The sequence below is a fragment of the Xenopus laevis genome, chromosome 7L, assembly GCF_017654675.1.
Source record: "Xenopus laevis strain J_2021 chromosome 7L, Xenopus_laevis_v10.1, whole genome shotgun sequence".
Taxonomy (NCBI): Eukaryota; Metazoa; Chordata; class Amphibia; order Anura; family Pipidae; genus Xenopus; species Xenopus laevis.
Window position 1 is genome coordinate 116,577,260 of NC_054383.1, and position 111,050 is coordinate 116,688,309.

At 41.5% G+C, this 111,050-nt stretch overlaps 3 protein-coding genes across 4 annotated transcripts; 1 reads left to right on the forward strand and 2 right to left on the reverse strand.

The window, feature by feature from the left end:
• The first annotated feature begins 4,095 nt into the window (after positions 1-4,095).
• LOC108696733 (synembryn-A-like) lies at positions 4,096-46,660 on the forward strand. Of its 2 annotated transcripts, none has more exons than XM_018226343.2 (10): positions 4,096-4,282; positions 20,858-20,905; positions 31,912-32,526; positions 34,008-34,102; positions 34,398-34,548; positions 36,420-36,515; positions 36,833-36,977; positions 41,108-41,252; positions 42,465-42,591; positions 45,525-46,660. In XM_018226343.2, exons 1-10 carry the CDS (start codon positions 4,190-4,192, stop codon positions 45,558-45,560), a joined length of 1,551 nt encoding a protein of 516 aa, XP_018081832.1. In that variant the 5' UTR covers positions 4,096-4,189; the 3' UTR covers positions 45,561-46,660. The 2 variants fall into 2 exon arrangements, with proteins under 2 accessions (XP_018081832.1, XP_018081831.1); XM_018226342.2 differs by having other exon boundaries at positions 4,097-4,282; positions 42,465-42,584.
• Positions 46,661-62,734: 16,074 nt separating this feature from the next.
• Positions 62,735-68,960, reverse strand: ascl2.L (achaete-scute family bHLH transcription factor 2 L homeolog). The gene is given in 2 exon segments (NM_001085656.1): positions 62,735-62,847; positions 68,325-68,960. Coding segments are annotated over 2 exon segments (576 nt in total). The 5' UTR covers positions 68,839-68,960; the 3' UTR covers positions 62,735-62,785.
• A 27,987-nt stretch (positions 68,961-96,947) lies between these two features.
• On the reverse strand, positions 96,948-106,700 carry igf3.L (insulin-like growth factor 3 L homeolog). Its single transcript, NM_001088668.1, has 4 exons — positions 106,562-106,700; positions 102,942-103,116; positions 98,859-98,987; positions 96,948-97,204 (listed from the first exon to the last, which is right to left on the reverse strand). Exons 1-4 carry the CDS (start codon positions 106,625-106,627, stop codon positions 97,191-97,193), a joined length of 384 nt encoding a protein of 127 aa, NP_001082137.1. The 5' UTR covers positions 106,628-106,700; the 3' UTR covers positions 96,948-97,190.
• Between the last annotated feature and the right edge of the window lie 4,350 nt (positions 106,701-111,050).

The window sequence follows — 111,050 nt, forward strand, 5'->3', positions numbered from 1 at the left end:
GTTTTGCGAAACTGTGACAAAAATCTGCTGCAACAGAAAAAATTTTGCGCTTCAAAATTGCTGCGAGCATCAAAATTACTTGGACACCCATTGACTTTAATGCATTTGGACAAAATAGTCGCGGGTATAAAACCTGACGCTAGTGTCAAAATATACAGCAGATCCTGGGTCCACTGGGTTTTCTCCTGGTGCCCTGGAGAACCAGTCTGACCCTGCTGTCTGCATCTTATTAAAAGTTAGCTTAAAGGCAGACAAGCCCCTTAACCTTATTCTTACCTATTTACTCAACTGTTGTAGCATTGTCTCTGCCCCCAGATGTTTTATAACATCTACATCAATTATATATATATATATATATATTAGAAGTAGTAAAGATCGCGCTTGCAGGTCTTAATGTAGAAAAGGAAATTTATTGTGGACAAGTGCTGACGTTTCGGCTGATACAACAGCCTTTCTCAATTTGAGAAAGGCTGTTGTATCAGCCGAAACGTCAACACTTGTCCACAATAAATTTCCTTTTCTACATTAAGACCTGCGAGTGCGATCTTTACTACTTCTAATTGATGTTACCGATCTAGGACTGCACCCAGGCACGCTTGACCTCCATTTCGTGAGTGCCGGTTCTTTGCTCTACTATATACAGTGTCGGACTGGCCCGGCGGGACACCGGGAAAAAACCCGGTGGGCCCCGACCCTCGTGGGCCCCCGCCGGGCCAGGCCCCCTCCCCCGATGCTTGTTTTTTTTTTTTTTAAAAAAAAAAAGGATCTTCGTTCATGCGCAGTGTGCACATGCGTGCAAACGCAGCGCCGTTTGCGCATGCGTGCAGACGCAGCGCCGTGTGCGCATGCACACAGAGGGGGCCACCGCTGAAGGGCGCCGCACGGCGCGTTGCAGCAGGGGGACGGGGCCTGTAGGGGGGCCCTGGACTGGAGTCCCGGTGGGCCTCGGGCCTCCCAGTCCGACCCTGACTATATATATATATATATATATATATATATATATATATATATATATATATATATATATATAAAAGGACTGCACTTGGTACCGGCACTCACGGGATTTGCATGAAGAATCAAACGTTTTGATATGGAGTGAAATTTAATAGAAGTAATATCACCTAATTTTGGCACTTGGTTTGTTCTGAAAGAATCTTCTGATGAGACAAGAGGTAGCTGTACTGTAGTGGAGGTAAATAAAAGGTTATTTAAAGGTTCTTAGGGGCATATTTATAATGCTGTGTAAAAAAACAGCAGACTAATACACCACACCACCAGGCTTCGCATGCCAAAAGCAATGGAAAATACAGTGGCAAATCTGGAGTCCACTCGGTGTGAAATAAATTCGCCATTTATTTTTTTTTACACTATTTTTCGGCAAATTTCCTTATACACAGCATAATTAATATGCCTCTTATAGTATGTCAAGTCAGTGTGAGCTGCAGATACACACTCCTCCTCTGCCTCTTGCTGTAAATGGGATTTTTAACTGTGCCCTTACACATTAGTGGAGTCAGTAGCAGGGTCCCCTCCATGATGCCACCTACAGGTTCAGGAAAATAGTAGTGGTACCAAGCTTCGGGTGGGCTCTGGTGTTCTAGGGGCATGTTAGAAATAGAGGATGTCCATGAGGGTCCTGTGTTGTGTATTTTATACAGTCAGAGAACTACACGTTAAGTTCTAATAACCTTATAATACAGAAAAGCTATGAATATCTTGTAAATTATAGCCGGTGAGTTCTGATGTCATCAGTTATAAAAAGTGAGTTCTGATTTCATTTCTATCACATGACTCACTAAAATTTGTGTATTATAATAAATAAAGTACCCCCAGTTGCAAAATATGAGGATATTAGAAGTTACCTTGGAGTTCCATGACCTGTATAAAAACACTCGGCCTTCGGCCTCATGCTTTTATATGGTCATGAAACTCCTCAGTAACTTATAATATCCTTATAATTTACAAAAGGGGGTACTTTATTCACTATATAAATGACAGTAAGGGCCATGTTATCCTTTATAAATGCTAGGCTCCCAACGCAAATATTCAGTAAAAATATAACTGATTATGCCTTTATTGCCCCTTAAATTAAATACAAAAGGTGAGAGGGTATAGGAGAAACACCCCAATGCAAAGCAGATATCAAACCTGCAACCCTCCAGCATTAGTTCAACTCACTTTAAAGGGGTTATTCACATTTGAGTTTACTTTTAGTATGACGTAGAGAGTGATATTGTGAGTCAATTTGCAATTTTATTGTTTGTGGGTTTTGAGTTATTTTGATTATTATTCAGCAGCTCTCCAGTTTGCAATTTCAGCAGTCTGGTTTCAGAGCATTTGTTTTTCACAAGGAGTCAGCGACCCCCATTTTAAAGCTGGAAAGAATCAGAAGAAGACTAGTTTTAAAAAAAACTATAAAAAAATTAAATAATCGCAATAGAATTTTGTTGCCTTACAGAGCATTTGTTTTTCACAAGAAGTCAGTGACCCCCATTTAAAAGCTGAAAAGAGTTAGAAGACTAATTTAAAAACAACTATAAAAAAATTAAATAACAGCAATAACAATACATTTGCAGCCTTACAGAGCATTTGTTTTTTACAAAGAGTCAGTGACCCCCATTTAAAAGCTGAAAAGAGTTAGAAGAAGATGACTAGTTTAAAAAAAAATATAAAAAAAATTAAATAATAGCAATAACAATACATTTGCAGCCTTACAGAGCATTTGTTTTTCACAAAGAGTCAGTGACCCCAATTAAAAGCTGAAAAGAGTTAGAAGAAGAAGACTAGTTTAAAAAACTATAAAAAAAATTTAAATAATAGCAATAACAATACATTTGTAGCCTCAGGGTAGAGGCACACGATGCTATTTGGGGGAAATTAGTCGCCCAATGACAAATCGCCTCTTCTAAGGGTGACTAATCTCCCTGCAATGCCTTCCTGTCGGCTAGAATGTAAATCGTCGGCCTGGTGGCGCTCGGAGAGCTTTGTTTTCCAAAGTCGTCCAAAGTTGCCTCAGGGCAGACACACACGGTCAGATTTGGGGAGATTGGTTGCCCGGCGACAAATCTCCTCTTCTTCGGGGGCGACTAATCTCCCCGAACTGCCTTTCTGCCGGCTAGAATTGCTGGTCAGGATGGAGACAAATCTTCTCTTCTTCAGGCGACTAATCTCCCCGAACTGCCTTTCTGCCGGCTAGAATCGCTGGCGGGATGGAGACAAATCTCCTCTTCTTCGGGTGATTAATCTCCCCAAACTGCCTTTCTGCCGGCTAGAATCGCTGGCGGGATGGAGACAAAACTCCTCTTCTTTGGGGCGACTAATCACCCCGAACTGCCTTTCTGCTGCCTAGAATCGCTGGCGGGATGGAGACAAATCTCCTCTTCTTCGTGGCGACTAATCTCCCCGAACTGCCTTTCTGACGGCTAGAATCGCTGGCAGGATGGAGACAAATCTCCTCTTCTTCGTGGCGACTAATCTCCCCGAACTGCCTTTCTGCCGCCTAGAATCGCTGGTGGGATGGCACTTGGAGCGCTTTGTTATCCGAAGTTGCCTCACGAGGAAACTTAGGACGACTTCGGAAAAGGAAGCACCCCAAGTGCTATCCAGGTGACGATTTTCATTCTCATCTGCAGAAAAGCAGTTTGGGGAGATTAGTCGCCCTGAAGAGGAGATTTGTTGCCCGGCGACCAATCTCCCCGAATTTGAGCATGAGTCTCTGCCCTCACAAGGAAACTACTACTACTATTACTATTACTACTACTAGATAGAAGACTATTTTTAAAAAAAAATATATAAAAATAAATAAATAAATAAATAAATAAATAATGAAAGCCAATAGAAACGTTAACTTAAAGGTGAACCACCACTTTAAAAGTCTACAGGTTAGCCATGTTCAACCCCCGATATGAATACAGAAAGTACCTTTGTCCCACCCTAAAATCAGCACAATAAGGATCAGTGACTATTGTTTAAGCCTCTCCATTCTCCGAGGGCAACAGGTGCCCCTAAGTCACTCACGTTCCCTTCTGTGTGAGACTTTACTAGGCGGGGCGTGATACTAAAGCAGGGTGGGGCTCCTCCCAGCTCTGACGTCACCGTGTCAGTCAGCTGAAGGGAAAGCAGCGGCGGCAGCAGCAGCAGCAGCAGCTTCAATTTTCACTTCCTGCATCAGCCAGAGCGAGGAGCCTCCATGCCAGCCATGGATCTGGGTGCCCTCCTGGACAAGCTGGAGAGTGGGGACCAGGAGCGGGTGCAGAAGTCGCTGGCAGAGTATAACCAAGAGGTGAGGCGGGATGCTGGGCTCTATGGTGCCTGGTGGGCGCTTTAACCCTATAGTGGGGGTGGATGAGGCAATGAACAGCAGCTCACTGAAACACTACAGATCCTTACTGTGTATGCACGTGTCTTCCTTTTAATTATAATATCTCCATTCTGAAGCCCTCCATCTGTTGTTGAGCTGCAACTCTAATTCTTTTGTAACGCTGCCACTGATATGTCATGGGACAGCCCATTATGCATGTGAATCTATTCATTTCCCTTTTCTCTTTTATACCTCAATGTATTCAATAATATTATGGAGGGGGGGGGCGTATGAGGTGCCTCTGTTTGTAGCAGGCAGGGAATAACAATGTTCTGTATCCTCCAGATGTTCCATTCTGGGATCTAGAATATTGGCGTTAAATGCACAATAAAGAGCGGAATAATCACTTGATTTTGTCTGTACTATGTCTGAAGCTTTCACGGTTGTGTATGACGACACGTTTATTAAAGGAGAACATCTATGAAGACTCTCACTTATCCAGGTCATGATATATACAGTATCTAGTAGAATTAGGTCAAAAACAACTGGACATTAAGAGTTTTATTTTTTTCCCTTGAAAACATTTCACCACTTATCCGAGTGGCTTCTTTAGTTCAACTAAATTGGTAGGGAATTCCCTTGAGGGTAATAAAGTCACAGATATCCGATCACAATGATTCCATTGAACTTCAGTGAGGTGTTGGCTTCTTCCGTCAAGCAGGGGCGTAACAAGAGAGCGCCAATCCCCCTACCAGAAACATTTTTGGGCAAATAGGCAAACTCCTGCCTTTGCAACCGCACCTCGCCCACCACTTGCTCGCTCTGATGTAAGTGGGTCAATTAAAAGAAATCGAAAGCGCCGTGGAGGGGGATTGGAACACTATAACGGAAACAGACCCTGTGGTCCGGGCCCCCCTTTTCCCTGCCCCCCCCCCCACAACCACGGGGTCTGCTTCCTCTATAGTTACACCACTGCCCTCAAGGGTTTGAATGCCAGGAAATTCCCTACTACTTCTGTTGAACTGAAGAAGCCACTTGGATGAATGGTGAAATGTTCTCACTAAATGTCCAGTTGCCTTTGACTTAATTCTACTGGGTACTGTATTTAAAGGAGAACAAAACCCCACCAAGAGCAATTTTAAATATTGGCTCCCCTGTATCGTACCCCCGCCCCGTAGGGATCCATACCCTAGACGGGCCTGTACCAGAAAACCAAAAGCAGTTCTGTGCAGTGTGGTTGGCAGTTGTCATGTTTTGCATCGTCCGTTCCTGATTCTGATTTCCTGGTTCTGATTGCCACACAGGAGCAATAGTGGCAGAAGCTGATTCTTGAGCCAGGGACAATGGCTGACACCAACACTAAACATGGCACCCAACAACCCCATTGTGCACTGTTGGGGCATAGTTCCCCTTGAAGATGTACTGTATTATCCTGGTTCTGCACTCTGGGTCCAAATACCTTTAATTAAAATAGTGCCTTATAAAACATAATGTTAAGACAGCCCAAAATAGACCTGGACAAGCAAACTGTGTATTCTGGCAAGTGGCAGAGGGGCTGCTGTAAGATGCCATAGTTACTATTTATTGGGCTAGTGGGGGGCTGTTTGAGCCTCTGTGCACTTGAAATGCCACGGCCTATTTTGAATCTCAGTTTGACCTGCACTTGAAGCTAACTTTGAAAACATACATAAGTTGCAATAACTTATGGAGGCTTATGAGGTGCCTCTGTTTGTAGCAGGCAGGGAATAACAATGTTCTGTATCCTCCAGATGTTCCAGTCTGGGATCTAGAATATTGGCGTTAAATGCACAATAAAGAGCGGAATAATCACTTGATTTTGTCTGTACTATGTCTGAAGCTTTCACGGTTGTGAATGACGACACATTTATTAAAGGAGAACGTCTATGAAGACTCTCACTTATCCAGGTCATGATATATACAGTATCTAGTAGAATTAGGTCAAAGACAACTGGACATTTGGGGGCCGATTCATCAAGGGTCGAATATCGAGGGTTAATTAACCCTCGATATTCGACTAGGAACTAAAATCCTTCGACTTCGAATATCGAAGTCGAAGGATTTAGCGCAAATGCTACGATCGAACGATCGAAGGATTATTCCTTCGATCGAACGATTAAATCCTTCGAATCGAACGATCGAAGGATTATTCCTTCGATCGAACGATTAAATCCTTCGAATCGAACGATTCGAAGGATTTAAATCCAACGATCGAAGGAATATCCTTCGATCAAAAAAACTTAGGCAAGCCTATGGGGACCTTCCCCATAGGCTAACATTGACTTCGGTAGATTTTAGCTGCCGAAGTAGGGGGTCGAAGTTTTTTTTAAAGAGGCAGTACTTCGACTATCGAATGGTCGAATAGTCGAACGATTTTTAGTTCGAATCCTTCGATTCGAAGTCGTAGTCGAAGGTCGAAGTAGCCCATTCGATGGTCGAAGTAGCCCAAAAAACACTTCGAAATTCGAAGTTTTTTTACTTCGAATCCTTCACTCGAGCTTGATGAATCGGCCCCCAAGAGTTTTGTTTTTTTTCCCCCTTGAAAACATTTCACCACTTTATCCGAGTGGCTTTTTAGTTCAACTAAATTGGTAGGGAATTCCCTTGAGGGTAGTAAAGTCACAGATATCCGATCACAATGGTTCCATTGAACTTCAGTGAGGTGTTGGCTTCTACCGTCAAGCAGGGGTGTAATAAGAGCGCGCCAAGCCCCCTACCAGAAACATTTTTGGAAAAATCCGTGAGCTCCCCACCTCCCCCACCGCTTGGTCGCTCAGATGTAAGTGGGTCAATTAAAAGAAATCGAAAGCGCCGGGGAGGGGGATTTGAACGTTATAACGGAAACAGACCCTGTGGTCCAGCCCTTTTCCCTGCCCCCCCACCACGACCGCGGGGTCTGATTCCTCTATAGTTACACCACTGCCCTCAAGGGTTTAAATACCGGGAAATTCCCTACTACTTCTGTTGAACTGAAGAAGCCACTTGGATGAATGGTGAAACGTTTTCACTCTAAATGTCCAGTTGCCTTTGACTTAATTCTACTGGGTACTGTCTTTAAAGGAGAACAAAACCCCCACCAAGAGCAATTTTAAATATTGGCTCCCCTGTATCATACCCCCGCCCCCTAGGGTTCTGATTCTGATTGCCACACTGGAGCAATAGTGGCGGAAGCTGATTCTTGAGCCAGGGACAATGGCTGACACCAACACTAAACATGGCACCCAACAACCCCATTGTGCACTGTTGGGGCATAGTTCCCCTTGAAGATGTACTGTATTATCCTGGTTCTGCACTCTGGGTCCAAATACCTTTAATTAAAATAGTGCCATATAAAATATAATGTTAAGACAGCCCAAAATAGACCTGGACAAGCAAACTGTGTATTGTGGCAAGTGGCAGAGGGGCTGCTGTAAGATGCCATAGTTACTATTTATTGGGCTAGTGGGGGGCTCTGTGCACTTGAAATGCCACGGCCTATTTTGAATCTCAGTTTGACCCGCACTTGAAGCTAACTTTGAAAACATACAAAAGTTGCAATAACTTATAAGGGAATGGTGATGAGTTAAAGAGCAGGGCACTAGGTAGAGCTATGGTTTACCTGCAGGTCAGGGAAGATTCGGGATAAATAGTTTGCATCCCCATTGGCTGTCCTGGGTGCATCCCTTCCAATATTGCCCCCTTCACATCCTCATCAGTACCGATACTGCCCTTGCTACTCACCAATTTTGCTCTTGTTATATCAAATAGAGCTTAGCCTCCCACATGACCCCAGTAACTTTAGGTTTGAGTATAGAAAGTGCTTGCACAGCATCAGGGGGAGATAAAAATGTTGATAAATGCAAAGTACAGAGTAATTATAATGCTTTTTCAGAACAGAGCTATTTTCAGCTTGTCTGGCTCTACCATAATGGGAGTTTCATAGGTTCATATGACACAACATGGTCCATTATTATAGGAGTCGTTTAATACAGGAGTCCTTTAACCTGTCTGTGTGTTTTTAGTGTATTGGAGAAAACCGACACTGAGAAAACATACATATGGGCTAAATAAATCACTTAAGATTTTGCATCAATTCCAGAGTGCTACTGGATTTCTTTTCCTAATCCTGCGATAGTGGCCTGCTTCAGACTAGTACCTGCGGAATACTTGCAAAGCAGTCGGGTTTCAGTCCTTGGGTAATCTGCCTGGGTACCCGGCTACAGTGCTCCCCACCCTTGGGGATACAGCTATTATCTCCTCCTACCTTATTGGGTAGGGGGTCATAGTGGTGTGGTGGGTCTGGGTAGGGTTTTGAGCCCTGCCCAGGTCCAGTCAGGCAGACCCTTGTATTGTTTTGACCAGCTGTGGTGATCACATCATCGCCCATAAAGTGTTAATGATATGGAAGTCGGTCAGAAGATAAACTGCCGAGAGGCCTCTGTTTTCAACCATGGTACATAATTTCTGCTGCGGTGAAGGGCAGAGCTATTCATTAGGCTTTATTTTTCCTATAATTGCTTCTCTTGTATATAATGTAGACTCCGGAGTCAGGTCAGTGGGACACCAAACAAGAGCATGACCAAAGCACCGCATTCTCTAACCGCATTAACCACCATTCTGTCAACAGTAATCAATAATCATTTCCTTTTTTTTATTGTTTATGACCTAAGTGGATCATCCATCAATGATTTTCCCACCTCCTCCATATCCTACAAGTGCAATTTGTTGAGATAATTAGTTTTTTTGCAGTGTGTTCCGGCTGAAAAACAGGGTTTAATAGAATTCTGCTTTTGAATGTGCCGGCCTCTTTAACGTGTGAGCATTGCAGTACTGAATCTGTGTTTATGCCAGAAAATCAAGTGTAATGTTCAGTTAAGTGGATTAGTGTAAAAAAAAACCCAAAAAAACCTTGATTTTATTTAGATTTTGTATTAAGGTGGTCCTACACAGGGAGATCCGCTCATTTCGCATTGACGGCCAAATGAGCGGATCTCTCCCCGATATGCCCACATTGAAGTGGGCTATATTGGGCTGATCCGATTGCGGGCCCTAGGGCCCAACGATTGGATCAGAATGGAGGCTAAAGGGGCAGTTGGATCACGGGACCGTATCAACAAAAGAAACGCCCGCGATCAAACGTGATTTTTTAACCTAAATACCTTAAAAATTTGGATTGATTGAATAAAATGGAGTTCATGGGAGACGGCCTTTCCGTAATTCAGAGCTTTCTGGATTAGGGGTTTCCAGATAACGGATCCCATACCTGTATAAATATATCTTTTTATGTCTTCAATAGAGGCAGTGGGGTCCCCTCTCAAAGATGTCTTTATAGGCACAGGCATTCTGGCGCTTATACAGAAAAAATTGCTCTGCCTAGAGCATTACGTCTCTGTGGTTATGGAACCCACCTCTTCTTTAAATAACTGCAGGTTTTGTGCTTTAATCTAGATCTTATTTGTGGTCTAAAACTGTCAGTTTTTACAAGGCAAACCCAAATGCCACTGCCAATTTCGTTCTTGCTTTCTCTAACCTAGCACCTAGCAGTGGTTCAAGTGTTTTGACTGTGATTATAGGTGCCCTTTTTTCACAGTTATCAGAAATGCCCATTTTTTGTCTAAAACCTGTTTTTTTTTTTGCATTGTGCCAACTCATGGCACAAATGGAGCTTTTCATCTCTGGCATAAAATTGCCCTATTGCAATATTCTATTCTATGGGAAATACATTGGCTTTATCACGTCCCTTATAGGAATATAAGGTATTCACAAGGAAATTCGATTTTGTATTTTAAAGGGGAAGTAAAAAAGTAAAAAGCCTAACAATTTTTCCTAATGAAAGAAAATGTGACTTTCCATTATATATTCATTACAAAATGTCAATGATTTTTGTAGATATATCTGCTATTGAAAGCAGTATCTCTCCCTTTCTGTTCTCTGCTCTGATGGTTCTGACGTTTGCAACAATGGAGCAGAAGCCAGCTGATAAACAAACCTGACTTCTACTGTGTTCTTCAAGAGACAGAACCAGCAGTGCAGAAAGAGACAGAAAGACACTGCTTTCTGCAGCAATTACATTTACCATAACTTTTAAACAACTGGGAGTTATAAGATGAATAAATGTTGTTTCTTCGAAGGACATATTTTTTGGGGTTTTACATCCCCTTTAACGCTAACCTGTTCAGCAGCTTATTTGCTGTAGGTGAGAAAATGCATGGCTAACAACGTGCACGTAAATAATGAATGGTGTCGAACAACGGGGAAGTTGCTCTCTGCATGAGCCACTTCCGCTATTAATGGAATATTTAAGCATGGAGGAAATCAAATGGAATATGATGCATTAAAGCCATAATAAATCCCTCTGGGAGCAGGGCATCTCTCGAATTTTTAGATCATTTAATGGAAAGCCTCCATAACAATTCTCTGGAAAGGAGTGTCTGGAAATGCACAGAAGTGAAAGAGCTTTTAGAGCAACGTGGAGTTTTCCCTGCCAATTTTCCACCACCGGCGTGCGCCATGCAACTGCCATTATTATTATTATAAGTAGGGACCCTGCTGGGAAAATATACAAAGTAACCTTCATTTAATGATGCAGCAGGTGAAATCTGGTAAAAACTTGCATTTGCAATTGGGATATTAAATTGGTGGTTCACTTTTTTAGTATGTTATACAATTGCTACTTTTAAGCAACTTTTCAATTGGCCTTCATTTTTTTAATAGTTTTTTTAATTATTTGCCTTCTTTTCTCTCCAGCTTTCAAATAGGTGCCACTGACCCCATCTATAAAAACAAATGTTCTATAAGGCTACAAATTTACTATTATTGCTACTTTTTATTATTCAGGCCTCTCGTTTTCCAAACTCTAATTCAAATGAATGCATGGTTGCTATGGTAATTTTGACCCTAGCAACCAGAATGCTGAAATTGCAGACTGGAGAGCTGCTGAATAAAAATCTAAATAACTAAAAAACTACAAATAATAAAATATCGAAAAACCAATGTGCAAATTGTCTCAGAATATCACTCACTACATAATACTTAAGGGGTTATTTATTAAACTCTGAATGCCAAAAAAATGCCATGCCTGTGATTAAGAAATGTTTCCCGAAATGCATAAGGTGATGCTGTAAACCCAATAAACTTCTTCAAATTTATCCGGAGTGCGGCCTGAATTGCTCATTGGATCTGAATGGCAATAACACAAGCAATTCGTGTTTTTTTTTTTTACTATAAAATCCGAATTTTTCGTGGTCAGTGAGAGAAGTCACGAAGATATCTTGATCAGCCCTGGGTCTTGTGCAATAATCTGAAGATTTTGTGGTTTTTGAGCAGAAAATCTGAAAAATTAGTACGGTTTGGGTTTTTTTCCTGCACAGAAATTTTTCAGGAAAATGTATTGATAAATTAGGGGAAAAAATGTGTGCGGAGTATTTTTCAGAAAATGAGATAAATTTGGACTTTGATAAATGGACCTCTAAAAATTAACTCAAAGGGTGAAGAACCCCTTTAACGACACACAGTAGGGCTGGTTCATTTGCCAAGGGTCTACCTGAACAGGTAACCACAATACTCTGTTCCTATTGGTCTAAAGGTTCTAAGCACAGTATTCCATTATATATTCATTACAAAATGTCAATGATTTTTGTAGATATATCTGCTATTGAAAGCAGTATCTCTCCCTTTCTGTTCTCTGCTCTGATGGTTCTGACGTTTGCAACAGTGGAGCAGAAGACAGCTGATCAACAAACCTGTTCCACAATGGAATACTGTGTTTAAAATCAGTCAGTATTTAGACTAAAGAGAACCATAGACAAAGACTGTCTACTGGAAAAAGTGGGGAAATGCATCATGATTAATATCTTTCTAATGTGCATGATCCTCGACTCGTGGATGCCAGTGTCGGACTGGCCCAGCGAGATACCGGGAAAAAACCCGGTGGGCCCCGACCCCTAATGGGCCGCCGCTGGGCCAGTCCCCCGTCCCGATCATACTTGAAGGAAAAAAAGGTTTTTCTATGTGCCGCGCAGCGCCTATTGCACATGCACACGGCACCTTTCAGTGAGGAGCGGCGCCTACACGCAGGCGCGGCGAGCAGCGCCTTCACGCAAGCGTGCTCATCGCGTCATAGTAGGGAGGCAGGGGAGTCGGAGGGGGCCCTGGACACTAGTCCTGGTGGGCCCCCCAGTCCGACCCTGGTGGATGCTGCTGGACAGTCCGACAAGGAGCCATTTTCACTGGCAGTGCACATCTACTACACCCCTATGCTGGTGATTGGTTGTAATGCGAATAGCTAAATAATCTCATATAGGGGCTATACACAAAAGACTCAATACTTCTCCTTCTTTGTATTCACATGCCCCATTAAGCAGATTTATTAAAGGGGAACTCTGGCTTCCAAACCAAGATTTGATAAAGAGGCCCACATAACGCAGAAACCCCTAATATACCCATCACAGTTATCAGTTTGAAAAGTATAAATGCCATTTTCTATGCTGAAATCCAGCTGTTTAACAGTTCTTCTCTTTCTGCATCATTTGAAATCCTGGCAGGGAAGGAGGGACTAAACACTGATGTTACAAATTGTAACAACTTCTCCACAGCTTACAGACAGCATGCAGGAACTACATAACCCACAATGCATTGCAAAGGGATGTTCCGTTCCTTATTGAAATCACATGTGAAGGGAATTGTGGGGTTTGGAGGATGCAGGCTGAGGACAGCTGGCTGTTGGTACAAAATAACAGTAGTCAGCCAGCTCAGCAAAGTAGTCAGGCAGATTAGCAGGAGCGCAGGGGGCTAGGCTTAGTAAACTGTTCCAAACCATTAAATATCATGAAAGTCTGCATATTTTTCAATTTATATGTATTGCAAGGTTGCTTGAAATTATGTTTACTTTTCAAAAAGCTTAAGTTATGTTTTTGTGGAGTTCCCCTTTAAGAATAGTTGTGTTTTCCTTGAAAATTAGAGTGTTCGAGGTTATTTTTTTTTGGTCAAAAATTTATTTTTATTTTTTTTCGGGTTAAAAAAAACTACAATTTTTTCAAGTTTTTTTTAAAAAAAAAAAATACAATTTTTAGAGATTTATTATATCCTGACCCTGGAAATAGCTTGAATCTTAAATCTGAAAATATGCCATCTAAAATCTGTCGAAGTCATGTTGAAGTCAATGACAGAGGTCCCATGAACTATTTGAAGATGTTAATAGCCTGCATGATGTTCGATTTTCAGAGGGTTTTGCCTGAAAACTTGATCAATACGAGCAGTACGATTTTTTTTTCGACGAAAACTCTTAATTCGAGTTTTCAGGTTTCGCAATTTGAACTCGCTGGATTGAGTTTTTCCATTCGAGTTTTTTCTAATGTAAGAAACCATTCGAGTTGTAAGATTATTGGAGTTATAAAAAAACTCTTCAACCTTTGATAAATAACCCCATGTATGTATTTTAGTACTGCCTCAAAATCTTGCTTAAAACCCTGATGTAAAATTTAACTTTCCAATATTCATGTATCATGCTATTGAAAGTAGTATCTGTCTGCAGGGCCGTATTTATATAAAGGCCCCCAAGGGCCTGTGCCTAGGGCAGGGATTTTTATCTTTTTTTTTAAACCCTCATGGATTTACATATGAAATCCGGTGACTGAGCTGAGGGGTAGGGGGTCCAAGGAAGACTGCAAATGTGATGTCACGCGCACGGTGTGCTGACGTCACTACTGCTGAATGCTTCACGAGACGTCAGCACGTACAGCGCTGTTAGTGCTGTGTGTGCTGGCCCAAAACTCACAGGATTCCGGGTCGGCCGGGTTCGGCCCGACATTCACAGAATGTTTCTGGGTCCCCGGGGTGGGGTGAGCTCTTCCTGCTGCTCTCCCTACCCGCGACAGTACCTGCCCAGCTTCCGTCACTGACAACCTCGATTTATATGTGTGCGCCTTCCCCGCCCCCTTCGTGACATTAGAGATGAGTGGGTCGGGCTCGAGTCTATAAATGGAGGTACTTTACAGGTTCAGGTTAGGGTAGGGTGCTGGTCGACTTTTTTGTTAAACTGCATATCACTACTGTTTGTTGTAATGAAGTGCTGACTGACCCAAAACTTGCGCGACCCGTGGGTTTACCCCAGGTCCGGACTGAGAGTTAAAATAGTCCCTGCCATTTCTGGTAGACAGAGGCCCAATCAGCCCACTGAATACTGACTTTCTATGGCACCTCATAGCAGCCCCTCTGGCATATGCCAGAACCCAAAGTCTGGGCCTGGTTTACCCGAGGTTCAGGTGGGTTTGGGCTGGCTACTGCAAAAAAATCTCACACCGAATGTATAGATTTGCGCCTGCCCCTTTCATGACCTCACCACAGGAAGGACGCTGATCTATAAATAGAGAGGACGGATTGGGCCAGGTTTGGGTTGGGAGGGGGCAGGTTAGGGTCAGGTGTGAGTCGAGGGAAACTTGCCCTGCACATCACTACTCTGCTGCCCTTTTGGTTCTGAATTTTGAGGCAACGTAGCAGAAGCTGTGAAGAAGCATGCAAGATCTCTGCCACATTGCTTCAAGAGACTCCTCAGAGCAGAAACGGACAGGCTTTTAGTAGCAATTACTTTTACAAATGACTTCAAAATTGAAACATGTAATGAATGTTGTTTAGAAAGATATTGTTCTTTTATTAGGCAGAATTGTATATTTGGGTTTATTTTCCCTTTATTGGCCCTCAGCCGAAGGGTATGCTGGGAGTTGTCATTTAGCAGCAGCTGGAAACCCTTGGGTTATACATCCCTGCTGTGTTTTATCAGAGTCTCCTTCGTGTTACACACATGGAGAGTTAATATTATGCATGTTCAGACAGTGTGCTGTTACTTAGTAAAGTGTTTCACTAGTCACACGTGGATTTAGCAGTGCTGTGGGGGTGGAGTATATTGCGTGTGATCTGAAAAAACAACATTAAACCTTCCAAAGCAGTGCATTATGGGGAAACAATCTGAGTTTTCCTCCATTGTGCTGTCACCCTTCTGTGTCTGTCTGTGTTTTCTCAAGTGACGTCGAATGACTGATTGAGTTAGTAAAGCATTGGGAGGGAGTGGGGCAAACGCTTGCTTATTTATAGACTAGAGAACGGAAACTCCAGATGCTGTTGTTCTATAACTCCCAGCACCCTCTAGAAACCTATAGTATCCTCTTTTTGTCCTGCCTATCTCTGATCTATCAGCTGTCAGATACGCAAAATAAAGAATAAAACTTTAGCCTCAAAGAAAATCTGCCTTTGGTTGCCAGGTTATGTTTTTGCTCCTGGTTCCCAAAAGGCCATTAGGACTGCTAACTAAGATTATAGCAAGGTAAATAATTAAAAGGGATGCACCGAATCCAGGATTCGGTTCGGGATTCAACCTTTTTCAGCAGGATTCGGATTCGGCCAAATCCTTCTGCCCGGCCGAACCAAATCCTAATTTGCATATTCAAATTGTAAATTGTGTGACTTTTTGTCAGAAAACAAGGAAGTAAAAAAAATGCTTTCCACTTACCACCCCTAATTTGCATATGCAAAGTAAGGTTCGGATTCGGTCCGGTATTTGGCCGAATCTTTCGCGAAGGATTTCGGGGGTTCGGCCGAATCCGAAATGATTTCCTTTTTCTCTGTAATAATAAAACAGTACCTTGTAATTGATCCCAAACTAAGATATAATTAATCCTTATTGGACGCAAAACCAGCCTATTGGGTTAATTTAATGTTTACATGATTTTTTACTAGACTTAAGCTATGAAGATCCAAATTATGGAAATAACAGCATAACCCCAGGTCTTGAGCATTCTGAATAACCGGTCCCATACCTATGTTATATTTTTCACTTTGCTTTGCAGCCCCTTCCATAGGTTAAACAAGAGCTCCAGCTATTGGCCCAAGGAATGCTGAATGTAGGGATGCACCAGGCCCGGACTGGCAATCTGTGGGTTCTGGCAAATGCCAGAGGGGCTGCTATAAGGTGCCATAGAAAGTCAGTATTTAGTGGGCTGGTAGGGGGCTGTTTGGGCCTCTGTGTATCTGAAATGGCAGGGCCTATTTTAATTCTCAGTCCAGGCCTGGGATGCACCAAATCCACTATTTGGGATCCAGCCGAATCCCCAAATTCTTCATGAACGATTTGCGCAAATACCGAACTGAATCCTAATTAGCATATGCAAATATGGGACGGGAAGGGAAAACTTTTTTACCGCCCCTAATTTGCAAATATGCAAATTAGAACTTGGATTCAGTTCAGCCAAGCATGAAGATTCAGGCGCATCCAAGACCTGCTGAAAAAGGCTGAATCCTGAACTGAATCCTGGTTGTGTGCATCCCTAGCTGAATGTAACTCACAGAACCTTGTAGATCTGTTTGACCTTTGACAGAAACGGAACTAGAGGGGGGCGGGCCCTGGCGCAGGAAGCGCAGCCGGGCCCCCGCCCCCATCCGTACACCCGGAACTGGCCCGGGAATGTGCGATGCTAAGCGGCACGTGGACTGCCGGGGGGCCCTGAGGGGGTGCGGGCCCTGGCCCGCTCGCACCCCCTGCTCCCCCGGTAGTTCTGCCCCTGACCTTTGGGGTCTGTAGGAATTTAGGCATGTTTGGAGACAGAAGCTTTGTGCGTGATGATAAATGTTCTAAACTGTGCGAATGCAGCTGCCTAATAATACTGTGTAACAATGAACTTGTAGGAAAATAAAACATGACTCTTGGCTAAGTCTCTATTTAATTGGCTCCATTAAAGAGCAGTCTGGGCCACAGGTTTATATCCTGCCATGTAATATCCCCTAGTGATTGAATTTTTCAACCGGTGTTGCATTAAGGGATGATTTTTGCATGTACCTACAGTATGCACTTATGACACAGCGTAAGGGCAGTTACATTACATATTTACCCACTGGCTTCTTATGAAGTCACATCTGGTTGATGATGATGTCATTTCCAGTTTATGTTGCTATCACTCCTTGTTGCATTGTTCTACTTGCAGATTGATGCAAAAATCGCATCATCATTGCTATGGGTTACTGCCTAGGTACAAATTTCCTCAGCGTTTTTTGTAGTTGATTCAGCACTTCCTTAGTATACGTTCTTTATGTGAAGTCATCAGTAATAAGCTTCCTAGCATCTAAGCTTCCCACTCTGTGCTTCAATGATAGACACCCTGCTGAATTTGGTTTTCAATTATTAAAGCTCCTCAGCTTCATTACTCTGTTTTAATCATGAGACAAGTGAAATTTTACTTCTTTTTTTAAAATATGTGGTGTTTCTTTAAACTGTATTCTGGAATCCTTAACAGCTAGTCCCCAAGGTGATCTCTCAAAGTGCATCTCTCTTTCAATTCTCTTTGACACCAACAGCCTTAATTGTTCCCCAGTGATTGTAGAGAGAATTGAAGTCTTGTCTCTATAATTGTTTTCATGGAATGCTAGAAAAGTGTTCAAAGTCAGACATGAAAACGGTGGCCACGGGTGGATTGACTTAAAGGGCAAACAACACAGAACTGAACATGACTGCTGGAACATTGGAACATTGCCCAGTGGTTAAACTCTAGTTCAGCATATATATACCTGCTATACTACAGCCACAGTCCCTTCCAAGAGACTATTATCCCACTGTCACTATAGGCACCATCTCTCCCTACTATACCTGCTATCCCACAGTCACACTCCCTTCCCAGAGACTATTATCCCACTGCTACTATAGGCACCATCTCTCCCTACTATACCTGCTATCCCACAGTCACACTCCCTTCCCAGAGACTATTATCCCACTGTTACTATAGGCACCATCTCTCCCTACTATACCTGCTATCCCACAGTCACAGTCCCTTCCCAGAGACTATTATCCCACTGTTACTATAGGCACCATCTCTCCCTACTATACTTGCTATCCCATGGCCACACTCCCTTCCCAGAGACTATTATCCCACGGTTACTATAGACACTACCTCTCCCTACTATACCTGCTATCCCACAGTCACACTCCCTTCCCAGAGACTATTATCCACTGTTACTATAGGCACCATCTCTCCCTACTATACCTGCTATACTACAGCCACAGTCCCTTCCAAGCGACTAATATCCCACTGTCACTATAGGCACCATCTCTCCCTACTATACCTGCTATCCCACAGTCACACTCCCTTCCCAGAGACTATTATCCACTGTTACTATAGGCACCATCTCTCCCTACTATACTTGCTATCCCATGGCCACACTCCCTTCCCAGAGACTATTATCCCACTGTTACTATAGACACTACCTCTCCCTACTATACCTGCTATCCCACAGTCACACTCCCTTCCCAGAGACTATTATCCACTGTTACTATAGGCACCATCTCTCCCTACTATACCTGCTATACTACAGCCACAGTCCCTTCCAAGAGACTATTATCCCACTGTCACTATAGGCACCATCTCTCCCTACTATACTTGCTATCCCACAGTCACACTCCCTTCCCAGAGACTATTATCCCCACTGTTACTATAGGCACCATCTTTTCCTACTATACCTGCTATCCCACAGTCACAGTCCCTTTCCAGAGACTATTATCCCACTGTTACTATAGACACCATCTCTCCCTACTATACCTGCTATCCCACAGTCACACTCCCTTCCCATAGACTATTATCCGACTGTTACTATAGACACCATCTCTCCCTACTATACCTGCTATCCCACAGTCACACTCCCTTCCCAGAGACTATTATCCCACTGCTATTATAGGCACAATATCTCCTTACTGTATCATAAAACTCAGCACGTGTCTTCTCTACTCTCTGGTAGAATTAGCAATTTACAAAATTCCTGATTTCAAAACATCATATCAGTACCGGTGCAACATACAGGAGAGGTCGGCAGAATCCATCTCTTTGTACATACCTCCCAACTGTCCCTTTTTCGGAGGGACAGTCCCTCTTTTGACAGCTCAACCCGCAGTCCCTCATTTGTACTGGAAAGTCCCTCTTTTCTCTTCACTGAACAGCCAGAAAAAGAAACAAAGTTTCTCACTTAATTGGCTTTCAGCAGAGAGCCCAGAACACCTAACAGGTGCAAATAAGATACTTTGTAACAATTTTGAGACACAAAAACACAGTTTAGATAAGGAGAAATATTTTCAAACTTTCATAACCTGCCAAATTTTGTAAAACAAACATGGCAATTAGGGGGTGTGGTCACAGAAAGGGGTGTGGTCAAAAAATTGCTGCGCTACGTGCGGGAAAACATTTTTTGTCCCTCGTTTTACTTCAAAAATGTTGGGAGGTATGCTTTGTATTGCCAAGGTTCCCCCCCCCACACACACACAATCTGCACCTTAATCTGAAGTTTTTATGTTTTTTTTCAATTTGTAACTCTATAAATTTTGTATATTGCTCTAAATTAGACAGACTGCAGTTTCTGTATCTCAATTGACAAAGTCTCAGCCGCTCCATCTTATCCGGAGCTACATGACTTTATATTCTCTGTTCCCAAATGGACATACTGTTGTAACATTCAATTCACCCTTTCTAGTTGATAAGATGGATCACCTCTATAAGGCTGAAGATTAATTTTCTGTACAGCCTCTGTAAGATTCTTGATGGCATGCAGGTTGATTGCATGCAATAAATTGCGTACTGCTTCTTTCTATTAAGTGATGGCTTGCTGCTGATTACCGATGGTAAGTATTTACGTCAGCAGTTCACAGAGGAAGATTTTCCCGTAGGGAACTGAACGTTCTGCGTAAGAGGGAATAAGAATGCACAGTGCATTTAGTTTTGCTTTGAAATGTATTTTGGGTTTCCCTAGAATAATGCGAAAATGCTGATTGGAATAGGAAAAATATCTGGGGTTGAACAGGAAGTATATTTGGGATACAATGTTTTATAAACATTATGCTCTTTAGAGAATAGGGAGAATAAACGAGATAGAATTCTGAGCATATCCATGTTAGAATGTGAGTTAAAACTCTTATCGAACAGGAAAGAATGAAGTCCATATTCTGGTTATATTGGGAAGAATGAGTGGGATAGAATACTGAGTGGAACAGAATGGAATGATTATACAGGACAAAATGATAAGCTGATGGAATGGTTAACTATTTAACTAACTATGTAACTATAGTTAGTAGAATGATTGTGTGCCTAGTGAAAGGATGGGCATCGAATGAGGAGTTTTTGCAGGATGGAATGCAGATGCTTCTGCTAATGAATGAGTAGCATGTGATGACTCAAGTGGTGCGAGTACACGTAATAAAATGATGCACTATAGGATTGTGAGTGGGCACTGGATAGAATGATGATTGTATAGGACAGAATAGGATAGAATGATGAACAACTCAGATAGAATGGAGAATGTGACCAAGGCAGAATGGTGAATATAAAATTAACTGAAATTATAGGTCAGATAAAATTGTAGAGTGTGTGTGAGATATATTATGAGCATTTATATGACACAACAAATAAAGGTTCAAATGCCTATCTTCAGGTATTTTGTGTGGTTTTGTTCACTATTGGGAAATTTCCAACAATACCTTTAAATACAGATGGTAAATACTCACTGATTCATTTCAACTTTTTCTGTTTCTGTCTTTAGAATTCCCAGTGCTTTTTCTTCAGTGCCGAGCAGAGGGAAGAACGAAAGGTGAGTAGTTTGAGGGTGCACCAATGCTCCCCAGTCTGGTAACTTCAGTTTTACTCTGTTTAGTTCTAATGTGGGTTCAGTAAATTTTTCTGAATATTCTGCTTACAATCAGATGTCTCCAGCTTCTCTCTTGCCTGAAATATCATTTTGTTTAGTTGTTCATATGTAGATTTTTTGTGCTTGCAAGTAGCACCTTGGACAGTGCCATAACACAGACCTAGCTGGGTCTTACTAGAATGGCCTGAGATGTAGGAATATATATATATATATATATATATATATATATATATATATATATATATATATATATATATATATATATATAATAAGCACATTAGGAGGTTGAGGTTGGATTGTGGGGCTGGCTTGCTTCCAAATCAGTGAAAAGAGGTGGGTCATATTATTGCTAGTGGCATTATATTCAAAATTGCTGCATATTTTAGGTAAAATCGCAGATAGGAGTTTGGTTGAGTTTGTTTCATTGAAATTGTGAGAAAAATTAAAGTTTTAGTAAATAATTACTGGAAAAATAAGTCGAACTATAGCATGGTGACAGTTGGGGGCAGATTTATCAAGGGTCAAATTAAAAATTCAAATTTTTAAATTCGAATTTCGAGCTAATTTAAGATCAATCCTATTCACCCATTTTTAAAAAAATCTATTTTTTTTTAATACATTTCGATTGTCCTTAATAAATCTGCCGCTTACTGTTCTCTAATACGAGCAACTAATCTCCCCAAAAGGCCTTCCCACTGGCAAGAATATGAATCGACGGCAGGATGACATACAAATCGCTTTTGATTTCCGAAGTCGCCCGAACTTTCCTTGTGCTGGCGGGAAGGCATTTCTGGTGAGATTTGTCGCTCGGAGAAGAGAAGATTTGTCACTGGGCAACTATTCTCCCTGCCTGCCACCACCCTAAATCACTTAAATCATTTAAATAAAAATGTGTCCACTGGGGGCACTGTTGTATTGCAAGTACATCTATAAGATCTCAATGGAAGAAACATGGCGGCTCTCACACATGGTTTATAACTATTTACAGAACATAAATGCGGCATTTTTTTTATGGTCAAAACTGTCAAATTCGACTAGGGAGTTATTGAATTGAGTTATTGATTCGAGTTTTTAAAAACAAATTGTATTCGATTTTCGAGATTTATAATACTCTGGCCCTTTAAGAACTTGAATTCGACTATTCCCCACCTAAAACCTGCTTTTTAAGTTAATGGGAGAGATCCAGGGATCAATTTTGAGTTGTTTGCCGCCTTCTTTTTGTGAAAAAACTCAAATCGAATTCGTTTAGAATTGGATTTGAGTTTTCCGATCGATCTAATTCATCCGAGTTTTAAAAATTAAAATTTTTTAAATAAATTTCGATTTTATGGGAGTTTAGGAGAGTTTCTAAAAACACACATGAATTTGAAATTTGATAAATGTGCCTCTAAATGGTGCAAAATCGCAATTGCAAAAATTATAACCGTTCAGAATCTGCACCTGAATTACTGAGCTGCCAGACTGAAACACCAGCGACAGGGACATTAAACTTCGATTTTGAAAAAAAAACTGTAAAAAAAGTGATTGAAAAAAGTCTTTATTTCTGGGGAACAACCTGAAAACAATTGAACTGAAAAAAAAAAAACAGTTTAGAAGGTGATTTTATTACCTGTGAGTTTGAATAATATAAATTCGTCCCGTCTAATGTTTTTTGCACTGTGGTTTCGGGTGTACAAAACATTTGGGAGCAGTATTATAAAATGATGTCCTAAACAGTCGGTATCAACGAGGCCTTTAGAGGGTAATGTAATAACGTTTAGACTGAGAATTAAAATAGGCCCTGGCATTTCAGGTACACAGAGGCCCAATCAGCCCACACAGAGGCCCAAACAGCCTACACAAGCCCACTAAATACTGACTTTCAATGGCACATTATAGCAGCCCCTCTGGCATTTGCCAGAACCCACAGATTGCCAGTCCGGGCCTGCTAGGTCATCTAACCTGTAGCAGCTAGAGAATGCAGACTATTAAATGCTGCCTGCTGATTGGGTGCTATGGGCAAAATGGAGCAAAACTGTGAGGCTGTTGTTTCATTACCTTCACCCTTCTTGGTGCATCTCTCAGACATGTATTCTGCTTAGCAATTCTGCAACCTCCCAGCTGCTGTAAAGATCTCCTTTCGGATGATATTTTAGCATCCCCTTATAACTCCAGCCCTACAGAATAATAATGAGTTGCTATGCAGGGTTCAGAAGTGCTCCCTACTGCATTGTCTGTGTATAATAGCAGGGAATCCAGTGGGTGTACGTAATCACATTGGGAACAATACCTGCCTACGGGTAAGTGTTTTCTATTAGCATTATAAAGCAGATCTTCATATGCACCACCCACGAAGGAAGGGCATTGCTTTATGTGCAATGATTGCCCCTTGAAGCCTTCACTTATTATGTATTCACTGTTGTGAGCTTTACATCCTTCAGCAAATACATATATTTAACGGGTAATAGATACCCTTTATTTTTTACAAGTAAGGTTTCTGTTCATATTATTTGTGTAAATGCTCCGTACTACATGATGTGAGCGTAGATTGTCTAGAATGCCGTATATTTATGTTCTGTAAATAGTTATAAACCCTGTGTGAGAGCCGCCATGTTTCTTCAATGGAGCTCTTATAGATGTACTTGCAATACCACAGTGGACACATTTTCATTTAAATAACTTAAGTGATTTAGGGTGGTGTCAGGCGGGGAGATTAGTCGCCCAGCGATAAATCTTCAATACTTCGAGTGACTAATCTCCCCAAAATGCCTTCCCGACCGACACGAGGAAACTTCGGGCGACTTCGGAAATTGATTTGTATGCCGTCCTGCTGGCAATTCGTATTCTTGCCAGCAGTAAGGCATTTTGGGGAGATTAGTTGCCCGCAGTAGAGAATATTTGTCGCTGGCCGGCTAATCTCCCTGACTGCCACCACCCTTAAAGGACAAGGAAAGTTAAACTAAAGAATTAGGCCAGAAATGTTGTACATTATGTTTTTCTGTGTCTCCAAAGATGCCCCAGTAGTATCAGGCTGATTAGTAATTAATACAGATAATCACTACATGGCAGCACAGAAACCAGTGCAATTAGCATAAGAATTTAATAATCAGCCCTGTAGCATCAGCTTATATTACAGACCAACCTTATTTTCTGCTTGATAATTAGTGACGACCCCTAAGCTTAGCTTCTCAACAGCTGCTCAGAGCCCACTGAGCATGTGAGTGTCACAGACACTTTCCAAGATGGTGACCCCCGGATCATTGCTTCAATTGAGAAAAATATAATGCAGTGTCCGACAAGAAATATAAAGCTTGCTTCTTTGCTGACGATGTGATTCTTACACTTACCGAACCCCTTACTTCCTTGTAGGGATGCACCGAATCCAGGATTCGGTTCGGGATTCAGCCAGGATTCGGCCTTTTTCAGCAGGATTCGGATTTGGCCGAATCCTTCTGCACGGCCGAACCGAATCCGGTCTGGGAGGGAAATCATGTGACTTTTTGTCACAAAACAAGGAAGTAAAAAATGTTTTCCCCTTCCCACCCCTAATTTGCATATGCATATGCAAATTCGGTTTCGGTATTTGGGCGAATCTTTCGTGAAGGATTTGGGGGTTTTGTTTGGGCTGAAGGTTTTAATAGGATTTCAGGGGTGACTTTGCAAAAAAGCAAAAGAAATGGAGGTCTCGCCTTTCCCAATTTATTGAAATATTATCAAGCAGCCCAATTGGCTCCAATTGCCCAAATGTACTTCCCCTCTCCCCCTGATTGGGTCGAATTAGAAGAAGCATTGATATACCCATCTCTCCTGCAGCCCTTCCGTGGATAAAAAGGGAACTTTGCCCCAAAAGGGATGTCTGAATTTATGAAGCATATTTGGGATTCTATTAAACACTCTGCTAATCTGACGGCCCCTCATAAACCTGCTGCGCCATTCTGGGGAAACCCAGAGTTCCCGCCGGGTTTGGAGACTGTCCCTTTCAAGTGGTGGCACTCAAGTCACATGAAATATACTAAAGATTTGTACCAATTTACTGGTATAATCTCCTGGATAGGCTCTAAAAATAAATTTTTAAAGTGCAACACTATTTACATTTAGTATATAAAAACCCAGACTTGCCTTAATTCTATTATTGTATCGTTCCCGAATGTTACAAATCAATATGACGCCTCCATCTTATATAAAAACCTGGGAACAGGAATTACGTCAAACTTTCGACAAAGCTTGGGAGAAGATGTGGGAAGGAACAAATAAATGTTCCATTCATTTAGGCCAAGTGGAAACATCTTAGAAGATATTTACCCATTCGTATTTAACCCCTTCACGCTTACACAAAATGTTTCCAACGCAATCTTCGGCCTGTTTTTGAAATTGTGGAGAAAAAGGAACAATGGCTCACAAGGGTCTTTGGTATAATTGATTCTATTATTATTCAAATTCATATTGGAAAAGACCCCTGGGTTGCCTTGTTTAACCAATGGATACCTAATATTAATGGTATATCTAGGAAATTAATTACATTTATATTTACAGCAGCCAAACAATTGATTGCCAAATCTTGGCGGATTCCATTCCTTTCCATACCAAAGCTAAAGGCCCATATAATGGCGATAATGATAAATGAAAAACTGACCTCCCTCTTATCAGGAACTCATAAGATATTTGTATTAATACGGAAACCATGGGCACCCCGAGCCCCCAGTTAACATCTCTTTCAGCATAAGACCAATTGTTACTATATGACATGTACTACCTAATAGGAATTAAGTCACTGACAAGAGTCAAGTTCCTATAAAGGGGAAAATCTATTCATATATCAGGTGGCTGGACAAGGAAAATTAGAATGTCTCCATAGTCCTAACTACACATTACCAGTTAGATATTGTTCCTTTGAAAGACTGCTTTTAATTAACAAACTGAGAGAATAAATGGTAGGAAAATTTAAAAAGAAGTAGGCAATAAGTTTAGTTAAAACCATTTGTATATTTTTGTCTTTTCACATGTAAGAGTGGTTTCAGACTTGGCTACTTGGGGAGATTAGTCGCCCAGCGACAAATTGGCTCTTCTTCGGGCAGCTAATCTTCCCTAATTGCTTTTTCGCCGGCTAGAATGTAAATCGCCGATGGGATGGCACTCGGAATGCTTAGTTTTCCAAAGTTGCCTCACGAGGAAACTTTGGAAAGCCGAAGCAATCTGAGTGCCACCCCGCCGGCTATTTACATTCTACCCTGCGGGAAGGCATTTCGGGGAGATTAGTCGCCCAAAGAATAGCTGATTTGTCGCTGGGCTACAAGTTAAGTTGACAATTGTGTACCATTGATAAATGTACAGAACACCTGTATTATACTGCACTGTAAGAATTGAAACTTAAATTAAAAAAAAAAAAAAAATATATATATATATATATATATATATATATATATATATATATATATATATTGTATGTGTATATATATATATATATATATATATATATATATATATATATATATATATATATATATATATATATATATATATATATATATATATATATATATATATAGTAATATATCTTCAGTATCCAGACTCCAATCAAGCAATCTCAGGGGTGCACGGCCCTCAAGGAATGTAGCATTGGGGGCAGCCATTCAAAGGAGAAAAGGCTCAGGTTACACAGCAGATAAGCTCTGTAGAACATAATGGTGTTATATTGTATCCACTATTTAACCTGTGCCATATAGACTTTTTTCAATTGCTGCCATTGCTACACAGCAGCTTGTTTATATGAACTATAGTAGTGTTTTTGAAGCAAACACATCAGTTTTACCAGTGCAGGGCAACATTACATGATATTTTCATTACTTTAAAACACTTTTTATTGTTACTATTCCTTTAAGGCTTTGGGGCTGGGGCTAGGAAAGCAGGAATAAATACTATTCCTTTTACAGACGTTGCGCCGAGATGAAAGTCTCCATTGCTGTAATAAGCCGTGCAGCAGTTTATTTGGGATTATCACAGGGTACATGGTCATGCTGTCGGCAATATCTATTTTCTGTTTGTCCTCCAGCCTCTCATTTCTTTTCTTTCTCTATATGAACTGCAGCGCCGAGAGTTGGAAGAGGTAACATTAGAGTAGTTGGCCCAAAAGCTTGCACTCCTCCTTCGTTTTGCTCCTTTTGCAGCTCTCCTGGATTCTTCTACCAATGCATCTCCTGAGATTGGTTATTATGTCAATCAGGGATTCTTAACCAACGGGGCAGGAACCAATAATGATTTTCCCTTCATGTTTAGGGTGGGTCCGCAATGTTCTTTCTTAAAGGGGAAGGATTTTTATCTTAGTTCTACTGCAGAGGCTCTGCTCCCCATACCTGGGTGCTAGGAACACTGACCCCATTGAGCAGATTGAAAACCTTTCCTAATCCTCTTTTGGTCTAACAGTTGCTAGGTTTGGTGACCCTAGCAACTTGACTGCAGATTGCCAAAAAGCTAGCTACTGGAACATCTGATTAATATGCTCAGTCCCTTTATAGTTCTGCATGTCATGGTCAAACTATTGATCCCATTCTGCATATGGAACACCTACTTTTGCCTTTCCCCAGCTATAAACAGGCACATTTTCATGTATTCACCAAAATACATATTGCCTAATTAAAATGTAACAGAGACAAATTGCCATTATGCATTCAGTAAAAATTGTCAGGCGTTTTAAAGTTAGCATCTGTCAGTCCTTTTCGGCACTGCTGGTTCTGTCTCTTAAAACAATGTATGCTAAATCGTGGTATTGTGTTCTCTGCCCTATTGGTTCTGACTTCTGAAATAATGCAGTAGCTGGGAAGATGCTTGCAAGGTTGACTTCTGCTATTTTGCAGCAGTGTAGAAAGGGACAGACAGACACTGCTTTCAATTGCAATTACATTTATATTGTAACTTTCGAACTACTAAAAGTGTTAAATTTATGTAAATGGGAAGGTTGCTTAGAATGGCGGTTGCTTTCATTAGGCAGCACTGTGTTTATGGGTTTGCTTCCCCTTTAAACACTAGTCAGGCACAAACGGGTCTAATTTAGAAAACAAGGGTTTTAGACCCACAAAAAAGACGATTAAAATGGTGATTATTGTAATGGCAGTACGGGTATAGGAAATATTATCCAGAATGCTCTGGACCTGGATTTTTCCGGATAAGGAGTCTTTCTGTAATTTGGATCTCCATAACTTAAAGCAGTTGTTCACCTTTAAATTAACTTTCAGTATGATGTAGAGAGTGATATTCTGAGGCAATTTGCAATTGGTTTTAATTTTTTATCATTTTGGTTTTTGAGTTACTTCACTTTTAATCAGCAGCTCTCAAATTTCAAAGATATGGTTGCTAGGGTCCAAATTACTCTAGCAACCATGCACTGATTTGAATAACAGACACGATTGTAAAAAGGAGAGGGCCTGAATAGAAAGATGAGTAATAAAAAGTAGCAATAACAATACCTTTATAAATTTGCAGAGCATTTGTTTTTTAGATGGGGTCGTGACCCCCATTTGAAAGCTGGAAACACTCAGAAGAAGAAGGCAAATAATTTTAAAAAAATATGAAAAGAAAAAAATAAAGATCAAATGAAAAGTTGCTTAGAATTAGCCATTCTATAACATACTAAACATTAATGTAAAGGTGAACCACCTTTTTAACACTGAGTACTTCACTGACCACTTTTATGGTTTTCTAATTTTAGTTCTTTCTGAGATGTTTGCAGTTGGTGACCGCGGCATTGACTCACCATGCAGGGTTGATAAACACTCTTACTGTAGTGTTGCTGATTATGTCGGTGCTTTATAATTGTGTGATGACAATAAATATTGTTCCTACTAAAAAAAAGCAGAATAAACATTTTTTAAAAAAAAGGATAAAAGTAGAGATGCAACAAATCCAGGATTCGGTTCGGGATTCGGCCAAGATTCGACCTTTTTCAGCAGGATTCGGCCGAATCCTTGCGCCTGGCCGAACCGAATCCTAATTTGCATATGTAAATCAGGGGCGTGTAAGGAAATCACGCGACTTTTCATCACAAAAGAAGAATTTTTTCCACTTTTTCCTTTCCTGCCCCTAATTTGCATATGCAAATTAGGGTTCGGTATTCGGCCGAATCTTTCACCAAGGATTCGGGGATTCGGCCGCATCCCAAATAGTGGATTCGGTGCATCCCTAGATAAAAGTAACTAGGGATGCACCGAATCCACTTTTTTGGATTCGGCCGAATCCTTCACGAAGGATTCGGCCGAATACCGAACCGAATCCGAACCCTAATTTGCATATGCAAATTAGGGGTGGGAAGGGGAAAACATTTTTTACTTCCTTGTTTTCTGACAAAAAGTCACGCAATTTCCCTCCCTGCCCCTAATTTGCATATGCAAATTCGGATTCGGTTCGGCCAGGCAGAAGGATTCGGCCGAATCCTGCTGAAAAAGGCCAAATCCTGGCCGAATCCCGAACCGAATCCTGGATTCGGTGCATCGATAAAAGTAACTGCGTGTTAAAAAAGTAATTTAATTCTGAGGCAGCTAGGTCTTCTGCCATAGTCTCCTTCGGTTTCGATTTTTATGTCTATGGCAGCATTCTGCCCCAATGCATTGCCATGTATCTGAAAGGTTATAGCAGGAATTTTGGTTGTGTCAAAATTTTGGTTAAATGACCAGCAGGTGGTAAAAACTTGCAAATATATACGGAAAATTAGAAAAAAAAAATATTTAAGATTTGTAATTCAGTTCAGTCAAATGCTAAGGATTTGCCCAAACTTGTATTTACAAGGCCATATCCAATATGTATGTCCTTATGATATAGTATGGACAGCTTTATCTTGGCTCCTGGAGTTTTCCATTGGGAATTCATGGTGCCCCCTTGAGTTTTCTTTGCATGATCCATATCTGCTAATACTTTCATCCTTTGTGTTGTTGTCCCTTGCTCCATTAGTGTTGTCCCTTTAACACTGTCTCTTACCCTCTGGGGTCATTTATTCATGGCGGCCATGATGTTTCTTCTTCTTTTTCTTTTTTATCTCTTTGCATTTTCATTCCCATTTACCCCCACCATGCATTCAGTTCACGAAAAAGAAATTCCGGGATTGGGTTCCAAAGTCCGACACGGACTATGATTCTGATAACTCGGGGATCCCGAAGTCAAACAGCGACAGGTGAGATAAGGAAGATGTTAAAGATGTGCTGGCCCTTTGCATTACAGGAAGTCTGGGGTCCCCATCTAAGAGAAAAATGTATGAAATTTAAGAGGGATTCCCAAGCCGTTTTGGGGAGCAAGGTTGAGGAAGGGGGGGGGACTGTCTGTGCAAGGGCCCTACGTTGACTATGTGGGTGCATTTCTGGCATTTGGTGCATTTATATAACACCTTATTTTGTTTTATGTTATACATGACCCAACCTTTTCCATTCAGTCTTGCCTGTTTGCCCTGAAACTATCGTTTTTTGGTTTGGACCCAATAATGAATTTATTCTTCACAAAGAGAATCCGTCCATATGCAGAACTAGATAGGAAACTTAGTTTGTTTATTACAGAGTTAACACTGGGCAAACCATGTGTTGCCTTCAGGCATCCGGTGCAGTTATAGAACAAATATTTGGGGAGCCCCATGCCGAGAACATGGTCAAGCACAAGGGAGACCGGTACTTTACATCTGGTAATGAATCCAAGGACTCTCATGTGCCAACCACCGTGTTAACGCCAGTAGCACTGCTTTGCCCCAGATTTTTGCACCTTGCACTGTTGTAAATCAGCCCAGTAGAGTAGAAGGACTTGTTTGAAGTCTTTTAAAGATAATAACTGCAATACCAGTGAGCCACATGAGCCTATGAGTAAGTAACCATTTGGCACATAACGCGTTAGTTATAAAAAGCAAAAAAGGACATATATATAACCTATTTTGGCTACTGCATCATTGTTTTTGGGTCTTTTCTAATTATACATTTTTAAACTGCAATACCTCCCCTGATTGCAGAGGCTCGTTGCAGCTCTCTGTGTTTCTCTAGTGGAGAGAGAGAGAGGGAGAACAGCCGGTGCACCATTAGTCTCTTCCAAATCAATAACTCTTTACAAGCGCCATCTGCTTCTGGCAGTCAATAGAAACACATAAGCTCATAAATTATCTTGTTTACAGAATGGGGGCCAAGAGAAGGGGGTAATCCTCTCGTATTAGCTGACCCAACTCATGTGCTGCCCTGAGCCAATCATAGCACTGGGAAATATGGAGGTGCATCTGTGGACTCTGCCCTGCCTATATACCCTGCAACAATAAAGACTTGCTTGGTAAAAGGAGAATTATTAAGATCCAATATTGGTTCTATTTGTTCTGTGGACTATGGATTTAAAGGGATTCTGTCATTATTTTCAAGGTGTAGTTTTTATTTCTAAATTAAACTGTTTAGACTGCAAATAATTCACTCTACAATATAAAATTACATTTCTGAACCAGCAAGTGTATTTTTTCTTTAGTTGTAATATTGGTGTGTAGGCGCCATCTCAGGTAATTTTGCCTGGCCATGTGCTTTCAGAAAGAGCCAGCACTTTAGGATGGAACTTTATTTCTGGCAGGCTGTTGTTTCTCCTACTCAATGTAACTGAATGTGTCGCAGTGGGACCTGGATTTTACTATTGAGTGCTGTTCTCAGATCTACCAGGCAGCTGTCATCTTGTGTTAGGGAGCTGCTATCTGGTTACCTTCCCATTGTTCTGTTGTTAGGCTGCTGGGGGGGAGGGGTGATATCACTCCATCTTGCAGTAAAGAGTAACTGAAGTTTATCAGAGCACAGGTCACATGACGGGGGGCACCTGGGAAACTGACACTATGTCTAGCCCCATGTCAGATTTCAAAATATAAAAAAATCAGTTTGCTCTTTTGAGAAACGGATTTCAGTGCAGAATTCTGCTGGAGCAGCACTATTAACTGATGCGTTTTGTTAATTTGATATAATTTAATATTTTTTTTTTTAATTTAGAAACTTGGAGAGCTGGTGATTAATTTCCTAAACCGGGACTTGCAGCCCTCCTGTCAGATGGCGTGCCTGGAAACCATCCGCATCCTATCCCGGGACAAGCACGCCCTGTCCCCATTCATCGGCCGCTCAGCCGTACAAACCCTGGCCCAGTATGCGGGTTTGGACTACTCTGAGGAAATGGAGATGCCGTGCATCCCAGACGGGGAAAGTGCTGTAGAAGCTTTGAAGGGTCTGTGCAATATAATATACAACAGCGTGGAGGCCCAGGAGGTGGCTAAGGACTTGCGGCTGGTGTGCGGCCTCGCTCGCAGGCTCAAGCTGTACAATGAGACCCGATCATCCCACGAGAGCAAGTTCTTTGATCTCCGACTGCTGTTCCTGCTTACGGCTCTCAGCGTGGATATGCGGAGGCAACTCGCCCAAGAGCTGAGGGGTGTCAGTCTCCTAACGGATGCGCTTGAGAGCACGCTAGCTCTGAAGTGGTCTGATATATATGAGGTTGTAACAGATCGTCTTGCTCCACCTCTGGGCAAAGAAGAAACGGAGAGGGTGATGGAAATATTGAAGGCCCTTTTCAATATCACGTTTGATATCAGCCGCAGGGAAGTAGATGAGGTAAGTAACGGGTCGGGTCCAGTAGACTTTTCCCCATTGCTTACACTGACAAAGGCATTCTGAAAGTGATCCCTGCCCGATATCGGCAGCATATGTGGAGCTAGCTTGTCGACTCCACCTTGCTTCTTTGACCGTTGTTGTTTTTTAAAAAAAAAAAAAGCATATTTCTGCCAAAAAGGTGGCAACCCAAGCCAAATATTTCTTTATAAAAGAAGTAGCTAGAAATGTTGTATATTATGTTTTGGGCTTCTGTACCAGCCCAAGGCAACCACAGCCATTTAGCAGTAAAGATCTGTGTCTCCAAAGATGCCCCAGTAGCTCCCCATCTTCTTTTCTGCTGATTCACTGCACATGCTCTGTGCTGCTGTCACTTACTGAGCTTAGGGACCCACTCACAATATACAGTACACATAGAATAGAAATTATTATTAGTAATTATTACAGATAATTGCTACATGGCAGCACAGAAACCAGTGCAATTAGCATCAGAATTTAATAATTAATAATTAGCCCTGCAGCATCAGGTTATATTACAGAACAACCTCATTTTCTGCTGGATAATTAGTGACGAGCCCTAAGCTTAGCTTCTCAACAGCTGCTCAGAGCCCACTGAGCATGTGAGTGTCACAGACACTTTCCAAGATGGTGACCCCCTGTGACAAGTTTGAAGTCCTGGTCATTGCTGCCATTAACAAGCTGAAACTTTAGGCTGGTGCAATAAGTTCAGTATATAAATTATGTCATTTTTAGCCATATTCATTTTTAGGGTTTAGTTCTCCTTTAATGATGTCATCCGTTATAATAGGTTCCTAGTGATTTCATGAATTATCAAAGCATGTGTATATCCCCTCTTGTAAATTATAAGGATATTATAAGTTACCAAGGAGTTTCACGACCATATAAAAACACGAGGCCGAAGGCCGAGTGTTTTTATACAGGTCATGGAACTCCGAGGTAACCTCTAATATCCTCATATTTTGCAACAGGGGGTACTTTATTTATTATAATACACAAGTTTCAGTGAGTCATGTGACATCACTACCCACCATTTATAACTGATGACATCAGTCCTCAACGTTTATAAGAATATCATTTAAAAGATATTTATGGCTTTTGTGTATTATATAAAAATAACATACCTCTTGCAGTTAAATATGAGGATATGCACTTATATGGTCATGGAACCCATCAGTGACTTCTAATATCCTTATTTTTTACAACTGGGGCTACATTATTCCCTGTATAATACAGTATATAGCAGAGATGGACAACCATGAAACATTCTGATAATTTTAAAACCGGGATTTGCAGTGCAATAACACCTGAAGGGCTATAGGTTGGCCAGCTATACTTTTATTTAAATGATAAGGCCCTCAAATATTGTTCAGCCCTTGGCCTGCTTGTTCATATAATCTTAAATACTTTTTAAGGATGGCCAGGCCTGTTCCTTCTTTTACCTGTAATTCCTCTGTTCTGAACAGGAAGAAGCAGCTCTTTATCGCCACCTAGCAGCTATTCTTAGGCACTGCTTACTCCGACAGAGCGATGGGGAAGACAGAACAGAAGAATTTCATGGGTAAGATAAAATGCGATCTTTATAAGAAACCTTACAATAACCAGACACATTTAGAACATTTATAAATAATGTATATATTTATAAATTAATCTTTTTGGTGGGGGAGAAGGTTCAATCCTCTTTTATATAATGTTGCTATGAATATATAGAATATAGAATATATATTGAACCCCCAAAACCCCGCATTAAGCTGTGGAATAGTATTTCAGATAACATTTATATGTCTATATGAGAAACCTATTTTCCTCAAGAGCGAGCTTCAAGTGATTGGAATATTTTTTCCTTTATCTTATAGGCACACTGTGAATCTGCTGGTGAACCTGCCACTCATGTGTCTGGATGTGCTACTGACACCCAAAGTAGAGCAAGGCTCGGTGGAGTACATGGGCATGAACATGGATACGGTGGAGGTCCTTCTTCTTTTCCTAGACAGGAGGTTGGACAGGGTCAGTGTGCGGGATCTGCATCGTATATTACCATAGGTCTAGGCTATTGCTTTGATGGCTTAGACCTGCGCCTCCTTTTTAGAGCATAGCACTTGGCAACAAAGAGTAACCAAGTAACCCATATTGTCTATTGAAAAGAGGAGATGAAATTGTGTTTTTTTGTTACATTTCTGGGGCAGGGCAATCCTCTGAATCCATACATTTTAGATCTTGGCTGGCCTCCTCTCTGTGTCCAATGGTCTTACACCAGATTATAAGGCTCTGGGTGCCCAAATATATTGCAGAACGTTAGGTTTATTTTGTCAAATGAATATAACATTAAATATATAAATTCAAATAGGAGGACAGAAGGACAATATGCAGGATGACTGCCAATGTGCAATTTATTGCTATCCACACGGCATGTTTCGGGCGTCACAGGACACTTGAAAAAGGGTCTGTGATGTCGTGTGGATAGCAATAAATTGCACATTGGCAGTCATCCTGCATATTGTCCTTCTGTCCTCCTATTTGAATTTATATTGGTATATGCAGGTGCATGGACGGAGCACCTGAGAGACAGTTGGACTATCTACACTACGCTTATATGTGTATAAACTACTGATTGAAAGGTAAACATTAAATATATATTATGTAGTTAAGGGGTTATTTATCAAAGGTTGAGTTGATTTTCTAGGGTATTTTTCAGTCAAAACTCATATTTTCAGGTTAATGAAATTAATGAAAAAAAAATTAATTTTTCCGCGATTTATTATATCCCGAACCTGGAAATAACTTGAATCCGAAAATACTCCAGCTAAAATCTGTCAAGGTCATGTAGCAGTCAATAACAGAGGTCCCTTCAACCATTTGAAGATGTCCATAGCCTTCATGATGTTTGGGGTTTTTTTTCATGGGGTTTCGCTTGAAAACTCAATTAATTTGAGCGATTCAGGGGTTTTTTCCGCCAAAAACTCGATTAATTTTTGAGTTCTTCACCGAATTCACAGATTCAAGTTTTTTTCCAGTCGAGTTTTTTCTTAAAGGAGAATTCAAACTGTAATAAAAAAAAAACTCCCCCCCCCACCCTGGGTAGACCTGCCCCCCCCCCCCCCAGACAAAAGCCCACAATTTTTTACTCACCCCTCCGTGTAGATTCTGGCCTTGAAGTTGACGGTAGCCATCTTCTTTCTGCAGTCTTTTTCAGAAGTTTCAGCGCATGTGCAGTTGGAGTACATTTCTGGTCCCGAACCACTGCGCATGCGCCGAAATTCACGAAAAATTTTCGTGACTTGCGGTGCATGCGCAGTTGTTCGGGACCTGTAATATACTCCAACTGCGCATCCGCAGAAAATGCCGTCAATACACGAAGATTACCGGAGAAGAAGAAGATGGCTGCCGTGAACTCCTAAGCCAGAATCTGCACGGAGGGGTGAATAAAAATTCAGGGCATTTGCTGGGTAGGCTGGGGGGGGAGGAGGGAGGGGGTGTCTACCCAGGGTAGGGGGGAGGGTTTTTTTAAAAATTATGGGTTGAATTCTCCATTAAATCAGAAAACATTCGAGTTGTGAGTTCATTCGAGGTATAAAACCCACACAAACCTCTAAAACTCGACCTTTAATAAATAACCCCCTAAATGTTTGGTCTGTAACTGAGCGAACAGGACACAACTTGTAATTTAGATGTAGAAACAGCAGAATCCTGAGGGCTTTAAGGGATCAGCTCATATGCATTCAGAATGCTCTGAGTTATATGCAGCCATGCACTGCAAACAGAACGAATTACTTATCTGCCATGCAGCATTTTATTGGTTGTTGGCTTTTAAAGGGGCCTCATGTTAGAAATATTATTGCTCACAATAAATGTACCCAACGTGCCTGTTTATTTTGCAGGGTCACAAGCTGCGGGAAACACTGACGCCAGTCCTTAACCTCCTTACTGAAAGTTCTCGTGTCCATCGTGAGACAAGAAAATTTCTCCGTGCTAAGGTGACTTTATCCATAGCGCATATGTAATAAATTGTACCTCAAACCCAAAACCCATTTGTGGGTTCTGGTAAATGCCAGAGGGGCTGCTGTAAATTGCCATAGACAGTCACTATTTATTGGGCTATTGGGGGGCTGTTTGGGCCTCTGTCCCTGAAATGTCAGGGCTTATTTTAATTAATTCTCAGTCCAGACCTGAACCTATTTATTTATTCAGGGACAGTCCAGATTCGTGGAGCCAAAAAGAGGTGCTACCTACCTGCACATAAGGTGATATTCGTTTTTCCTCTGTTTCATGAAAATCCTCATGACTTTGACAGGTTCTGCCCCCTCTTCGGGATGTAAAGAACCGGCCAGAAGTGGGGAATACTCTGCGCAACAAGCTGGTACGTCTGATGACTCACGTGGACACTGATGTGAAACACTGTGCTGCAGAATTCCTCTTCGTCCTGTGCAAGGAGAATGGTGAGCAGTAAAGTAGCACTTCCATATTGTCTGCTTTCTTCTTCTCTTCTCAAGTATTTCCATCTTCTTTTAGACAAAAACGTAAGGGGAAACGTTAATGGGGAATCTTGTTTACTGGCCCCTTTCTCCCCAACTGCAGCACGGACTCTACCCCCTCTAGAATGGCCTAGGTCCCCTGTACTGATATTTCAGAACTATTGGCTTGGCACCTACAAGACTGATTGTTTTGCTTTCTGGTTCAAACTGGCATTCACATTTGGAGTTAATCTTTTCCTTGCACTTGCTCCTGCCCTCCATCTGCAATGATGATCAATGGGGAAACTGCAACAGTTTTTCAATGCATCCTATTGCAGTGGGCCTTTTTGATGCTGTTGGGTATTATTACTGGGATAATTTAACTACAAGCATACAAAAAAAGAGAGGGGATTGATCAATGTACACTCTGGTATTTTTTAATTAACAACATACTGCCGATTCCCAACAACAAAAACACAGCCATCACTCATCATACTGACACATATTCACAAAGCACTGGTTTCTTGCATTTGACTCCAACCACAGTTAGCCAAGAGGCTGGTGGGGGCAGCCACATAGTTTGGGAATCTCACAGGAGACTCCAGTTCAGTTCATGCTGAAAGCACAACAGCAGTTAAAAATCACCTCCTAAGTAATAATGACTAATAGATGTGCATGTCCCACAAAAGGCTCCATCATGTCACAGTCCAGATAAGGAGTTTCCATGACAATGATGTTTACCTGGCACTGACACTGAGTTTGCTGCACATCAGCATCATTCAATTATCTATAGGCTAATGAAACAACATATAAGGGTAAGGTCACACTGGGAGATTTGGGGAGATTTAGTCGCCTGGCGATTAATTGCCTCTTCCTTGGGGCGACTAATCTCCCTGAACTGCTTCTGCTTGCTAGAATAAAAAATCGCCTGCGGCATGGTATTCATGGCTCTTTGTTTTCCAAAGTCGCCCGAAGTTTCCTCGTGAGGCAACTTCGGGCGACTTCGGAAAACGAAGCGCGGGGCTACTAAGTCTCCCCGAATCTCCCAGTGTGACCTTGCCCTTAAGGGTGAAGGAAACCTAGTCGGCGCAAACCCCCACCACCCAGGGAGTTCACCGACGACATCTTCTTCCACGCAATCTTCTTCCTGCTGTGAACGGCATTTTCGCACATGCGCAGTAGGATCATTTCGCCGGTACGATCTACTGCGCATGCGTGTGACTTTTGGCGCATGCACAGTAGATCCGTACCGGCGAAATGCTCCTACTGCGCATGTGCGAAAATGCCGTTCACAGCAGGAAGAAGATCGCGTGGAAGAAGATGTCGTCTGTGAACTCCCTGGACTGGACCTGCGCAGAAGGGTAAGTAACAAGTTAGGGGCATTTGCCCAGCGGGACGGGTAGGCCAGGGGGGAGGAGGGAGGGTGGGCAACAAACGGGAGGGGGGTGGGGGGTTTGCGCTGACTAGGTTTCCTTCCCCTTTAAGCAGAGAGGGATATAAGTCTTCTAGGGGGCTTCCTTTCTCTTAAAGTGGTGGTTCACCTTTCAGATAACTTTAAGTATGTTCTAGCATTCTAAGCAACTTCAATTAGTCTTCATTATTTATTTTTTTATAGTTTTTTAATTATTTGCCTTCATCTTCTGGCTCTTTTCAGCCTTCAAATGAGGGGTAACTGACCCCTTCTAAAAAACAAATGCTCTGTAACACTACAAATGTATGGTTATTGCTAATTTGTATTACTTGGCTTTCTATTCAATCCCTCCCCTATTCATATTCCAGTCTCTTATTCAAAGCAGTGCATGGTTACTAGGGTAGTTTGGACCTTAGCAACAAGACTGAAGAACGGCTGAATAAAAAGCTAAGTAACTCAAAAACCACAAATAATAAAAAATGAAAACCAATTGCAAATTGTCTCAGAATATCACTCTCTACAGCATACTAAAAGCTAAATCAAACCCCTTTTAGCTCCCCATACACAAGCCGATAACCTGCAACAGATTAAGTCGACAGCTTATTGGGCAGTGTATGGGGCCCTCAGACGGACTTCCCCAATCGATATCTGTTGGCTAGATGTTGATTGGGCTTGTTGGAAAATCCCATCAGATCACGTACTGTATCGGTTCTTTGATGCAGCCCTCGATCCAACCACCCGTATTCATTGGGCCCTAGGGCCCACGATCGAATCAGCCCAATATTGCCCACATCATGGTGAGTGTATCGCGGAGAGATCTGCTCGTTTGGGGACGTCACCAAATAAGAGGATCTCCCCAAGTATGCCCAGCTTTATAGCACGACTTTATGACTATTATAGTATATATAATATATATTCATGATTGTATTTTTGTACACTACACTAGGGCTAGATTCTTTCTTCCATAAATACTATATTTATATACCAAAGCAGTGGGTATATGCAAAGCAGAAGATTTGTTAGGGAAAATAGCTGTGATTCTATTACATACTTTACCTCCTTAAAGAGACACGGAATGTTTTGATGGAACTTGCATAGTTCTGATTTTCGAATTTATATAATTAAAGAAAATGTACAATGGTGTAGTGGATTCAAATCCAGCCAGGGCACTATCTGTAAGTAGGGTTGCCACCTTTTCTGGAAAAAAAAATGTCGGCCTTCTTATATAATTATCTTTTTTCCCTATCAATAACATTGGGATCAACCATCATTTTTTCCACCGGCCAGGTGGCGACCCTATCTGTAAGGAGGTTGTATGTTCTCAGTGTCTGCGTGGGTTTTGTCCGGAAACTCCATCTTCCTCCTGCACTCTAAGCACATACAAATAGGCTTCTGATATAATTTACCCTACTGTGTTTGTGTGAATGAGAAAGTGACGTTAGATCGTATGCTCCAATGAGGCAGAGACTGGTGTGAATGACTGCGAAAAATAAATAACCGCAAGCAACTTTCCGGTATACTTTCCATAAACCCGTTTTGGATGGTTTTAAAGCTATCTGAATTGCTTTGCTTTTAAATGCAGTACAGGTATGGGATCCGTTATCCGGAAACACGTTATCCACGGGTAAGGCTGTCTCCCATAGACTCCATTATAATCAAATTATCCAGATCTTTAAAAATGATTTCCTTTTTCTCTGTAATAATAAAACAGTAGCCTGTACTTGATCCCAACTAAGATATAATTAATCCTTATTGGAAACAGAACCAGCCTATTTGGTTAATTTAATGTTTACACGATTTCTACTAGAGTTAAGGTATGAAGATCCAAATTATGGAAAGATCCGTTATCCGGAAAACACCAGGTCCTGAGCTTTCTGGATAATAGGTTTTAAACCTGTATATTATCTGCACTGTGTGGCAGAAGCCAGCTGATTAAGAGACCTGGACTTCACCTATATTGTTTCAAAAGTCAGGAGCAGAGAACATAAGGGGACGGACTGATACTGCCTTTAAACATTAGTTTCACTTACAAATAACTTTATATAGTGAATAAAGTACCCCCCTTTGTAAAATATAAGGATATTATAAGTTACCAAGGATGAGTTCCAAGACCATTCGGCCTTGTGTTTTTATACAGGTCATGGAACTCCGAGATGACCTTTAATATCCTCATATTTTGCAGCAGGGGTACTTTATTTATTATAATACACTTGTTTCAGTAAGTCATGTGACAGAAATGACATCACTAAGCTCTGATTATAACCGATGACATCACTAAGAACCGTTTATAAGGATCTAATTTACAGGATAGTCATGGCTTTTGTGTATAATAATTGGATATAGGAAGGTTGCTTAGAATTACTTTTGCTTTTGTTATGCACAAAACAGTTTTTGGGTGGAGTTCGCATTCGTGCGCTGAAATCCACCACTTATGCCTGCACCCGAGCTGACACAATGGTTCCGTTTGCAGGTGGGGCAGGAGGCTAATGAGGCTGATCCTATGCCTGTGTGTTTCAGTAGGCTTCTGTTTTCCATTTACCTAAACTGCCATTGTCTCTTGGTGAAGATCCTCATCACTTCCCAGCAGACCCCCTTTGTGTTATAATCATAGGTTAGGAGATGTGGCCTACCAGTCCCGGGATGTGGCATATCGATTGAACAAATACAGTAACTAACGTATAGTTTTTATTCTCTTGGCACACAGTGTCCCGGTTTGTGAAGTACACGGGCTACGGCAATGCAGCAGGGCTACTGGCTGCCCGAGGACTTCTAGCAGGTGGGCGAGGAGAGGGGCGATATTCAGAAGATGAGGACACAGATACAGAAGAATACAGAGAAGCCAAAGCCAAGTGAGTTGGTTACTAGCACAATACCACTTAGTACTCACTTTCTATGGCATCTTACAGCAGCAGATGGGGAGCTAATGGGGCATCTTTGGAGACACAGATCTTTACTGCTAAAGAGATGTGGTTGCCTTGGGCTGGTACAGAAGCCCAAAAGATAATGTACAATATTTATAGTTACTTCTTTAGTTAAAGGGATCCTGTCATCGGAAAACATTTTTTTTTCAAAACGCATCAGTTAATAGTGCTACTCTAACAGAATTCTGCACTGAAATCCATTTCTCAAAAGAGCAAACTGATTTTTTAATATTCAATTTTGAAATCTGACATGGGGCTAGATATTTTGTCACTTTCCCAGCTGCCCCTGGTCATGTGACTTGTGCCTGGTCATGTGCTTTCTGGCAGGCTGCTGTTTTTCCTTCTCAATGTAACTGAATGTGTCTCAGTGGGACATGGGTTTTTACTATTGAGTGTTGTTCTTAGATCTACCAGACAGCTGTTATCTTGTGTTAGGGAGCTGTTATCTGGTTACCTTCCCATTGTTCTTTTGTTTGCCTACTGGGAGGAAAAGGGAGGGGGGTGATATTACTCCAACTTGCAGTACAGCAGTAAAGAGTGATTGAAGTTTATCAGAGCACAAGTCACTTGTCTTGGGACAGCTGGGAAACTGACAATATGTCTAGCCCCATGTCAGATTTCAAAATTGAATATAAAACAATCTGTTTGCTCTTTTGAGAAATGGATTTCAGTGCAGAATTCTGCTGGAGCAGCACTATTAACTGATGTCTTTTGAAAAAAAATGTTTTTCCCATGACAGTATCCCTTTAAGCTTTAGTTCTCCTATAAACAGACCATACTAACTATAGTCAAGTCAAGTGAGCCTGCCTAGTTTGGTGGATAGGGGTTTACAACAAGGTAAGTTTTTAAAAGAACATTTAGCGTAAAAATAAAAACTGGGTAAATAGATAATCTGTGCAAAATAAAAAATGTTTCTAATATAGTTAGCCAAAAATGTAATGTATAAAGGCCATTTTTGGCTAACTAACTATATTAGAAACATTTTCTATTTTGCACAGCCTTACCCAGTTTTAATAATTGGAAAGCTGTAGGTAGTAGATAAAAGCAGGTTAAAAAATTTTGACAAATGAAAACGGTTTTCAAAGCCAAACCCCAGGCATGTTTTTTCATCGTTCCATTATTTTTCCTTATTTGCTGCAGCATCAACCCTGTTACAGGACGTGTAGAAGAGAAGCAGCCCAACCCTATGGATGGAATGACAGAGGAGCAGAAGGAGTATGAGGCCATGAAGCTTGTTAATATGTTTGACAAGCTCTCCAGGTATAATGTGTGTATTAAAGGAGTGGTTCACCTTTAAGTTAAAGGAACAGTAACATCAAAAAAATGAAAGTGTTTTGAAGTAATAAAAATCTAATGCAGTGTTGCCCTGCACTGGTAAAACTGGTGTGTTTGCTTTAGAAACTCTACTATTGTTTATATAAATCAGCTGCTGTGTAGCAATGGGGGCAGCCATTCAAAGGCAAAGGAGAAAAGGCTCAGGTTACACAGCAGATACACTCTGTAGAACATAATGGTGTTATCTGTTATATATAACCATCATTGCTACACAGCAGCTTGTTTATATGAACTATAGTAGTGTTTCTGAAGCAAACACATCAGTTTTCCCAGTGCAGGGCAACAGTACATGATTTTTTAATTACTTTAAAACTCTTTCATTTTTTGGTGTTACTGTTCCTTTAACTTTTAGTATGTCATAGAATGGCCAGTTCTAAGTAAGTTTTCAATTGGTCTTCATTTTTTTTTTATTATAGTTTTTTAATTATTTGCCTTCTTCTGACTGACCCCATCTAAAGACATAAATGCTCTGTAAGGCTACAAATGTATTGTTATTGCTACTATTCATTACTCATCTTTCTATTCAGGCCTCTCCTATTCATATTCCAGTCTTTTATTCAAATCAATACATGGTTGTTAGGGTAATTTACAATTGCAAACTGGAATGCTGTTGAATAACACAAAAACTACAAATACAGTAATAAAAAATGAAAACCAATTGTGAATTGTCTCAACATATCACTCTCTGCATCATAACAGTTACTTTAAAGGTGAACAAGCCCTTTAATATCCCTCCCATCTCATGAACTGTAACATGGGGAATACCTCGGGCACAGCATTAGCACAGTCAGTCTTTTACATTCTCGGACAGTACAGGCTGTAAAACTGGCACAGGCATATTTCCTATACTAAGCAGCATTTATTATGGAAAAGGGTATAGTTTCTCTTTCACTACTTACATAGTTAGTTACATAGTTAAATTGGGTTGAAAAAAGACAAAGTCCATCAAGTTCAACCCCTCCAAATGAAAACCCAGCATTCATACACACACCCCTCCCTACATTTAATTAAAATTCTATATACCCATACCTATACTAACTATAGAGTTTAGTATCACAATAGCCTTTGATATTATGTCTGTCCAAAAAATCATCCAAGCCATTCTTATAGTCATTAACTGAATCAGCATCACAACATCACCCGGCAGTGCATTCCACAACCTCACTGTCCTCACTGTGAAGAATTTTCCTACTTTACTTCCCTTTAAAACTGCCCCTCAAGGTGTGGTTCACCGTTACATTAACTTTTAGTATGTTATAGAATGGGTGAACTCTTAGCAACTTTTCAATTGGCCTTCATTTTTTCATTTTCATAGTTTTTGAATAATTTGACTGTTTCCAGATTTCAAATGGAGGTCACTGACCCCATCTAAAAGACAAAAGCTCTGTAATGCTTTAAATTTATTGCTACTTTTTATTATCCTCTTTCTAGTCAGCTCCTCTCCTCAAACTACAATCTTTTATTCCAATCAATGCATGGTTGCTAGGCTAATTTGGACACTAGCAACCAGACTGCTGAAATTGCAAACTGGAGAGCTGCTGAATAAAAAGCTCAAACCCACAATAAAAAATTGTTTTAGAATATGAATGTCTATATAATTTTTAAAGTTAATTTAAAGGTGAACAACCCTTTTCCCAGTGTCCGCGCCAGTCTTCTTAATTGTCTTTTTAGCTTTTATCAGAAGTGGGACCCCGAGATCCTTACAGAACCATTATAGATGCGAATCGACACACTCGTTTTGACTTAAAAAGTTAATTCAAGGATGAACAATCCCTTTGCTAGATGTAAAGAGTGATATTCTGAGACAACTGGTTTTCATTTTTTATTTGTGTTTTTTTTTAATTGATTTTAGCTTTTTTGTTCAGCTGCTCTCCAGTTGGGAATTTTAGCTTAACTTGGTTGCTAGAGTCCAATTTACCTTAGCAACGAGACACCAACAGTGCTCTCGAAACTCCCAGCAGCACTGAGAATAACCATGCTCTTGTCCCCGACTAGGTGGGTTGACTCTTACAGGTCCCTGCAACCCCTCTAGCTATAAATGATGCTACAAGCCCTCCAGACACAAAATAATTGGGACAGACACTAAAATAATTTAGAGGCTCTTAGTCAGTTGCTACGGTAATGCAGATGGATGGGGAAATGGTTGTGGCAATGGTTGCTATGGTAATGCAGATGGATGGGGCAGTGGTTGCTATGGTAATGCAGATGGATAGGGCAATGGTTGCTATGGTAATGCAGATGGATGGGGCATTGATTGCTAGGATAATGCAGATGGATAGGGCAATGGTTACTACGGTAATGTAGATGAATTGGGCAATGGTTGCTAGGGTAATGGAGATGGATGGGCAATGGTTGCTATGGTATTGCAGATGGATGGGACAATGGTTGCTACAGTAATGCAGCTGGATGGGGCAATGGTTGCTATGCAGATGGATGGGGCAGTGGTTGCTATGGTAATGTAGATAGATGGGGCAATGGTTGCTATGGTAATGCAGATGGATGGGGCAATGGTTGCTACATGATGCAGATGGATGGGGCAATGATTGCTACGGTAATGTAGATGAATGGGGCAATGGTTGCTAGGGTGATGCAGATGGATGGGGTAATGGTTGCTACGGTAATGTAGATGAATGGGGCAATGGTTGCTATGGTTATGCAGATGGATGGGGCAATGGTTTCTAGGGTAATGCAGATGGATGGGGCAATGGTTGATACGGTAATGCAGACGGGGCAATGGTTGCTATGGTAATGCAGATGGATGGGGCAATGACAAACTATTTAACACCATTCACAATTACTGTATGACAAATTTATTTACTCGGATTTTGCTAAATCATGTTTCCTTCTTGATTCTTACTGGTACAGAGAACAAATCATCCAGCCCATGGGGGTGACCTCTGATGGCAAACTGGGGCCTCTAGATGAGACGGCACAGAAGATGCTCCAAAGACAGGAATCCTCAGACCTGGAATCTGACTCAGACTAAAGACCTCCCAATAGGAAAAGCACGGAATCAAAATCCGAGCCAAGCACAAGCCGAGTTGGAACGAGAGAACCACAAACCTTTATACTGAAACCCTAAACAAAACACAAGATAAATCTAGACTATTGTAGGCTGTAGAAACATTACAGGGACAGGGCAGCGTCCGGGCAGTACAAAATGGGAAAAACGAATGAGTAAATACCAGTTTAGGCACTAGGTGCTGTGTGTAGATAGACCTGTCTCTGTCCCACGTATACATAGAGTGCTTACGGCCGAAGAGCTACAGAATCAAGAGAGACTTTGCTGAGGTCATTGCACAAAATGTTCTCGGGAGGATAGAGCTTCCTTATTACACTGTTCCTACATAGCAGTCCTGTCGGATTTTGATATCACAATGGGCACCAATGCTTAGAACAAATGAAGCATCATAGAACCTTGGAACCGATACAGAGAGAATGACCACAACCTTCTGAATAAAGACCAAATGTAGTAGACGAGTGATACTACCATAATGATGATGTCACCGCCATAATGATGATGTCAGAGCCAAGTAACTTATAAGCTATTCAAAATGGCTACTGTTTCATTATACCAAGTTTAGCTTATGTTCTGATACACGGCAGTGTCTGAATATTGGGTATCCCCTTCTTTGTAACTGGGCTAATATATGAGACCGGTCTTATAAATCATATTCATAATAAAGATACGTTGTGAGTTTATCTTCTAGGCCTGCCAGATATGACTTATCTACTGCCTGGGAGGTAAAGGCTTTTTAGAAACTATGGTCCTTCCATTGAGTTTCTATGACTGTACCACTCTAGCATATGGGGGGGGGGCAGGCTTTTGGAAATAGTTGTGAGTTTTAATGGCAGGGAACATGATGGGCATGCCACAAACTCCCTCGCGCTCTATCGTTGTGTTGTGCTAGCCAAAGACTGTGTCCTTATACAACGTTTACATGTCAGTGATAATTTACTGCATTTTATTGATTTTAATCATTAAAAGAAACCGCTTGGAATAGTGAGCCTCTCTGAAAAAATGATCAGTATGTGAAGCCCTCGTTGGCATTTGTGAACAATTTATATTGGCATGAGGTAGGAAATCATTGGCATTGCTGCTGTTATGGAACTACACCCCCCAGCACAATGATCACGAGTCAATGGGGTTGATTTCAGATTAAAGACTAGTCATTGTGCCTCTCAGGGGTCAATTTTATATCTATCGTGATATCCTGGGGAAGAAGGGACAGGAGGGATCAGATCAGAGCAAGAAAGCTACTGGTGCTGTTTCGGGAATGGGAAATGTAGCTTGTAAGAGAGGAGAGGGGATTTTTTTTTTCGTGATTTTTATTTCTAAATTACACTGTTTACACTGCAAACCATTCACTCTACAATATAAAATGTCATTCCTGAACCAACAAGTGTATTTCTGTTTAGTTGTAATATTTGTGTGTAGGTGCATCTCAGGTCATTTTGCCTGGTCATGTGCTTTCAGAAAGAGCCAGCACTTTAGGATGGAACTGCTTTCTGGCAGGCTGTTGTTTCTCCTTCTCAATGTAACTGAATGTGTCGCAGTGGGACCTGGATTTTACTATTGAGTGTTGTTCTTAGATCTACCAGGCAGCTGTTATCTTGTGTTAGGGAGCTGTTATCTGGTTACCTTCCCATTGTTCTTTTGGTTGGCTGCTGGGGGGAAAGGGAGGGGGCGATATCACTCCAACTTGCAGTACAGCAATAAAGAGTGATTGAAGTTTATCAGAGCAAAAGTCATATGACTGGGGGAAGCTGGGAAACTGACAATATGTCTAGCCCCATGTCAGATTTCAAAATTAAATATAAAAAAATCTGTTTGCTCTTTTGAGAAACAAATTTCAGTGCAAAATTCTGCAGGAGCAGCACTATTAACTGATGCATTTTGAAAAAAAAATTCCCATGACAGTATCCCTTAAAAAGAATATGATAAAAAATTATGTCTGAACTTGCTGTACCAGCCCACTAATAACACGAATGATCCATGTCTTCAAAGTAGGGACGCACAAAATCCCGGATTCGGCCAGAATTCTGGCTTTTTCAGCAGGATTCATATTCAGCTGAATCCAAGTGCCTGGCCAAAACAAATCATTAAAATCACATGACTATGTCACACAAACAAAGAAGTAAAAAAAACAAACATTCTCTGTAGCCCTTCTTATCTTTAATTTGAATATGAAAATTAGAGTAATGGTCCCCATAGACGCAAAGATTTTTCTTAACGATTTTAGAGAAGTCCGACCAATCCTTCGAAATTATCGTGCGGTTAGTGGGATTCGAACGATCGTACATCTTATGATTTTTCGGCCGACATCTGTCAGGAAATTGATCGGCCAGGTTAAAAAATCTTTGTCGGTCCCAGTGCAATTTATCTATGTTTGCAGGGCCAAGCAGGCAGCTCCCCTTTGTTTTGCTGGCAATATCGCCTGAAATGGTCTTTTTAGTTGATGGACAATATGTACAATCATTTCAAGATAATTGTGGTCTCGGATCTTTTAAAAATCTTTACATCTATGGCCATCTATGGTTCTGGATTTGGCCAAATCCAAGTGTCTGGCTAAACCGAATGCGAATATTTAAAATCAAGTGACTTTTTTTCATGCAAACAAGGAAGTTAAAAAAAATCTCTTTAGCTCTTCCTAATCCCAATTTGCATATGCAAATTAGAGTTTGGATTCAATTAGGGAATTGGCGGAATCTCAAAATAGTGGAATCAGTGCATTCCTACTACTTCAAAGTTGTCCATAGGAGCTCCCTATCCTTGGATCTTGTGGGGCCATCTTCTGAGTGTCAGCGGCACTGCACATGCTCAGTGTGCTCAGGGCTGCCGTTAGAAGCTAAGCTTAGGGGGCATTAACATTCTCAAAAGAATGGTTTATATAATATGTGATCAGAGAGGTATAGGCTGTGGGCCAGGGAAGAAGAGAAGGTTTGGGGGAAACCATGGCCAAGAAATGAGAGAGAATTTTAGAAGTGCAGAGGGTTCCGAAGGGAAAGCTGATACCTGGCTCACTGAGCTGATTTGAATAAAATATTTTAATTGGGCCCAAATTTGAGGTTAGGCACCATCTCTCATTGTAGCTGGTTTTGAAGATGCTCTAAATTATGGAAGGCAGTTTGTCTGATTCCAACTATCTGGCTGTGTACGTCAAGTTGGAAGGACATTGAGACAGATAATCGTGATCCTGGTAGAAAACATTACATTGGTTGGTCACTACTCCACTTCTTGGTGTTTCATAAGGGCAGTCGGACGAGACAAACAGGACAGTACAGTGGTGGCCATATTTTAGTGTTTATAATTGCAAATAACGCTAAGCTATATTGCTAAAAAGTTGGACCCAATTGCAGAATTGGCGGAGAAGCAGCAGATGAGGTTAAATATTGATATATATGGATGAATTATTGCACGGGGAGGCACATTTATCAAGGGTCAAATTTCGAATTCAGTTGAGTTTCTTAAAACTCCCATAAACGCGAAATGCGACCAGTCTATTTAAAAAATCTAATTTTTAAAACTCAAAACTTGAATCAAATTAAAATCGAATTTGATTAGAATTTAAAAAACGATATTTTGAGGTTTTTTTTCTCTGAATGTCAGGAAGGCTGCAAACAACTCAAAACTGATCCCTGGACCACTCCCATTGATTTAAGAAGCAATTTGGCAGGTTTTAGGTGGCAGATGTAAGGCTTGAAATTCAGTGGTCCTGCTCCCTGCATGCTCTCAGAGAAGCAGCGCAGTTCAAGCTAATTAAATAACGTGATGCTGTCATTAACTGAGAGAAATCCTCCCAAACCAATCACATGTCAAGTGAAATTGCACTGATACCAATACAGAGATTTAGCTTTGGCCCTAGGGCCCGTGTGCACGCCAAGGAATTCTGCCTCGAGGTCCGTGAATCTGGAATGGATTTTAGTCAATCTTCTTTTGGCTTGGGGCAAATTTATTTACACACATATCACCCAGAACCAATGAATTATGTGCCGGCTTTCATCTTCACAGGGTATATAATGGAATCCTTTGGCACAGTGTGAGGGGGCCATAACCTGCACCACTCTCTGTATGGACTGGGGGTTAAGGCACGTTTAGAGCAGAGACACACGCTCAGGTTTGGGGCGACTGCATCCTGCCGGCTAGAATCTAAATGGCACTCGGAGCGCTTCGTTTTCCAAAGTTGCCTTACAAGGAAACTTTGGGCGACCTGAATCTGAGCGTGTCTCTGCCCTTATATATATATATATAAAAAAGTATAAATACCAATAAGTCCCAAAATTAGGGTGCCAGTTAAGCTATTAGTACTGGTGGGTTGGGTCTACTAGGGCTTATCAGAGAATCTGACGCCTTGGGACCAAAGCAATTAAATAGAGAGAGTGGCAAATGGTAAACAGGCCCATGGTAGAAATAAGGATCAGTGATGGAAGTGCTCCTGAGCTGGGGCCCACTATGAGACCCTCCGATATTCTGGTAGGCCAACATTAGCTCGGTGCAACAGCTAATCACACACGCTAGGACCCACTGGCCTAGGGGTGGCCAATTTAGAAATCCGGGCCTGTGAGTGGCAGCTCTTGTGCAATCTTCCAGTGCACACATACTAGTACATTGCTGATGCCAGCTACTTGTGTATTTTCTCATTATTTACATGAGCAACAAAGAGCTATCATCCCATGCTGTTATGTATTGTGACTTGCAAAAAATGGATGCAGTTACCATATTGTTGTGTGGCACACCGTCATCAGAAACCATGGGGCACCCTACTGCTTAACAGAGCATTCCCATTCCCAGGGTGCCGCAAATGTTATACCACCATCCACCTGGGCAGTGGGCCCTACAACCTAAGTAGAATGTATAAATGCCAACCCAGACTGTAACTGATCCCAGTGCATCTTGGCTCCAACTGTCACAGCCCCAATTTGCCTGAGCACAGTGGGAAAAGTAAGTATTATCCTGTTACTGTGGGTGACTGGGTGAAAGAGGCACTGGTGTTACTACAGGAGTATTGGGGATCAGCTTCCTTGGCCCATGACAGATCGGTCCACAAGGTGCACAATTTATCGCGGGGGATCCAGGCTCCCGAAAATACACCCCTAGGAAGAGAATAAATTAGTTTGACTTCAATAAAGTGCGGGTGATCTTGCATGTCTGCTGCAAAATAAATACCCTTCAAAATGTCCTGCTTGGTCCTGATCTGCCAAGCAAAGTACTCCCACAATCCATTCACTCCCGTCCCCACCTACTCCACAACCTGCAAATTGCACCTTTGCATCACTCAGGCCCACTCTCTACCATGGGCCCCTGACTGTCCACCCCTGATTGGGTCCCTGGGCTGAGGAGGCGGGGCAGATTAAGATTCCACATTGCATTGTTGCATGTGAATACTCTCATCATATGATGCCCAGTAGAAAATACTATTTATAATGAGCATTTCCTTTCCTCCATGTTTCCCCAATGGCTGGTTAATAAAGGATTGTGTTATATAAACTCATTGTATATTCTGAAAACATCTCCATTGGGTTCCATGCAGGTGCAATTGCCAGTGAAACACCTGTTCAACTACACAGGGACAGCACCTGCACCTCACTTTCCACACTAATAACCAGCACTCCGCAACGTGTTAAAGGTCAAGAACTTTGTTTTGGCTTTTGCAAGGGGAACATGAAGGAATCACTAAAGTAAGACATTTCTTTGCTGAGAATGACATGAGATGAGACTGAAGAATAACAGTGCTTTAGAGTTATAAATGTAATCAAAATTGAAAGCAGGGCTTGTGTCTACCTTGCCATTCACATTGGTCTGCTACATTGTATCAAGAGTCAGAACCAGCAATGCAGAGAATATAAAGAGCCATGCAGGCATTGCATTCAATAGCAATTACAAGCAACAGTGAATATTTTTAATGAACGTACTGTTTATGGGAAAGTTTCTTACAGTGATTTCTTTCATTATACAGTTTTTAGTTCTTTTTTGCTTCTCACTGCTTTGCAAAATCCAATTGAAGGTGGGAAGTTTTGTGCCTGAGCACAAAGTGATAGATCATGTGTATCGTATATATATCAGCTGACCAGCAGCCGCGTCTCATCTGGCACCAAGGAAATCAAGAAGATAACGAGAGCTGTAATGCTGCCTCTGTGCCTGCGGGGAGTAACAGATTTGTCTTCTGTATATAATTATTTGATATGATCTTCCTGGCACCACTGTGCACTTCATATGGTTTTATGCAGTGTGTAACTATAGAGAGAGAGAGAGAGAGAGAGAGAGAGGGAGAGAGAGAGAGAGAGAATATTTATTTGCACTCTATACCTATTTTTATATACAGGTATATTTATATATTGTCCAAGTTTTAGAAGTGCACCACTTACTGGATTATAGATAGATGGATAGATGAATGGATGCATAATGAATAGGTGAAAGATAGATAGATAGATAGATAGATAGATAGATAGATAGATAGATAGATAGATAGATAGATAGATAGATGATAGATAGATAGATAGATAGATAGATAGATAGATAGATAGATAGATAGATAGAGTAAATGATTGATAGATAGATAGATAGATAGATAGATAGATAGATAGATAGATAGATAGATAGATAGATAGATAGATAGATAGATAGATAGATCGATCGATCGATCGATCGATAGATGATAGATAGATAGATAGATACTGTAAAGATAGATAGATAGATAGATAGATAGATCGATCGATCGATCGATAGAGTAAATGATAGATAGAGTAAATGATAGATGATAGATAGACAGACAGACAGATAGATAGAGTAAATGATAGATAGAGTAAATGATAGATAGATAGATAGATAGATAGATAGATAGATAGATAGATAGATAGATAGATTGATAGATAGATAATAAGGTTAAAGGAACAGTAACATCAAAAAATGAAATTGTTTTAAAGTAATAAAAATATTATGCAGTGTTGCCCTGCACTGGTAAAACTGGTGTGTTTGCTTCAGAAACACTACTATTGTTTATATAAATAAGCTGCTGTGTAGCAATGGGGGCAGTCAATCAAAGGAGAAAAGGCTCAAGTTACACAGCAGATAGATGTGCCATATAGTATTTTTGCAATTTCCACCATTGCTACACAGCCGCTTGTTTATATGAACTATAGTAGTGTTTCTGAAGAAACATATCAGTTTTACCAGTGCAGGGCAACACTACATGATATTTTCATTACTTTAAAACACTTATGGCTGCCCTGATGCTATAATGAATATACTGTATGTACAAAACACTGCACTGCAATATAGATATGTTTTCCCTTTGTGCAAATAGAATGGATACACTTGAGTCACCAGTACAATGGGGCTTAATGAATGAGGGCTGATATTTGTTCGTGTAAATAAAGCCCTTTGTTGTTCTTCTATATTTAGAGAAGCCACACTATTTGTTTGGGCCGTGGGATTGAGTTTGCAATGTGTACAAAGCTTGTGTGTCAGCAATCACAAGCATCTGACCTTGAGCCAAACACATTGCTTCCTTGTCTCCCAGATAACGGCGGTCATGAACTGTTCCACGGAATCAACTCACCTACACCAAATGTTGTGGGCTCAGGGAGCAAACACATGATTATTTATGAATGTCAGTGCATAGGAGCTGTCTATTTTTAGTGCGCTTTAGAGTTATGCTCTCCCTGGGGCGCTGCATAGGTTAGAAGTGCATTAACACCCTAAACCACTTCACAGCTATCTCTCTACAAGATGTTATCAAACAATCCTTCTCATCTGTTATTGCTCTGAGACCGAGGGGACAGCCAGGCATAGAGTCTTGCCCCTGGTGCTAATAATACACATTGGAGTAATACCTGAGGAATGTTTTGAATGTCCGCAGGTTCCGACTTGCCGACGTTTAGAGTGGGGCACACAGAGAACACATACCGATACTCATTGCTCACAGGCAGGCGTAACATTAGGATTGAGAGGGAGGTGAGTGGGAGACAGGGAGAGGTGTTGTATGTACTGGGCACAAATGTACAATACAGGAGAGAACCATTATAGTAGATTATCTCTGCATATTATACCCCGATTGGTAATCTGTAGATTCTGGCAAATTACAGAGTTGTCATATTATTGGGCCTGTGGGAGGCTGTTTGGACCACTGTGTATTTGAAATACAAGGGCCTATTTAGATTCTCAGTCCAGACCTGCTGCATATCTATAGGATCCGAGGAATGTCATGAACTCTGTGGGTTAATTTGACCCAGTAAATATTGGAATTTCTTTTGGTTCCCGTTGCTCAAACAACTACTAATTTATTGTTTTGTTGTACAGTGCTTTGCCCTCAAGAAGCGCTTTACAAATAAAAATATACAGACATACATACAATTGGGAATCATAGGATTATCAGCCGGTCTTCAATAGTTCCAAGAATATCTATTGGGGAAATCTCATCCTTATTGAGCTTCTGGCTGGTCTTTTACAAAAGCAAAAGGGATGAGAGAGGAATTAAATATAGGGAATACGCCGCTTCCTATTTGGTCCCTCCAGACTGGATCAGTAGCTTATTGAGCCATGTATTGGGCACTTTCAATGAACTGATTCACAGGTATCTGGTTGAAAATCAAGCAGATATCTATTAGGCAGATTCGAAAATTCCATCAGGCAAGAACCACATAAGTGAGTTGATGCAGTTGGGCCATTGCCTCCTTGTTATCCCTTCCATTTCCCATTGCCTACCCAATCTAGTTGCCAGCACATTTACCCACTTACCCAACCACTCACATGCCCATGTTTCAGGTCCTCTAAATCATCCTACTTCTTCCTTGAATGATTTCTAAAATATATTTAGTTTTACGGATAATAATTAGGGTTGGCGCCTTTGAATGTTGGACACTGCGAACAGGGGGGCAGAACAAGTGGTGTCAGGGGCAGGGCAATGACGTAGGATTGTGAATGGCTAAAATTACATCAATTAAGGCAGAGTCTTGTTCAGATATCAGATTTATGAAATCCAGATCGGGAGTATTAAACTGGACAGTCTTTGTAAAAACAAGACTGGTGTAAACCAGAGCGATGGTAACCCTAGTAGTGAGGCATGTCTAATTTGGGTACAGTCAGGGTATGTCAGTTGAGTACAGCTGGATTTGAGCCTTTATGTTGAGTAACACCCGTAAATAATGCCATGAACAGTGTGTAGACAAGGGAGAAAGTAAAAGAATTCCCATAGGGAGGAAGCACACCAGACACTTTGCTTTGCCTTTTAGAACATTTTATTCCAGCAGAGTTGGCACAAGCTTTCGGGGTCAACCCCTTCCTCAGGTGCAATCCTGAGAAAGGGGTTGACCTGAGGAAGCGGTTGACCCCGAAAGCTTGTGCCAACTCTGCTGGAATAAAATGTTCTAAAAGGCAAAGCCAAGTGTCTGGTGTGCTTCCTCCCTATGGGAATTCTTGTATAAAAAATTGGCTTGGAAGTAGCTGGAGGAGTTGAATGCACCCTATGGAAAGAAAGTATGTGGTGTGCCGAAGAAAATGTGTTTTGGAGAAAGTAAAAGCTCATGTTGGAGGGAGGAACAGTGAAAAGATCCAACATAAAGGTGGTGAGAGACCAATGTGCCGACCAAGATCAGAGCAGGCTGGAGGCAAAAGCAATAAACAGGCCATAAATCAGAATCAGGTAATCCACAGGAAAACACAGGATACATACACAGAAGTCAGGAACACAGGAACCAAGACAAGAGCACAGAGACCAGGTAGGAACTCAGGAATGAGGCAAAGAATTCAGAAATCAAGCAGAAAAATAGAGACTACAGGAAACAACCAGCAGGGTGTTCAGAGATAGAGAACCCAAAGAGCAAGCATCCATCTTTAGATTGCTAGCACCTGGCCTAACAAGGTTGGAGGTGAAAGATGTGAGGAATGTAAAAGTAGAGAATGATTATTTGGATTATTCCTGACACTTAACTCCAAAAGCCTCCAGTGGTTCAACATGAAACAACATTCTAGGACAGGGAGCCATAACCAGTGGCTCATGACTGAGCAACATGTTGCCCATCCCTTGTATGTTGTTCTCATTGGTCTCAAAGCAGGTGCTTATTTTTGAATTCTAGGCTTGAGGCAAGTTTTAGTTGCATAAAAACCAGATGTACTGCCAGAGTCTCCTGTAGGCTGCCAGTCCACATAGGGGCTACCAATAGCCAATCACAACTCTTATTTGGCACCTCAGCACCTTGTGTTGCTCCCCAACTCTCTCCTTATTTGGTACCTCAGGAAGATTTTTCGTGTGTGTGTTGCTCCCCAACTCTTTTTTACATTTCAAAGTGCCTCACATGTAAAAAGGTTTGGGGTCCTTTTATTAATTACTGCCTGATTAATATAAACAGAATCCTTCACTCATTTGCATGAATTACTATTTGCCTCCGGTTACAAACTTTTTAGCATCTATATGTTTCTTCTCACGGCCCCTCCATGTCTGTGCAGGTTTTCCTTAGGCTGCTAATCTATATCCACTGCAGAAGTGAATGCGCTTTGTGTTGGAAAGTGCAATTATTACCCAAGGCCTAATCACCGAATTCTGTGAAATTTCTCATTTATCTTAGATGAAATCTGGGATTTTGCTCTTTCTTTCAGTTAGTTTATCTCACATGTGTGACCTCAATCAGAAGACCCCTAACATATGCAGGTTGTGTTAATTCAGCAGATGGTACAACCAGTGGTGTAAGCACCATACAACACCCCCTGGTCACGAAGGGAGCCTGGGGGTTAGTTGTCCAGGTCCATGGGGCCTACTGTATAATAGGTCCCTCCCCAACCCCTTCTGCAGCTCTTACCACTGGGTACAACACATGGAAAAATGAAAGGGAAATATATCTATTACCAGCAGGTGGTGCTATTTAAAGGGCAAATAATTTCTATGATGGCTACGTTTAACAGGAATGGCACTAACATGAATTTTAGGCATTTTACTGAGCCACAGACTAGCTTGAGATGGAATTTTGGAGGATATCCTGCTCTTCATCTACTTAAACGCTTTAAATGCATGTGGCTACGGCTGGATTTATATGAGATACACCCCTTGGCGGCAGTGCCCGGTGGCTACTTATACTACTTAAAGCACAAAAAAACATTCTTAACTGGCATTTATAAAACAAATTGGCTTTGGTATGCAGTTAATGACAATTAGTTAGTTTCCTGACAACAAGGAAAGTGGCAATTAAAAAAAACATATGGGGCAATGTCCAACGGGGAGATTTTGTCTCCCGCAATAATTTGGCGCTATTGCGCAGGGTCAGACTGGAGCCTTGGGGACCCACCGGGGAGCTTTCAAATGGGAGTTTCTGCCCCCATCAAAAAAACAAATGTTCTGTAAGGCTACACATTTATTGTTTTTGTTACTTTTTATTGCTCATCTTTCTATTCAGGCTTCTCCTATTCATATTCCAGTCCCTTATTTAGATCAATGTACGGTCGACAAATCTCCTCTTCTTCGGGGCGACTAATCTCCCCGAACTGCCTCAGCATGATTTGTTTTCCAAAGCTGCCCAAAGTTTCCCCGTGTATTCCCCTTATGTATTTATACAGTAAGTAGCTATCATATTCCACTTTAAGTGCCTCTTATCTCACAAATGCATATATTTATACCCCAGGTGCATATACAGTGAATATCTCCTTCCACTTAGAATGGTCGCATGTATTGGTGACTGTGTTTGTTGGTTTCATAAACTGAATGTTTGTGGCTCATTCTGTTCAATTCTAATGCACTTTCCAAGAGTGGTTTAATCCCCCCCCCTTCCCTTAGCCGTTTGCGTGCAGGAAAATGTGAATGTGATACACCCCGGGGGGTGAGGTTGGTTTTTAGAGTAAGTTTATCCAGTTTATGACCAATATATCAAACTTAAAAAGGGTTAGGAGAGTGCAAGCAGGTAGTGCAAAGGCAAAATTAAAAGAACATTCTTGTGCTGAGCCTACAGACGCTTTGCAAGTTGGGACAAGCCTATGAGAATGGAACTGGACAATGTAAATCACCATCCTACTCTACTAGAATTACTGCAGTTTTGCAGTTACCTGTCCTTGGCTGAGCAGATGCTGCTGGACTATAATTGTGCTTGTTTTCTGGATAATATGTTGAAGAATACAGGGAGTTGTTTCCTTCCAACAGGGCCGGAATTAGGGGTAGGCAGAGTAGGCACGTGCCTAGGGCGGAAAGCTGGGTGGGCGCCAGGAACCTACCTACTGTGTCGTCTACCCCATGTCTGGTTCCGTCTCTCCCCAACTGGTGCTGGTAGTTTTTGCATAACTGCGCTTCTGCGCATGCACACTCTATCGAAGTTTCGCGCATGGATGCTGGAGCGCAATTTTGTGCATGAGCAATCAAGCACACACTAAGCAGGTGCCATGGCCGGCCAGGTTGCCTAGGGCGCCTGGCCGGGTTGGCCCAGCTCTGGTTTCCAAAACCATCAGGAGACTCAAGTAGTGATGTGTGGGCCGACCCGATACCCGCGGGTTTGCCCGCAGGTCAGGCAGGTTCGGGCTGACCTCACACCCCCATTTGTGGGTGGCGCAACCCCATTTGCACTGCCGGCTTCTGACTTCCGTTTTTCTAGAATTCTTCTTCTAGACTTCTTTTGTGACGTCATCAGCGGGGCTGGTGTGAGTCTATAATAGGAAGTTGGGTACGGGCGAGCGCGGGCTGAGGGAGGGCGGGTTAGGGTCGGGTGCGGGTCGGATTTTTCATGACCCGCACATCCCCGGAAGTCGGGCACGGGTGGGCGGGGGCTGAGCGAGGGGGGGTTAGGGTCTAGGGAACCGGAAGTTGGGCACGGTGTGGGTCCCGACCCACACATCCCTAGACCAAGGTTAATGCTCTGGAAGCTGGCCATATAAATGTATGTGCCCCTTCCGGAACTAGGGTTTTTTCCGAAAAAAAATCCTGGCCTTCCTATATATTTATCTTTTTTACCTATTAATAACTTTGGGATCAGCCATCATTTTTACCGGCCAAGCAGGTAAAATACCGGCAAGGTGGCAACCCTATCCGGAACCTATCCAACAGACATCTTGCTAAAATCAGGCAGTTGTCTATTGGACAGGTTTAAAAGCTCCTTTCGGAACAAGGACCCCATCAGTTTGTAGATTGCTACCTATTATCCACCAACCTTTTGGCCAAATTGGATCAGCTTGATATCTGGCAGCACAAGGTGACTTAAAATAGGGCCCTATGAAGACCAGTTTAAGGGGACCCCATCAACTGGCCAATGCAGTTAACAGTAGAACTTTTAAACCTGCCTGATAGATATCTAGATGGGGTTGGGCTGGCCAACTTTTTGACTAAATACACAAGCCAGTAGGCTCAGAAGAGGGGGCGGGCCCTGGTGCGTGACGCGCAGCCGGGCCCCGCCCCCTCCATACGGCCCACATTTTGAGTGGAGCGCAGGCTGCCGGGGGGCCCTGAGGGGGTGCGGGCCCTGGCCCGCTCGAATTCCCTGCTCCCCCGGTAGTTCTGCCACTGAGTAGGCTACTGGAGTGGCAAGGTTGGTAGCTAATATTAACCTGTGTCCTGATGAATACTGATAAATATTCCCCAGTTTAACTTAAATAAGGTTTAAACAAAAGGGGTCTGTACATTTCTCTGTCTGCATCCATATTGAGACGTGAGTTCTAGTGATGTGCACCCGAACCTGCCCTCCCTCCACCCGAACATGCCCTCCCTCCACCCGCGCCTGCCCGAGCCTGACTTCCGGGTTCCTTTATTTTAGACTTGCCCTGCCGATGATGTCACAAAAGGGGCAGGGCAGCAGGCGCGCGGCTATAAAAGCTGAAGCCGGAAGCCGCTAGTGTAAGGGGGGGTGCGAGGTTGGCTTGATCCCGTCCGACCCGCAGATATCAGCCCGGCCCGCACATTACTAGTGAGTTTCTATATTTAAGCCTAACTTAAAGGGGTGGTTCACCTTTAAGTTAACTTTCAGTTTGTTATAGAATGGCTCATTTTAAGCAACTTTTCAATTGGCCTTAAATTTTATAGCTTTTAAATTATTTGCCTTTTTCTGACTGTTTCCAGCTTATAAATGGGGGGGCACTGATACCATCTAAAACAAATGCTCTGTAAAGCTACAAATGTATAGTTTTTGTATCTTTTTAGTACACTGTACTCATGTTTGTATTCATATTCCAGTCTCTTATTCAAATCACTGCATGGTTGCTAGGGGACCCTAGCAACCAGATTGCTGAAATTGCAAACTGGAGAGCTTCTGAATAAAAAGCTAAATAACTGAAAAACCACAAATTTTAAAAAGTGAAAAGCAATTGCAAATTGTCTGAGAACATCACTCTCTACATCATACTAAAAGTTTATTTAAAGGTGACCAACCCCTTAAAGTCAGGACCATTAGTATCAGCTGAATAGTGAGTTATATTCCACATATGGGAGCCCCTCCCATCTGTGAGCTGCCCTCCAATACCCCTACCCAACCACTGATTTAATTCTTCTGTGAAATATCCCCACCCCCATATATTGTATTATGCAACTAATAGCCTTTATTTTGTTCTAATTGAATAAAAGGTCTTTCTTGCTTGAGCATAGTGTAGGCGAGGGTGGTACTTTAAGTACCATTCACTTTCCCAGTGGGGGGAGAAAGAGGAGGGAGAGTGGGACAATACCTGTCTATGTAGTGCTAACCTCCCTCCAGCATGCAAAGGGTTTCTATTGTGCCACGTGCTGTATATATCTGCCCCTGTCATGCTTTATAATCCCCCCAAATGCAGAATGGAGTGTCAGTGCAATCAGTGAAAAGAATTCTTCCATTTTTCCTGTTTCTCCTAAAGATCTGTTAGAGTAAAAAAAAAAAAAAGAATCACCTTATACGACATAGTTTTAAGTTTTTTTAATTAGAAAAATAACAGTTTCTGAAAAACACTCTGTGTATGAAAACAGTTTATCTACAAATAAATAACTGTACAGTTCCGTTTGGTTATCATTCCACGTGGATACATGGTGGGGTGCAGCGTGGCCCCATTTCAGCAACTCATTTATGGAGGAAAGGCACATTCACTGGCAGTTCTTAGATCATGATGAAAAGGCAGAAGAATCTGGGCATATTCCGAGGCAAAGCTGGTTTTATGGATATAGCGCTTAAGTATTTAAGCAGTGGGGAAATTGCTCAGTTCCTGGGAGAGTATCCGGGACATTGACACATCCGCTAAGGTTGACTGCTTGTGAGCCATTAAAGCACTAATGATGTGTTTCATGGAGCAATTTGTTGAAATAACTCAGGTAGGTTTATGAACTTCTGGAATGAAACCCTCATCCATTAGACTGGACACTTATACTTGACCCTATAGACTCCTGGTGGGTCCTTTGTGTTTCCTTTAGCTGCTTGTTTGACTTGTTTGGAGGGGCACCCTCTGGTGCAGATTTCACTGCAGTCACAGATTTTATATAACATGCACTATTATTAATATCTATTTAATTATCTAACCAGCAGGAAAAAAGCAGTACAGTCCAAGAAGCCCTGAAGCCATACCCCAGTATCCACAGTCATATAATGTATAGGGATATGATTAGAGGTAGTTTATTGGATATAGAAGAACTATCATGAATATCATTGCAGGAGTCAAGGCAGTCCTAAGAGCTTTCCAGTGAGGGGCTTCCGTCTTAGGCCCGGACTGGTAATCTGTGAGTTCTGGCAAATGCCAGAGGGGCTGCGGGAAGTTGCCATAGACAGTCAGTATTTAGTGGGCTGGTGGGGGACTGGTTGGGCCTCTGTAGTGGGCTGGTGGGGGGCTGGTTGGGCCTCTGTGTACTTGAAATGCCAGGACCCATTTTGACTCCCAGTCCAGACCTGTTCCATATTGATGGAGGAGTCGATTAACTGGATTCTGCAATCAGCATGGAGACCTCCAGTGTGCTCCCCGATTTCTCAACCCTAAGAACATTTCTGGCAAGAGTAGAAAATGGGGGATTACAAGAGCAGTTTGGGAGTATCCTTTTAGGGCTAAATTATATACATTTTAATAGGCTATAACTGGTGAAGTTGTTAAGCTCCCAAAATCCCTCTGTTGAATGGAAGTTATATGGTCCAACAACAACTGTACACCCACTTTTGTCTCATGTATTGTCAGTGTTCCCTATCTGGGTATAAAACAATGGTGCCTGTACATTTACTGTATGTCTATGATTTGGTCACTGGATTCTACAGATGAAATTTAAGGAACTAGTGTGGCAGCTTTAATTCATAAATAAACACAAAAACATAGATAAATAATGGTCCCTGTACAGTATAGCTTGTGGGCATGTATTTAAGCCATTGGTGTTGGAATAACAGTGTTTGGGGCCCAAAAATGGGTGCCCATGCTGAATACAGCACTTTGACTTCCAATGGCAAATTTCAAATGAGTAGGAATTCTTTCACATTCCCCTTGACAAAAAAGTTATTGCACCTATACAGTTTTTATACCATGCTGGGTAAGTGTAGTATCCGTAATTATAGGTGGCTTCTGCCACCATCGCCTAGAGCCTGAAAAACCTGAAAGTAAGTTTAGTTCCACAGGGGCTGCAGAAAATTCAGAGGTCACAAGTCCCCACCCCCCTATGAAGTTTCTTAATGCTGCTGCATGTTGTAATGATGCAACAATATAGAATTAAGCCCATCTGACAGCGAGGGTTGGTGCATTTCAGCCAGAGAAAGGTACTAAGCCAGACATAAAAGGCTTTTTTTGTGCACATTGTTTTGTGTGCCGTATCCACCCTCTGTCTCAAGGCTTGCTTTTTTGCGTTTGGGTCTGTTTACTCATGGATCCATTAGCAGGGTAAATCTGACTATGAGCTTCAGTACTCTTTTTGTTGCCTGCGGCAAATAAAGGCAATCAGCAAACAGCGCCTTTTCATATCCATAACACTAAAGAAGAGATTTGAGCATACAATGGATCTGTCTCTAAAGAGCTTCTTTAGACGTTGGTTTTGTTCTCTTCCAGTTTCAGGCAGCCATGACGATTTGGGCAGTGCTCAGCGCAGTGTTCAGCACATTGTCCATTTGAAAACATATAAAAAAGGGATAAAATACTGATCTAATATAAATTTACCCTTATCAGTATAAATACAAGTTGCTGCCTGCCCCACCGGGACTTTAGAGGTCATGTATAAATAACTTTATATTTTATTTCCAGATCATTCAGATATGTTCTTGTAATAGTCAGTCTGCTCCTTATCTTCTGTTCCTATATGATGACCTGTAGGGTAAGAAAGAGAATCATTCATTAATAACAAGTGGAAGAACTTAGTTTTGGCTGACAAGTCTACATGAATTTATTTGCCACCCAAGATTATTTAGGTGAAATATAAGTCTATAGGAATCCATATTGGGTGGTAAGTCTAAAGAAACACACATTGATTGGTAAGGGTGTCTACATAAACACATATTGAGTGGCAAGTCTACAGCAACTAATATTGGGCGGCAAGTCTACAGGAATGCATATTTGTTGGCAAAGACGTCTACATGAACACATATTGGCTGGCAAGTCTACAGGACACATATTGGGTGGCAAGTCTACAAGAACTCATATTGGGCGGTAAGTCTACAGGAACTCATATTTGGTTACAAGTCTACAGGACACATATAGGATAAGTCTACAGGAACTCATATTGGGCGGCAAGTCGACAGGAATGCATATTAGTTGCCAAAAAAGTCTACATGGACATGTATTAGGTGGCAGATCTACAGGAACTCAACACGTATTGGGTGGCAAGTCTACAGGACACATATTGGATGGCAAGTCTAAAGGAGGTTTCCAAAGAAGTCTACATAAACAAACATTGGAAAGCAAGTACACTGGAACTCGTATTGGGTGGTAAGTCTGATATATTGTTGGCAAAGAAGTCTATATGAACATATATTGGGTGGCAAGTCTCCATGAATGTATATTGGATGCCAAAGAAGTCTACATAAACATGTACTGGGCGGCATGTAAATTTATAGGAACTTATATTAGGTTGAAAATAAGTCTACATGAACTCATACTGGGTGGTAATTAAGTCTACAGGAACTTTTATTGGGTGCCAATTAAATATGCAGGAACTCTTGTTAGCCAAACTTGGTTGCCCAGATGTTTGACCTTCAAAGTACTTTTGGGAAGGCATCGCCAGGAATGAGTGGGATCCTTTAAACATAAGTGGCAAATTCTGCCAATATTACAGAGCATCCTAAATTAACATAATGCTTCATTCTAGCTCAGTGTTCGCATAAATTGTTAACCGGACTACAGGTGCCCAAAGTTCCCAAATTCCCTCCCTGCTCTACTCTAATACTCTCCCTATTGAGGGATGGGGTGAGATTTATTTCAGATAGAGCTGAGTGTTTTAGGAGGACTTTTGTAGACTGGCAAACATATACAGACACACTCCCAACTGTTCTGTAACCAATAAAATATTCTGTTTGTGCTGTTAATAAGAGGACAATATGTATAGTTAGGGGAAAAAGAAGCCACACTGTGAAATCTGGGGACACAAGGGAACTGGAGCATTTTTAAAGCAGCCAAGTCAACCAGTGACCCATGACAGGAGATCTGTATGTGCCCTGGAACCAGCCTTATTAAGCAGCCCTCATTGTTCCATGGCTTGGCGGGAAAGCCTTCTAGTTCATTTTCTCAAGAGGGAATGTGGAAAGCGGAAGCCCCCCCCATCAGTGCAGGAAAGATCCCTCTGTTTAACAACACTTGTCAATTACCTACATTTCTTGGAGCCACATCAAGTAGAACAGTGTTTGACAGCTTCACTTCACTAGAGGTTCTGCAACAGCCACAGCCTCTTTGGGCAGACAAATGACCTCACAATTATCAGCTGGGGTGTAGTGGCCGCTACCATCATTTATCTAATCAAGGAACTATGGACATTTGTGTAGCTTATCTTTCTTATAGTAGTAATTGTTACAGCAAAGCAGTAACTGTCTATCCCTTGCTTTTCCCTGCACTGCTGGCTCTGACTGCTGAAACTGTTAGAGCTCCTCTCAGAGCAAACACTTGGTTGCACCCCCACTACTACTGCTGTTTCCTGCATGAAACCCTTCTGTTTTGCTGCTCCTTTTATTTGGAATGCCATTCCTGAATTTCTCCGGATAGAATCCTCCCTCAATGTCTTCAGAACTAAATTCAAAGAACAACTTTTTGGAGCACACCACCTGAACTGGGAACTGGCACTTATATGACAATTTCACTCACTGTAACCTACAGAGCTTAATATCCCTCCAATCTGTGTCTGTAAGTTACCCATAGACTGTAAGCTTTACAGGGCAGAGAGCTTCATTCATTTGTCTCCTTGACATTACACTTAGGGCAGACAAACACGTGGAGATGCGGGGAGATTCAGTCGCCCGGCGCCAAATCGCCTCTTCTTCGGGCAACTAATCTCCTCGAACTGCCTTCTCGCCAGCACTCGGCCATCTTCCGAAGTTACCATAAAGGACAAGGAAAGTTAAACTAAAGAAGTAAGCTAGAAATGTTGTACATTATGTTTTGGGTAACCACAGTCTTTTAGCAGTAAAGATCTGCGTCTCCAAAGATGCCCCAGTAGCTCCCCATTTTCCTTTCGACTGATTCACTGCACATGCTCTGTGCTGCTGTCACTGAGCTTAGGGACCGACTCAAAATATAAAGTACACATAGAATATAAATGTCACAATATAAGGCTGATTAGTAATTAATACGGATAATTACTACATGGCAGCTCAGAAACCAGTGCAATTAGCATCAGAATTTAATAATCAGCCCTGTAGCATCAGCTTATATTACAGGCCAACCTCATTTTCTGCTTGATAATTAGTGACGAGCCCTAAGCTTAGCTTCTCAACAGCTGCTCAGAGCCCACTGAGCATGTGAGTGTCACAGACACTTTCCAAGATGGTGACCCCCTGTGACAAGTTTGAAGTCCTGGATCATTGCTGCTATTGACAAGCTGAAACTTTAGGCTGGTGCAATAAGTTCACTATATAAAACATGGCATGGTTAGTCCTATTCATTTTTAGGGTTTCCCTCTCCTTTAAAAGGAAACTTTGGGTGACTTCGGAAAACGAATCGCTCCGAGTGCCATCCCACCGGTGATTTAGATTCTAGCCGACGGGAAGGCATTGCGAGGAGATTAGTCGCCCGAAGAAGAGGCAATTTGTCACTGGGCGACTAATCTCCCCGAATCTCCATGTGTGTATCTGCCCTTAATTGTAACTGTACGTTCTATTTATGGCTATTGTATTTTTGTACTTTGTAATTTTTATTTAAATATTGCAATGACCCCGTTTGTTTTTTCTACTAATTTATTGCTCTGCTGTACAGTGCTTTGCCCTCAAGGGGCGCTATACAAATAAAAATATACATATACATACATACATGTATAGGTTGTGCATCACATGAAGCTCACTATAATCCCTTTTATTGCAAAGCACTTGTGTGTGTGTGAGTTTTGCACAGAGCTTCTCATAGGGTGACCCATACTAGAATCCGTCCCTTTGTACACACAGCATCCATCACCTCCTGTCTGTAAATGATGACATGAGTGTTACATACAACTAACAGCTGCATTATGGCAAAGATACACCATGCAACATTTGCCTTTATGCCAATACAAAATAACTATGGTAGTTTATGCCCCACTAGATAGGCTTTCTAATGTGTGTGTGTGTGTGGGTGGGCAATACACCTGCTGATGGGTTGGAGAGAGTTTGGCACATCTCTTTCAAAGTTAGGATTTCATTTACTGATCTGGACGACACCTTTGAGGGCTAATTCACTAAGTGCAAAGGGCACTAGCCATGTCACTAGTATTTATTTTGTAGCTGTGAGAAGTAGCTGCTACTAGTAGATCTGTGTAACTTCACCCTTAAGGGTGGTAGCCCAGGGACCAATCTTCTCTACTATGGGCTACTAATCTCCCCCAAATTCCTTCCTGTCGGCAAGAATATGAATCATCGGCGGGATGGCATACAAATCGCTTCGGATATCCAAAGTCGCCCCAAGTTGCCTCAAGAGGAAACTTCAGGCGACTTCGCAAATCCGAAGCGATTCGCATTTGGGAAGGCATTTGGGGGAGATCAGTCAACCGCAGTAGAGTAGATTTGTCCCTGTGTAACTAATCTCCCCGTCTGCCGCCACCCTAAAGGAAAAGTAACACCAAAAAAAGAAAATCATTTTAAAGTACCTCAAATATAAAGAACTGCTGCTATGCATTGGTAAAAGTTTTGTTTGCTTTATAAACACTACTATAGTTTATTTAAACAAGCTGCTGTGTAGCCATGGGGGCAGCCATTCAAGCTAAAAAAGGAGAAAAGGCACAGGTTACTTAGCAGATAACAGATAAAGCTCTTTAATAGAATACAATGGGATTCTGCAGACTGCATCTGTTATCTGCTATGTAACCTGTGACTTGAATGGCTGCCCCCATGACTACACAGCATTTTTTAAAATATAAACTATAGTCTTTCTAAAGCCAACACCCCAGTTGTACCAGTACAGAGAAACAGTTCATTATATTTATATTGCTTTAAAACTATTCCATTTTTTGGTGTTACTGTTCCTTTAGGGCAGAGACACATGGTCAGATTCGGGGAGATTAATCGCCTGGCGACAAATCTCCTCTTCTTCGGGCGACTATTCTCCCTGAACTGCCTTCCCCTACCTTCCCGCTGGCTAGAGTGAAAATTGCCAGTGGGATGGCACTCGGAGCGATTTGTTTTCCGAAGTCACCAAAAGTTTTCTCGTGAGGCAACTTCGGGCGACTTCAAAAAACGAAGCGCTCCCAGTGCCAGGCGACTAATCTCCCCGAATCTGACCTTGTGTCAGGGGCACACAAAGCTACTGGGGGAAATTAGGCGCCCATCGACAAATTGCTTCTTCTCCCGTCACCTAATCTCCCCGAACTGCCTCCCCGCCGGCTAGAATCTAAATTGCCGGTGGGATGGCACTTGGAGTGCTTCGTTTTCAGAAGTCTCCCGAAGTTGTCTCACGAGAAAACTTTTGGCGACTTCCGAGAACAAAGCGCTCCGAGTGCCATCCCACAGGCGAAGTCGCCCAAAGTTGCCTCACGAGGAAACAAATCGCTCCAAGTGCCATCCCGCCGGTGATTTCGATTCTAGCCAGCGGAGAGGCAGGCCCGGACTTGCGGCAAGGCCGCATAGGCCCGGGCCTAGGGCGGCAAAAAATAGGGGCGGCATGCCGCCCAGCCGCAGTATGGGGACGTTCGCGTCCCCGTTCATCTACACCAGCTGCGCGGGCGTTTCTTCGCCGGCGTGCTGGGAAGGCGGGCGCTAGGACCGCGCGGCCGCCTGGTCGGACCGCGCGGCCTAGGGGCGGCCGGAGAAGAAATCCGGCGCTGCGGAGAGGCAATTCGGGGAGATTAGTTGCCTGAAGAAGAAGTGGTTTGTTGCTGGGGGACTATCTCCCCAGTAGCTCTGTATGCCCCTACCCTTACAGGTCAGTAATAAGGAACTTACCAGCATCCCCTGACACAGATGTCTGTACTTTACCCTATGCAGCCTGCCCTGTGCTGGGGATATAAGTCTCCCGCTATAAAGGGGAACATCTAAGCCCACTGCATTCCATTTTTATTTTGTACCTTTCATATACAGTAGCAACTACAAATGTGAACTCTTAGGTGGAAATAACTAATAAATCAATGTGTTTCAGTGTCCCAGTCCCTGTAATGAATGCAGTGAATTGGCACCAACCTGTCAGCCTTGTTATCCCCCATCCATGAAGCGTTAGAAAGAAGTCGGCCTCAGGGATGCTGCTCTCCTCCCTGGAACTATCCTCGGAGGCACAGGGTGAGCAGGATCCAGGTGATAAAGACATGGAGCCAGAATCAACTGAGCAGCTGCTGCCACAAGGCGAGAGTCCATCGGAACCAGCTCTTTGTCCCTCCCCCGCGCTCCTCTCTATCAGCACCGCTTGAAGTGCGCGGATATATTCCACAGCTGAGCGCAGAGTCTCCACTTTGCTCATTTTCTTGTTCGGTCCCTGAGCTTGAGGCACGTGTTGCCTTAGTTTGGCAAAGCCCATATTGACCAGTTTCACCCTGTTCCTCTCCCTTTCGTTGCGCCTTTCGGAGGTAGCGGATAGGCCAATAGTGTTTGCGGAGGAGCCGCTTCGTTTCTGGCAGCGCAGCCTCTGCGGAGATTCTGTTTCAGTTGCCGCTTTGCGCGGAGCCTTTACGCGTCTGTCTGAGCTGGGCTGTTCCTCCATAGCGGAGGAGAGAGGCGGAACAGGTGAACAGGTGCTGCTTTTGCGCTTTAATGCGGTGCTAGAAAGATGGTGTTTTCTCTGGAGGGACCTTGACTGTTTTGTCTCCTAGTGGTGAATGTGATGCGCCTTTACTGACTTGTATCCTGGAATGAGGCAGGATCTTTAGAGAAGTGGTAACTCCCCTGTGTCAGCCGGTCTTGACTTGTCTCCTTTAATTCTTCACAACTTCCCTGAGACTCGTGTATTCACTCCCAGCCAGATAGCAGTCCCCCTCCCACCACTCATTTCATTTCACTTGCAAACTCATTTCACTAGTCGCACTGACCCCTCCCTCCCTCTCTCTTCTATGGGGGATAAAGGAGGAAAATAGTGTCTCCATGATAAATAGAAAGTGAAAATGGGAACAGTTTTTTTTAATGGAATTGTGTATCATTTGTTTACCCCAAGTACAGTTCTGCTAAGTATAGGATCTATTATCCAGAATGCATAGAGACTGTGGCTTTCCAGATAAGGGGTCTTCCTGTAAATTTGATCTCCATACCTTGTCTGCTGCAGAATCAGGCACGTTTCAGGGTCTGCTGCCGCCTGAGGCAGCAGCCCCAATGCCGCCCCTCCTCCTGCTCCGCTCTTCTAAAGACCAGCGTCGGAGCGGGTGGAGGAGGGGCCACATCGCTAGTGCAGTGAGCGCTATTGCGCTCGCTGCGCTAGAAGAGCCGAATTTCCGTTTTAAAAAACGGAAATTCAGCTCTTAAAGTTACCAGAGGCGGCTTTTTGCCGCCCCTGGTAACTAGCCGCTCCGTGCCGCCTGAGGCAAGATTGTCACCTTGCCTCATGGCCGGAGCGGCCCTGCGCAGAATCATTTAAACCAGGGGTGTCCGACCTTTTGGCTTCCCTGGGCCACATTCGAAGAAGAACATTTTTCTGGGGCCGCACGTGAAATACATAACACTTTTGATTTCTAAAAATCAAATTTCTAACAAGACGACAGGTGGACAAAAACCACAATGACAACACAATGACGACGCAGCCAGCCATAAAAATTGGCCCAAATCTGTAACTGTGCCAGCCATACAAATTTCCCACAAATATGAGCCTGTGCCAGCCATAAATATTGTACCTGTGCCAGCAGGAACCAGGAAGCATCAGAATAAGGCCGACAGTCCTCTGGTTTTCTGCAGCACCAGTTCTCTTCATTGCGCGCCAGCTCTCCTTCTCTCTCTGCTGCTCACTGCAGGACGTGACGTGGTGGTGGTGAGGTCGACGTCTGGATGCGTTGATTTCTTCATCGTATGCACCACCTCGCGTTGAGAATCCCTGGATGGCATTGTGCGCAACCGAGTGTTTCAAGCCGGGCCGCATCAAACTCCATCCCAGGCTGCATGCGGCCTGCGAGCCGCGGGTTGGACACTCCTGATTTAAACATTAAATAAACCCAATAGGATTGTTTGCCATCCATATGGATCCATGCAGCTTAAAGGAGAAGAAATAACATTTTACAATTGGGGGCCAAAAGTTAGGCACCCCCAAGTGGCTATTTTTACCTACCTGACACCCCGGGCTGCTGCTCCGACCAGCAGAAAACCGAAGCGGGCCGGGGTTATTCTAGCGAGCACCACAGAGAGATCCTCTTTCTGCTTCATCGGTTTTCAAATTTCCAGGGGCAGACGCATGTGCAGGAGAGCGAAATAGCCGACTTTTTATTTAAAGTTCGGCTTTCCACTCTACTGCACAGGAGGAGGAAGAGGATCTCTCCATGGTGTTTGCTAGAAGAACCCCGTGCCGGTCTAGTTTTCTGCTGATAGGAGCGCTGGCCCGAGGTGTCAGGTACGTAAAAGTATTTACTTGGGGGTGCTTAACTTTTGGCATCCCCAAGTGTAAAATGCAATTCTTTCTCCTTTAAAGTGTCCATACACATAGAGATCCACTCGTTTGGAGATTTCGCCAAACAAGCAGATCTCTCCCCCATATGCCCACATTGAGGTATCAACGATCGGATCATAATGCAGTAGGCAATATGGGCGGTTGGATCGTGGTACAGCATCAACGAACAGATGCGGCCGCGATCCAATGGGATTTTTAACCCTGCCCTATCGACATCTGGCTGACTTTCTGCCAGGTATCGATGGGGAAGCTGTCGGAGGGCCCCACGCCCGGGCCGATAAGCTTCTGACCCAGCTTTTATCGTGTATGGCCAGCTTTAGTTACTATCAAGTACAATGTACTGTTTTATTATTACAGAGAAAAAGGAAATCACTTTTAAAAATTGCTATTATTTGCTTAAAATGGAGTCTATGGGAGATGGCCTGTAATTCAGAGTTTTCTGGATAATAGATTTCTGGATGATGGATCCTACACTTATATAGCAAATACAGTAGGTGCTTCATGAAACACCATATTATCATTATCTTTCATTCATATAGTGTCAACATACAGTACCCAGCACCCCAACTCTGCAAGTGCAAGAAGGCAGTATTAACCACTGTGTATAAGACTAGTCTGCAGAGACATATGGCCCAGTTAATGGTTTTATTCCATTTCTCCTATACACCAAATGTGATCACACATAAAAGCTCATTCTGCTGCATATGATTAATCACATTTTAATGAACTAATCTTCATATGTTGTCTTTTAATGACATATTTGATGAAAAAACAATATTATTGTAAATGCATTGCTGTACATTAAGCCCAACCTTTACAAAAATAAATAAACTGTTCACTTGGAATAGAAAATAGAACTTAAAGGGGTTGTCCTATACATATTTATGGAAAAATAAAAGGCTGTAGATCTCTGTTGAAGACAGTATTTTGTATGTATGAGCATAATGAATAATGAACATCAATGTTCGCTCATTTTTTTTTTTTGCTACAGCATTACTGGTCCTTTAAAAATCTGTGCAGCTTGCCAAGAACCATTCCTAAGAAGTGCTTGCGCTGTCTTTCCATCGACGTCTGTGCAGGTATGAGACCTGTTATCGAGAATGCCGAGGACCTGGGTTTTTTTCCGGATAATGAATCTTTACGTAATTTGGATCCTCATACCTTAAGGGCTCTTACACATGAGCGTTTTTACCTGCGCCCCCCTGCGTTCCGTTTTTCGGCGTTCAGCCGCAGGGGAGCGCAGGAATAGACGCATTTGGGACCAAGGCTATGGGACCTTGCAGCAGCCCCTCTGGCATTTGCCAGAACCCACAGATTGCCAGTCCAGGCCACGGAAGCCCCTCACTGGAAAGCTCTTAGGACTGCCTTGACTCCTGCAGTGATATTCATGATAGTTCAACAACTGCCCCATGGTGGATGAAGGATTTCTCAATATGGTCCTTTTCAAGATAGGGGTGAAGATTGTGCAAAATGTGGTGTGTTAAATTGTTTCTAGAAATATTGTTTTGAATCCTTTAAGACTGGGCAGCTTGTGCCATTCCAAAATTCCCATTACAGAACTATTATGTGATTCCTAAAGCAGTTTCATGCGCAACAGGTGCCCAAAATACTAAAAGATAGAAAGGTTTATTGGCTGTGGATAGAATTGACCCTGGTGTGTGTGAATGTGAGAGGGACCTTGGAAAGTGCTGTGTGTGTATATTTAGGTGATATATAAATTGAGGATGATAAATTATATATTTCTGCCCTGCTCCTCGACTGAATTTCATGTTTCTCACCTCTGACATTGAGGAATTCCAGAATTACAGCCATAATTAAAATAAATCAGATCTGTATGATAATGGCCCTTTATTCTCCCTAGAATCACTGGCTGGTATGGGATGTTTCCTATTGGAGCGCCTGAGACCTTTGACCTGTGTAATTGGTGTCCCTGTGCAGCACCCTGCTGTGCCTTTAGTCTCCCTGTTGCTATGGGGGTATTGAGAGCGCTGAGGGCTAACAGCTGGAGACCCGCCTCCTGCAAAGCTTTCCAGCCTAATTGTTTTAATGAAGATGGTCAGGGAGCTTTGTTTCGTGGGTCAGCACCAGACTGATACACGGTGCTTCCCCTATGTGCTGCTATTTTTCAAATACGCTTCATTTGTCACTTTATCCGATTTCCATTGCTCTAAGGAAAGAAATAGAGCGGGCTTGTATTGATAGGCTCCTCTGTGGCCGGCCCCTTCCTTCTGTTCAGCCCTGGAACATACAGGGGAGGGGATTTAGAGCTGACACTTGGTTAAATACATGGCTGCGTCCAGCATTGTGGCCGCCAGTTTGAATGCACAGGGCCACTTCATCATTTCCACATAAAGGGACCAACTTGTGCCTTCCAACAATCTGCCTCGGTGGAAGAAGAAAGCTTTCTCCAGCTCCACATGTGGCTCCTTTGTCAACAGAAGTTTTATAGCAGTCTAAAAAAACTATTTATTTGTAGATATGTGTCAGGTGTAAGAGGCAGCAGATTGTTATTAGCACTTTCCAGTTAATCATTGTCATTGTTATTAGGATTCCCTCATTTCCAATTAATAATTCTCCAGTTTCTGCGCAGAAGTTTAGTTGTTACTATTCCTGCGCTTTAAATGGTAGCTCTTAATCTGGGTTCTTTTCATGAATAATAATGCACAGTAGGCATGTTTGTATGTGACAGCCCTTGGATGATAAACCTTTAGACAGGGGCTACAGCAGTGAAGATTGTTAAAGGGGGAAAACATGTTTTTTTTTTAAAAAAAAAAACGCATCAGTTAATAGTGCTGCTCCAGCAGAATTCTGCACTGAAATCCATTTTTCAAAAGTGCAGATTATTTTATATTCATTTTTGAAATTTGACATGGGGCTAGACATATTGTCAGTTTCCCAGCTGCCCCAGTCATGTGATTTGTGCTCTGATAAACTTCAATCACTCTTTACTGCTGTACTGCAATTTGGAGTGATATCACCTTTTTCCCCCCAGCAGTCAAACAAAAGAACAATGGGAAGGTAACCAGATAACAGCTCCCTAACACAAGATAACAGCTCCCTGGTAGATCTAAGAACAAGACTCAATAGTAAAAGCCAAGTCCCACTGAGACTAATTCAGTTACATTAAAGGGAATCTGTCGTCATTTTAAAAAAATTATTTTTTTTGCATTTTTATAAAAAACACACATCCATAAACACTGTCTGGCAAATAAAATGTTAATCCACAAATCCATGCATAAGTTATTTTAGTTTGTATTTTGTCATGGGGGCTTCCATTTCTGCTCATTACACATTCATCCTGTGCTGCTCTAACAGCAGGCACAGCATTACCTGTGTGCTTGGAGGCAGCCACTCTGTAATGAAAAGCCAGAGAAATAACAACCTGCCAGAAAGTAGTTCCATCCTAAAGTGCAGGCACTAGTGATGGGCGAATTTGCGCCGTTTCGCTTCGCCGAAAAATTCGCGAATTTCGCGCGAAATTCGCGAAACGGCGAAAAATTCGCGAAACGGCACCGGCGTCTCGTTTTTGACGCCTGCGCCCGTTGGGCTGGTGGGAGGCTGTTTGGGATGCTGTCTGGTCTGTTTGGGCCTCTGTGTACCTGAAATGCCAGGGCCTATTTTGAATCTCAGTCCAGGCTACGGTTGCCACCTTTTCTGGGAAAAAAATACCGGCCTTACTATATATTTATCTTTTTTCCCTATTAATAACATTGGGATCAGTAAAATACTGGCCAGGTGGCAACACTAGTCCAGGCCTGGGTGCTTTAGAGCATGCTTGCTTGTGCGGGGAGGGTCTGGGCGGTGCCGTCGTTAGGACCATGCCTTGGGGTGTGTACTGAAACGAACGATCTTACCATGAAACATCTTTTCCAGCAAAGATCGTAATTATTGATGTATTGTTACATCTATGACCACCTTTAGACTCTCTTTGGCTACAGGTGAATATCCTTGGAACTGAGCTTTAACCTGGTAAGAGCTCTCTGGAGCAGATACAGGACCTCTGGAGAAGAGACAGGGTTGGGATCTTCCCATGCTTCAAAAATAATAAACATAATACAACATTACTTATATTGGCTAGACATTCATAATCTTATTTAACATGGGACACACATAACAAAACATGAAGGGCATTGTGCCATGAATAATATGAGTAATACAATTTGGACATTCCAGAGGCAACTGCAAGTTGTTATTCAAAGACTGACACCAACAAGGTCAGTCCAATCCCAAAGTTGCAGAGTAAAGATGATAAATCACAGGACACACACATGGCCATCAGAAATAAGCCTTTGCTGGTGGGACCACACCTGATGGTGACCGGCTAATAAGATCGTTAAATCATGCCCTTTTCCATGGTACAAGCTCCTAATATTACTGGCAAACATCAGCACAAAAGTGCCGCTAATTTAATAAGTTCCACTTGCCTTTTCTAAAGCAGCGCATCCCGATCACACAAAGGCCTTGGGATTGAAAGAATGGGATTCCCGCCGTGGTAACTGCAGAAACAATCTTGCTTGGTGAGAGCCTATTGTTTGGGTGACAAGTGCTCAAAAGAACGACTGCCCATCAGCAGTTACTTTGTGCTTCTCCGAGGCTCTTCTCTAATATATGCATTCTAGGTAACTTGGAGGAAAAACCCCAAGTTTTTCTTGCAATCCCTTTTGGCTGATGTTTGTGAAGATTCTCATTCATCCAGGTCATGGTATATCTATAGAAATAAGTCAATCAACTGGACTTGCTGTGTTTTTATTTCACTAGTCATCCAACTGGCAACCTTTCGGATGATATATGCATTATTCTTTGAAGTCCTTTATCTGTATGACATTCCATCTTTAGAAGCACTGATCAAAAGCAATAACAGTTATATATATAAAGAGCATAGAGGTGTGTGCCAAGAAGCATGGCTGAAACACATGAATTACGTATTTCATTATTCCCAGAAGTTTTCATGCTTCTGATTGTTTATTAATGGAGTGTTCCACGGTGTACTGGGAAGAACTACTGTAGTCTTTATTTATATAGCATTGACATATTCCACATAGACCTACACATTATTCTCTGACCATGACCACCAACCTGAGGCTAACCCATAGGCAGTGTCGGACTGGGGGGTCCAGGCCCACCGTAGCAACCACATCAGGGGCCTGCATACCCCCCAGCCCCCCCACCCTAGCAAAAAAAACCCTCAGCTCCCTTTCCCCCTGCCAGCACGTACTTATTTCTTCGGGTGGCCAAGGAGACGCTCAAGCGGCTGAGAGGATCAGGTCTACGTTGGTGTTTTTTTCCCAGTGTCCCACTGTCCGACCATGCCCATAGACATTATTTAAATAAGCTGTTGTTGCATAGAGCAAGCGTAAAACATCTAGAACTTGACTGGCAGAATGCTGTGAATGAGTACTAAGCTGAACCTTTATTTGCAAATGTCATAGTCTGAGAACAAACGTTTGATGCTTTATTTGCCCAGACGTCATATGACTTTAAGTGTTTTGGATCTGAACACTAAGGAAGTGTCCATATTTAATTCCTGCAAAAATTGCTGGGTGTATTGTGAACCAAATCCTGGATTCTGTAGACATTATTGAAAAAGCAGCAGAGAAGCAAAGTGCTTCATTTTCCCCAAGCTTTAATTAAATACCCCAGACATCTAGACTTAAAAGGTCATATACGTTTTTACAATGTGCAAGTGGTACAGAGAAAAGCTGCACTTTGTCACTTGAGCTGTATTAAAGGAGAAGGAAATCAGTGGCGTAACTACCGGGGGAGCAGGGGGTGCAATACCCCTGCAGGGCCCCCAGCCACAAAATAAATTCGCACGGACGAGGGGGGGGGCCCGGCTGCACGGCCCGCACCAGGGCCCGCCCCCACCTAGTTCTGTTACTCAAGGAAATGCTTCATGCACTTGGAGGTGCCAAATCTTAGACACCCCCAAGTGATTGTATTGACTTACCTGAAACCCCGGGCCATTGCTCCTATCAGCAGTAAACTGCACCAGCCTGGAGTTATATCGGTGAGCACCACAAAGCAATCTTATTCTAGCTTCTTCTTTCTTCAAATTTCCTGGGGCAAACGCATGCACATTAGAATGAAATATCCGCCTTTTTAGTTAAAGTTCAGCTTTTCGCTCTACAGTGCATGCGCAGCCGCGGGAAGAAAGGGAAGATGGAAGAGGATCGGCTCGTGGTGCTCACTGGTATAACCCCGGGCCAGTGCAGTTTTTTGCAGATAGGAGCACCGGCCCCGGGTTTCAGGTAAGTTGATATAGTCACTTGGGGGTGCCTAACATATGGCACCTCCAAGTGCACTAAGCCTTTCCTTCTCCTTTAAAAATCCAGCTCCTGGAGCAGAGTGCAACATCAGGAGGCATCAGGGCACAGGGCAGGCAGTAAGGACAAGGCGCTGTTGTGACCTGTGCCTCCAGCTGCTCCCTGAGGAGCACAGGTTAGGGTTGTCACCTTTTGCAATGGGGAACACCAAGCAGGGTGGATGAAATCAGGGGCAGAGCTGTGATGTCGGAGGCAAAGCAGGTGCCGTTTTGCACGTGAATGACACCAGGGGATGGGTTATGATGTGGCAATTAGTGAAATCATCATCACCATGCTATCATTTTAGCATCTTAGTCCTAATTTTCAGATCTGAAAATCCAGACAGGCAGTTTTTACCTGGAGAGGCCTTTCAAAAAATTGTCCCTTTCCCTTGTTTGTTATAGCTCCCCTGAGCATTCCTGCACCTCTAGAGATCTGCTGCAAAAAGCAATTCTTCCTTCCTTCTTTCATATGCACGGCCTGAGCAGGAAAAGGCTTCCGGGGTGCCGAAATTCCAATGAAAAACAAAAGCTATTCTTCTGATTCGAACAAAAGACTGAAGTACAGAGAAACGGCAGAAAATATAATCTAGTTAACCAATAATTCACGCAATGGCTTTTTTTTTTTAAATATCTATTTTTAGCAGTGTTTGAATTCAATGATATTCAGCCAATAAATAAATAAAAAATATTCCCAGTGCCAAAGGGCTACAGAACACAAGGTGACTTTGAGTGAATTTGCCCCTTGTGGCAGTTTAATCTATGTGTAGAATGTTGTGTATGAGTGAAGTATTAATGAAAACTCTCCTTTTCATACTACAGCTGGGATCTTCCATGGGATTGGATCTGTGGTCACTGCAACTCCCAACATATTTTAAAGGTCATTGCAGTGATATCAACTAACCCTATGTCATCAGGGTAATAAAAATACAGTCCTGGATTTTTTTAAAAACCTAATTCCATCTCGAAAATGATCCCATGGATTTTCATCCTCCTAAAAAAATTAGTTTAGTTGACATCTGAAGCTTTTTAAACAATAGTAGTTTCCTGGTGACACTTACCATGAATTTTTGAATAAATTGAGCAGAGTTATATGATGTATCTTATATCATTTTGAAGGTACAAATGAACACTTCCCCTGATTTTGGGATAAATTTGAGTTTTCACGTATGGAATCTTTTATCTACATTGTCTTTCTATAATTTAGATCCTCATGGCTTAAGTCTGCTTAAAATCATTTAAACAAATAAACCCAACATGCTTGGTTTGCCTCCAATAAGGATTAATTATATTGTAGTTAGAGTCAAGTACAAGGTAATGTACTTTTTTTTAAATGTAATTATTTGATTAAAATGGAGTCTATAGAAGATGGCTTTCCCGTAATTCGGATAACGGGTTTCCAGATAACAGATACCACACCTGTTTTTGTGACCATATTACTTGTTTGTAACCTATGTAGTAGCACCATGCAGGCCCCTCTCCAGACCCTTGCGCAAGTCTTTTTTTACGTGTGTGGGGTTTTTTTAACCCTTGGTGTACGTTTTCTATATACAATACATATTTGATCACATTAAAAACTATAAACCATTATAAACTGTAAAAATAAAAAAATAAATCTATCTTGTCAGTAAAAATCTAATCCCCCAAATTAAGTCCTTTTTCCTAAATGACATGGCTTTTTTTTTTTTTTTAAATATAGCCTTTAAAAAGTTTGGGTGCTTAAGGCATTTCAGCTTGAATTTCAAAAAAAAAAAAAATATTTGGGAGTAAATGAATGATGCTGACTAAACTGACAAGTCATTATTCCTGGAGGCAAAATATGCGTGTAACAAATTGAAAATATGCGTGTAACAAATACACACCCCTCGTGCTGGTAAATCACAGAGTAGATAAAGAAGTACAAGGTTACAAGGACACCCCAACAGAAGCTAAATCTTTAGATATTCATTGTCACCAAGAGAAGACAATGCATAAACAATAATAAAGCACTTTGGTGCTAATGAGTGCAAAACTGTGCCCCCAGTGTGCAATATACATATATCTTATACCCAGTGCTGGTGAGAAGAGGAGAGAGGAGCTTGCCGTTAGTTTTACTGGACTTGGTTCATGACTGGTTGAATCATAGCCTATCAGAATTTTCGTGCAGGGTTTGGAAACAACAAGGAGCAACATATATCAGTGCTATGCCTTTACGGCTATGGGATCCCTTATCCAAAAACCCATTATCCAGAAAGGTCTGACTTCTGGGAAGTCTGTCTTCCATAGACTCCATGTTAAAGGAGTGGTTCACCTTCAAGTTAACTTTTAGTATGTTATAGAATGGCCGATTATAAGCAACTTTTCATTCTTTATTTTTTATAGTATTATTTGACTTTTTCTATTGACTTTTTCCAGATTTCAAATGGGGGTGTCACTGACCACCATCTAAAAAAACAAACGCTCTGCTTTCTATTCAGCCCCTCTCCTATTCATATTCCAGTCTCTCATTCGAATCAGTGCATGGGTGCTAGGGTAATTTGGACCCTAGTAACCAGATTGCTGAAATTACAAATTAAAGAGCTGCTGAATAAAAAGCGAAATAACTCAAAAACACAAATAATAAAAAAAATGAAAACCAATTCCAGAATATCCCTCTCTACATCATACTAAAATTAATTTAAAGGTGAACAGCCCCTTTAATCAAATAATTCACATTTTTAAAAATGACAGTACTCGGAACTTCAACCCAACTAAGGTATGACTGATCCGTTTTTGGAGGCAAAACAGTCTTAATAGGTTTAATTAATGTTCAAATAATTTTTTAGTAGACTTAAGGTATGGAGATCCAAATTACCTGAAACCCTTGGGTCCAGAGCATTCTGAATAACAGGTCCTGTACCTTTATAACAGGGTTTCCCAACCTTTTGAACCCGTGAGCAACATTGCAGGAAGTAAAAGAGTTGGGGAGTAACACGAGCATGAAAAATGTTCCTGGATGGAGCCAAATAAGGGCTGTGATTGGCTATTGGTAGCCCCAGTGTGGATTGTCAATCTACATTGATGCTCTGTTTGGTGGTGCACCTGGTTTTAATACAACCAAAACTTACCTCCGAGCCTGGAATTCAAAAATAAGCTCCTGCTTTGAGGCCGCTGGGAGCAACATCCAAGGGGTTGGAGAGCAACATGTTTCTCACAAGCTATTGGTTGGGGATCACTGCTTTATAGCCTTCCCGAGACAAAAGCTGCTGGGAATGTTGGTCAGAGCAGGGTGGCTCTATCTGGGTCAATGATACCGATTGATCTGTAGAATCAAATTAGAACATTTCCATGTATTATCCATAATCACCTCTGTTACAGCGTGGGTACAGTTCTTGGTATATTTCAATTAACTATAGATTATTACCCAATTCATTATTAGTGATAATGATAATAATAGTGAAGCTATAGGGGATGATACAATATAATTGCTAATTGCACTGGTGCAGTTTCCAATAGCAACAAAAAGGTTGAACTAAAGGGTACTGCCCTGAATCTAATTGATAAGTATAAGCTCTGGGTGGCTAAAAACAGTGTCTATATTACAGTTGTATCTTACATTTGGCAACATGCATGCATGAATTAGCCGCCTGTTATGTCGTGGAACCAACCCTGTCCCCAGGGTTAGTGTAAAGGTGGCCATAGACGTAGAGATCCGCTTGTTTGGCGATGGCCTAGGGCCCAACGATCGGATCATAATGCATCCGATACGGGCGGTCGGATCGCGGGACCTGCCCTATCGAGATCTGGCCCCACAGACGGGCCAATAAGCAGCCGAATCTGTCTGTTGGCAGTTTTTAGCCTTAAGTGTCAGGTCCCCAGGGTCAGTTCTTGCTGATAAGATTGGCCATGACAGTCAAATAAAAGCTAAGAATTCAACCCTTCCATAAAAAGTTGGCAGATTATTGTCTTGTGTATGGGGCCAACTGATATCTGAGCAAAAATTGGGCAGCTTAGAGAATCCTGTCCGATAGGGAAAGCATCACTGTGTTGATGTGATTCTCTCCCAGTGGGTCTCCATGGACCAGTGCTTTGCCAAACAAGTGGATCCTGCCGTGTATGCCCAGCTTCAGATGGTCACCAAACATATACCATGATAATACAGTTCAGTCTGCCATAGAGACAGTCTACCCAGAGACACACGTAAGTCTGCCCAGAGAGCTTTAATGAAAGTTAACAGTTAAAGGGGAACTATTGCAAAAATGAAAATTGAATATAAGCTTCATCACACTGAAATAAGAAACTTTCTAAATATAATCCATTACAAATTCTATATTGTTTCTGAAATAATCAAGTTTATCTTCACTATTCCTCTCTCAGCATCTGTTTCTCCTCATTCTGTCATTCATGCAGCAGTTGGGTGTCAGATGAATGATCCTTATGGGGGGGGGGGCTTCCTTTCCTAGCAAATATATTAGAGCTCACTCAAATAACTGATTCTAGTACAAACAAAATCTAACAAAATAATTCTGCATGTAGAGAGACATGATGTCTGGTGATTTTAATAGAGTGAGGAAAGGAAGTAGATGACTAAACATCTGACAAATGCCAGAGGGGCTGCTGCAAGATAAAAACCACTTTTTATTGTGAGGGGTGGCTGTTTGAATCTCTTTGTAAGTGAAATGCCAAGGCCTATTTTGAATCTTAGTCCAGTCTTCGGTCAATGGATCTACCAGCTGCTGACACTTAAAAAAGCTTGATGCGTGCTTACCTGTACATTAAGCTGACACTTAGATAAGCTTGATGAGTACCTGTACATTGAGCTGGCACTCTTGATGAGTACCTGTACATTAAGGTGACACTTGGAAAAGCTTGCTGAGTACCTGTACATTGAGCTGACACTTACAAAAGCTTGATGAGTACCTGTACATTGAGCTGACACTTAGAAAGGCTTGATGAGTTCCTGTACATTGAGCTGACACTTAGAAAAGCTTGATGAGTACCTGTACATGATGAGTACCTGTACATTGAGCTGAGACTTAGAAAAGCTTGGTGAGTACCTGTACATTGAGCTGACACTCTTGATAAGTACCTGTACATTGAGCTGACACTCTTGATGAGTACCTGTACATTGAGCTGGCACTCTTGATGAGTACCTGTACATTGAGCTGACACTCTTGATGAGTACCTGTACATTGAGCTGACACTTAGAAAAGCTTGATGAGTACCTGTACATTGAACTGACACTTAGAAAAGCTTGGTGAGTACCTGTACATTGAGCTGACACTCTTGATGAGTACCTGCACATTGAGCTGACACTCTTGGTGAGTACCTGTACATTGAGCTGACACTCTTGATGAGTACCTGTACATTGAGCTGACACTCTTGATGAGTACCTATACATTGAGCTGACACTTAGAAAAGCTTGATGAGTACCTGTACATTGAGCTGACACTCTTGATTAATACATGTACATTGAGCTGACATTCTTGATGAGTACCTGTATATTGAGCTGACACTTAGAAAAGCTTGATGAGTACCTGTATATTGAGCTGAAACTCTTGATGAGTAGCTGTACATTGAGCTGACACTTAGAAAACTTGTCTGTACATTGAGCCCAATCCAACTGCTACATCTGCTCATGCTGAAAGCAGAAGAGCAATTGATTTGATAGGGAAGAAGGTATCTGGCATATAAGGAAAGCTGCAGATGTTACAGCATATAATTAAATAGTATTTAACCTTGCATTTGACTGTTACTACTCTCAGCAAACCTTGAATGCAAGGGTTAAAATACTCTCCCATGTCGGGTGCCTGTTCATTCACACGCTGAGCCTTAACAAAACATATGCAAAACTAGGCAAATCATGCAAATTGGGAAGCTTTTGTGTATTTGCATAGAATAATCTTATTGTGTCATGAAAAGGTGTTTAGATTAGTAAGGGACATAATAGCACCCACCCATTCCGTTCCCTGGCCTCTTCCCCCTTTTAACCCCTTAAGTGCCAGATAGAAACTGCTGCCTGGTGTTTGTGCCAGTATTACCATGGGAAAGAGGGATTTCATTGGCAGCTTTACTACATCATCAATGCAGGGCCCTGCAAGTAATGGCATTCACAAACTACTTAGTGTTCACTGGTTATTACGCTGGAGTTTAGAGGGGTATAACTATGTATTGTGGTTAAAGGACAAGGAAAGGCAAAAACATAAAATCCCATTTTTACTTTCTTTAATGAAAAAGAAACCTATCTCCAATATACTTTAATTAAAAAATGTGTACCGTTTTTATAAGAAACCTGACTGTATGCAGTGAAATTCTCCCTTCATTTACTGCTGTGGATAGGAATTGTCAGACGGTCCCTAACTGCTGAGCAGGGAAACAATCATACTTATGAACAGCAGGGCGAGCCCCCGCCTTACTTACCAGCCATACAGAATTTAAGCAGCTTTGTTTATGATGATCCCTAAGCAGCCCAGACCACACTGAGCATGTGCACAGTCTTAGTCTTGCAAAGACGTTTAACAAAGTTACAAGATGACAGCCCCCTGTGGCCAACTTTGAAAGCATAAATCATTTGTTTGATTAGGCTTGTGGTGCAGTAAGTTCATGTTTACGTTTAGTATACAAAATACAGCATTTCTAGCCTTATTCTATTTTAGACTTTCCTTGTCCTTTAATAACAGATGCATCCAATTTTTCAATGTGCACGTTGCACTGCATTTATAAATAAGCTCTTCATCACCAAAAAAAATGCGGTTTCAGGCAACCCTGACAACACAGAAGCTGAAGACTATGATTAAGTGTCCATAAGGCATGAAACGCATAAGGCTACATAATTTGAGATGTTTTTTGCTCAATAAAATATACTTTTAACTGCATCAAGCATTGGAGTGAAGTCCTTTTTGTGCCAGTCCTATTACAAGAATTATAGGGTCCTAGCACCCTTTGCAAACTGGCGCCTCTGCCCTTCTTACAAGAAATCCCTCTTCTGTACATTGGAGCCTCTCTATTGTGTGCAATTCAGATCAGTGGGTGCAGTTGCAGGTCAGGGGATGATTTGAAAATTAAATTACAATTAAAATTCAGGCTCTACTGTCCCGTTTCTTCACCTTGAACAACTACAACTCTCAGCATCCTTTTACCCTTGATTATATGTTGACGAATGCAGAAAGGAAAGATGGACTTAAAGGATAAGTAAACCTTTAAAATAAGTGAATGTAAAATTGATGAGGGTGCTATTCTAAGCACTTTTGTTATTTACATTCATTATTTATGTTTTTTCTATTCCAAGATATTAAGGGATACATGTACTGTTAATATGAATGAATTTTTTTACAACACCGCCACCTGCTGGTCAATTTCTGACCAGTCTGACCATAAAGTAGTCAAGAAAGAAGTTGTCAGGAGAGAGGAAGAGGCTGCTCTGATGTTCTTCTGCTTAGGAAAAAAATAGAAACCGTCTCAAATCTTTCCTAAGCAGAAGAACATCAGAGCAGCCCCTTTTTTCCTGACAACTTCCTTGACTACTTGGTGGTCAGACTGGTCGGAAACTGACCAGCAGGTGGTGCTGTTGCAATAAAATTCATTCATATTAACAGTACATTTATCCCTTATATATTGGAATAGAAAGAAAATAAATAATAAATGTAAAGAACAAAAATTATTAGAATTGCCCCCTCATCAATTCTACATTCACTTATTTTAAAGGTTTACTTATCCTTTAATGGAAAGTACCTGTAGCTCAGCTTTCAGTTTCAGTGCACCCACAAATAAACAGACATTCACCTATAAAAATTTGTTTATAGGTTCGTGTGCTTTGGGCTGGATATGATCCCTGTATCTGCCTAATGCCCGTCTTTATTTGCATCCTCAACAGGAACAGAGCCGTTTCCTCTATCGCTCACTTTGCATAAACACAAAACCCAGTCTGGCCCTGATTAAATCACAAAGGACGAAGAATTAACGACTCGCGGGCGCACAGAAAACAAATATTTTCCAAGGATTTTCTTTTCTGCAATTATTTTCATAATTGCTTTTTCTTGTAAAAACAAGAAGCAGCCAAGGAACAAACACCATAAAGTTATAGGGATGAGGTGGGTTTGGGAAAGGGGGTTTCTAACTGGCAGTGAATTTTGGCGACGAAAGGATGTGACAAGAGCAAATATACAGACACCAGGGCGAGGCCATATGTCATTGTGTAGCTAAGACTAATGGCACAAGTGTTGACTTGTGTATGGGAGAAAACAAAGGGACTGCCTTGAAAATAATAAGCCCTGTATGTATCAGGCTAACATAGCAACTGCCAGTCTATGTGATGCCCAACCCTAACCCACTCAAGGCCAATGTGGCCTGAGGGTCTGTCAACATTTTTAAACCTGTGGCCAAAGGGGAGATCACAGAGTTGTGAGGCATTACAGTCTTGTCACCAAAGGGACCAATGTCACTGGAATCTTGGGACAATGGGGGAGGATAAAGCCCACCACCCACTCTGGACCCAGACTTGAGCCACATTCACACCACTACTATGTAGCTTCTCCCCACTGGAACATTTGTTGGGAGGTTGAAATGTGTGTTATGTTGTAATGGTTATTTGTTGTCACAAGAAGGAAACAGATAAGCACAGGCGTGGGACCTGTTATCCATAATGCTCGGGACCTGGTGATTCCCGGATGAGGGTTTTTTCCGTAATTTATATTAAGTTTATTAAATCATTTAAATACAAAGAAGCTTACATGCCCATATCCCGTGTTCTCCCTCAAATGGCGCACACCTCCCACCGCTGCAGTCACCTCGGCGTACTGGTCTCCAGTCCAGTCAAAATACTCGCTCCAAGGAAAATAATTGGGGAGGATGTCCTGCCAGGCGTAATTTAAAAAGTCAAAGCTTTATTTCAGGCTACAATAAAAACAGCGAGCAGGACTTGTACTTCCCTTCCTATGACATGTGTGATCACCTGACGCGTTTCATGCCTCGTTCTGGCACTTCATTAAATCATTTAAACATGAATAAAATCCAATCGGATTAGTTTGCCTTCAATAAATAATATTTATATCTTAATTGGGATCAAGTACAAGGTACTGTTTTATTATTACAGAGAAAAAAGAAAATCATTTTTAAAAATGTGGATTATTTGATTAAAATATAGTCTTTGGCACAGGTACTTCCCGTACATTTGGCACTTTGTGGATAACAGGTTTCCGGGTAACAGATACCACACCTGTCTTACATATAGGACTAATTACAGGTACTGGGCACTAGAGGGAAAGAATTCCCCTAGAGTTCTAGTCAATCTGTTTGACAAACTTGCTTTTTTCTAGGGGACTCCAACAGAGTGCCAAACTTTGTGACAGGCCTTTACTTCTCCTTTAAAAGTTTAACGTTTAGCGTAAAGGTTTAAAGACATTCAGCCAAATACAAATGACTTGTAGCTGTCACATCTGACAAATAAACTTCTCTGTTCAACTGCCAACCCTTTAACCATGTAATTGCCGCAGATGCCGAAATCTACTACGCAAAAAAGACTTTTATATCTGTAAAATGCAATCTGTGGCTCCCTCCACTGGGGAAACATTGAAATAACGTTTATAGCCATTCAATGCTTTCAGCTGGTCTTTCAAACAGCACCAGTTTCATACGGAATACACCCCCTAATATAAAACATAGATAGGCTATTAAAAGTCTCTGAGTTGTCTCTGCTGTATCTTGCCCTGCAGCCTTGTGCCTTTATATGGTCATTAGGCTCCGTTCTCAGTGGCTTCATATACTTACATTTTACAAAAGGGAACACATTATGTTAAATATATATAAAAAACATGCCCACAACCAAAATAGATTTTTTATATTTATTTGTATTTATTTATTGAGGTACATGTATTATATTTTTAGGGGTTGAGTAGAGTGGTAGTTTGGTGCAGCCCTCTGTTTAGCAGCACAAGGGCCTATTTCATGGCCATTCCCTATTTCTATGAGAAAAAGAGGCTAAATAGATGGAATAATTGATTAAAGTATATAAAAAAAAAGAGACTAGGAGACTAGAGGTTAAGTGAGGAGAGGAAGAATATTAGTACTGAGAGTGGGCCCCTGGTCTAAGATGAATTGGTGGGCCCCTAGTCAAAGGTTTTTTGGTGGGCCCCTGGTGTCCCAGTCCGACACTGGGGACCAGTGAACATCTATAGGGGCTATTTTTAAAGATAATTTTAATTTTTAGCACCATATATTACTCATAACTGCCTACAGAATTAGGGGTTCTTCATTTATCCTCCTTTAAGCAATGGCAAGATACATACAGTCTATGCATTTCAATGGCAGGTTAAGCAAGTGGTTTGGTTGAAAATCACTGATGTCATGTGACTGGGTTGTAGTTACTGCAATTCTTTAAGCCTCTGGTGATTCACCTGGGAATTTAGCATCGATTTGAAGACCTATGGAATCTCCATGCATGTTCCCATACCTCCTAACATTTGGAAAATAGAAAGAGGGACAACATTTTGACCATGCCCATTTTATGACCACACCCCCTAAATACCACATCCATTTTACAAAATTTGGCAGGCAATGGAAAGTTTGAACCCATTTCTGGGGGTTTTAGGGTCAGTTTTTATGTGTTATTACAGTTTTGCCAATGAAGCTGAATTGCCCTTTTAAGCTGTGAGTCTCAGTTTTCCCAAGAGACCTGCTTATCTTAAATTGTTACAGTTGTTTCTTTGCTTATCTTAAATTGTTACAAATCTATCTAACTGCAGCTGTCACATATTCTGGGCTCTCTGCTAAAAGCCTCATATTTAAGTTTTAGAAACTTTGTATGATTTTCTGGCGTCAGTGCAGAAGATCAAAGAGAAAGTCGGTTCATTTCAGTAAGAAACCTGGGACTGTGGGCTGAGCTGTTAAAATTGGGACTGTACCACGAAAAAGGGACAGTTGGGAGGTATGATGCCTCCAATGCTCTTGTGGCCTTCCCACATATCCAGTCCTGCCTCTGATTGTCCATTGAAGAATTCTATACAATGCCCAGGGATTGCGATTTAGCAGGGCAAGGGAAAATGCTTTCTAAAAATCCCCCCTCACCATTGCTCTGCCTCTTTCACTGCGAGGGAACCATGTTGGGGCACACTCATACTCATAAAGAGCTCACACATTATGCGCATACATGTGACTAGTGATGGGTTAAAAATGTTGCCGTTGTTGAATTCGCAGCGAATATGGAAGTTTTGCCGCAGGCAAATTTGTTCACGAAACTGCTGCAAAATTTCGTTGCACGACTCGTTTTCGTCATGTGTCAAATAAAACAGCGAAAAAAATTCGACACACAACAAAATGAATTTGCACGGCAAAATGCAGATTATTTACTGAGACGCAGCAGATTCGCCCATCACTACATGTGACGCATGATTGGGGGATGTGTTGGCCGGAGCTACGATGCAAAACATAATGACAAAGCCTGGGCAATCGCCAACTATACTCATGATTGTGCCCCAACATGGCCACCTGCACTTGAGATCCCTTCTGTGCAGAAGTCAGAATACCAGAAATACTGTGTTTTCTCTAATTTCCGATTGTTCCCTCATCCTGAAAGTGCCGGCAATAATTGACCCGTATAGTCTTTTGCCTGTAAGTTGCACTGCTGATGTGGTGCCTTTTATGACTATTGTACATTACTAGGTGCGTTCTGCCCCCTTGTGGCTTCACTGAGCAGTAGCGAGACAAGTCAACGGAGTTACGCAGATGTATGAACATTATGGGCCAGATTTACTTCAGTGAGAAAAAAGGTTTAACACGTGAAAAGTCATGGATGAGATTCATTTTGAGATTCAGTTCAGAAAAACGTATCTCACAGTTGAAAATTCTATTGAAGTCATTGGGAAAACCTGGAACTTATTTTGGAGTAAAGTTTTTTCTCCTCGAATTGAATCTCGTCCATGACTTTTCACGTGATAAACCATGAGATAGCTTTTCTCACTGAATCTGGCCCTATGTATCATTAGTTGTATAATAATACTAATAAGTATCATTATTATTATTATTATGGCTCCCTTTAAAAGGGTGCTTCACCTTTACGTTAATTTTTAGTATGTTATAGAATGGCTAATTCTAAGCAAATTTTCAATTGATCTTCATTTTTTCTTTTTTTTTTATAGCTTTTGAATTGCCTTCTAGTGATGAGTGAATCTGTCTCTTTTCATGTTGATGAAAAATTTGCAAACTGACTGAAATATATCCGTGATTTTTTACATTACCTCTGGTCGACTGGTAATGGTATCAACTACTACTTTGTAACTATGTTGCTGTTTAAGCAAAAGGTACCATCTATAGTTTATATATTACTACTAGCTTACCAACACAGGCACAACTAATAATAAATTCAACAACCAGATAATATCTGGGTGCTTTATACCCAACATTAAAATATATTTATATATATGTCTTTATATAGACAGTAGGACGGCTACGATCCCTGGCCCTTTTAGCCCACAACCACCCATTTAAAGAATGTTACAGAATGGCCAATTCTTAGCAACTTTTTTATTGGTCTTCATTATTTATTTGTAATGGTTTTTTAATTATTTGCCTTCTTCTTCTGACTCTTTCCAGCTTTTTTTTCACCTAAAAAACAAATGGTCTGTAAAACTACAAATGTATTGTTATTGATACTTTTTATTACACATCTTTCTATGCAGGCCTCTCCTATTCATATTCCAATCTCTTATTCAAATCAATGCATGGTTGCTAGGGTAATTTGGATCCTGGCAACCATACTGCTGAAATTGCAAACTGGAGAGCTGCTGAATAAAAAGCTAAATAACTCAAAAACCACAAATAATATAAAATTAAAACTAACTGCAAATGGTCTCAAAATATTGATCTCTACATTATAGTAAAAGTTAACTCAAAGGTGAACAAACTATTTAATACAATACCATGAATGTATGCAGCACTTTACAATAATACTATATAATATAGAGCAAAATGCTTTATCTGTATGTTGCTTGGCTGTGAGAGTTGGAGACTCAGGGGTAGACCCACCAAAGGGCGAATTGTTGCCAGCGACCTCACACATCGCCAGGTGCAAATTCGCTACCGATACGCCTATTCACTAAAATGCGAAGTTGCGCCCTGGGCGCCAAACGCTGGCGACTTTTCTCAAAAGTTACTTCAGCAGTGCGAGCATTTCCTGGCAAAGATGTGCTAGCGTTAGTTTGTGCCTAGCGAAAATTCGCTAGTGATCTTGCGTTTAGGTCAATTTGCATACGGCGGGTAATTTAAAGTTGTATGGACGTCTTTATTATAAATGTTGGTGCAAATGCTTGAAGTTACCACTTTTTATTACAGATGTCCAGGGAACCTTAATAAAGACAAGAGAGTTAATATAAAGCCCTACACATGAGCCCACTGTAAAATGAATGTTCCATATGTTATGAAATGTCTGGAGAAAACCGGTTACCCAAAAAAATTTGTCAGCCGGAAAAAGTTTAAGGCAGGACTTTTGCAGACAATTCCGCTTCAGAAAAGGAAAAGTCGCCAGCATTTTCGGCTCACAGGATAGGATGTAAGTGACAGAAGATTGAGGAAGAACTAGCTGCTTTTAAGCACTTCACCTGGTCTGAGGTGGCGAAGTCAACACTGGCGAAAGAGGTAACGTTCAGTAAAATCCGCACTTTACTGAATTTGCAAAGTAACAACTCTTAGCCAGAGCGAAAAGTCACAGGAAAAAGAGTGTGAATGAACGATAGTGACAGTCTCTTTCGTTAGCGAATTGGCACCTGCGCCTGTTAGTGAATTGGCGATGTCGCTGCAGATGGTAACACTGGCGAAAAGTCACCAGCGTTAGGCACTTCACCCTTTAGTGCAGTGATCCCCAACCAGTAGCTCGTGAGTAACATGTTGCTCCCTAACCCCTTGGATGTTGCTCCCAGTGGCCTCAGAGCAGGTGCTTATTTTTGAATTCTAGACTTGGAGGCAAGTTTTGGTTGTATAAAAACCAGATGTACTGCCAAACAGAGTCTCAATGTAGGTTGAAGAGCCAGATAGGGTCTATCAAATGGCCAATCACAGCACTTATTTGGCACCCCAAGAACATTTTCGTACTAGTGTTGCTCCCCAACTCCCTTTACCTCTGAATGTTGCTCACGGGTTCAAAAGGTTGGGGATCCCTGCTTTAGTGAATCTGCCCCTAAGGGAGAGTGGGGTAACCAGATGTTACTGGGCCCCATAATATACTAATTTTAGGCAGGGCCGGAACTAGGGGTAGGCAGAAGAGGCACGTGCCTAGGGCGCAAATGTGGAGGGGCACCAGGCACCGTACCTCTTTTTCCACCTTACCCCTAGTTCAGACGCTTCTTTACCCAACTGTGAGAGCAGTCGGCACTTCCTAGACGCATGCGCTCTTCTGCGCATGGGCGCACGGATGTTCGACTTGTGTGCTTCAGCTCCCTAGTTCACACGCGCCTGTGCGTGCACGCACTTCAGAAGGGGAAATGTAGTTGGCTGAGTTGTCTTGGGCACCCGGCTGACTTGGCCCTGCACTGATTTTAGGGCCCCCAACATATCCAGAGGTTGTCCTGTTTTACTTTCATGCTCAGGGACTCACTTACTTTTCCCTGAGGTGCAAGTACTAGAGTACTAAGGGGTGCAAGTCTGTGCCCCTCAGTACTCATCTAACAAGCACTTGCACCCCTAGGAATGCAGCACTACCATAGAGCCCTGCTCTTACAAGGCCACTTCTTTCCACTTTGCAGGAAAATACCACTAAAGAAAAGCACATTTGGAGCAGTTTGGAGCATTTTTGCATTAATGTTGCTATGTGCCTGCCCTTTAACTCGTTTTGCAGTCTTTATATAAACCACTATATTACGTTATACGTGGAATTTTCAAACATGATTCATTCATATATTAATTCAACTTAAATTAAGAGTGACTGTTGTAGCAAAATGCAGAGCTTTAGTATGTGACTGGCATCACGTTGGCCTGGTCCAATATGCAATATTTGCTCTTGCTATTTTTAGCTGATACAAAATGTGCTGAGTGCTGGAATTTTGTCCCCTTTTTCATTATTCTGGCACAGAAATCCCTGTACTGCAGTGTCTGAGCAAACAGGCTCACTATCTGCTCAGCTCTCAAAGATTCTGTCACCAACATTAACCCTTCTCTCTCTAGATTAAAGGGGAACTTTCATTTCCATGTTTTTATTCTTTTTTCCATAGCTTTGATTTTAAATATAATTATGTTTTTAAGTTTTACAAACCACTGATTTGCTTATCTTATCATCTCTACTTTATTTTGGGGTGACCTTTGGGGTGACTACTTAGTGGAATGCTTTCAGACAGAGGCCCAGCCCTGGAGTTCTTACCCCTAATGATACTGAGCCACTTCCCGTGGCCAAACTAGGCTTCTATAATCCTTCACCTCATCACCTAGAGTAATACTAGAGTATTATGCATAAAGCACTTAAGAACACAGTCCTTATAGCTATAGAAACAAGCAGTGGCGTAACTAGATGTTACTGGGCCCCACAGCAAATTCATTTTATGGCCCCCAACATAACCACAAATTGCCCTTTTTTACCAATATATATTGAAATTGGTCATTAATTAGGGCCTCATGGGGCCCCTATACCTCCTGGGCCCCCCTGCAGCCGCAGGGTCTGCTTCCTCTGTAGTTACGCCCCTGGAAACAAGTCAGAATCACTTTCATTTTAATTCATTCGTTTTAACCAACTGTTTATTTATTTTCTGAGGCTTAACATTTCGTTTGGGTGTTAGAGCTCAGAGCTGCAGCTGAGAACTAACACCTCATAGCACAGAATGGAGCTTGACTGCTAAAAGCAGGGGGAGGCATTCTGATGAACTGAGACTTTGGGGCAGATTCAATTCAGTGAGAAAAAGCTATCTCAAGGTTTATGATGTGGAAAATCATAGGCGAGATTCAATTTCAGGAGAAAAAATTTTTCTCCAGATTCAGTTCCATTTCTTTTCGATAGACTTCAATAGAGTTTTCACGTAAATTAACTGTAAGATCATTTTTTCTGAATTGAATTGCATCTCAAATTGAATCTCATCCATGACTTTTCACGTGATAAATAGGGTTGCCACCTGTCCGGTTTTGACCCCGGAAGCACATTTTATTTGAATGGCTGTCCAGGTCAAAACTGCCTGCCTGTTTTTCCAAATTAGGAAAACTGGGCAGGATTCTCTGATTGACACGGCAAATGGACAATCTCCGATCGCCAGATAATAGCCCCACCCCAATGTCTTGACCCCGCCCTGTCATGTTATAACCCACCCATTGTGCCATGGCCCAGCCCCTGCCTGGAGTTAGACAGGCCAAAAGGTGGAAACCCTAGTGATAATCTTGAATAACCGTATATGAAGCTCACCATCCTCAGGCTTTGCCTTTAAAACATTTCATTACAGCGGAAAAGTAACACAAGCTTTCAGGGAAAACCCCTTCCTCATAGTGAGAAACCTTTTTCTCGTTGAATTGAAACTGGCCCATTATCTGCTTTGATGAAACATTTTCCTGACTCTTCACATGGATTCCCCAGTTCGATATTTAGTAAGTCTACCCCTGAGAGTTTGAGAGCATTTGGGAATTAGCATTACACAGGGGTAACCAGTCTGGGGTTCATACTTGGGTTGGAATATTTACATATTTCCATGTCTATACAAGGTTTCAACAGGGAAAGCTAAAACAATGAATCAACATATGTAATATAATGAGCACTAAGGGTAGGACTCCACAAACGATTTTGTCGCAATCCGACGCACTGCGTCAAAAATAAGGTAAGAGATAGAATTGTCCCATGGTGTTGCAGCGTTGATCCAACGCGACACAACTGTCGGATGCAGATGCTGCGTCTGCATCCGACAGTCATGTTGCGTCGCATCAACGCTGCAACACAATGCGACAGTTCTATCTCTTACCTTAGTCGCATGCATTTTGTCGCATTGTGTCGGATCGCGACAAAAGCACTCGTGGAGCCCTACTCAGAGGTGCGCAGTTGTACTTCTGTCTGCAGTTTAAAACACCGCTCCTAAGGCATTAATCCTTTACTGATGTTGGGTATCAGTCCTGATTGCAATTTATGCCACAGGGGTTCAGTTGGGTTCTGTGCAGGCCAATCAAGTTCTTCTACTGTAATCTCAGCGAACCCACTATGCACTGACCTTGCTTTGTGCACGGGGCATTATTGTGCTGAAACAGGAAAGAGCCTTCCCCAAACTATTCCACAAAGTAGAAAGAATGGAACTGTCAGGAGTATTGTTGAACACCGCAGTCATTTGTTGCCAATTACAGCTGCGTCTTAAATAGTCAGTTCAAATAATTAGAAGGGATGTCCACATACTTTTGACCCTAACCGCCCCTCTGTTTATGAAATGCTTGTCTAAAGTGTCTGAATCTGCATGCATGTGGGTACTGTTTTTATATAGTGAATTATGTACCCCCTTTTGTAAAATATAAGCATAAGTGACAAAGGCAATGCCAAGGTTCTGCCTACCCCTGGCCCTGGGCCGAGGAGTTCCGTGACCCTATCAAAACATGAGGCTAAATGGCTCTTGTGTATTACAGCCCTATTAAGGCTTATATTGCATTCATTGTATGCATTAAAAGAGACATTCTGTATGGCATCTGGCCACCTTCGGCACTTTGATGGAGGCCGATAGCAGGGGAGTAACTACAGAAGAAGCAGGCCCTGCAGGGGGGCCCATGAACTTAGAGGGGCCTAATTAATGAGAAATTTCAATATACTGTATCTTGGACTGAATTTGCTGCGGAGCCCAGTAACATCTAGTTATGACACTGGCAGACAGTGCTGTATTTATCGTGGTGTGGGTGACACCCAGGTCTCTGCACTCAGTTTTGAAGTGCAGAGACTGGGTATCAATTTTTCTGTGTGCAGGGCAGGGTGCAAAGTGCAAGACACTTGCAGATTACACCTGGTTTTTGCACTTTGCTCATTGCCCTATACATAGTAAAGGACCTCCAGAGAATACTGCATTTTGGAGGTTATTTACTAAAATTCGATTTGATCTGGTCATGTTTTTTTTTTGGGCAAAAACTCATGGGAAAAAAAACCTCAAATTGCTCCTAGATTTTTTATACTGCTAAAAATCAGAATCCGAAAATCAGCCATTTCAAAACTGTAATGGTCATGTGGAAATCAATGGCAATGTTCTTCTGCAAAGCCCAAATGCACTTGAAATGTAATTGGCCAGAAAAGCCAACGGCATTACATAAAATGGGCTAGAGAGGCTACAGCCAAGGCCATACCAAAAAATCCATGGGTCACCAATGGAGTTAAAGCTGTACACCGAGAAATCAGGTGAGGCACACAAACCATTTGCAGGACATTGTGTTGTTTGGCCAAACTGTTTATTTGCTTACATTCCAAGCAGCACAAATGCCAGTTTTTTCAGGAAAGTGGCACAATTTGTTCTTATTAAAAACATGAATTCAGCAAACCATAAATAGCACCATTATCAGGTTCACATGCAATATCTGCCTGTATGTTTTGTTGTGCAAGAAAGGGCAACAGAAAAAACATATCTCACTGTTTATTACGTGAAAAACTTTATTGAAGTCTATGGGGGAAAACAGGAACCGAATGAGGAGAACAAAAATGTTTCTCCTCCCATGAGTTTTCATGTGATGAACCATGAGATACATTTTTCTCAATGAACTGAATCTGGCCCAGTATATTTTATTGCTTATGGTGTGCATCAATTATTTTTATTTGCAGTACAGTAGCACATACATGGGGTACCCTGAGAAATATGGCGCCTCCCAGTCCCTTCCTCTAGATGTCAATTATTTTAGTTTTAAAATAATTATATATATATATATATATATATATATATATATATATATATATATATATATTTATTTAATTTATTTAGTCTTTGCCATAGACTCCCAGAAAAAAACAACACAATCCATATTTTACTGTGCACTTAAATCTTTACTCTTCCCTTTTAACCTCCCATTATAACGCATTTTTTCACAGCAGTTTGTTCCCGAGTAAACACTGTATCTCACACTATTCTGCTCTTTTTTATTCTTTAGCAGCCCATCAACAGGTACCATGCTTGGAATGAATTATCTGAACTGCTCCCAACCTTTACTTTCCGACAAAGCCACACCTAGACATTTCTCCTATTTACTTTCCCTCTTTGCCCCTCTGACTCGGGACTGTGCAAATATAACCAAAAGGCACATTATAATAAAGCTTTTTACCCCTTGTTTGGTTAATATAAAGCAGTTTTCTTATCTTACAGCTGAAATCAATTCTTTTCATTTCGCTACATTCAAATGTTTTTTATTTTGTTTTTTAAATGCAGTCACCTTGGATTTTTTTTATCTGGATATTGAAATATGATAAGTTACATTCAAGCAAAGATATGCTTGCTTCTTGGTTGCTTATGCAGGTATGGGATCTGTTATGCGGAAACCCGTTATCCAGAAAGCACCGAATTACAGAAAGGTCTTCTCCCATGGAATCCATTATATCCAAATAATTCAGATTTTTAAAAATGATTTCCCTTTTCTCTGTAATAATAAAACAGTAGCTTGTACTTGATCCAAACTCACATATAATGAATCCTTATTGGAAGAAAAACCTGCCTATTGGGTTTATTTAATGTTTACATGATTTACTAGTAGCTCCAAATTACAGAAAAATCCATTATCCAGAAAACCCCAGGTCCCGAGCATTCTGGATAGCAGGTCCCATACTTGTACTACCGTTTAGGGGATTTATACAGGCAAACGTATGGTTTGGTTGGATAACTAAGTTTCCATGAAACATTAGGCCTGCAGGTCTCTAGTTTAAAATTGTTGGCCTGTAACATACTCTCAATATACCAAATTCTGAATGTTCTTAAGGTACTGAAGATACTTTTGAATTGGAAGCAGAAAGCCAGAAATAGTAAATGAAATTGCAATGATCCACAGCAAGGCGAGGAATTAAACAGCCATTTACACATTTCCATGCCAGCTATCATCTTGGAAAAGCCAATTCGGTCTCGGGCTCATTCACAGCTTATTGTAACTATCTTTGCCAAAGGCGCTTGAGCACTCCATTACTTGGGTCTCCTAAGGCTTGAGACAATTCCATTTTCCCCCTTTGTTGCAGATTTCAGAGGCAGTGAACGTCTTTATTCTGTATTTGTTGGACATCCCTGAATATGTTTTAAACTGGTGGCATAGGTCTTGGAGAATGATCTTAGGACTTTTGCTCTAGAAGGCAAAAAGAGAGAAAAATAAGTTCATACACAAAATATACACCGTTTCTGCCAACATCATTAATAGTTTTTTGTAAGTGTAACGATACTTTCCCAGTAGACACCTGCTAGATTAGAGTGTGGAGGATTCCGTGTGGAGTGATCAGGGTGCATGTGTTTTAATACTAAATATTTACTACAGTTATAGGGCCTGTTATCCAGAATGCTAGGATTCTGGGGTTTTCCAGATAATGGATCTTTCTGTAATTTGAATTGTCATACCTTAAATCTACTATAAAATAGTATAAAAATTAAACCGAAATAGACTGGTTTTGCCTCCAATAAAGATTAATTATATCTGATTTGGGATCAAGTACAATGTACTGTTTTCTTATTACAGACAAAAAATTTTTGGATTTTTTGTATAAAATGGAGTCTATGGGGCCTTAATGTAACATGGAATTTTCTGCATAATGTGTTTCCGGATTACTGATCCCATATCTGTAATAATTTTTTGGATTTTAACCTATTGAAGGATTTGTTGTACATCTCCATTATCTACTTGATGAAAGTGAAATGCTATCTGCTATGGGACTTATTGAAGCTATGTCTATGTGAAGTTCCTTATTTTCAACCCAATAAATAATTTTTTACAGTTTAAAAATCACTGTTGCCTAGGATTACTTGCACGAGAGATATCCCTTTCCCAGTTTAGAGAGGAGTCTCATGTAACAGTGTTCTACCTTAGCAAGAACCTAGAAAGCAGTACTTTTTTGTCTGTACTACAATATTTGGCGCCCAACGTGGGTCTCAACTGCCAACCCTAATTAAAAGTATCTACCTAGCGACCTAGTTGACCCCTGTGTCTATATCACATTTATGGAAGTTGCGGATAGGGAACAGATAGGGTTTGTAGGTATTAGCAGAAAAGCTCCTGTTATGACACATTCCAGGTGTGGGAGACAAGGTAGGTATATTGAGCAGTTCTGTGCTTTTATATTATATTATAATATATATATATATATATATATATATATAAGTTGGCTATTTGATAGCCCCTGTGTGGACAGGCAGCCTACAGGAGGCTCTGTTTGGCAATAGATCTGTTTTTATGCAACCAAAACTTGCCAAGAGCCAGGAATTCAAAAATAAGCACCTGCTTTGAGACCACTGGGAGCAACATCCAAGGGTTTGGTGAGCTACATGTTGCTCATGGGTCACTGGTTGGGGATCGCTGCTCTACACGATGGGACCAAATACAGGTATAGTGGGAATAGTAACCACTTAATACAGTTAAATTCTCTGTATCTTTTTAGCTTAGCTTCTCAACAGAAGTCTAGAGCACACTATGTGCAGTGCCACTGGTGCTCAAAAATGGCCTCACAAGATTCAATATGGAAGGCTGCTGTTTCCAACTTTGAAGGCCTGGATCATTACTGCTATAGGGATGCTGAACCTCTGGGTCTAATACAACACTGTATATAAAATACAGCATTTCTACCCATGTTCATTTTGGTTTGTAGTTGTCTGTTAACTGGATCCATCCTCATGTTTCCTATAGGTAGGCCTGGAGATTACCAAGGCCCTATTAAAAATCATACTATTATGCAAGGGGCTTGTACAGTAGGTCCCAATAAACCAAATACCGGTGATGCGTGGTATGAATTTACCTTCTCTGCCAGTGAAGTTAGTGACTGGAGCCGCACAGTAAGACTCGAGGATAGCAACACTACACCCACAGAAGCAGCACTCCTCAACTATACCAGGTCGGTTTCTGTTACGAAAAGAAGCTCCTTTGCCTGAAAAGAAAAAAAATAAATGAATAAAAGATATCTTGGAATCATTCAGTGCTTGCTGTCCTGATACAGACTATGTAATAAATTGGGTTGTGCACCACTTAATTATGGATAATAGGTGTCACATAGGAGCTACACAAGCAATTAAAAGCACAAGCCTGCAAGTTAAGGCAAATTAGGGAAATTATAATGCACGTGTCAAAGACCTGGACAAAGTAAACATATTATTATATGTACATGAGATTGATTTTCAGGTTAGGGAACTTGTTGGCCTGTTGCCTTGGGCTTTCATACAGGTCACTGGATTTTGAGATGGCTTCTTATGTCAACCGACAGGTTAAATAATAGTTAGACCTACGGTACAACAATCACTGGAGGGCTTCCTTATTCACAATATATCAAAAGGGGCAATGTTTGTTCCTGGTCTAGTAATCTACAGCAATCAGGCAGAATTAACTGGTCACATCTAATTGGTCGGTATGGTTTACTAGATCTGGGTAATTTATTTTAATATCTGGCCTGGGCCTTATGCTTCTACTGGGTCAGGAACCCCTAGACGAGTTGTAATATCCTTGTATTTTGTGTTTCTTTTGTAACCGAAAAAACTAATAGTTTAAAAAGCAAAGTGAGAAACACATCCTTTTTTTTAAAAAAAAATAAAAGAATTCAGAACTAGGGCTGAATAACACCATCTCTTTTTGGTCAGGGCCAAATGAATGGCTGTAAAGAGGACCTTGATTTGATAATAAACATTAATGGAACATGTTAAACAGTTACTAATACTAGAATTTAACCTACAAGGGTACAGTGCATTCACTGTGCAAATGTTACATTACTTTCCTAGAATGTGCACATATTCTGTATTGTAATCTGTGCCCTGAGTAAACACTGCTGCAAATTGGTTTATATTTCAGTTTGTCGAAGAAGAAAAAATACCCCCAATAAAACAGGTGTTTGCTTAATTTCACTTAAAATTAAATGCAAATGAATTCTGTGGTGTTTACTTTGTTCTCCAGAAGAACAGAATCATTTGAGCTTTGCATGGATATATCACTGATATATCATTTTAGCTTTTGCATTTATATATTACTTATATTATCTTACTGCTATCATTTCAGGCACACACTGAACCTTTCTTCTATATCTTTTTATGGGGCAGAATCAACCACTGCATCTGGTCCAATGACCCCACCAAAAGATTTCTTCATGCAAGGTTTGCAATGTCCAACATTTGTGATATTGGTTTCAATAGCTTACCTCTGTGAACAAACGGAATGGCTCATTGCATGGCACACTTAAAGGAGAAGTAAACTCTAAAAATGAATATGGCTAAAAATGCCATATTTTATATACTGAACTTATTGCACCAGTCTAAAGTTTCAGCTTCTCAATGGCAGCAATGATCCAGGACTTCAAACTTGTCACAGGGGGGTCACCATCTTGGAAAGTGTCTATGACACTCACATGCTCAGTGGGCTCTGAGCAGCTGTTGAGAAGCTAAGCTTAGGGGTCGTCACTAATTATCAAGCAGAAAATTAGGTTAGTCTGTAATATAAGCTGATGCTACAGGGCTGATTAATAAATTCTGATGCTAGTTGCACTGGTTTCTGTGCTGACATGTAGCAATTATCTGTATTAATTACTAATCAGCCTTATATTGTGACATTTCTATTCTATGTGTACTGTATATTGTGAGTGGGTCCCTAAGCTCATTAAGTGACATCAGCACAGAGCATGTGCAGTGAATCAGCAGAAAAGAAGATGGGGAGCTACTGGGGCATCTTTGGAGACACAGATATTTACTACTAAAGGGCTGTGGTTGCCTTGGGCTGGCACAGAAGCACAAAACATCATATACAACATTTCTAGCTACTTCTTTGGTTAGGCTTTAGTTCTCCTTTAAGGGATTGTCACCACAAGCCTGGTTATCTGCGTTCTTAGGTGACAATTAGGTCACAGAAACCATTCTAGGTATCCATGATGGAAAGCAATATTAGACAAATTCATACAGTTACCAATGAAAATCTGCATGAGAAAAGTGGAGCAATATTAACCTTCCAAAATGGTATCCAGTCTTAATACTGGCCCAACAGGGTTTCTAGGAAAACTCTGTGGTCCTTCTGCTCACCAATCTTTTTGGTTCTACAAACACCATTTCTGTATGAGAACATTGAATAGAAAAAGAGGAAAGAAGGATAGATCACAGTTTGTAAAGAGAAGACGCTAGTGGAGTTGTGTAATAAAAAGCACCAAGATTGCCCAGGGGCAGTAACAAATCAGCAGGTAGCATTTACTGGTCACCTGTTTAAATGCAAACATCTTATTGGTTGCTATGGATTACTGCTCCTAGGCAAACTTTTTGCTTTATATTACATATGGGGGCATGTTTGCCCAGGTGCAACAACCAATAGCAACCAACCAGCAGGTATTGCTTACGAGTCACCTGTTAAAAGCAAATAGCTTATTGTTTGCTGTGGGTGATTGCTACTAGGCAAAATTAGCACATTTTATTACATATGGGGACAGAACATTATAGAAGAGAAGAGGACAAATAGCTTGGAGAGTGGGTATTTTCTAATACAAGGTTTTCCAGTGGGCCAATGGCACCTGAGACCTAAACTGACTGTATCAATAAGAGTTGCAATGTGCGCATTTCCTACTATTGCTCAACTACAATGTTGCAGATAGAAGAGATAGACATTGTAGGCACTAAGTAGCAGATCACTACTGTAAGAGGTAATTTGTCTCAGTTATCAAAATGTTTCCCCATTCCCTGTTGATTTTTTCACCAAAATATATTTGCCAGATTTGAAAGTCAATTATTCTCTTGGTCACTTGGTCTTATAAGTCAGACATCACTTGCCCAAGGTGAAAGTTGTAAAAAGTTGTAGAAAGTTGTAAAAAGTTTTTTCAATCTCCATAAAAACCTGAATGCCATTCAAGTCTAACTTATTCAAGCTTAACTCATGGGAACATATATTTAATAAATCTCCAGTAGACTTCACTGCATATAATTAGGCCGTGCCATTTATTGCACCTCTGCAGTTCTGTTTAAATGCAGATTTAGGTCTCTTGTACTTGTTTAAAGTTGTGCTATCCTGGTGGAATCCATGGGGTCCTATTCAGATGACTTTGAAAGCAAAATCTAGCTCTAAAATGCACAATGGTGGTTGTGGTGACATTGTCTTATTCATGTGACAACTAGAAGTAGGCAACAGAGGCATTTCCTTTGGCAAAACACTGGGGGCACAATTGGAGAGGGAACAACTAGAGAGTGGCAGAGTTGGCCAACCCCTGGTGGGAGGAGGGTTGTGTAGAGCAACTATTTGGGAGGCAGGCAGGGCACTGGGCCAAGTAAACCCCAAATTATTCATATATTGTCATATTAACTTTAAAAAAAAAAAATTGAATTACCCGACTGTGTCATTACAAATTGTTGACAACTACATGGGCAATAAACCTTGAAACTAATGGTCTAGGTCAGTAAACCCCAACTAGTGGCTCTTGAACAACTTGTTGCTCACCAACCCCTTGGATGTGGCCTTAAAGCAGGTGCTTATTTTCAAATTACTGTCTTGGAGGTAAGTTTAGGTTGCATAAAAACCAGAGTGTCCTGTAGGCTGCCAGTCCACATAGGGCCATCAAATCATTGTCCTTACTTAGTACACCCAGGTACCCATTATGTCAAGATCACCTTTCAACAAATTAATAGGGGTAATCCCAAAAACTAATAATTAAAGGTTGCAATAATTTGTTAATACAATTATCCATGAAACCTGGTACTGACTTGAATTTAGATTCAATAACATTGATTAAAAAGAGTAAAACTGTTTGTGACATGGTCATTAGAGATATTCGACTGCAGGGCCAGTGGTAACCCAGTGATGCAAACAAGAATATATTTTTGGATAAGGATGAATTCAAATAAAGGATAAAAGGTAATAAAAGCAGACATACTGACGTAAAACCCAGTAGGTCCACAGATAAATTGCAGGATGTCTACCAGTTCTGAACCACAGAGCAGCTCCTTTGAACGTGGTCTCAGACAGCGAGCGTTGGTGGCTTCCACGTACAGTGTAAACACAAGAGACAGGCACAGCACCATCCGGCTGAATGGGAACGGTGTCACTTTCTAGGAACATCAGAAACAATATTGAGTCAGTATTTAATGCAAACAGAGAGAGGCAAAGGTTACGCATGGAAAGCAGCATGTTGCCCGGCTCTTTCATGGGGCTTACTTTTCTTCTAGAGATCTTGAAGGAATGCGAAGCTCAGTGTCCCAGAAGTCAGACTGACTGGAGTAAACAAACAGCACATGCACAAGGCTTAGTCATTAACCATCAGATCTATGGTCAGAACCTTCACATTTTCCTGCAAAACTGTGTTGCATATACATATTCGTCTGGGTGGCACACTGTGTCGTATCAGAAAGGTCCCTGAGTGGACCGAAACGTCACGTTGGCTGTAACTGCACTTATTTAAATACAAAACTTTTCACTGAAACCCCTGGAGTTGCTGGTCATTTGAACAGTATATATATATATATATATATATATATATATATATATATATATATATATATATCTATATATATATATATATATCTATATATATATATATATATATATATATATATATATATATAGACAAATACAAGAGGTCCTCTGCACTCAACCCATTATCAATATATTTAAGACAGCCACATTTTGTGCATACTGCTACTGAAAAATGCCTTACCCTTTAAACAAAACAGGGATTATTTGTCCATATATAGCAATATATTTAAGCTGGCCAACTATGTCAAAGTCATCCCATATCTGGCCAGTCCTACGCTCAATTTTATCTGATTCATTAACAATTCTATTGCTTCATTATACATTTTACAGAGGGACTAAGTTTTACCTGCAACTTATTAGCTGCTTTCAAAGTAAAACTCCCAAACTTGGCTGCCCTTTTATTAGACACCAGTGGGATCACCTGACTATATCCCAGCTATAGAATGGCTAATCCTAAACAAATTTTTAATTGGCCTTAATTTTTTCATTTCATAGTCTTCTTCTGACTCTTTCCAGCTGTCAAATGGGAGTCACTGACCCCATCTTAAAAAACGGACCTTTTTTTTAAAGGAGAAGGATAGTCTTCTTCCACTTGGGGGTGCCAAATGTTAAGCACCCCCAAGTGATTGTTTATACTTACCAATGAGCACCACCACTTCTTCTTTCTTCAAATTTCCTGGGCAGGTGCATGCGCAGTAGAACGAAACTTTAGTTAAAGTTCGGCTTTTCTCTCTACTGCGCATGCGCAGCCGCGAAAAGAGAAGAAGCCAGAAGAGGATCGCTCCTAACATTTGGCACCCCCAAGTGGAAGAAGACTTTTCTTCAAGGCTGCAGCTGCACATTTATTGTCATTGCTTCTTTTTATTGCTCATCTTTGTATTCAGGACCTTTCCTATTCATATGACAATCTCTTATTCAAATCAATGCATAGTTGCTAGGGTAATTTGGAACCTAGTAACCAGATTGCTGAAATGCAAACTGGAGAGCTGCTGAGAAAAAAAAAAGCTAAATAACTCAAAAAACCACAAATAATACAAAACCAATTGCAAATTGTCTCAGAATATCACTCTCTAGGTCATACTAAAAGTTAATTTAAAGGTGAAATACTCATTTAAGCAGCTCAATGAACCCCTAGAGGAAAATACTTTATTTTTCTTTCACACAGATATTGCGTTACATTTGGTTAATGCCTTACAAAAGGAAATTACTGTACATTAAATACAGTATTGTTGCCAGCAATCACAATGACTATGGGATAATTGCATCCAATGTCGGAATCCTTTTTCTCAGTCTCTGGACAAACACTGAAATGTTTGCTTGGTGGTGTGAGCAAGGGAGGGGGGTAAGGTCATGGGTGCACAGCTGTTCATAGGTAGGGCAGACAAGATAATAGGATCCTTAGCAAAATAAAAATAAGCCTCAGTTGGGTCAATACAACATCAGCATATACATTACACTTCTGTAACAACAGTGTAAATCATCTCATTCCAACCCTTCATATGGGAAAGGCGTTTGGGACTTTGTTCACAATTTGCCCTTTCTGAAAGTATCAGCTGGGCACACACTGCCATCATTTTTTTTTTGTTTTGCTGTTTTTCTGCATTGTAAAGAAAGGTGCAGGGAATGAATAGGGTCGGCTGTTTATTGTAACGCTAAAGAACAAGCTCAAGTGTGCAGAAAAAAGCGCAGGCATTTAGGGAAGCCGTAGTGCAGCAGTGGTCAGGCTTTTTCAGTTCAAGTCCCCTGTGATGGTCCATTCTTTATCCCCCTTAGCTTTCCAGAATTTTCCAGAAAATATCATATTCGTTCAGCCATATGCTAACCCTAACTGGCCTTCAAGCTGAGCTGTCAGGTGGATCTAGATAGCAAGTGGCCATTCTTCCCAATTCTCATCCTAACTGCCATTTGGGTTAAGACCCTTGTGCCACTACTGCAAGGCACGATCATATAAGCACAATGAGCAGATACAGCGGGAGTTGTCCATTGTGTTGGGAGCTGCACTGACTCACACGCATGCTCTGCTCACAGGGTGATGCTGAGAAATGTCAACTTTCATTTTCACATTTACAATTTCCAATTGCAACCTAATGCAATCAGCGCTGGTTTTACGCAGAGAAGGCATTAGATCAGGACCCCAATACGCAACGAGCTCTCCATCCGGAACACAAAATATCCTACACAACCTACAGTTATTGATCTATTTACTGCAATCAGTAGCTCTCCAACAGTTGTGATCCAGCCACCATAGTCAATAGGTTTTCTAAGAGAATGCTGGGAGTTGTTGTTTAGCAACAATTGGAGGCAGGGGCATAACTACAAGACCCTGTAGCTGCAGAGGAGCCCAGGAGGTATAGGGGGCCCGATGAAGCCCTAATGAATGGGCAGTTTCAACATATATTTGTAAAACAGGACAAACTCTGGAAATGTTGGGGACCCTAAAATTACTTTGCTGTGGAGCCCAGTAACATTGAGTTACACCAGTGCTTGGAGGGGAACATGTTGCACATTCATGCATTATTTTTGACTTTAAGTTTAGGGCTTTGGTTTCTTCCATTACCCAAGGTCACCAGCCCAGAATGCAATCCCTATATAAGCTCAGCAATATCAATATGCTCATATGTACACAATCCAAAGTTTGGCATCTACTCTACCATCAACCACCCCAGTCAAATAGATTTAACTATTAAGGCAGAAGCCTTAAAAATGACTATTACTGGAGGGGGAGGAAAAACCGTTAATGCTGACTGTCATGGGGGCACATCTTTCACCAATGCAGTTTTGGAAGAGCTGGATCCCCACCCTATTACCAGAGAATTTTTTAATTTGCCTTTAAACGTATAGTTGTCATGAATATGGTGGGAAGCAGCTCTAAAAACAGATCTTTTTGCCTTTAAAGTGTTAAGTCAGTGATCTTAATATAAATGTCCAACAAGCATGAGGGTTAATGTTTCATACATAGAGGATTGCAAAAGTCAAAATAGGGGGTGGGGTAGGGAGAAAAGCCAAATAAAACGAGGTTACCTTTCTTGTCAGCTTTGCCTTTTTTAGCTTTTTGGAGTCCTGTAGACACATGGCTGTCACTGGCATGTATTATCGTCTGTATGATAGCATGCAAACACTTTTACAGCTTTGGCTTCTACATTCAGGACTTTGCACCGTGCTTGCTCTCAGGCCATCTGGCAGTAAGTTCTGATGTTCAGGCGGTGTTTGTCTGAGAGAGAAGCCCATGAGAAAGAGAGGGTAGCTGTGCAATATATGGATTTAAATGCTGGAGGAGGATCCTTTCGCTGCTGTCCAGCTGAAGGCGGGGGGAGGGTCTCTTGCCTAAAGATCAGTAAATAAACCCAAATATCCCCCTCATCCTCACTATCTCACTGACTTCTTTATGCACGGCGACAGTAGGAGTGGAATTAATTTCCCTCGGAAAGTGAAAAAAGAAGCTGTGAAAATATACATAATCTAGTTCAGACATTAAAATCTTTCTTGCCTGAGGGGAAGGTACATCGTTTGGAATGTGTTACAGGTTCTTCCAGCATGGAAATCGCTGTTGGAACTGTTTTGCATTTCTCCAAAATGTTTCCCCCTTTGGGCATTAGAGACGTCTTGAAGGTCTATCCGATCACACATGCTCACATGGAGGGTTGTATGGATGAGTAGCGGAAATGGTGTCCAAGGTTTCTCTTGGAAAGGGCCGTGCTAGCGGAACAGACATAAACAAAAAAAAGGTGCAAGTGTGTTCCATTGAATAAACAACAAGCAGACCTCAGCACAGAAATGCTCACTCTGGGGTTCATCTGTCACCACCACAACTGCCTTAAGGTGGCCATAGATGCACAGATAATATTGTACAAAACAAATTTTAATACGATATTCGGTGTGTGTATGGTGGGAAACGAGCCAACCGATATCGCCAGAAGACTTGGATATCAGTCAGCTTGTCGATTGGACTGGACAGAAAATTTTGATTGGGTGCCTTTGGAGGCACCTGAACATCGACCATTGTTAGTGCTGAATCATCAGATACAGGTAGAATTCTATTGTTTCTACCTGTATATCTGACGATTCAGCTCTACACGTGTGTATTGAAACGAACGATCTTTCTTGGAAAGATCTTTTCCAAGAAAGATTGTAATTGTTACATCTATGGCCACCTTTAGTCAAAGTGTCACCCATATATAACTGCAGAAAGAGGTGGCAGCAAGTTAGAGATGTGTCCAGTGTTTTTTTTTTCCACCGATTACAATGCCAGTCAAAATGCTCCGTGCCATAGGCATTATGCTTATCATCTCTTTGGGGTTACAACCAAGTGGAGAGAACAATTCGGGTCTTCCATGAAAATGGTCAAAACATGATAATTATGCTCATCATCTCTTTGGGGGTACAAACAAGTGGAGTGAACATTTAGGGTCTTCCTTGAAAATGGTCAAAACCCGATTTCCCTCTCAAATTGTTTGCTGCTTTTACATACAAGGAGAAGCTTTGGTCTGTGTTTGTGCTTTCATTGTTATATGAAGGTGTTGTTGTGTACAGCCACTGTCCTGGCTTTGTATATGAAGATGAAAAAAGCTGATAAGCTTCAACAAATTAGTCTGTAGTTGTGCTTTCATTTATAATTGTATTTTTAAATTCAAAGTTCCAAGGAAAAGCACTATACCAGGTCCAGATTTGCAACCTGTGGATTTGGCAGCTGTAAGATGCCATAGACCAGTGATCCCAACCAGTGGCTTCTGAGCAACATGTTGCTCACCAACCCCTTGTATGTTGCTCCAAGTGGCATAAAACTAGGTGCTATCAAGCCCAGATTTGTGGAAAGGCCACCAAAGGCCCGGGCCTATGGCAGCAGATTTGTAAGGGGCGGCATGCTGCCCAACCGCACCCACATTGGTTCCGAAACATTGGGGATACAATAGTTTTCAAAGTTTCCCCTGCACCGATCCCCATTGCTCCGGTCCCGATGATGAAAATTTGTGCAAATAAAGGGGAGGAGATGGGGTGACAAGCGGCAGCGGGCCTAGGGGTGCCGCTATATAAATATGGCCCTGGGTGCTATTATTGAATTCCAGGCTTGAAGGCAAGTTTTAGTTGCATAAAAACAGGTGTACTGCCCAACAGAGCCTCCTGTAGGCTAATCCACATAGGGACTACCAAGTACAGCCCATATTTAGCATCCACACAAATGTTTCATGCTTGTGTGGATCCCCAACGCTTTTCATAATTGCATGTGGCTCATGGGTAAAAAGGTTGGGAGGCCCTGGCATATTCTGTCCTATTTAGTGGGATGGTGGTGGGTTTTTGGGTCTATGTCTACCTGAAATGCCACTGCCTATTTAAATCCCAGTCCAGGCCTGTACTATACAGTGGCATTTTAAAGATGGACTGTTAGGGCTGTTCCAGTTCTATATTGCCAATTGGTGTCCTATAGTGTATTCTGTAATGCTGCTTATTCCCTCAAACATACTTCTGTCCTTTTTTATCAAAGTTCTCCTAATGATGCCATCAGCTAGTAATCCTGGTGCATTAAAGACATTTGGGAGGGGATGGGACAATGTGGCTTCTTGGTTGCACTCACAAAGTTGATCTTAACCTTGATTTGCCACTGGCATTCCTTAGACAAAAATGACCTTTTTAAAAAGGTGGCTAAAATTGCAATGAGCAACGGTCTGCCTCTGAATCACTGTGGTGGACTCTGAACCTTTAAGGCAGTGATGCCGAACCAAAGGCTCGTGAGTTATGTTGCTCACCAACCCATTGGATGTTACTTCCAGTGGCCTAAAAGCAGGAGCTTATTTTTGAATTCCAGGCTTGGAGGCAAGTTTTGGTTGTATAAAAACCAGGTGTACTGCCAAACAGTCTCCTGTAGGCTGCCAGTCCTCATAGGGCAACTGAATAGATAATCACAGCCCTTATTTGGCACCCCCAGGAACGTTTTGCTTGCTTGTGTTGCTCCCCAACTCTTTTTTTATATTTGGCTCACAGGTAAAAAAGATTGGCGACACCTGCTCTAGGGTTTCATTAACAATTGCTAAGTAACTTTTAGCAATCACAGTGATAAAGAAACCAGTTTAGGAGAAAGCTTCATGAGTTAGTGGTAAGAATGCCAGAAACTGCTGTATCAAGCTAATGAAAAAGCTAGCTGATAAAAAAAAGTCACCTGTAAATTCTCATCATAAACTGGTCAGAGAGAATTAAGGAAAATTTAGGGTAAGAACTGACTTCTTAGGAAGTCAGTAGTATTGCCATGGAACACCCAGGCCTGCATACTGGTAACATGGAAAACCAGAAGATGCAAACCTTACTTTTACCATACTTCTATGGCAGTTACTACTATTTAATGTATATACAGACCCGCACACAAACGATGTTTTGCAGTTAGGGAGCTTACCGCATTTATTACATCACCATAGTATCAAGCATCAAAATTTGGGGGGGGGGCACACTCCCTTCATCAGGATACAAAATGAAGTGCAAAAAACACCTTTATACACATAGATGTGGATAGATTCTGCCTCCCTTACCCATAGTCCTCAATTGTCCAATTAAACACATGATTGTAGTGCCGGTTTCATAGTGCATTGAAAATAACCAAAAGTCATTCACATACTAATCAAAATCTATATGAAAAATAAAGTATACTCACTGTTACTTTTAACTCTACTCATTATGTGATCCCCCCAGCATTTCTTATCTGTGCAGTGTAATTGGAACATAGGTGTGCGGTAAACCAATCGCAGTTACTACTATTTGCCATATTTATGCCACCACAGTAAATATTTTAGTTCGATTTATTAGAGGACCATTGATTATGAGACATAATATATATGTATGCACTGGAAAATGGCTGGCACTGGGGTTGAGTATTTAAAGTGCTATGGGGAGTCAGAAAAAGTAAAGGCTGGGGAAATTTTTACAATACTCTGACTTATAAGGGTCAGGTCACACAGGCAGATTCGGGGAGATTATTCCCCCGGTGACAAATCTTCTCTCTTCTTCGGGGCGACTAATCTCCCCGAATTGCCTTCCCCTGTCTTGCCGCCGGCTAAAATATAAATCACTGGCGGGATGGCACTTGGAGCGATTCTGAAGTCGTCTGAAGTTGCCTCACGAGGAAAGCCAAGGCCAAGGCAAGGGAGGCAGTTAGGGGAGATTAGTCACCCCGAAGAAGAGGAGATTTGTCACACAATAAACTATTATCCATAGTTTTTTTCCACCACTGGACCTTTTCAATTGTTTGGGTCCAGGGCATTGCCTTAGCCTAAAGCTGGCCCTGGAAGAGGAAGCAGTATGACTAGAAGACTCCTTCTGTTGGACAAAAATATAGTGAAAACAGTGGCACAATAAAGAAGCCCATATCAATTGACTGGTTAAAATGAAGTCAATATACAAAGCTGCCAAGATTACATGCCAGAATTTTTGTGCATCTGGTTTTGGTGACAAGCTGTATAAGCCCAGACCTAGGTGTAGGGGCCTATCGTATGAGGGTGGCAGCCTGCAAGGTATGAAGCCATTTTGG

Excerpts from the sequence above, each read along its gene's own strand:
- LOC108696733 (XM_018226342.2), top strand. The coding sequence starts at position 4,190 with ATGCCAGCCATGGATCTGGGTGCCCTCCTGGACAAGCTGGAGAGTGGG. Across the intron at positions 20,906-31,911 it reads AGCAGAGGGAAGAACGAAAG|AAACTTGGAGAGCTGGTGAT; the intron begins GTGAGTAGTTTG and ends TTTTTAATTTAG. Across the intron at positions 34,103-34,397 it reads AGAACAGAAGAATTTCATGG|GCACACTGTGAATCTGCTGG; the intron begins GTAAGATAAAAT and ends TTTATCTTATAG.
- igf3.L (NM_001088668.1), bottom strand. The coding sequence starts at position 106,627 with ATGCCAGTGACAGCCATGTGTCTACAGGACTCCAAAAAGCTAAAAAAG. Across the intron at positions 103,117-106,561 it reads AGGCAAAGCTGACAAGAAAG|AAAGTGACACCGTTCCCATT; the intron begins GTAACCTCGTTT and ends TGATGTTCCTAG. Across the intron at positions 98,988-102,941 it reads ACCTACTGGGTTTTACGTCA|GCAAAGGAGCTTCTTTTCGT; the intron begins GTATGTCTGCTT and ends TTTTCTTTTCAG.